Here is a 143,013-nt window from a genome sequence, read left to right on the forward strand (position 1 = left end):
GCAAATGTGACGAGCATCAATACTCGTGTGCACTCGTGGTTTGGGATGGCTACATCCCTGCTGCAGGGCCTCAGGGCTCCAGCCCCAGGTCTGTCAGTAGCAACTGCTCAGAGCTCCCCAGCCAGCAGGTGCTTGGGATGGTGCAGGGATGCTGAGTGATGCAGGGGGCTGCTAAGGACCGAGCTGTGGTGGCACCTGGAAATGCTTCTCCCTTCCCATGTAGCTTGCCAAAATTCTTGGGATATCCACGAAAGGTGTTTGTTTTCCCTGGCAGGGTATAAGAGACACGAGATGTATGGATAATGCAGGTATCCTGAGTCCATGGCTACCAGGGAGAAGCAGGAGGGAGGCATGAAAAGAGATGGCACCGTTATATCCTGAAAAGAGATATCACTGTCATATCATATCTCCTGATCTTATAACTGGAGTTCTGGTGGCACTTGTTCCTGGTTGAGCAGGTTAGAACCAAAAGGGGTAAAAAATTAACTTCTTTCCTGCCCCAAATTTCTAGAATGACATTAAACAAACAAACAAACACACAAAGAAATATTAAAATACTGGAGCTATTCCCAAATTCACTGAACAATAAATTTTAATAAAATATATAAATAAACAAATTACATATGAAATTTATTAAAATATTTGAGCTGTAAAGGAGAGAAGCTTGGGTGGCTGTTGCCTTGCCCTCCTGAGCAGACACAGCTCCCCAGAGATTATCAAATGTATCAAACCACAAGGGGTTAGAGAACTCCCTCTCCAATCTGCCATCCTTTGTGGCCACTTACTGGTTTGTCAAATCAAAACAGAATTTAACAGGAAAAGATAATTTGAAAATAATGTGGAAATACACACCAGAAAATTAATAACATGAGCGAAAATTGAAACCATACTTTTACTTCAGCAGAAAAAAAAGAGTCTTTTCCTTGGGAACACAACAGCATGGTTCACCAGGTCTCTGCAATTCTACTGAAAGACAAGATGGCAGATAATTTTTTTCTTGACATATTTGTTCTTCTAGCACCAAAATCACCACTGATCACTATGCAGCACTAGGTGAAAGAGGAGCACAAACCCTGGGGCCAGAATGAGAAACAAAAATAAGCCCTTGAACAGGCTGGATCTGCTTGGCCAAGGGGAGTACAGCCAGATTGGTCCCAGGCCCCCATTACACACACTGGGAAGCAGAATAACCAAAACAGTTGTCCCATTTTGCCCAACCAAATGATCCAGTTGGAACATGACAAAAAGTAGTGCTTCAGTTGGCACTTTGAGCTGGACTCAGTGGACTCACTGAACAGCAGGGCCCTCACCCCACTTCATCTGCCACAGTGAACAGGCACTTAACAAGCAAGGGCAAAATTTCACCTTCATTTTACAACTGAGCTTGTTCATGGTTCACCTGCACTTATAAGCAAAGCTAACCTCTCTGTGGGAGGTAGGAAAATCTGAAAAATCCAAGGCAAATTCCTCTTGGAGACTGAGGTGTCTAACTATATTGTCAAGGCTCTCCATGACTTAGCAGAGAATTTAGGCATTCAAAAACCTGAATTTGGGCTTAATCTTCTCCCACATACTCAGGGCATCTAAAAATGACAAGGAATGGAACATCTGTCTCTAATCCAAGTCTGGTACCCTAAGCCTGTAGTTTTTCTCCTGAAGTGGTCAATGATGTGATGGTTCCCCTTGCCCCCCACCTCAAAAAGCAGCATATTTGCAATTCACTGCTCCCCTGTTTGAGCACAACCCCAGCCTGTATTAGGCAACTTCATGGAGACAGGTAAAAGATGTTTCAGTTTCAAAGCTTTAGAGAGACATTGCAGCACCCGACTCCCGACTGGCACCTCGCCTTGCACACAGGCATGGAGGGAAGGGCACCTCTGAGGATGCCCAGCTCACATGGCAGACATCGTTCTGAGGTAACATCTGTCATGGGAGATGCTCACATGCAGGGACTGAGGAACCTGATTTCAGCACTGAATATTTTTTCCTTCTTTGCCTGTTCCCATATCCTATAGCTTCCCTCTGTCTTGCATTTGAGCAAAACCCAAACTCTGAGCAAAGCTGGGTTTTGTGATGCAAAATGCCTCAGGTTGCTGTGAACCACAGCACTCTCCCAGTGACTGGAGCTGCTGGGAGTCCTCTCTGTATCCATCCAGTCCTGTGGCCATGGCACTGGGCCAGCTCCTGTCGTGCTGTGCCCCTTTATGGGGCTGTGGTGACAGCGAGTGTTTTCTTCTTCAGCCTGTTGCTGCATTTCTTCCTATCTGTCTTTATCCATTTGGCACAGTATTGAGGAGAAAGAAGCCACCATCAGTCCCTGGGAGAAAGAAGTACAAACAAAACAGACAATCCTGGCATCACTGGGTAGCTTGCTGGACTGAAAGAGATTGAAACACTGAGATGGGGCAACCCAAGCAGTGTCCTGGCAGTGCCACTCATCCCAAAAGATGCCTACCCTATGGGGCAGTGCTGAGAATATAGTGTGTTGGGACTGCTGCACCCAGTCTGTGCCCACACCAAGGCTGCAGGGATGGGAATGAAGTGCTGTGCAAACACCAGAGGAGCTCTTCTGCCATGTCCCCTCGGTCAAACCCTTGGCAGCAGGGCTGGAGTGGTCCGGGGAGATGCAGCAGTGGGTCACTCCAGCCCTAATGAACGCTCATCCCCTGGAGCTGCTGTGGCAAACCACAAAGACGTGTGATGGAGCAGGTGGGCAGCAGGGCAAGGGGCTGTGCTCAGGAATGTGGCGCTGAGTTTAGGGACGAAACTATATCCCCGGTCAATCCCCGGTAGCCATCGACTCCCCGTGCTCAAGGAGACGAGGAGGATGCCCAGGGTTAATTCACGGGTTTGAGACTCGGCGTAACCCCCACCAACTGTCCCGCAAGGCACCAGGGAATCTGTGGCGGTCTTCAGGTCGGGATTTGGATCCCGAGCATCCCCAGACATGAGGCGGGGCAGCCGTGCTGCCACACAGGCTCACCCCGGGCGTACCCTGGAGCCTTCAGTGGCTCCGGATGAAGCTGCGAGCCTGCAACCTGGGCTGCGAGGCTCTGCTGAACGAGCCACCCCACCCAATCCCCGACAGGAGGGCCGAGAGGGGCGGGCAGCGGCCGCCCCGCGCCGGGAGGTGCCCGGCCCGCTGCTGGACCCGCCCCGTCGGCTGTCCCCGCCCCCGGCTGTCCCCGCCCCCGGCCCGCGGCGGCCGGCGGAGCGCGCCCGGCGGCGGCGGCGGGGAGCGGCGCGGATGGCAGCGGTGCTGCCGGGGACGGCGGGGCGCGGAGCCGGAGGTAATGGCGGGGAAGGGAGACAGCGAGACAGCGTCTGTGTGTCCCCGCACGGCTGCGTGTCCGTGCGTACATGTTCGCGCACACGTGTGTCTGTCTGTGCGTGGGGGGTGCGGGTGCCCGTGTCCACGTGTGTGCCGGGGAGCGCGCCGGGGAGTGCGGGGGTGCCGCGGCGGGATGTCACTTCTCATGCCCGCCCGTGAGTGCTGCCGTGCCCCGCGCTCTCCCGGGAGGATGCGGGAAGGCCTGGGAAGCCTTCCGCCGGCTCCCGCACCCAGGGCAGCCCGCTGCTGCCCCGGGCTGCGCGGACCCCGCCGGCGGTGCGGAGCGGGGCCGGGTCGGTGCTAAGCCGGCCCGGCGCTACCTTAGACCCGAGCCGCCGGCCCGGCGGCGCCGCTGCTCCCGCTCCTCCGCTCCTGTGGTGCTCCCCGGGAATCTTCCCCGTTCCGGGAAGGCAGAGCAGCGCGGGGCGCGCCCCGAAACAGCCCCGGTCGGAGCGGGGTGTCCGCAGTATATTCTGAGGGAGGAACGCGCCGGGATCCGCCGCCCCGGCGCTCCCGGGAAGAGCGAAGCGCCGGCCGGGAGCGCGGGGAATGTTTCCAGCGGCACTCGAAGCGGCCGCTGCCGTTTCCGCAGCAGCGATCGCAGCGTCCCCGCGGGTCCCAGCGCCGGGCTGTCACTCGGAGCGGCCCCGGAGCACCCAGCGGGGACACCGGCCCCGTCCCGTCCCGTGCCGCGGGTGCGTGGGGCGGCAGCGCCGGCCGCACGGGACACGCAGGAGGGGTCTCCCACGCCGGGAGAGAGCTTTCTCACGTTGTTGTTGCAGGAGGATGGTGAGAGGGAACTTTTTTTATATTTAACCTTCCTACCCATGCAAGGAACAAAGATAAACTGCGGTTAAAAAAAAAAAAAAGTCAGCATTGATAGGAAAAAAACCCAACCCCCCCCCCCCCCCCCCCAACGTGAATTTAACCCTAATCCTTCTGCCAGGTTTTGTGATTCATAGCTCTAAGTACAGGAAGGTCGCTGCTTGGGCTTTTTCCTCTTTCGATGGAAAGAGTTTTGTTTTTTTTTTTTGTTCTCTTTCCTGGTGCTGTGCGAGCATCCCGGGAGATGTGGGCAGCTGCCGGCAGAGAAAAGGATCTGATGGCTGAGGGTCTGCAAGGCCCTTCTTGTGCATCCACTGAGTTCAGGTTATGTCTTTTTATGTATAGAAATAAGAAATAAGCCTAAGGGCTTCCTGAGAGAAGGGTGGCAGTGAGCATGAGTGCTATGAATTTTCCTGAGCACAGCTAGCTGGTAGCGCCACTCCTGCTAACAGGTGTGCATGTATATAGTTATATATAGATACTAAATATGTATCTAAATAGATGTAGGTTTGTTTATGTATTTTATACATTTACATAAATATAGACATATGTGGCTGTGTATATGATATATAAATAAAATACAGACCAAGTGTATATATTTACTTTTATACGTATATTTGTGTACATATACGTAATCATTTCTAATGGGCAGAAAAGCTTTTCCAAGGGTTCTATAAATACCTTATCCAGAAATGGCCAAGTGGTGAGGGCAGGGACTATTGGGTTGACAAGACCCCATAGTAAAACCCTCTCTGAGGCTGTGCTGGGTGTGTGGTATGGCCCTGCATGGAGGGTCTGTGTCCTGCCCAGCCTTCCTCATCCCCAGCCACGACTGGAGCAGCGGTGAGAGAATGGATTTGGCGACGCTGGTTTTAGGTTGTTAAATAGGGGAGGTATGTGCCCCACAGTGCTGCTGAAGCTAGACTTCCCAGTTTCTCCAGGCTGTGTGGGGCCACTGGGACCCCCCCAGTCACCTGCATGTCGATTCTCATTTATCCTGATGTCCATTGCTCCCCTTTTCTCTCTGTCATCGTTTGGCGGGGGAAACTTTGCTTTCCCTCTTCTTTTGGAATGCACTCAGCTGCTGGAGGAGGGCAGCTTCATCCAAAGACGCATGTGTGGTCTCTCCTAATTCAGATATCTGCAGGATTGCTGGCAGGCCTGAAGGCAGTTTCCAAGTCTTGGCCTCCCACCTGGACCAAGCCCGCTGCATCAGTCCCTGGATGGAGGGATGGATGCACGGATACAGCTCTGGTGCTCCTTGCAAGAGCTCCTCTGTGAGGAAACGCCAGCACAGAGCCAAAGGCTTTGCATTTCTCCAGCAAAGACACACCTAGAGGGGTTGGAAGGGATCCCAGCAGCAGCCTGGAGAGGGTCAGGCACAACCAGACTCTGTGCACACGAGTGTGTCAGAATTATGTGGAGATGTTACTGCTGACTATTGCAGCTTTCCTTCAGGAAAGAGTCCACAGTGCCTTTTTTCCTCACTGATAGGCATGTAACTCGCTTTAAAGGCCAGGTCTGGTATAAATGTTATTTGGTGCTAAGGCAGGAGTGTGTGCCCTGTGCAGCTTTCTTGTCCTGGAAACCATTAGGAGGACAGCTGCATACTTGGATTTTCACACACAGACTATCTGCTAATGTAATAGTCCCAGTGGAAAGTTTAGTGCTCGGGAATATTTTGCGGATTTGAGAAAAATCCCAGGAGGATTTTTGGTTTCATATAGCAATTGCTTTTTGGCAGCTTTGGGATATATGTAATCTGGTCCCCATTTGTGTCCTGAATTTTTAAATGGAACGGCCTGCCTTCCACTCAGGGCAGAAGTAGAAATTGATGGAAGCAGAAAATAATAGTAACAAGAACAACACTACCTCTAAAAAATTCTTTGGGCAAGTTTTCTGTCCAAATGCTGCATTTAGGAAATGTATATGTCCATTTTTGGTCATTTTAGTGACTTTTTGAGTAGGCAAGATGCTACTGTGGGTGTAAATCGCAGGTGGATCTGTAGAAGCCAGTGAAACTGCTCCAGGTTTGGATTGGTGCATGCGAGAGCAGAGTTTGACCACGCAGTAAGGTGTACCCAGTAGTGGCAGGAGGTCCTGCAGCATTTGCTGGCTTCCAGTGGCCTTGTCCAGGTCAGATGTGTGTCCAGCCACGGTGTGTGGCTGTGATTTTCCTGGTGCATGTCTGTCCCACATCTTGAAGCTGTAGCACGTCATTTTTGTGCAAACCAGGCAAAGGCAGCCAGCACGTGTCAAGGCAGCACCAGCCGAGGAGAGGGGTGATCTACAGGGGCATGGCATGTCTCAAGGACACATAGCATGGGGTTAAATAATTGAGCAGCACTTGGGATTATCTGCTCTGACCATGTTGGTTAACACAAATATGAACATGCTTTAGACAACAGTAACTCCAGAGACCAAGTCTCAGGCTGGAAAATAATGTCATTGTTAATTTAATTTATTTTAAGTTAATTTAGTGAATGATTTAATGATTTTAAATGCTTTTAGTGAAATTCCTCCCTGTGGTGGCTACCTGGGATGGACAGAGAGTCCCAGCTAGTGACATGTCCCATTCTCTGGGATATGTCCTCCTGCTTGTGACCAGCACCGTTTTGAGGCTGGCTTTGGTATGATGGCTCCACACCGGTGCCTGTTGCTGTGGTTTTCCCTGTTCTAAATCTGAGCTGAGCCATCTGGGAGCAAGAACTACAGGCAATTATCTTGTTAGCACTTCTACGTATAACACCTTTATTAAATTTCTGCATTTTAAAAGTGGCTGAATATAAATTAGATGTAATGTTTTAATAATGGAAGGATCATAATTGTAATATATATTCTGGTGGGAAGAAGGTTTAATTTCTTTTTGCTTTAAATTATGACACTTAAGAATTGTGCAAAGACTCTGCTTAGTCTAGGGTTATCTTAGCAGTTCTTCACAGAGATCAAGTGAAGGACTGTAGATCCCTAGGATGGTTTGTTGCTTGTGTTAAAAAAATGGAAAAACTCTAGAAATCCATATGATAGAGTTCAATGCCCGCCTTTTCAGTTAGAGAGTACTGTACAGCCTTTGTACTATTTTTGTTCTGTCCTTATCCCAGGCTCCTTTGTACACTGCAAGCTTGTGGGAATGACTCAGGGAGAAAGCTATTTAACCTAAAGGACACCACTGGCAAAAAAGAAAAAGAAAAATATGGATAAAGAGCAATGTCTGTGACTGTGAGTGGGAACCAAGAGGAATATTTGTGTGTGTCTGAGGAAGAGAGATCCCAAAACCTCCTCCAAATGGGGTGAAAAAATTCCTCTTCTTCAGGATGCTGTTTATTCAGTTCAAGAAGGGAATTTTATAACATAGTTGCCTGAAGTAACAAGGAACTACGACTGAATGATCCACAGACCTAGGTCCTATTTCACTTCTGGTTAATTAATGGAAGGGCTTAAATATCGGAGTGACACAGACCATGCCAGTGCTTTTCTGTAACATGATCATTTTTAAAGGCAGTAAGTACAGCAAAATTTATCATGGCTTAAACTCCTGCTCTACAAGTGTCTTCTCTGAAAGTTGTAGCTGATTGATGGTTTTGCTTTTTTCCCCCAGTTGAAGATTTCCTTCCCTAAGAATTTATGTGATGAATTTTTATCTTGGAGGTTTTTTTATTGCTTGGAAATCAGAATTTATAGTGTTGTGAAAATGTCTGCAGACAGTTGCTGGGCTGACAAGTGGTGTGGCTGTAGCAGAAGTGTTGTCTCACTCGTGAGCTCCATGTCAGCCTTTGTATTTCACTCTTTCTTCTCCTACTTTCAGCTCTGAATAATACTTATCCTTTCATCTCAGAGCAGCCGTACTGACATGAGTTGTCATTGTGCCACTGGCACTTTGATCAAAGCAAGAGTTTCAATTATTGATTCAATTCTTCGAATAAATTTGGGCTGGCTGTATTTGTAGATGCAATGTTATAGCTGTGAAGGCAAATGTGTAGCTTATAATGTAGAGAGACCTTAAAAATGCACATATTTTTGCAAAGCCTAACACAGCCTCCTAAGGAATATGCATCTTTTCCTCCATCAGGTTAATACTCAGGTAATGTTTGGTACCTGGAGGTGTGATGAGAATACTCTGCCTGTATCCTGCCTCTCTTCTGGGGTGTGCCTGGGTCAGGGGGGAAAAACCAGCATGTTATTCTAGCATTATAAAACCTGTTACCATCTGAGATAAAAGAGTGGTGATGGGCACTGTTTGCCCCTACACGCCAGCACACCTGATTTCCATTGGGAAGGCAGAGAAGTGTGGGCATCCGAGGGGATCTCCCAGGGAGGCAGGCTTGGCTCCACTCTTTCCTGTACCATCTGATCTCATGCCAGGTTTGGGAGCTGCTTTCAAAGCACATTTGCTTTGCTTCTCTTATAGGTTTTATTCTCCCCTTCTTTGGTTTTTGCTGAAGGGAAGTATATATGAAAATAAGCACGTGAGGCTGAAGTTTCATGGAGAGTGTTCATCCTTGTAGGCAGTTAAATTTGGACGTGTTAGCACAAGTCTTTGGGAGAGACAGGGTTTGGCTGACTCTGCTGCCTATTCCCATTAGTCTTGCTTGTGCTTTCTTGGACAATGCACTTTCTGGAGAGTGAAATGACAGTACCAAGGATGGGTGATTCCAGAAACTCTTCTTGAGCATTGGGACAGCACAGAGTGGATCCTGGAGCTGATACTGGGTGGAGGATCTCTTTCCCCAGAGCAGTGAGTTGTGGAGGCGTAGCTCAGTCTGATAATCCTGCCAGGCACAAGGGTGCAGCTTCTCTCACTTTCATGTGGGAAATGAGAGGTGCTGCTCACTCACATCTGGTGTGCATTATGCATGTTGGATTTTTGTCCTGCAAGACATTGCTCTGCTCCTGTGGAAATGGTACTAGTGATGCTTGTTGAGTCCTCGCAGGGCTCAGGAGCCCTGGCAGTGGATGCGAGGTTCGCAAGCAGAATTATGGGGTGTGAAGATGAGTCAGCCACCCCAGAAGTGACCTAGAAAACTTATGCATTGACTGGGGAGCTGATGGAAAACAATCACCAGTGGCTGCCTGAGTCCCTGCACTTCATTGGAGCTGTGGCTGCAAAAGAATCCCAGCACTGTTGGAGGTACCAAAAGCATCCTTTGTGACCTTGTTAGGAGTCCAATTTTTATACTTAAACCAAGAAGCAAGACATGTGAGTTATTTTTTTCTGTGCCAAAGGAAACTCAAGTCTTCCTCCTAGCTTTGGGAGAGTGGCAGGCAGTGTGGCTGGGGTGTGGCAATCCCTACTCCCAAGACTGGGCCAATGCTAGGGAGAGAAAGTAGGGTTCATAGGCCAGGATGCACGTGGAGGGGTGTCCAGCCTCGACAGAGGGTCCCTGTGACCCACTGCAGGGACTGATTGGTCCACCCTGGGCAATTCATGGCACAGTCTTTGTGCAGCCCTTTGGATCGTGGAGTGCTTTACTGCCCTTTTGTTATTTCCCTTAAATAATTCTCTTCCTTTTTTGACCTGAAATTTTTATGTAGCAGCAGGGCAGAGAAAATACTTTAAATGTCAAATAAGGTATTTATCCTCCTTTCTGGCATGGCTGTGATACAGAAGGACAGATGTGGGCTTGGAAATGATGTAGTTTTTCTCCTGTCATTTTTGGACTTCCCTTGCATACTGTGGCAGGGTTTATAGGAAAGTGTAAAGCCTCCTTACTTTCTTTTTAATTTCAGATGATTGCACCTCAGCCTCTTTTGAGCGACTTGGTCAGTAGGGTACAGATTTAAAGAGGAATTTTTGAAGGTCAGCTCTGTGGTTTTGTTAGGCTGGGTGGCTTTTGAGTGGTAGAGGAGCAGTCATACATGCCAGCAGCATGGGCTGTGCTGCGGGCAGCCACATTATGTTACCTGGGTGGGCAGGGCAGTGGGTGCAGAAACTCATTACCTGGTCTCTGCCTTGAGGTGTTGCCTCTAAATAGCAGCAAGCTGTGTTTTCACAACTGGCAAATTCTGGTGTTTTTACTGAAGATGAGAGTAGTAGTACAGTTTGGTTGTAAGAAAACCATCTTCTCTGACTGTTTTTGTAAATTTGTTTCTTGGGGATGCTGTTACTGCTTTAAAAACATGGTTTTCCTCTCATGTCACAGCAATGCGCTTCCTATGTGGTTTGCTTTAGATCCTTTTCAAAACCAGACTGAAGCCACATCAGAAACAGGAAATATTTGAGTGTTGCTCCACTGTCTCTGGGTCCTCCTGGCTGACTGTCTAGTGTTAATCTTAGCAGCTGATTCATTTGAAGAGTTCTGAATCTTCAAATGAATTGCACTGCTGTGCAGTAACCTCCAGGATTGTACGTCTGCTTCTGTACAGTGGAATGCATGCTTATCTAAAAGTAAAGGAAAACAAATGCATTGGTGTCAGGCAGTCACTTAGATGTAGGAGAGTTGGTAGAGATGGCGAAATGAAGGCTTGGAGCAAGGACTGAACTGGGCCAGAAATATGCTAGTGCCTTATAGAGCTGGCTGTAAGAGACACTAGATACATGGCAATTGAAGGCATGATGTCTGTGGACTGGGCTGCATCCTGGCATTCTGGGCCTGAGGGGGCTGGGCTGGTTTTGGGAGATGGAGAGCAGAGGACACAGTACAGCTGGAAGCTGCCTGCAGGCACCTACAGGCATGATGAGGTCAGTTCTTCTTGGCAGTGGCTGTCACAAAACATGGGGCAGCAGCTGCAGCAGCTGGTGGTTTGTGGCTTGTTTGGGCTAGATATGGGTAAAAAACCTTTCCCCAGGGACACACCCCTGGCAGGGTGATGATCTTCACTCTAGGTTGCCCTCAACTGGCTTCTTAACTCCTGGCTGCTGGGCACCACTGCTCTGGCACTAGGAATCGTTATGGGGATGAAAATTGCTCTTCTGGTGAGCATTGTAGAGGAATGAGGAGGTCTGGAAAAGGAACAAGTCCCCAACTACTGGATTGGGTGCCTTGCACCATGTCAGAGCTGGATGTAATAAAGTCTCCCTTCAGAGGGAAGCTGGGATTTGGAAGGCTCCAGTGACAGCAAGGGGAAAAAGAAATAAAGCTTGTGCCTTGCTCCAAATGGCTTGTGAGGTTCCACTAAGCTTTCAAGTGGTGCCTTATTGCCCATGATCTGGATTGTGGCTGTGTGCCAAGCACTGATCTATTGGCAACTGTTTTCCGTGTTACACAGAGACTGGTTTTCTGTGTCGGTTACAGCTGACGTTTTATTAAAACCTACTGTGAATGAGCATAAAATATCGTTACATAATTTTTAATATCATAAAACATCATGACATCATTTTATGATGATAAAACATCAATATGGGTACAGCACAGTCCAGTAGTTTCTGCCTGGACTGGGACTACTTGATTTTGATTGTGATATAACAGAGATCAGAAACTGAACAGTTTGGCAGATGCTGGCATTTACCAGTCCTGATTTTAGTAGAATATTGCTCTGCCACAACAAGCAGGGACAAGTGGTTAGGTGAGAATTTCTGCTCCTGTTAAAGAAAAAGCCATGTTTTTGTTCTCCATCTTGTAAAGTTTGAAACTGTGACCCAAGGGTGCCTACAGACTCGAAATGCAGAAGGCGAGAGTACAGTTTTACTAACAGTTTATTTCTTTTGGATTCTGCTTGGTGAGTGGTGGGGCCAAGCCAGTATCTGCTGGCTGCCCTGGTTGCCTGTAGTGCTTGAAGCTGCTTGTCTTCTTTTTTGGGTGTGTAGGTTTTCTTTGCTTCACCCCAATCTACTTTTAATTCATAAAACAAGCTTGGATTTGAATATGCAGGATTCCAAATTCCAAGGCAGGACTGTGTGTGTGGAGGAGCAACGAAGGGTGTCTTTAATCCTATTTTCTACCAGAATAGGCCAATAATTTTGGAAATTATAGTACTTGAGATTTTTCTTGGGTCTGTGTCAGCATCAGCACAATTTACAGACCAGTCTGCTATGCTTCTTTTCACGTACATATATGGCTTAGATCTACTCAAGCAAGCAATCTTTCCCTCTTGCTTTCTAAATATAGATAACTGCCATACACATTCATGCATAATATGAATGGTAAAGTGATGAATTCATTAACATTTTGCAGAAATGCCTATTTCCTCTCCTCTTGGCACAGAAGAAAATAGTATCTTCATGCCTGTAGAAATGACAGGCAGGATCCTACCCCCTTGTCATCCCCCTGTTGCCTTGCTCCATGCAGTTGCATGGGGTTAGCGATGACCTGTGTAATATATGCTGGCAGTATGCAGTTAGCTGAGCACAAACCAAGCAGTCAGGATTAATAAATCCAGGTCATTCGTGGATGGCTGTTTCTCCTGCAGAGTGAGGTGCTGTGGATCCCTATGCTTGTGGGCTTCCTGCCCCACAGGGATGGCCGGATGCATCACCGGTGCCACTTTGAGCACTCTGTCTCCTGCTCAAGCAAGTCTCAAGCAAGTCCTTGGCAGTGGCTGGTGCTAGAGGACAATGACCATTCCCTTAGCCTAAAACCTGTGATAACCAGTGGGGTGAATGGAGAGTGAGTCTGCTGTGTGCTTGTTGTGCCAAGGTACTTGCAGCCAGGAGATGCTCATTTCCAGGGTTTGAACCTCAAGGAGCCTCTCTTTACAAAATGAGTAAGTTCTCAGAAAAATGAGAAAGTAAAAATCACAAAAGCCTAGAACAGACCAGGTTGGAAGGGACCTCGCAGATCATCTGATCTAACCTTTTGAGGGAAGGAGACAATTTAGATGAGATTATCTAGGACAGTGTCTAATTGCATCCTGAAAACCTCCAGTGACGGGGAGTCTGCCACATCCCTGGGGAGGTTGTTCAGTGTGATTGTTTTCACTGTGAAAAGTTTCATCCTTATGTCAACATAAAACATCTCTTAGTGCAATTTGTGCTTGCTGCCCCTTCTCACTATAGCTCCTTGTGAAAAGAGAGCCTCTTTCCTCTCTGTAGCCTCCCTTTAAATGCTGAAAGACTGTACTGAGAGCTCCCTCACAGCCTTCTCTTCTCTGGGGAAAAAGGACCTAACTCCTTCAGCCTTTCCTCTCATCTATAACCCACTGATGATCTTTGCAGCCCTCCTTTGGACCCTGTACAGTCTGTATCTTTCTTGAATCGTAGGATTATGCCAATGTCATTTGTGGCTTGAAATATAGGATCAAGCCAATATCATTCCTGGCTTAACACTGCTGTGATGTGTTTTGTATCAGTTTGTTAAAACAAGCACCCCTGAGAACAGATTTAGGATGAGCCTCGTTGTTTGCCAAGTTTCAAGCAGAAAAGGCCTTAATGCTGTGTAAGTGTTGCTCGGCAGAGACTAAAACATCCCTGTATTATCAACAATGTTTCCAGCACAAATTCAAAACATAGCCCGGCAGTAGCTACTGAGAAGAAAATTAACTCTCTCCTAGCCCAAACCAACGCAGTCCAGCCATCAGTGCCTGTGGGATGCTGGGGCTGGGGCATGCAGCTCCCGTGCATTTGGTCTGCAGCGCAGATTCCCATGGCCCTCCAGCTACATCCGCTCCTTACCGTAGTTAGAACATCTGGAGAAAGTGATTTATAAACTCTCTCCCTTGATACCACTGGTTGTATTTTATGTCTCAGCAATTTTCTATATTGCTAAACTATTACTCATGAGCAGATTTTGTGGTAAGACCTTTCCCAGACTATAGTCCTATTTAATGTGTAGCCGTGTCCTCACCTTTCCTTCTTTTTACCCACTCCCTTGTTCAGTTCTACCGTGGCTCTGTTGATTTCATGTCCTGGGGGCTATGCCTTGATTTGTGAGCTTGTGACTTTTCACTGTTAGCTTTTACAAACCTTTCTTTGTACCTGGACTGAGGACCTTGTAGGCCAGGCTGGGTCAATACATGAAACAGTACTGGTGACTTGGTGTTTTGCCTCTTGTTCCTCAGAGCTAATGTGTTATTTGGGAAGTGCAGACTGAAGAGATGGTTTGCTCAGTGGCCTCAGAAGGGCTTGTCAGCACCTAGCCACGCTCAAGAAATTTTTTTTTACTATTGTCATAAGTCATGGCTTCACATTTTGTTGTTCATGCTGTTTTTTTACTGGCATTCCCTTCTTCTTTTTACAGGCTCCACATCTGTTTGTTACAAGCCTACCAGCCCAGTCCAGATACTGGAAGACTCGGGCTTTCTCTACCAGGATCATCAGTTGTTTGCTGGCAGGCATGAAGTGTCCCCGCTAACGGCTGAAGTGATCAGTGCCAAAGAAAAAGCTGGTAAGTGCACGGCCACACTTCTGTATGAACCCAATGCATTTATTTCCAGGTTTTTCCCAAAGTATAAATTGAGTAGTTTAAACAATTTGCAAGTAGTATTTAAAGAGCTGAAGGCCAGCTTCTCATTCTTCGTAGAGACAAAGTTACCTTTGACTTGTGTGCTGTGACCCACCATCACTTGCCACCTCTATTTGTGGAGGGTGCATCATTTCCACTTGTCCTTCAGGACATGGTTGCTTTTCATTGCACAGCTGGACCAATTTCCATGGCTGTTTTGCTGATGGAGCAAGACCATAGGCACTGTGGAAAACTCACTGTGGTCAATCCTTCTGGACTTCAATAATAGGCTGTTTAAAGTACACCTCCCAGATACAAGGATGATAACATGACTAACACGGAAGTGAAAATCCTGATGTATTATAAAGAACTGCCTTGAGTGTGTGATGTTTGCTTTATCCCCTTTCCTTAGGCTTTTCTCAGGCGTTGTCTAACAACCTAGACTGTAAGCTTTCTGGTGTGTTGGGGAGACATTATTGCTTGTCTGCGAAAATGTCCAATGTGATGAGGCTTCTGTGTGCTGTGATAACATGAACAAAGCAGCAAGCGTTTGCTGTAACTGCAGAGACATTTAAAGCAGCTGGATACTTGGCTGTTGAGCAGACAGGTAGATGGAGATGCACTGTGTGTCTGTGCATCTTCATGCCTCAAACACCATCCCAAGGAGCTGACATCCTCTGAGAGCTGGTGGCCAGGGTGCAACCCCAGGGTGAGGCTGGCAGGCAGATAACATTGTTACAGGGACAGCAGGAGAGGTGTATCTGCTAGTGCAGGTGTGGAGTGAAACAGCCTGGGAGTCTTCTCTCCCTTTTGAGCCCCACAGTCATCTTTAAGGCTTTGCCACATAAATGTTAGCAGAAATGACCTCTTATCATTGTTAAGAGTCAAAGACTTTTCCTTCCCTCTGGCATCTGGGTTGTATATAAGTTATCCCACAGCATGTGTAGTAACTGATGAAACCTCAGGGAAATGACCAGACCTCAAGAGAAAGTTTGCTTTTAAACTGCTTTCAAAAGCCAAAAAACAAATGTAAATCTTGACAAACTCCTCTGAGATTTGGAACCGCAGGAGAGAGAAAGTTGCCAAGAGTGACCTCAAGAAACCAAACTGCAGAAAGCACCTCCTTCTTGCCTGGGGACATTGGAAGGCTCTTCTCGATTTTGTCTGCACTGGAGTCTTTCAGGAACATTCGTCTGAGCTCAGTGTTCAGATAGACATCTTACAGCACTTTTGGGATGGAAGGAGGGCTCCAGGAGGGAGGGACTCCAGAGGTCTCAGCCATGGTTAAATCACAGAATATGCTGAATTGCAGAGGACCCATTGGGATCATCAAATCCAACTCTTGGCCCTGTGCAGGACACCCCAAGAATCACACCATGTGCGTGAGAGCTTTGTACAAATGCTTCTTGATGCTTAGCTCCAGGCAAGCCCCACTGCATATGTAGTGCAAACATGGTGCCATTGACTCTGAATAACTTCAGTAGCCTGTGTTAGGGCTATGTAGCTAATCTGTCCTTTTTTTTTTTTTTAATGCTGGCATTACATCTATAACCCTAATGCCTTCCTTGTAAAATTGCAACAGTTAGTATTGACTCCCTTAGAAATAGTGTTTTCGGCCAGAAGGGAAATTGCAGTTTTAGAGGAAGATGCCAGAACACAGATTATTCTCAGACCTTTAGGACCATTTCATTTTCAATTCCATTTCACTGTTTTTCTGTGACACATTTTATTTTGTCATGGCACACAGCTCACTTACACCTTTGGCCATCAAAAATACAGCAGTTGGTGTTGCCATGCAGGCTGCCTCTGTAAATTGAGCAAGCCATTTCCAGGGAGAGGTCAAACACTGAAACAGGCTTCCTAGAGAGGTGCTCAATGCCTGTTGGTGTTTAAAAAGGCATGTTGACAAGTCCCTTAATAAAATTCTTAAGCTTTTTCTGAGCTTTGAATTGGCCAAGCAGTGGGATGAGATAACCATTGTAGGCTCCTGTCCTATCCTATCCTATCCTACCCTATCCTATCCTATCCTATCCTATCCTAACCATGTTAGAAAATGCCAAATTTCCCTGTGACATGGAATGTCCCTTGTTGACTTAGAGGGAGGTTCAGAGCTGTGGGCACTGGATGCATGGACTGTTATGGAGGGGAAGGCCAGGGAGGGGACTGGAATGTGTTCCGAAGGGTCACTGCCAAACAGAATTAGGATATAGGAGTGGAGGATGAGCAGGGAGCAGTGCTCTTCCTCCTTTGCTGGCTTCCAGCCATGACCCCTGTGCTGCCAGGAGAATCCTGGCAGGACACTGCCCGTGGGGTGCATCCTGGGCACGGGGTCACCATTGTGGGATGTATGAAGGGAAGAAATGCAGGGGGAATTAGAGCTCCTGGACAGCAGAGCTAATGGCCGCCTTTCTCTCCCTGTCCAGCCGAGGAGACCCTCTGCACCCTGCGCCCACCCAGCTTCCGCCGTGTGCCAGAGGCGGAGATGCGAGGGGCGGAGGAGGTGGCAGCCGGCACCGTCCTGCAGCGCCTGATCCAGGAGCGGCTGAGGTATGGCAGCCCCAGCGAGAACATGAACCTGCTGGCCATACAGCACCAGGCGACGGGCAGCGCCGGCCCCTCCAACAGCACTGCCAGCACTCTCTCTTCCGCAGAAAACCTTGCTCCCGAAGACCTGCCAATGGTCCAGCCGTCAGGGCGGCAGGAACCACAGGGGCAGGAGCACCAGGGGGACGGTGCTGCCATGGAGAAGCAGCCTCGGGCCCCGCAGCCCCCGCACAGCACCGAGGAGCTCCCCACCTATGAGGAGGCCAAGGCCCAGTCTCAGTTTTTCCGTGGCCAGCCCGCACCACCAGCCACTGCCGCCACACCAGGATTTTATGGCTCCTCTGGCCAAAAGTCCAGGACGGAGGGGAGGCCTACAGTGAACCGGGCCAACAGCGGGCAGGCGCATAAGGATGAGGCACTGAAGGAGCTGAAGCAGGGCCACGTCCGCTCGCTGAGCGAGAGGATCATGCAGCTCTCGCTGGAGAGGAATGGGGCCAAGCAGCACCCCCCAGCCCCAGGAGGTGGGAAGGGTTTCAAGGCAGCCCCGCAACCCAGCAAGGCCACGGACCCACGGGGCCCGCCTCCTGAGTACCCCTACAAAGGCAAGGCAGCAGCCCCAGGCAGCAAGGCGCAGGAGCACGGGCTCTTCTATGGCGAGCAATCTTCTCAAGATGTCCTCAAGGCCGCCTATGCCGCCCCCCAGCCTGCCCGGGCAGAGCTGGCCCTCGTCCGCTACCAGCCACCCCCAGAGTACGGGCTCAGCAGGTAATGGCTGCTGGGGGTGGGTCTGCAGGGTCGCCTGCTCCTGCCTGGGTGTCTGTGGGGCTTGGGCCTCCGGTAGACACGGCCAGAGTGAGCTGTAGCTCCAGGGACAGGGTGGGGACATCACACCCTGCAGTGGGATCATAACATCCTGGGGCCAGGATGGCAGGCCTAGCTGGCGGTGGCACCTGCATCTCCCAGAGGACTCTATAAAGCTTATATTCCACTATGTGCTGCTTACATCTTCCCACAGGGCTCTCGTGGGGATTTCACAGTACTGGGCCCCTCATGGCAGGCCTCCCTGTGAGCACAGGTTTATTCCAAGCGCATTAGAAATAATCCAGTGTTTGCTGGCTGTGAGCTGATCCCCGCGAGTGGTGCAGATCCTGCCTTCAGAGATGAGGTGGTGTGTTAAGGGCTTCTTTTCCTTGCTGGACCTCAATGCAAGTGTTTGTTTGTCTCATCCCTGTCTGTTTGACCTCTCAGACAGTTAGTTGTTTTGTTGGGTTTGGAAGTCTGAAGATGTTTGGTGTGAATGTGGGTAGTTTTCATGTTGCAAGCAGTTTCCAGTTGCAATCAGTAAAGACCCTCATTGGGTCTTTACTGATTCCGTAATCCCCAAAGGTTTTGTTGGCGTCACCTTAAGTTGCACAGTTATTTTGCCACAAAACAGGCACAAAGAAAAGGTGGCGCAACTGACCTGGCTCTTTCTGTCCACCATTTGTAAGGCGTGAAATGCAGGGGAGGATGCTCTGCTTTTCCATGTTTGCAGAAAAGATGGGTTTTGTGTTGAGACAGGTAGAAATTCAAAGTGTAGTTTCAGTGATGGGCAAGGTGGCTCTGACAAGCAGCAGGCCTCTGCTGAGTCTTTCTGCAGCTGCATGTATCACCATTGTGCAGAGTTTATGCAATTTTTTCAGAAGCAAGATGTTATTTAAGACCTCTGCAAAAATGCCTGTTTATGCAAAGAAAGACCTATGTGGATGTGAGGGCAACTGGGGTCATGCTATCCTGCAGTTCTTTGTGGTGCTAACAAACATCACCAGCACCCAGCAGATAGATTCATCCCCAGAGAAAAGGAGCTGGTTTGGGTATTTTTATCACTCTTGGAAAATGCTGGTTCAATAGCCACAGAGTGTTCTGAGTCTGTGCAGGTGAGTGGAGGTGGGTGCTGCATGCACTGCTTCAGCTAACTAGGAACATCAGTGGGGTCAAATGGAAAACTCTTCGGAGTCACTTCCAGAGCTTTTCCCAGTTGCCTGATCAGCGAGGTTAATGCTGACAAACCCCCTTGATTCAGTGCAGATTTCCATGCCATTCCTCAGCAAAGGCTGGATCACCCCAGCAGCTGTGGGGAGAAATCCACTGGCTCGTCATGGTGGTCACTGCTCGTTTCTGACAAGGCAGCATTATTTACCACCAAATCACACTGCAGGGGGGATATTTGCTACAGGGGGGTTGGCATGGCTGGGGGTTGTTTCACCAAAGCTGGGTTTGCTCTAAGGTGTATGGTGTCTCTTGCGCTTCATTTAAGGCAGTTATGGATCCTGATGTACAGGTGGTCATTTTCAGGTCCTTCTTGGCTCCCTTCATGTGCTGCCTGGATTTTCGGGAGGTTTCCTGTCAGTGGATGGGGGAACATCTGGCTGTATTCAGATATCAGACAGTGAGCCTCTGGGTCTCAGCAAAGTGATGGTTTTCATCCTCATCTCAGGCTTCTCTATAATTTTTAACACAGGGATATCAACCTTGCACTTTCCTTTGGCACACTTAAATCTTCATTACCTGGACCTTTTCTCAATTATTATGAGCTGCTGTCACTAAAAACCAGGAAATAAACTCACTTAGTTTATTCTGTGCTTTTCCCAGTTTGTGACTGGTCCCAGGTCTTGTGTGGTCCTGTCATCCAGGAAGACTTGGTTGACAAAAGCATTTAGAAGGTGACTGCAGTCCCTGTGTGCTTATTCATTACTTGTCATTTCTCTATCTCATAGCTGTGCTCCAGTGCGTCCTTGTGTGCATCTTGGGCTGCTTGACAGGATGGGCTTGCCCATGTCTGGAATGGTTAAAATGCAATTTCATAAAGTGGTCTCTGTGCCAAGTATTTCAATCTTTGGAGAGGATAAAGGCAGGTTATCTGTTCAGGGATGTCAGCCCTGTGTTTACTTGAGGATTTGGCTGGGCAGCAGTCACTGTCTGAGCCCTGCTGGAGGAGTTGGGTGCAGGGGGGAGTGCTGTGTTACTCTCCTGGGGTGCTCCCAAGCACAAACCTTCCTGTGAGCCCTGCACTTGCTCACTGCTTCTCCCCTTACCTGAGTTCTGGAGATGCTCACTGCCAGCTGGCTGGGATGGAGGACCTTGACAGAACAGGTTGAGATAGGGGACTGCCTGGTTTCATAAGGTTAATTAACAGTAGGGGTAGGGTTTGGAGAGGCTGGTTTTTCTGTTAGAAGAACAAGTGAGGTAAGGAATTTCAGCTTTCATTTCATCAGGACTGTCTGGGAAAGAAGCTGATGGAAACAGAACTTTGCTCGTGGTCAGATGGGAATCTCATATGCCCCAGCATCTCCTTCCCTCTGTCTTGGTCATATCAGGCCCCCAGCCCATCCATCCTGGCATCCTCTGGACAGGGACCATGCAAGAGTCTTCTGTGTTCCAGAAAAGAGGAGAAACACAGAGTGCATCAATCCAGAAAAAGCACTCACAGATACCAGGGGTGGAAACACTTAAAAGGTCACTGAACCCCCACTTCCCCACAGTCCTTCTTTGACAAGGGAAATGTGGCTGGAAATGGACCAGTGCTGGCCAGAGGCTGTTGAAGGATAATGGAATAACTGTAGCTGCTGCTTAATTTCCTTTTTTGGTTTGACTTTTTTGTTTTGCACATGACTTGTTTTAAAGGAAACATTGCCTTTATAATCACTGGGGTGAAATCTTGAAATTTATTGTAAATTTCAAGATAATTCATTGGTGTTGTATGGAAGAAATCCTAGAGTCATATGCTGTGGTAGTCTCAGCATTTATATAAATTAGATTTAGTGACTTCTGTTTTATGGACATCACAGTTGCAGAGCAGAGCTTGAACCTTGATGCTTAAAGGACAAAACAACTAGAAGGCAAATAAAAATGAACCAGCATTTTTTCCTTTTAAAATGTCAGTATTTTTAAGCCAGTTGCTTGTTGCTTGGGGCCCTGACTCACAACTTCTGAATGCTTTAAGTTGGCCAAGTATAATAATCTTCAGAAAACGTTTCCTTTCCTAGATGTGCAGCCATTCTTGAATGGTAGCTTTGCTAACTTTCCTTAGGTGCAGGTTCAGAAAGTCACAGCTTGTTAGGTAAAAGGGCTTGGAACTAATCTAATTTAGTTTTTTGCACTGTGCCATGAATTAATTCCAGTTTGTGAAACATTCAGTCCTGGGGAGTATAACAATCTCCATCTGGAGAATCCATCATGGATTTTATAGCCTTGTTCCACTAGCTAATTGCCGTCTCTGGCAAAGATCTCCATTTTAGTTTCAGCCTGTGTTTTCTAGTTACCAGGGATTTTGCAAAATCTTTGTCAACTACAGTGAAGAGACCTGTGCTATCAGTTCTTTAATACACTTAACAGATGGAGCCCAGAGCCCTGTACTTTTTTCACTATTGTCAAAATCCCTTTTTTTTCACTGTGGAAAGACCTAAACACTGGTTTAGTACCAACTGGACCAGAGGCTAATCAGGTGCAGTAACACCTCTGATTTGACTCAGTGTTCCTTGTTTACATAGCTCATTAACACTTGCAGTTGGCACCCTGGGATCTCCCCATACAGCTTGTTACCCAGTCAGGTATGTGAGGGTTGTCACAGCCCAGGATAGTATTTTCCACCCTTTTACTTTAGTTTGCTGTATTTACTCCTGGATGGATGAACTTGGACCAGCTCAAGTCGATATTGTACCTCCATGTGGTGCTTAAGCCATGATCCAGATCACTCAGTGCAGTGAATCCTCTTCACTAATCCCAGTGGCTCTTGTCAGATCCTGGTGTCTTTTATTCAGAATGATTTCTTTATCTGCACTATTAATAAAAGCGTATATAATGCAAATGAGGCCTTGAACTGGAAACTCTGCTTCTTACTGAGGGGAATTAATTTGTGATACATGCGGAAGACAATCATGCAGGCACCTTTTCATTCTGATTTAATTCATGTGTTTTGAAAGTCAGCATGCAGAACCAGTGAAAATAATAAATCTGGGCTGTTTTTAAATACATCCCATTTTTATGTGCTTCATAAAATTCCACCCTGCCAGGATGTAGAAGTCTATAATTAACTGCTGAAATACTCTGCTGCTTGTCCAGTATTTATGTATTTACTCCCCCCACACATATTACTGCTGTTTTCAGACAACCTGTTGATAGTTACTGATTCAGCCATGTCTGTGGCTGCTGTTGGGGCACAAGGAGCTCCTTTTCTTCCCTGAGACAGCCCAGGCAGGCGGGTTTGCTGGCCCTGTGGACAAGCTGAAGGATGTTACACCCAAACTGACTTGTCCTGGCTTTTCTCTGCAAGGATAGCCCAAACATGAGCATGGGTTGGAGGCTACACTTCTATCTGACGTGAATGCTGGCAGCCCTGCAAAAGAGCTTTGCTTTGTATCCTTTCCTTCTGGTCTAATATGCCTTACATTAAAATAAATGAAAGTGAAATGAAGCTGTTTCCACAGCTTGGGTGATGCCCTGTCATTTCTCCTTAGCCTTCTCTAGTATTATCCCAGCTGGTTCCTCTAGAAGTGCAGAGGAAGGTTCAGGAAAGCACCTTTTCCTTATGCTGAGAATCTGTTCTGAGTGTGGATCTCTGTGAGGAAATACAATATCCTGTCCCTCTCTTAACTATCAAGGGTATGTTTGATACAGCATATGTCTTTTTAGATTATAATTTTGCCCTGCAGAATCTTCACGTAATCGTGCCAAAGAAGTTGGGCTAAGTCTTTCCAGAACTAACAAATGTCACCAACAAAATAGTGAATTCAAGAGATGTTGAGTCCAAGTCTGCAGAATGTTTTTTGAAACAAGCACTTGTGTTTACAAGGTGCTGCAACTGTTGCTGATTCCATAGGACAGAGAATACCATGAGCGCCATATCTGGGCTTTGGCAAATGTTCTCCCATTTCTTTCTGTATCACCATTTAGTGATGGATCTATAATTTTGTTTCCTTGCAGCATAACCATCAGACTGGGCTTGCTGACTTTGCCATGATCCTGTTTTTGTCCTGCATGGTCATAATTCCATGTTATTCCCAGTGAGACAGAATAGTGTTTGAAGTCTGCTTCATGACTGCAGAAATCAAAATGAATTCAGGTAGATACCTGGTCTGAGGTTGGTATCCTGACTGAAGGCTCCCAGTCAATGGGCTGGAATAAGCACATTTCACACACTTTTTTACTCTCATTGTAAGGTAAAAGCCTAAGGCAACTTCAAAGAACTGCAGCACATAAATGCCTTATTCTCATTGCTGACTCAGCCAGAGCATCCACAGAAGATGCATGAAGTTGTGAGATAAAGTTCCTTGGGAGAGTCTTTGAAAGATGAAATAGGTCAGCCTGCCCTAGGGGCAAAGGAAGGCAGAGCATTCAGAGAAAGATGAGCTAAATAGGTTAGAGGAGGGCATTTTAATTATGAATGTAAATGCCGTGGTGTGTTGGAAACAAAGTCCTTCCTCCACTGGCCCCTTTCTATCCCTGAACAGAGAAGAGTTTCACTGTACCTGTAGTAAGGCTGAGGTGGAATTTCCTTTCCAGAACATTTACAGGCATTTTCGTTTACTAATACTGTGCTGCTTTATCCAACAACAGCTCTTTTGTATTTATGATTTCCTGGTCATCAACAGCAAGTGAACTTTGTCATTAATTTTCCTTTCTGGGTTTCTTATTTCTGCATAAAGTTACAAATTCTCTCCAAATTTCTCTGTCTTGGTAATTCTTACTCCCAGGTGGTCCAGTATAAGAGAAGTATTAAGACCATGCCTAAATTTGGGGGCTTGGGCAGCCCCAACTTGAGAAATTGAGGAATTTCTTATGAAAGTGAGGTCCATTGTCAAGTATTTTGCTGAAGACATTGTATTGCAAGCTAGAGGTAATAAGCTATTATGCACGTATCACAAGCTGTATCTGTGAAAAGAGAGTGCTTGGTGACCCCAGCACAGTAGCCCTTAAGCCTCACAGCCTGCTGGTGCTCTTTATACAAAAAGCTGTTTTCCTTATTTTTTTTTCTCTTTTCCCTTCTTTACAATATATTGCAGAAGCTTATGGGGGCCCTGCTTCTACAATAATGCCAACAAAAAATATGTTTTTAATAGAAATGTATCTGAAATGTTGCAGAAATAGTCAAAACTCATAATGTTCCACTGTTGCATGCTTTTAAGAAGGATGATTGTTGACTAGAATGTTTGGCTGAAAGATTTTAACCTGCTCTAATGCAGAGCAAGATCAACATTTAAAATACAGTAAAAGCATTGTGAGACTGTCATTCTTTACTAAGCCCAGAGGACTTCAGGATAATCCTGATTGCTGCGTTTCTTTGGAGCTTTACGTGAGAATTTGGATAGGAGCTAAGCTGCTGTTACAGCATTCCTATTTTTGCAAATGCTGACTTGTTAATGTGAATTGCTGTGTTTATTTTATTGCGTATGTACTCAGAGATTTTGTAGTTGGCTAAATCAGAATTAAATTGGGACAGATTAAACAAGTTAAAAGAAAGTTAGAAACATTAATTTTGTTGAACAGCTGTGCTTCAGGAGGTATAAAGTCTGTTGTACCTGTTCAGTTTCCAAGCTGGAAAACACTGGAGAATCTCTCCTGTGGCCATGGCTTCTGAGACTCTGGTGGCTGGCAGCTGCTATGGGGTGTAAATCTTTAGTAGCTCAAAAAGTTATTTGCAGTCCAAGAAAATAGAGATCTCTGTGGTCTTTCCTTCCTCTGTAGTGTAGAACTAGACAGGCTAAAGTGACAAGAAAAGATGAAATTGATGAAAGGTGAAGATTTCCCAAAAGTACAGTGTCGAAAGTTCATGAAGGGTCTAAAGGGTGTATCTATGGACAAAGATTGCTGTGCTTCATAATGAAAAAGAAAAATTGCTGTATCTCCACTGGTTTAGATTCAGAGATCAATTTAATTCTATTGCTCTACACTATTCCCATAAAGAAGTGAGAAAATCTGTACCTGCAGCAAATCTTCCAAATTTTCTGCTTTCTACTAAGTGTCTTTGTAGGGGTGTAACTGCATCCAGACAGTCAGGCTTTTACTTGCATAAACCAGTGGTGCCTTTTCTTTTGGTAAAGACAAACAAGCTCACACTTAACTGAATTAATTGCTGTGGTAAAATGTGTGAACACAGACTGGCTGTCAGCAGCATTGAGGAGGTGTTGCATGCTTGTCTGAGTTCACATTCACTTGTGGAGCATCTTTTGCACTGTGAGTGACATCCCTCACTCATGATGTTATTTATTGCTCAGATTTTTGAGCAAAAGAATATTCAAGTCCCACGATGGGCATCAGGTCTCTTGCCAGGTTTGCACACTGGAGCACCAGAAGGAAAGGGGGACTGTGGGAATGGTATGAGACCTATGCCCATGATCAGAGGGCTGGAGCACCTCGTCTATGAAGACAGACTGAGAGTTGGGGTTTTTCAGCCCAGAGAAGAGAAGGCTCCAGAGAGATCTTACTGCAGCCTTCTAACATTTAAAGGGGGCTTATAAGAAAGCTGGAGCAGGACGTTCTACCAAGGCCTGTAGAGACAGGATAAAAGGAGATAGCTTTGAACTGGAAGAGGGTAGATTTAGATTAGATATAAGGAAGAAAGTTTTTATGCTGAGGATGATGAGGCACTGCAACAGGTTGCCCAGAGAAGTTCTGGATGCTCCATCACGGGAAGTGTTCAAGGCCAGGCTGGTTGGAGCCCTGAGAAGCCTCATCTAGTGGAAGGTGTCTGAGCCTGTGACAGGGTGGTTGGACTAGATGGTTTTTAAAGATCACTTCCAAACCAATCCATTCTGTGATTCTGGTAGTTCCTGAGTGTTTTTTTGGTTTTTTTTTTTGTGAAGTGCCATACAGCACCTCCCTGGCTTCCTCTCTTTTGGAAAGTTTTATCCTCTTTCAGTAGACATTTAGCTCCTTAGTTATTAGCGTGCACCTCTGCCAGAGAGCTAATATGCCTGGGACCGAAGCAAGCCCTTCTGGTCCTGGCAGCTGCCCAGGGGGAATGGCCCCTCTCCTGTGCTCTTTAGCTGCCCCCGTGGATGTTTAATTTACAGGAGAGACACAGCCTTAGAGCACGTCTATGCTAGGCAGGTAAAAGCCATCTCAAGGCCAGACTGAGCTCAGCACAGCTTTCCTCAGTGCTAGCTGAATGAAGCTCTGCTGGGATCTTCTTCCCAGGAACACTGGTCTGTACTTCTGACCAAGTTAGCAGTATACTTGTGTTCAGTGTTTCTTCCACTTCAGTACCTTTCTGTGCCAGAGTGGATGCATTGGGCAAAGCTAGGATGAGAATGTGGGACTGTGTGTGCTCTGTCTGGGGGCCTGCAGATTTGCTTTCACTCTAGTTTGGACAGAAGATTAAGGCTGAATTGCTGGCTTTCTTTGCTGTCGTGTGGCTTGGCAGTGACAAGTTTGTTACAGCAGTGCTGTTCATTTTCTAGGGCAGGATTTTAAAATTGCCTTCACTTTTCAGCTTTGTTCTGCTGTAGTTGAAGGAAGTGGTGGGTTATTGTCAGTAGAATTAGGCCAACACTGAAGGCTTTTGAAAACCCTATTTTGAGAAGCTGTGTAGGTGCTGAAGACAACAGTAACCATAATTACTATGTATTTATATAGCACAAAATTGTTCGTCTAAGAAAAAGCATTTGTGGTTCTTTGAGGCCCAGTGGGGTAAATATGTGTGTTCATAATGTCTTGTGCTGTGTATAGGGTACAGAAATAAAGGTAATGGTATCAACAGCAAGCCTAATAGCTTGAGGTTATGTTAAAATATAAATCCAGAAGGTGCTTGATTGCAGACTTCAGGTGGGGTCTAGCAGCCAGCTTATTTTCCAGCCCAACTGGCCCTGACACTGAGGTACCACGTGGTCTGGGTTGAGTCTCTTTAGAAAGATCAGTGTAGAAATTTCAGAACTTTGGCATTACGGCTGAGAAGTGTCTCAGCCTGTGCACAGTGGGATTTTGCCTGGGACTGCTTCCTGTGACTGTGGCTTCAAGGGCTGCCTGTGCAATGGGTGGAGGCATGATGGAGATGGGTTGGGTGAGGGACTCTGATCCCACCTGGCTGTCAGCTGCAGGCTTACCCTCACTGCTGAGACATTCTCCTGGATTATCTTCCAGCCACTGCAAATTATGATTCGGGTGTATTAAAGAGCTGCCTGCTAGCAGCAAGCCTAGCTCACAAGCAGATCCACTATCAGCTCACTTCTTATTCTTCCCTGATATGAGTGGTGAGTGATAGATGCCCTTAATCGGCCAGTGACACAATGAGGTCTCCTGCTGGAAGATGGCTTTAATGGCTCACTGTGATTGAATGGGGCTGTGCTTCCAGCAGTTCTGCAGCAGCACTTCCACTTGCTGAAGCCTCTCAGGGATGCTGCTTTGCTCACATCACTTCCTCTTGCCTCCCAGCTCAGCTGATCCACTGGTCTTGCTCTGGGCAGGGAATGGTGTTCAAAGGGTGAGTAATGCATCCCTTGTGTTTTCTTCAAGCCTGCCAGCTTATGCTTCTCAGCCATGGTGTTTGTGGGAAGGGGAGGCAGGAAGAGGCTGGTGGCTGCTGAAGTATTAGCTGCACACCTAGGCAAAAATGCTGGTTTTGAGTCAGTGCTTCCTTTATGCGCTCATACCAGACATGTACGTCACTGTCAAGAGCAGGCAAGGAGACAATTTACCCAGTCTCTGCTGCAATTGTTGGCATTTAGGAGTCGTGACTGTCCAGTTATAACACTATTAATAACCTTGCAGTCATTAGGTGAAAGCTCCCATAAGCATTTCGAGGGCATGCAGCTCTAACACTTCCCCCATGTGTGCTTTCCCACAGCCGACAATGCCAGCCGCCCTTCCCGCCGCCGCCGGCCCAGCAGCACAGCCCCATGTCCTCGCAGGCCACCGCTGGCCCCCTCCTCCCAGGCTCCTTGCCCCCGCTGCCGGCCCCTGTGGCTGCCCAGACCCCGACGCTGCCAGGCCAGCAGCTGACACCAGACGCCTTTGCCATCGTGGAGCGGGCGCAGCAGATGGTAGAGATGCTCTCCGAGGAGAACCACGTGCTGCGGCAGGAGCTGGAGGGGTACTACGAGAAGGCAGACAAGCTGCAGAAGGTAGGTGTAGAGACTGGGATGGAGCCTGGCCAGGATAACCATCTTGCTGTTTCTGCCTTTGGGCAGCTGTTCTTCAGAGTTGTGTCACTGCAGTGGGGATGCACCACTGGCCACTTCTAACTACTGCCTTTCCATGGTGGTCTTACAGAATGGTATTCCTGTGCCTTGTGGGCTCTACTGCCTTTAGGATTAAACAGGGCAGTCCATCACATATCTCTCAACTGGATATTTTCCCCTTCCATCTTCCATGTTGGCCTCACTGGAGCTTTCCCTGGAAGTCTCCCATGGGCAATATGTTCTTGGTGCAGCAGGGTCCTGTACCATTTGCACAGAGGTTAGAGATGCAGTTGAGAGCCATATGAAGAGCACTTTCTCATCTGTCCTAAGCCGTCTTGTCCACCACAATAAGCTGGTGTGGTGCTCCACACTCTTCAGAAGTGTAACAGCCACCAGTGGGGTTGTCCATTGTTATGAAATGGATGAACTGGATTGTCTTAGGGGCTTTCAGTTACTGCTCCTCGAGTTTCTAAGAACTGATGTTAGACATCCATTTGAACATGTTGGTTCTAAAAGCACTGTCCCCTTATCTGAAAGAACCATTTGATAAAGATTTTGCTTGAAACCCATTTTTTCTAAGAGATCCTGCATGCTCTTTTCTATAAATATGCAGGTTTTTTCAGCGGAGAAGGGTGATGTCTTGCAGACTGCCTGGGGTGAGAAGATGAAGAGTTGTATGAAATGAAGTAGAAATTGCTTAAAACTGAGACTCACTAAAGGCAAATCAGAGATGCTCCCCAGATCTGCTGGCTTTGGGTCCCAAGGGCTTGGACCAAATAATTTATTTAGGACCCTGTACTACTATTTCATTTAGTTTTCCCACCACTTATACACAAATGAGCTTAGACTGCCGGTCTTTTCTCTCTGAATTTAGGAGTCTATATAGGGGCTCAATTTTTTTTTGTATACTGGGTGGATCAGGGTGTTCTTGGAGACACCTTTCATAGAAGAAGCAGCTCTTAGAGATCATGTCCCAGCCTCAGCTTTGGGAGAAATTTGTGACAATCTGTTCAAACAGATTAGAAAAAAGACCAAGTGTTTTGTAGCTGCTGTCCTTTCTGCCTCCTTCTCTGCAACAAGATGAGTTGAGTTTATTCCCAGAATCTCCTAGACTTAGTTAAAAAAAATTTCACAGCAACGTTAACTATTCATGAAGAAATCTGCCAAAACTTTAATACTAACTTCCTGTGGCCTTTGTGGGCAAAAAGAAATATTCCAGCTATTAATTTTACAAAAGCTGTGTTGTTCAGTAAAAGGTATTTAAGTGTAATGCCCCATAAATATTCCGGTTTCTTTCACCCTTGGAAATGGTTCTCTCTTTATCTTGGATGCCCTGCAAGTCTATTGCATCAGACACCAACAGAAAGGTATTCAAGCATGGGCTGAAGTCTCACTTCAGTCAATAAAGTGTGGACTTGAGTCCCATTGACTTCGGGGGAATGTAAGCGGAGTATTAAAGTGAAACACATACTCAAGTGCATTCTTTCTTCAGGAATCTCTAACACATGGTATCCCTCCCATGCTGCTTTTGCTGTGTTTGAACACAAGGTCAGGGCAGGTCTTCCTCGGTTCCCACAAACATTGCCTCTGAAAATGTGATTGAGTTAAATTACGTACTTTGAATGTGAAAACTCTTCCCTCTTGTTGCAAGTGGAAAGGTCAGGAAGGAGTACTTCTTGTTTGTGGGTAACAATTTTATTCTAGGTAGGACCACCTTCCCATCACTTTTAGTTGTTACAGCACAGGAAAAGAAGTTAGAGAAAGTCAGCCTGACTTGTAGGACTCCCTGGGTATTTGTACAAACAGATCAGTTCTGAGGGTTGTTACATTCTCAGTTGTGTGTGAACAGACTTTTTTGTAGAGAGGTACAAGGTGGTGTTGAGTCCCTGTGCTGTTTGATGAGTTGCCTCGTTTTCTTACCTAAAAAGAGTTGGAAGAGGAATTGTGTGCATTTAATTTTGAGCTTTTTGCATGATTTTCCCTTTTCTGAGTAGTGTTATCTTGCTGAAGTTTAATTGCCAGGCTGGGCTGGCTCTTCCCTGTGCCACATGTGTGGGTTGTTTGAGTGGGTTGGCTCCAGGAGCTACTAGGCAGAGAAAAGGCTAAATTGTTTTCTTTTTCCTCCATGGAAGAAGGAGAAGGAAATCCCAGAGCTGTTGAGAAACGCCAACACAATTTATGGCTGTTCTTCTGCTCTCCTTTAATTTTGTTCAGTGCTGATGGAGCACTTGGTACAGTAAGTTTTTTGCCTCTAGGGCTGCAGACGGTGTGGTGATGTGTTTTGGGAAATACCAGCATATAGAGGGCCAAGCAGAGCCCTTGCGGTAACCAGCTGCATTGGGCCAGACTATTAGGCTGTGGAAAGCCACTTTTGTGCTAGCAAATCTGCTCTGTTGTCGTAGGAGCTGTCTGGAGAAAGCATCTTCTCCTGCAGATAGTGGCTTACCAACTCCCTGAACAATTCAGAGAGAACCAAATTAAAGCATCTTGCTAAGGGCATTGTTCATATGCCTCTAAAGCACTGAAAGGCTGGGGGCATCAACCACCTCTCTAGGAAACCTATTCCGGGGTTTGACCACCCACTGAAGAAAGAAATGCCTTCTCATGCTCGTCTGAATCTCCCCACTTGTTTCAGTTTTTGTGCTTGTGAGCAAGCTGGAAGCAGAAATAGGGGAAGGTAATCAGGTTTCCCCATCATGGCTCTGCCAGGCTTTCCTTGGTTTGGAGGTGCTGCCTGCCCATGGGCTATGTCTTGACAGAGTGGCTCCAGCATTGTAGGAGGTGTATGTCCAGGCTGCTGGAGCCTCGCTGTGTGTTCCTACACAGCCAGCGGGGTGACAGCTCTAGTGTCCCTGGAGCTTTCATTCTGCAAGTGCTGCAGCTGGAAAATCATGCCTGAAGCTTACTGAGAGGGACCTAATTCTTCAGCAAGTGAAGGTGAGCTTGCACCCTAGCTTCAAAAATCATGAATCTGTCCCACCCGTGACTCAAGAGGCCAAAAAAGCACTAGATTTAGAAAGGTACATGGGTGGCTATGTATGTCTTTTGGTTTTCCAGCCTGTTCACATTATCAAGCCTTTCTCCACAAACACAAGGGCCAGGCATGCAGGAACAGATTCCCACATCAGCACTGATCATCTCTGCAGCAATAATTTTACCAAAGCTGTATCACTTAACATGACATTGTCTTATTAAAACAGTTGGATGGATTGAGCTGAACAGCAAAACTCTACCCAGGACTATTCTTCTGTCAGTCTTTTGGGCTCAGGTCTTAAGATACAAGTTCACCACTAAGGGATTCCTCTGCATACCATGCCTGCAGTTTGCCAGATTTCAAGGAAATTAAGCTAAGGAGATTGAAAATCCAAAGCAATTGGTTCTGTGTGTTATAGAGAGTTTCTCTTGTATAAAGCAGTCTTCAGTCAAGGATGGAAGGGAATGGATCACAGTATTTTAAAAGTGACAGGAGGCCAGAGCTAAGCCTAAAATACTTTTGGTGGCATTCAGAGCTCAGAGATAAGTTCTGGATCAGGGACCTGTTGAACAATAAATGTTGCCTGCTACTCCCTTTCTAGGAGAGAATACAGCCCACACAAGTACACCATTTCTTGTTTTTTCTTCTCTTGGGTGGCATTAAAGCAGTCACCTTGGTCATAGACCAAAGGCAACCAAGCAGTTCCATCAAGTCTAGCCCACCTCAAACTTTTTTGGGAGCTGCCAGTGGGGTGTCCTGGGGTGTTGTGACATGGTGAGCTGCGCCACAGGGTGTTTACAGGGATTCCCCACTGCAGGAGGAGCCACCAGCATTGCTGGGGTTTCATGTCATTGTCTGCCGGGGAGATCGTTCATTGCAGAGTTGGTGGCTGGTGTGACACCTGACATGAGCATTGCCCTGACCCCTTGTGTTACTGGAATGTGCTGGGCAAATGCTGGAACGGGACACATTCCTGCAGGGCTTTAACAGAAACTCTCTCTCCTTTCAGTTTGAAATTGAGATTCAGAGGATTTCAGAGGCTTATGAGGGTTTGGTCAAGACCACCACTAAGAGGGAGTCCCTGGACAAAGCAATGAGAAACAAGCTCGAAGGAGAAATTAGGAGACTTCATGACTTCAACAGGGATCTCCGTGGTACGTTACAGTTGCTTGTGGTTTTTTCCCCTTTTGGTTGACATGGTGTTTCACTTACAAGCTCCAGAGCAGCAGGCTTTAGAGGAGTGGCTTTCTACAATATGTAGATACACATCATGAGAAGTAAGGCCCTGCTTATTGGCATTAGACAAAACTGTTGTCACCCTCCTGGTGGCAAAAAAACCTTCTGGCAAAGTGTAAGAATCAGCTCCAGATGGTGCCTTTGTGCTTAGCACTTGAAAATATGGGTTTAACAGCCAGGCCACCAGTCACAGTATCCTGTTGTCTCAAACCTGCCCTCTCCTAAAGAGCTGAAGAGCAAATTGTAATGTCGAACAATACTGTGTTACTCATAAATCTCTGAGGTCAGTGCCTTCACAGGCCAGTAGCCAGTATCAAGGGTTATGTGTTTTTTAAAAAAATTTAAAATTGAAGGTGTATCCTTTCGAGAAAGGAAATGGAGGATACATTGGGTAACTATTTCCCATCCGGGTTCCTGATGGGGGGGTACTTTGGTACTCACTGCTCCTGCAGTGAGGTGCCTTTTTCAAGCTGACTTATGCTTTTTGCAATGGTGTAAATGGGCCACATTGTCTTTTTGAAAGGGGGAAGTTTCTGAAGGCAGGACCTTCCCAGGGGAGCTGTCCTTGGCTGCAGAAAATGCCTTCTTTCCCAGGGCATCCCCAAGGAGTGGTGTCACTGGGCTGGGGGCTCCCATTCCCCAGGATGTCTTGCTGTACCAGGGGCAGCTCTTCCCTGCAGGAAAGCAGCCATCTCCTTACACAGCTGGGTAATTCAGATTGCAGACGCTTTGTGCATTTTGAGTAGTGGGAGAGATGATTGCCTGGGCATGTCAGCTGTGAATGGCAGAGACTTTCCCCCCAGTTTCTGTGAATCTGAATAACACAGCTTCATGGAAGAGGTCAAAGGCCTCATCTTTTATGTATGTGTCAGCCTCCATTTTAATATCCTCCTTCAGAGAGTCTATTTATACTTCTCTGCTGGCATGCATCTTATTTTCTTGGTTGGCCTACAATTTTATATACATATATTTATACTTGAAGTATTTCCTGGTTTTTGCAGAACGACTGGAGACAGCCAATAGGCAGCTGGCCAGCAGAGACTTCGATGGGCACGAGGATAAGGCAACAGAGGGCCTTTATGCCACTCAGAGTGAGTACTGTGCTCATCTGTTTGGAAGATGCAGATATATATATATATATATTTATGTATATATATATATGCACATATACATGCACACATATAGTGGAGTGGAGGTGAATGCTTTGCTATGAATTGTTATCCTGCTTGTGGCTTGGTTTTACTCAGCTAATTTATCACACAGTCTTGTTTAAGCTGCAGACTGGATTGTTTAGGGTAGGGTTTTTTCTCTCTGAGCAGCAGAATCAAGCAGTGGGAGTTAATGGTAACACAACTTAGCTTATTTTTGGTAAATATTTATCTGAAATTGTGAAGTGTTACTTGCAGAGATAATCTCTAAAGATGCATGCTTTTTAGAGGAGCCAGATTCTTCTCTTGGCTGGGAAAAGCTCAAAACGAGCTCTGCTGACTAGTTGTCAGTGCCATGGTTTGACTAACAGCAGAAAGAGCAGAGCTCAACCGTGCTTTTTACCAAGGGCTGAAGTGACAAAGATTTTACAGCTTCTATTGCTATGGAAGCATCCATTCCCAATGCAGTGTAGGCCCCCATAATGACTGGCCATAGTGCTGGTGGTTTCCTTGCCATGCACTGATGTGTGTGTGACCATCCAACCTGAGCAGCTGGATGCTGTGTGGCAGTATGTGGCTTCTTTCATATCCTAAGCATCTTCAGCATGCTTCCAGAAGAGCTTGGTCACCTGGAAGCTGTGCAGTATCTTGTGAGCTGAAATCCCAGTGAAGCTCATTGCTGTGTACAGCTCATCCTTCTGTTTTATTGCATCGAGAGCTTCCTTGGAAGATGAGCTGCAACTGCAGTGGAGTACCATACACCTCCATTAGCATTGCAGAGTTTGGTACTATTCAACATGCCTCACCACCAGCCCTGCAATGTCCAGCAGCTGCTCCAAATGCTGGAGAGCCTTCTCCTGGCTACCACCAGCAGTGATGATGCCAGCACAGCTGATTGTTTGGTACACATGTGCACAAACCAGAAAAGAATCCAGTGATCTTTTCCATGACACTTCAGCTTTGCTGTATTAGCAAATGGCATAAAGGTGTATAGATACTGCTGCAAATCCAATGGGATGATCTCTTAAAGAAATGGCACTGCTGTATAAATCTTGTCATCCTTGGGAAGAGTTAGATGGGATAAGCTGCTCAGTAGAAATTGAGACTGGGATCTTCTCTCTTCATGTAGAGACAGCCTGGCAGTGTTGCTGTATGCTGTTAGCTACAAGGAGGAGTTAAATCCCCAGGATGGACTCGGTGTGAGTTCTTTTCCAGTGCATAAACATGCTCTGTGCCTCTAGTGATAAATATTTAGCAGTGAAACTTTGTGCTGTGCACTCAGCATATTGCTGCAATCAATTCACAGCTTACAAACAAATATAGCTTTTCGGATCTTATCACGTAAGAAGGTCTGGATGCTTGGAGTGTCTCCTGGCTAGGCCAGCGAGCTAAATGTTACTAATGCAATGCAGAGTGCTTCCAAGAATAGAAAAATGGGCACATGTAAAGCAGGTCCTCTTCAGTCATGTTCTTTGGGCTGCTGGCACATGCACAGTACTGACCCCGATATGAGGGTGTCTGTCTAACAGACACCCCTCTCAGAGTCCATAAAAAGTTCTGCTTGGAAATCCTCTGTTGCTGACTGCATTTATAGCCTGATGTTTGTGTGTGTCTGAGTCTTGCACTGGGGCAGACCATAACTGGGGTTTGATTGTACCTCACTGCTGACCTGGGGGTTTTTGCAAGCAGTTTGTATCTTCCTCATGTCTTTTAATGGGATGCACAGGCAGAAAACTGAGAACAAGGAAACTGAGTTTTAGCTATTTTATATACAGTGAGATTGAAATACTCATTTTAGAAGAAGAAAAAAAGGTTTGTTGTGAAGGTGATGTTTTGGTTTTATTCCTAAGAGTAGCAGGTTATTAAGTAAATGCAGGTTAGTAAATGCAAATCTAAATTTTCACTAGGAAAGCAAAAGCAGATTTCTAGTCCCTATGTTTTTGGAAGACAGCTGGGTAACATGACCCAAATTATGTAAGAAGAATCCAACATCCACAGTTTCCTAAAAGTTGTCATTTTTAAGCCACTCTGGTGATGAGCTGAAGAAAGAAAGATAAGATTCTTGAGGCTGGTAATACTGCATACCAATTTTTTTTATGGTAAAACTCCAGTATTGGGAAAAAGTCCCTGAAAAAGAAATCTGGCAAGGCAGGATGTTCAAGGATCTTTTTTCAGTTCCTCGTAGAGCTTTCCATAAGCAGTGCAACAGTGCAGATCAGTCTTGCGCTCTGAGATGGAGACTGCAGGTGACAAAAAAATCTTATTCTTTGCAGTTATAATAGACAAAGCCAGGCCATGTGCCTCTAAGTGTTGAGTGCTAGGCAGGGCTGGAAAATACCCACACCAAATTAGTTAAAAGATAATTATGTGATGTTTTGTGAAGGAAAAGGGTTGTTTTAAGGAAAGACATGAAGCAGCAACTGATGAAGGCATACGGGCTCATACAGGCAAGAGAAGAGACACTTAGGAGGAAGCTGAGAGATGTTGTGGAAAGGAAGAGGAAGGAAGATTGAGGCTGGTTTCAAGGGCATAGGGCTGAGAGAAAGCTTACAATGCAGCTTATTATCCTCATATCTTGGGAAAAATATGTTTTGGTGGAGTGTGAGAATTCTATGTGTTTTTTGGGGATTTCTGAACCGTGGGAGCACTGTTTTTTCAGGTGTCTGAGACAGATTGAGGTCTGTGCGCATCCACATGGCTCTGCATCTGTTAGTGGGGATACATGGACAGTTCCAGCAGTGTGTTGATAGAGCCTTATGCTTTGTGGGAGTGTTCAGTTCATGTGCCATGAACTTGTGCATATATCTCTGTCCCAAATATCCCAGGAAAGAAATGTTCCCATTTCCAGACCGGAAATAATCAGGAAATAATCTGCATTGCTGCTCCAGGCCTCCTTTGGCCCAGCTTTGTCAGCATCAAACCACAGCTGCAGAGGACTCAGTGAGGCTTGGGCAGATAGACAGAGGGACAGTAGCTCTGCCACTCCTCTGGAGGGAAGTGTCTGGGCCTGGCAACCTGACCCTATTTAATGTGTAGAGAATTTAGTAAAGCTGTGGAAAACCTTCTCCTGTTTGGTTGCTTGGTGTAAATACTGATTCATTTATTTTGCTTATTATTATGGGGTGGATACCAGCTGCTGAAAGGTGTTTGGAGCAGGCAACAAGGTCCTGTCCTCATTTCAGATTCCTTCTGACCGTCAGTGTGAGGAGGCTGAGCATGAGGGCCCGTCCTACTCTTGATCGCCTGTGTCACAGCCATGGCTGTTTGGGAAGGTTGGGCCACCAGAGTTGGCTGGGACACAGCTTGATCTAGGTGAGCAGAAGAGGTGACTCTTGTGCCTCACCCTGGTGCATATGGTCCAAGGGTGACTGGCTGCAGCTGCCATGGTGTACATGGCAGAGCTCCTCCACACACTTGCCATGTCAGGAGCTGCAGGAGTGATGAGAGGCTAAAGAAGTCCCTCAGGTTTCACTGAGGAAAGGCATGGTCGCTAGGAGGCATCTGTGGAATTAACAGCTGTGAGTGAAGAGCCACCACTGGGAAATGAAAACCTGCATAAGAGAAATTGTTGGAAGTGCTGCAAGGGATGTGCTATGGGAGCCACTCTTGTTTGCAGGAAATCTCCTGCAGCCAGATTAGTCTCTGGCTGCTGTAATTTGATATATTTTCTTGTGCCAGCAGTGGTCATTTTATAGTAGCAAGGACTGTCTTTAAAATATGTCCATGTTGCCACTCTGCAACATCAGAGCAAGGCAAAAATCAGCTTGGGATATATTGAGAAGGTCATTAAATTGGTCAAATAAGTTGATACTCAGATGTAATATGTGCTAAGGCATCTGAGTTACACTGAGTCTGTGTCATCTCATGCCTGTATCTTTTTGTCTAAAGTTTCCATTTCAAAGCAGATTCAATACTTGTCTGCTTTTGATGCACTTGTCCAGCCTGAAAAGTCAGAAAACCTGTTTGAGAAGGACTGAAGCAGCCTCCTTGCTTACAAGTGTAATATCCTCAGTGTGTGGAGGTACAACAGTCAGAGGCAGTCTGTAGAAAGCTGTGAGATTACAACTGTGAGCACCAGTGAAGCCTTTTGGGAACTGTTCTGTAATGAGGTATGGCAGTGACCCAGCGGAACATAGAAATAGTTATTAAAATGAGTCCTGTAGTTAAAAAGGCGTATGCAAGGGTAGTGCAGTAAAACAGTGTTTTTAGACTTTAAGGATACGTTGTTTGAACTTGAAGAGAATTTAAGGTATGTTCAACTAAGTCCTTCATCACTAAAAATTAATGCAAGTAAAGAACTTAAAAATGTACCTCTAGGATTTTTTACAGGATGAAGCTGACATGGAGAAGTGTTCAGAGCTGTTCAGGAAATTTTTCTTGCCAGCTTTCTAGTAGTGATTATTTTGTGTATTTGTGTATAATTTGTCCTCTTTTGACAGGATAGAAAGCACAATGCAACAGGGTAGGCCGAGAACTTCAAGTTCCATGAATGGAAGTTGAAAATGAGGATCCCAAGTCCTGTTTTGATATGTGTTATTCCCATGTATAATGTGATACACGGGTTTCAAATCCAGAGCAGAGCATGCGTGGTCCCATCTTGAGGTGAAGGAGGGCTGAAATAGCACTCATCTTCCAGCTTCCTCGCCCTCTAATGACATTAGCTCCCTGATAATTTGCCCAGATTTACACTTTTCTACAATACATACTAATGTTCCTTCTGGCTAATCTGATTGAAGTAAATATTTTTGCACTGAAGGAAGAGGTCTGCATGTCTAATATAAAATCCCTTGCCAACAAGGGAAGAGGAAGGCCACCATCATCCCAGGATGGCTCATGGTGGCAGTCAGTGGTGCGGTGTCCACAGCAGTCACTGGGCTTTACCTGTGGGCTTTGCAGTGACCAGCATGATGGTTTTGCTGCCAGCAGTTTTTATGAGGTGCTGAGTTCCTCCTTTTAGGATCAGCGAGAAGACAGGTGGGTGGTTTGAGCTCGCCTTGCCCACTTTTGCCTTGTACACATGGCTCAGCTTGTGTCCATCTCACCTTGCTGCAGGCACCTGCTGGTGGTGTGTGAATCAAACCTGTTCTCATCCCACCTGACATTAAGGAAGAATGTGGCCCTGCTGGGGGTAATTCAGGTCTAAAATGGAATGGCTTTGGCCGTGAGAAGTTTTCTGACCATGCTTGGGAGAAAGTGGATGGTTGGGCTTCCAGCTTGAGTGGCCACATTTGGGTGGCATGGACTGGATGGCTGGGGCAGGTTTCCCATGTTTCAGTGTTTTTGAAGCAGCTTTTCACTTCAGCTAAAAAATAATAAATTATGTAATGCTATGTTTTAAAAATCAAAAATCAAAACAACATTTAATTGATGCCAAATAAATTTTTGGAGGAAGTTTTCCTTCCTGGAGGTTTTCCTAGTATCTATTTTTGTTGTCATTCAGAACAAAGGCCAGGTTTTGAAATTTCAGATGTCACTGAAAGAAACCTCAATCCCCTGCTCACTCCAGTCATTAACTGTTTGTGTTCTGACATCAGGGATCCAGTGATTGGTTTGTGACACTCGTGTTCCCAGAAATAGCTTCTCAGCATTGTCAGGGCAGAAGCAGATGGAGCCAAGCATTTCCCCAGGCAGCTTGCCAGCAAAGTCAGTGGTGGGCCTGCAATTTGTTGCTGAAGACAAAGATGTGAGCAGAGATGACTGAATTTAGCCAGTTGTTTATTTTTTTTTATGTTGTTTTAAATATTACCCAAAAAAGGGATGATTTTTCAGCACAAAGGTTATCTACATGCTTTAGTCTCACTTGTAATGCTTAACAAACAGAACGGGAGCACTGGTCACTGGATCCTTAAGTCCTGCAGCTCTGGAAGGTCACAGAGGACCCCCATAGGCCTGCAGTGGTTTCCACAACCTCTCTTCTCTCTGCATGGTCAGAGGAAGCCTGTACAGAGGCCTCCTATCGTATTCTTTGTTACTGTTTTCCCCTCTTTCCATTTTCAGGCTGTCCAGCACAGATTTGTGTTTACTATTTGGCTTCTTCAAATTTTGTGTGTCATGATCTCCATCTTTGCAAATAAAAAGCACAAGGCACAGCACAGCCCACATCCATGGGGCTGAGGTTTCTTGCCCATTACAGAAGGCAGCAGAATTGAAACTGGCAGCTATAAGGAGCTCTTAATGTAGGGTGTTGTGTAAAAAAGGAGTAGTTGGTGCAAACCAAAATGTTTCTGTGGGATGTGCTAGCAGTTCAGCAGAATGGAAAGCTGTGAGGCAGTGCAGGGGGCCACAAGCTCTGCTGGTGCAGATGCAGCCCAAGCTGCCTCTGGTCTCTGCTGCTGGTGTAAGGCTGGGCACTGAGGGGCTGAGCCCTGGCAGTAGAAGCTCCTTGCCCGCTGTGTCTCAGCACTGTGTTGTAAAGGCCCTACTTGCTTTTCATAATTTTTTTTTTTCTGGGGAGGTGGCAGCTTTCCTCTGGTTTGTGGCTTGGGGCCTGTGAGCTGTCCTCATGGAGTGGCTCTTGTTCTTGTCTTTCTTTCAGACAAAGAGAACTTGAAGGAGAAGGAAAAGTTGGAGATGGAGCTGGCAGCTGTGCGTTCAGCCAATGAGGACCAGCGGAGGCACATTGAAATCCTTGACCAGGCCCTAAACAATGCACAAGCCAAGGTTATCAAGCTGGAAGAGGAGGTGAGGCATGGGCAGTATTTCTGTGCTCTGAGGATGGACATGACTCATGGTTAGACCTTTCTCCATCCAAGTCCTGATTCTCTTCTACACACAGTGTGCTAGGTCTTCCTGTTTCCCTTGCACTTGCCCTTTTATAGAGAAAATGTGTAGTTACACAATGCTGAGCCAAACAAGCAAGCAAAGGAGACCATAGATGTGTCTAGAGCAAAGCCTTCAACATGTAACCAGGAACACGATTAAATTCTACTAGCTGGTGGCTGAGGTAATGATCGGATTTAGCAGAAAAGCTGAATAAAAAACTGACTACTCGCTGGCCTGGGACTGTGATAGAGACATGTGGTGTTAGTGCATCCCATTTCTCACCAAAGAATACCAGGAAGCTTTTGAGATGCACACAGCAGTGCAGGACTTGGTGACAGCACATCTTAAAATGTCTGGCCATTCTGGCTGAAAGCAGACTGACTGACCAGGATTTAGAGCTGCAGGTTTTATTTGAGAGCTGAAGAGAGCCTATCGTACTGTGAGACACAAGAAGTGCAAAAATCCCAATAAGTAATCGTATAAGCCTGATAATGAAAATAGGTATTCAGATAGGAAGCAAAATCCCATGCACAGGGCATTCTTTAAACTGAGACAGAACAATATCTAGTAGTTGGAAGCTGAAACTAGACAAATTCATAGTGGAAATAATGTTCAGTTTTACCTATATCTAAGAGTGACATTGTCAGTTCTCCATTACTGGTGAAGAAAGTCTCAATTTATCGTATTCCTTAAGGACATTCAAATGAGGAGGTGTGGATCTAGTAACTATTTGAAAGTCTATGCATGCTAGCAGATTGGGTAAAACGGTCAAAACAGGCCTTTTCAGATCCCTAAAATCTCTGTTCCTGGGACCAACAGAGGGAGCATGTTTTATGGGATGTAAAAGGAACGTGACCTTTACTACCTAAGTGGCCAGGTCATTGGTGACAGGAAGGCTGTTGATGAACCTCTGCCCTAGCAGATTGGGTAGAGGTTCAGGCTCTGGCACAGACTGTTGGCAGGAACTTGGGCAGCTCTGTTCCCCTTCAGAGCTTCATTTTCCACCTGCACCTTCCCCAGGGCTGGCCAGGGCAGCAGGGATGCAAGGGGTCTTGTGGGGAGCAGAGAAAGCCTTTCCCAAATACTTGCAATTAACTTAAGTGTCATTCATTGTCTTGGAAAGGTGAAGGGAGAATTGACCTCTGTGATTTTTGGATGTTTTTTATTGACAGTAAAATGACAATGTAGACTCCCTGTTAGGCTAACCAATGGTTACTTAAGAGTCTGGAAGATTTGAAGTGCTGTATGTGAGTGCTGAAGACATTGCTGGTTTGTACCTGACCAATGGCCCATTCTGACTCCCTGTTTGGAAACATTTTAAGAACTCCATTTCCTTGGATGGATGCACTCAGCAGCAAGAAGAGGATCACATTCAGTTTAACTGCTCCTTTATTAGTTAGACTAAAGCCTGCTCACCATCTGGGTGTGTTCAGGGCAGTCCCTTTGGGGTAGCTGCAGGAGCCAGCATATCTTTAATCTGTACATAATTCACTTGACACTCTTTGGCTGAAAGGCAACCTGAGGTTTTCTATTTGCATTTCATTACAAAGGGCTGAATAAAGGAACGATTTAGGTGGCAATGCCTGCTTCTACACTCATGCCATCATGCAGGGGATAGGAAGAAATAGTGTTTAGCTTGTGTCTGGTCCACAGACTGTCAGTGTGGTACTGGCAGGTAATATTGACTTGCTGAGTAGAGACTAGTGAAGGCAGAAGCATTTATACAGTGATCTCCAGGCAGGTGGTTCAAGAACCTACCTTGTGCCTGCTGTGTTGTAGTAAATATGTTTGCAGCCTTAGGGCTCTAAGAGCTTGGCAGTATTCAGATTTTAGTCTAGTCATGCAACACAAATGTGTCTCTGCTGGATCCTAGATTGTGGACTGGTAGAGCTAAGCAGTGGTTAGATATTCCCCTCTAGGGAGCTCCTAACCTGCCTAGGGCATGGCAGGAGTTACGGAGGTGGTAAATTCCTGCCTGGGGCACTGTAGGTGTTACAGAGGTGGTAATCTTCTGCCTTGGGCATGGTAGGTCTCAGAGGTGACATATGAAAGTGATGTCTTGGTATTTGCCAGAGTATATCGGAGTCCTCAGCCTGACAAACCCATGTTGATCTGGTACCTTTTAACTTCTTTTTTCATTATAGGGGCAGTTCAAATGGATTTTAGCCCAGCTGCTATGTTTTAATTGTTCAAGGCAGTGCCAGGCAGCTTGGGTGAAGTGCAGTTAATCTGGGGCTGCCAGCACGCACCCAAGCTCCAGCACTCACTTTCCCTTTTGTCCTGTTTCATGGCTGAGCCAGAGCACCTTTTCAACAGTCTCCAGTGTTTCTGGATCTTAATTAGACACATGCAGAAGATAAGCTGCAGTGTTAAACCTTCATTTTAAGCCAGGGATTTTTACTATAATTTAGAATATATTGAGGAAAACACAAATTCAGTCAAATCAAAATGACTGTTATTATTGTTAACAGAGCTCTAGCTCATACACTGCTTTGTAAATCTGCCCACATTTCTTCTACCACCAGCATGTATTTAACAGCATTTTAAATCAAGCCTTGAGAATTAAGCAGTAGCTACTAAGTTGAATTAACATAAGATAGTGTTCTATATAAATCTGCATTATCCTGAGTGCCTGCTAGTAGAAGGATTTAATTCAAAATGTGTAGGTGGTATTATTACCACATGTCATTTAGCAGACTACTGCTGGAATCATGTGTCTGTTCCATGCTTTGAATAGAAAACTGAATAATTGGAGAGGGCTCAGAAAGCAGCTGTACAGTTTATTTGGGGTCCAGAAGCTGTTCTTTTTTGGGAAGAATTACAGTGAAAAGTTGTCTGAGCTTCTGTCTGTGCACATGAATCACTGAATGGTTATGACTGGAAGGGACAACAGTGGGTCTTCTGCTCCAACCTCCCTGCTCAAGCAGTGTCATCCTAGAGCACATGGCACAGGATTGTGTCCAGATGGTTCTTGATTATCTGCAGTGAGGGAGGCTCCATAACCTCTTTGGTCAATCTGTTCCAGTGCTTGGTCACCCATAGTAAAGAACCCTCAGAGCTTCTTCCTTCTCTGCAGAGCTGGTTTCCAGCAGGTCAGCCCCCATCCTGTATTGGAGTATGATCTTATTTCTCCCCAGGTGTAGGGCTCTGCATTTTCCCCTGTTAAATTTCGGAAGGTTCCTCTGTGCCCATCTTTCCAGCCTGTTGAGGTCCTTATGGAAGGCTGCACAGCCGTCTGGGGTATCAGCAACTCCTCCCAGCTTTGTGTCTGCAGGGATCTTTCTGAGGAACCATCTGCACTTTCACTCAAGTCGTTGGTTCATAGATTTACAAAGCTGAGCACAATATTGAACCTTGGGGGACACCACCAGTGACAAGCCTCCAACCAGACCCTGTGCCACCTGGGATCTGCTGTTCAGCCAATTCTTAATCCTCCTCACTGTCCACTCACCCATGGTTCCTGAGTTTACCCATGAGGATGTTGTGAGAGACAGTATTGTGAGCCCTGCTGCAGTCAAAGTAGGCAATATCCACTGTTCTCCCTTCATCCATTCAGGGATGGATGAAGAAAGGATTGCTGTAGAGAGATGAACATTGCTATTTAACATAAGAGGAAATTATGAGATGCAGTGTTTGGAGGCTGAAGCTGAGCAAATCAGGCTGAAAATAAAGAGTTAAGAGTCCAGAGATTAAAGAGTTTCAGTGTTAATTAACTCTGAAACTATCTATTTAGAGTGATAGTGGATTCTCCATCTCTTACAGTCTTTCATTCAAATCTCATATCTGTAGAATTCAATTGTTCAAACTGGAGTTACATTTCTAGACCAAATATTTTTCCAAGACCCACTCATCTTTACTCAGATTTATTTGCTTGGATGATCCCCTTTTAGCCTTAGCTCTTCTTCATCTTTATTTTCCTAATCCCCAGGACAAGGGCAGCGTTCAGGCAAGTTTGCTGATTTAGTGAAGAAGTGAATTGTTTAATTAAATGCTTCTTGCTCTAGTAGATCAGAGTTTGGAAACAGAGCAAGAAGTAATTTGCTTAAATTGCATAAGAGAAAGCCAGATTAGGCATTAGGGTAAAAGTTTTCTGGCAGTAAAGGAAAATAAGCTGTGAAGTAGTTTGCAGGGATAGGTCTTGTAATTCCTACCCCTGGGTGATTTTGTGAACAACTTATAGAGATATGTGCCAGCTTTTATGTACCGTTGATCCTACCATGCAGCAGGAGGATGGATTGGTGCTTTTCCAGTTTCGAGGTTTTTTGGAGTCTGTGTGTCTGTGAGGTGTTGGAGCTTAGCATCACTTCTCTGATTTTAGCCATCCTTCCCTTAAGATCCATGCTTCATTGGCAGCCCAAATTAATTTGAATTACAACATTTTATACTTTGTGTTTTAAATGCATTGGTGATTTTTGGTTTTTGTTTATGAATCTGCATGCAGACTAGAAAAGTCAGAATTGGCTTGAGAGCATCCCTATAAACTTATGAATATGAGAACTGTCTTTTTGCGTATCTCCTGCAAAATTGTTTTTGAAGGCGGTGGTGGGCATGTGAGCATCGCCTCACCCACAAGAGCAGAGGTGTGTGAGTGTGAACCCTCGGGCCTAGAGGGCTGCTCCAAAGCCAAGTTGTGGCTGCTGTGATACAGATGGACCCTGCAACATTTGGCAGGACCTGGGAGAGCAGGTGAGATCTGCTGCCAAAGAGAGACCCTGGGGGAGCTCCCTAACCCTCTCTATCCATGCTGGTGTGGCTGGAGGTGACACAAACACCTTCCTACTGCCAAAATAGCACTTTCAGCAAGAAGCCTCTGCTGTGTGGGTCTTGCCAAGTTGTGAGCTCCTAAGGAATGCAGTCTTCATGCTGCTGCCAGAGACTAGTGGGGTTTATTTTCAGGGAAAGCCCAGGGAGCTGTAAGCATTCCCCTAGATTGCAGCAGGGCTAAGGAGGTTACTCTGCCAGCTGTTGGTGCCAGGGCTTAGGGAGGTTTATTTAGACCAAGCTATGCTTTTGCTGTGAGCAAGCCTGTATTTCACTTCACCTGTGACATGGATGGATATAGGGTGACAGAAGAGGAATTTGTACCCCTTTTGGGGTATACTGCTTGAGCAATCTCTGGCTGTAAAACCCTGCATTGCAAAATCCTTGTGTCGTGTTTAGCCCTTCAGTAATTGTATTATAGATGTAAAGAGTGCCTGGCTTTAGCTGCCAGGCCATCCCATCTACAGATCACCATGGACAAGCCTGTGAGCATGATAGAGTAGGTGGGAGTGCTTCTGACTGCTGGCACTCCACTTGTTCCACCTGTGTTAAGCAAATATGCAGGAGTGAAGAAAGAACCCCCCTCTTTGGGTGCAGGCAGTATGCCAAGTGTCAGCAGTCAATAAAATCCACGGGGATTCCTCTTAACTGGGTCTGTCCTGTGTGTTTGCCCAAAGAGGGTCCACCAACATGACAGCTCTTGCTTAGAAATGGCCTGGAGGGTTCATGATTATCAGATCCCCAGTGGGTAGAAGATCTGGGGCAGCATTCCTTCCAAAAAGGGTAGCTGAACTGTGCCCCAGCAATGCCTGCTGTGCACATTCCCTGCCCATCAAAGAGACACCATCCTTTCCCTAGAGAAACTCTTGGAAGCAAATGACCAAAGCGGTGCTAAAGCTCAGTGTGTGCCTGCAAGTGCACGGGGTCCCAGTGACCCAGGGTGGGGTACAGTGCCCTCCAGACTGCTGATCCCTGTGCCCCACAGCTGCGCAGGAAGCAGGCCTACGTGGAGAAGGTGGAAAAGCTGCAGCAGGCACTGACACAGCTGCAGGCGGCCTGTGAGAAGAGGGAGCAGATGGAGCGGCGGCTGCGCACGCGCCTGGAGCGAGAGCTGGACTCACTGAGGATGCAGCAGGTGAGAACAGGGTGATATGGGCAGGACCCCAGCACGGGGCCTTTGGTGCTGATTTGAACAGAGATGGTCTCTTGCAGCCCTGCCAGGTGACACCTTGTCTTTGGATTTGGGTTGTTGGGATTTCCTCCTAAACCATTCCTTTGGATAGGGTCACTGATCACTGGAAGTGTTCATGATAATGTTGGATGGGGCTTTGAACTCATGAAGTTTTCCTTGCCCATGACAGGAGGGTTGGATTTAGATGATCTTTGAAGGTCCCTTGCAACCCAAATCACTCTGTGATTCTTATTCCTGATCTTCAGCAGAGGATGGGGCCATTCTGCTGTGGGGCTCTGGATACAGTTGAGCCCTGCCTGCTGCTGGGATGAGATGTCCTGGCTTCCTTGCCCAAGGGCAGGCAGGGGAAAATGTCCTTCCATGTTTCTCTCTCTAGCAATGACAGATTGTGCAAAAACCAGCTCTACACAACAGGAGGAGAGAAAAGATGTGGTACGTGTGATATTCACCCCAAAAATTCTAGCTGACGTTTCATTGAAAACGCCAAGTGGGATGATGTGGGATCTGGTAGGAGCAAGATCTAGGCCCATATTTGTTCTATGCAAAGCTTGATGTATGTGGTTCACAGAATCTTCAACCCATGACAGATCTGGAGCCAAGTGATATCATCTTCAGACAATAAATTATTTATATATCAGTCCAGTCCACAATGGGCTAGGAGTATAGCTTTGAATTTCTGTATGTGTCCCCTTGTTTTTCGGCAGCCCTGTGTCCTTAGAGGGGTATTGCTATGCTTGTATTTTATGCACAGTTACTCCTGTGTTATAACACCTTCATCCCTAAGTCACAAAGTCCAGTCACCTTGAAAAGGAAAAAAAAAAAAATGAGGATGTTGCAGGGAGAATTTCCAGGCTGCAGCCTGCACCAAATGCCAAATACATGGCTATTGACCCTGGAGGAGAGTGAGCAGATATGCTAAATGTATCAAACTACAGCTTGGGGAAAAAGCAGCAACATAAGCAAAGCATGATGCTCTTGGAACTCTTGAGGCGCTCACCCGTATCTGTCATCGCACGCATCTGCTGCTATAACCTTTCCTTATTTATAAGCCATTAGTGGACACCAGAGCAGCTGTTACACAGAGCTTGTGCTGCCAGAAAGCAGAGGGGCTGATCCTCCTGGCAGGATGCCATTGGGAAATAGCTCCACGGTCAGGGTCAGTGTCAGGGTTTGCAGAGTCATGAAGTGGCCAGACTTGAGAGCATCCCCTTCCTTCTGGCAGCCCCAGGGCAGGGCAGGTCCCCCAGCACCCTGCCCAAGGTATCACTCTGCTCCTGCTCCCTGCAGACCCTTCTCATTCATCTCTACTCTTTCTTGCTTCCATAGAAGTGTTTTAAGTCTTTCTTGCCCAGTCCACCACAGGCTTGGTGTTGAAGTATTCTCAGTTCCCCTTTAGACAGCTCCCTTCCAGTTTAACAAAGGAATTGCATAGAATATAACATGCTAATGCCGTTTGAGAAAAGAACATCTGAGAAAAATCCAATTAAAATTCAAGTGAATGTAAATCTAGAACTAAGTCTGGGGTACAGAGACAAATTGATATATTAAGTAACAGAGATGGACTGTTGCTGAAATCCTTTTCTTGCAAGTTCAGGCTATGTCTGTTCATTTTGGCAAAAATTTTTTCTGTAATTTACAGATTGTTTATTTTTAAAAAATTTTTGGTACTGTAATTAGCAATTGCTGTTGGGTTGACATAATTTTCAAATGCCTACACCCATTCCATCTAGCCAGTTTTAAGAGGAAAGATACTCTTAACTTCTTGTCTTGCCTATAAACTTTGGGAGAAAACTTTGGGGTATTTTTACTATTTTTATTTATACTGTTTGTTTATGAGCCACAATGTTGCAGAGAATCTTTTTACATCAAAATACCCCAAAATACTCTTTTTTTGCTTCAGAGCTGTCTTCTTTGAGTAATCAAAGTTATAGCTACTGAAACATTTTCTCATTGCAGAGAAAAAAAGGTGATTTTCTTTTCTCATTTTTACCAGAGTGAGCAGAAGGGACCTAGCACACAGAGACAGTGAGCCAGAATCTCTTCTGTCCCTGGCTTGCTGGTAGCTGAGTCCAAAATGGCAAATCTTCCTTATCACTGACTCACAAATTGGGACCAATAAACATTTTCAGTCAGCACTGCATGCTCAGTGTGCAGGGCTGGCAGATGTTTTGACTCAGAAGATGACCAGCTCCTGTGATGTCCCAAGATACCAGTTGTAGATCAGGACCACACTTCCAAAATACTGTGTTCCTGACAGAGGTTTGACAATACTTTTTGCAGAAGAAGAGTCACAGCCATTGTTTCCAAGGGCTGCTCCATACTGCATTTCCAGAAAGCATCTTCCAAACATGTTGTTACGGCACCAGAGGCAAAGGCTGCAGCTTTTCCCTGGTATCTCTAGTTTCAATGGTACAGCTTTGCCAGTGAACTTCAAGATGCAGCATGAATGAGAACCCAGTGCTCCTGAGACATGGTTTCCTCTTCAGCACAATACTGTTCACCATGGAGTATAACAAATCTCTTGCATTGTTTATTTAAAAATAAATTTATTTCTACTGAGTTCTTCCAGAGCTTCATGCACATTGTGCACTCATCCTTCTGCTGAGTCAAGGACTGGATCTCCCTCTGCCTCCACTCTATCAGCAGTGAGACGAGCTCAGGGTAGCTACTCATGCTGCTTAGGTGACTTAATTAAGTGCTGTAACTGGGTGGAATAAATCTGGCCTGGACAAGCACTTTTCTTGCAGCATAGATGGAAAGAGTTATTCACCCATTGCTGCTCGTCAGCATCCCATGGGAGCCACCCCACAGGTGCCTGGGAATCTTCTGCCCCTCTAGTTAGAAAGTTAGCTGTTGCACCATGGAAATCATCCCCTGAGGGCACAAGAGAACTAATGTGCCAGAAGGGACAAGCTTAAATTCATGGCTGGGATATTTTCCCAGCTGCTGCTTTAAACAGGGTACATGTAACTGGGTCACAAGGTGCATTTTTTCAGCTTTAATATATAAACCCTCTGGTAATAAGCCTGTCCATACTTAGCACTGCCCAGCCATGGGCATGAAGTCCCAGCAAGAAGAGTAAACTTCATTGCTTCTTTTCCTACCAATTTTTTTTTCCTACTTTTTCCCTTGTCTTGGGGTATCCCAGGAAATCTCTGCACATCCAGGGTAGCAGCCAAATCCCTGCTTCTCTCAGCATGGTCTGGGGAAGCATGTGCTAGGGTTGCATATATGGTCAACGTGCCTGTTCTCCTGCAAGCTAAGGGGTTTAGCCTGGGATTTCCACCTGTTTCTGTCAAAAGACATGGAGATGTCTTTGTATGTGCCAGAAAACTGAGGAAAAAAGGGTCAGCATGCCATGCTCAGCAGGGCATGAATATCTGTCACTGTTTCCACTGGCAGAGGCAGGGCAGCTACCAGGCAAGCAGCCTTCCGGAGCATAATGCCCCAGCCCTCATGGAGCTGGTGCGGGAGAAGGAGGAGAGGATCCTGGCCTTGGAAGCTGACATGACCAAGTGGGAGCAGAAGTATCTGGAGGAGAGTACGATCCGGCACTTTGCCATGAATGCTGCAGCCACAGCTGCAACGGAGAGGTAAGATGGCCTTGCTGCAAGCAGGCAGCTCTGTTCACCATGGAATGCATGGCAAAACAGTACAGAATGGGTGTTCTGTTAAAGCTGGGTGTTACTTGCCCTGCCCTGCTCAGTCACACTGCCAGGGTTAATGCACTTCTCCTAGGTGTCATGCCAGTGAAACAGAATAGTTGATTGAGACAGAATTTATCCTTCTGACCAGGCCCAAAAGTTTATCAAATCTAGGCATCAGATTGAAGCAGTGTCCTCTGGCAGTCTCAAGGTGCCAAATTACACAGCACAGGTAAGGCAGCTCCTCCCAGTACCCTGGTGGAGTGAGCAGGGACATGGTATATGGCTGCACCCATCCCGTGGCCTGCAACAAGGTTGTTTAACCTAGTTTTAAAAACCTGTAGTAAGGGTAATTTTATTGCCTAAATAACCCTTTTCACCACTTCATTAATCTTCAAACTAAAATGTTTTTCCTGATAGCTAAGCTAAACTTCTTCACTGCCGACTATCTGCATTGATTCTTGTCCTTCCCAGGCATACAGAATGAACAACTGACCACCATTGATGTTTAAACAGCCTTGTAAATATTGGAAGACAGATATTCCCTGTTGTATTGTCCCTGGTCTGAACTAGCTTCCTCCCCTCAGCCATTCCTGACATGTCCCAGTGTCAACCCTTTCCCATTCACATTGCGCATGTCTGGACTATCTGTCCCCAGTTTGTCTGTATCAAAGTGTGGTGACCAAAAGCACAAAAGGCAGTGACACTTTTGAGTGATCAGGAGGATGAGATAGTTAACTTCTCAACCCAGTTTCTTAGGAACCAAATCCCCAGAAAACATCCTAAAGTGGGTTTTCCCTTTGAAATGTGTTTAGATGTGTGACTCAGGATGGACTTTCCTTTCGCACTCCAGCCTGGGCAGCAATTACTGTGATTTTTTTTCAACTTCCAAAGTGTAGAGCTTTGTTACTGGTTCATGACGTAGTCTTGTTGACTTGGGATCTGGTGAGTGGGTCCCTCTGCTGTCTGACCCTCTCCTTCTCGGTGGCTGTTATCCCTGTGTGGGTCACCCATGATTCCAGCATGCCCTCTGTTCCTTTAACCCACTTAAATGAATACCATTAATGATCCAGTCCAAGCCAAGAGTAGTCTGCAACAGGATGCCCCAATGCCAGGTAGCCATCTGCTTGACAGGCAGCCATCGCTGGCTTGCTCTTTGAACATGGGTTTGGGGTTTTCTTTGCAAGTTTCAGTCTCACTTGCAAAAGCCACCCTCACAGTCTCAGGTCACTGACTGACCGTGGTGAACCTCTTTGCCAGGGACGCCTCGGCCCCGAGCCACTCGCACAATGGCAGCTACGGCGAGACGGCGCTGGAGGTGCGGGGCTGGCAGGAGGAGGAGGAGATCGTGCAAGCTAACCGCCGCTGCCAGGACATGGAGTACACGTAAGGATGTGCCTTGCCATTCCTGCTTATTGTGGTGTTGGGGCTGGGCTCACATAAACCAGGATGCCCTTCTGTTCCTTCCTACATGACTGGAAAGGATGGGCTTGGCTTCATTTTGACTTAGTTTTGCTCTTCAGCATTCAAATGGATTAAAGAGTTGTTGTCATAACTTCCTCCCTACCTTCCTGTTAAGCCTTCTGTGGCAAACCCAACGTTTTTACAAAGCAGAGGCTGTTCTACTATTAAAAGTAGTCTGGCATGCAAGGACACAAATTTGCAGACACTTTTATAAAAAAGGTGTATTTGTTGCTTGCGGAAAATACCAGTGATTGTTTTTACTGGGTTTGGGTTTTGTTTTTCACTCACAGATGCAAGCTAATCCTGCTTCCAAGGAAGTAGTGGAGTTTTGCCACTGCCTTCATAAATATAGATCAGCATCTTGTGTTTAAATTGCTCATTAAACATGTGATGATGAAAACTAATGCTTTCACTGCTTCACAAAATGTCCTGCATTGTGTTATATATTGTACAGCACGGTCAGGCTAGTCATTTGACTGTGAAAGTGTACAAATTTTTGAAAAACATAGTTTTGCAGTTGTTCAGTATGATTTGGTGTTAATTATTTCTGGAGAAGAGTTCAGATAATCCCATTTTTTTAGTGATTTGAGAGTCTTCAGGGTCTGTATGAGAGAAGTAGCAAGTTTTGGTCAGCTCTGAACACCATGTGCTGATTGTTTTTGCAGCAGTGAGGGAGAAGGAAGAGCCCAGACCATCTCTTAGAGAAACCAAATGGAACTCACTGCAGCAGGTCTTTACTCCAGCTGACAACAGACCTGAATCCTGGGGTTAACTCAGTCTGCCAAAGCATAGTTTCCACATTTGACCCCAATGTATTACCGGTGTGAAAATTGCCCTTGTGTTTGTATTGTAAAGGTAGCAATGTGCAGCCTGGTCAGGATACTGCCCACTGCTCCTGCTGGGTTAGTAAAACCATAGCATAGATGGGTTCAGTTAACCTTGCAGAAAAGTTTTTGCTTAATAGCTAGAAATGCTGTCTGTTTTAAAGTGCATGGTTATCCTTGGAGCAACTGCCAGGAGCTTGCCCAAGTATCCAAAAGCAGGGAGGACAGAGCAGCAGGACATCTCCCTGGGGACCTCCCTGCTGCCTCCAGGTGTGGAGACCTGCCCATACAAATGTTTTTTCCATTCCTGTAAGCAGAGCATTCATATTTTGGCAGAATAAAGAATCTCCACGCCAAAATAATTGAGAAGGATGCCATGATCAAGGTCCTTCAGCAGCGGTCACGGAAGGACCCTGGCAAAGCTGACAGCGCCAGCCTGCGACCGGCGCGGTCCGTGCCCTCCATCGCTGCTGCTGCAGGCGCGCATTCGCTCCAGACCTCGCTCACCAGCAACCAGATAGCTGAGGAGAGGAAGGAAGAAAAGCTCTGGAAGGGAAGCATAGGTGAGTTCTGCTTTTGCTTAAGATTTGGTTCATCCATAACTTCATGCTGATCCTTGTGCTTGAGCTTAGCCAAAGTGCCTTGGCACACATTGCCCTGACAGCTCATTTCCAGAGCAATTTCCATGGACAGAATATGTGTCCTTGTGCTTTAGTCAAAAACCAGTCATTTTTTAACCTTGCATTGTATCTTAATTACATTTTTGATCATATTAAATCATTCTGCGCTGATTATAGAAAGCCATAGTTGAGGGAAGACCTCCCACATACAAGCCCATAATGTTTGTAACTCTGTGGTAGTAAATAACAAATTTGGGCTACAAATAAAGCCTGAATAAAGTTAATCAAGAGGGTGAGCATCTCTTTGGCTAGCACAGTATGATGTGATGTGACAGATAAATGGGAAAATCAGTACAAGACTGCCTGTTGTTTGGGACCACATAGAATGGGGGGTGGAGGTGTGCAAGGCAGTGTCAGGAGTAAGTGCCACTGGGATGGGTGTGCAGAAGGGGAGGCAGGAAGGAGAAGCTGCTTTCAAAAAGCTGTTTTGTAGGAAGGTACCATATGGATGCCAGCAAAAGCAGCATCAAGGGGAAAAGCTAAGCCAAACGAAATGACTGGAGCCATACCCAGCATCTTGTAGCTCCAGGGTGGGACAGGGAACAGCACATGCATTTGACCGGGATATGACTGACCTCTATGTGTTTGCAGGGCTGCTCTTGGGAAAGGAGCACCATGACCACCCATCAGGCCCCTCTCTGCCTCCGCCTCTGCCCTCCTTGTCTTGCATGCCCGTCCCGGTGCCGGCAGCCTCCCACGCAAAGACAGGCAGCAAAGACAGCAGCACACAGACGGACAAAAGCGCTGAGCTCTTCTGGCCTGCCACCGCCTCCTTCCCCGGCCGGGGACGCCTGGCTACCACCCCATCACACAGCCCAGCCCCGCGGCCCCTGGGGACACGAGTGGCCAGCGAGAAACTGGGTGAGCTCTGCCAGATCCACGTCAGTGCAAAATGTCAGCGCCCCCGGGGCTATCAGCAATCCCCAGAGACACATCAGTATTCATGGGGGCAAGGTGTGGGTATGTGATGCTGGCACAGTTTGTAAGGTATGGTGGAGGTTTCTCCAGGGAAACTAAAATTGTAGAGAGAGAACTTTCTAAGGCTGCCCAGAGTGGCTTTGCAGAGCTTTGTGCTTGGCAGCTTCTGTAAAGCTCCGTTTGTTTGTGGCAGGCTAGATATTTATGCTGCTACGTATAAAATTGTAGCATTTCACACCTTGAAAACACTCCACACCTGCTCACATACTCAAACTCTTCTCTGTTTTTTCAACTGAAACCGTGGTTGGTTAAAACACCATTTTCTCCCTAATTTTTAAAGGAAAAAATTTAAAGGAGAGCTGGGGGAGAATAGTAAGGAGAAAGTGGAGATCTTTTTTTTAGGAGGGATGAAGAAGTACAATTTTAATTATTTTTGAAAGGTGGAAACTGCTGGTTTGCAGCCCTAGCAAAGGAGACACTTATGCGCATTATTTTGAAAAAGCCTGTTTCTTACACATTCATCTCCTCTCAAAAGCAAGTTTTCCCTCTAAAAACATGCTATGTATCATTAAAAGGGCTGACTATCACAGAACTATATGGTCTTTAGCATTCCTTCCAACCCAGACTGTTCTGTGGATTTAGCTAAAGAGGCTCTTTGGTGTGTATCTCTTAAATACCATCTCAGGGTCTGTGCACACTTACACACCTGCTCTCATTGTGCAGGGAATTCAGCATCACACATTCTTAGTGTCCTGAACAAATATGGCTTTCAGTATGTAGGATGTACAGGTAATACATGCCCCACCTTCAAGGAATGAGTTGGTATTTGCTTTGAACAACTTGGACTGAAGACTAACTTTCCCTTCTTTCCATTGCAGAGAACTCCAGCCACGGGAAGCTTCCTGACAGCAAAGGCAGAGTGAGCAGTCTGCTCCACAAGCCTGAGTTTCCAGATACAGACATGATGGAAGTCCTCATCTGAGCAGAGGACAGCATCTCTGGGGTTTTGTGTGTGTACAGCCAGGCCCAAGATGGTCCTCGGTGTGCCAACCTTGAAAACTAACCCTGAGAGTTTGAAAAAAGACAAAGTTTATTCCAAAATTGAAGCTAGAGTCTGATACGTTGAGACTTTTCACCAGGCGAGAAGTCAAGAGCACTGAAGAGGAGTGATGAAATGAACTTCTGACATTTTCTGAATAGAAAGGGTCATTGAAAATGGAAAGTGGTATGAGAAGGGGAGTGTTGAGGAAAAAGGAAACTGTGTTTTCTGACATACAGAGAAAGTAGTGAAGTTACAGGCTGGTTGCACGCTGCTGCTCTGTTTTCCTGCCTCTGCAACCAGGACAGGGAGTGAAATCCTGTCTCTTTGGAGGCCAGAGAAAGTTTCTGAATAATCCAGGAAAAACTTGCATCTTCCTCAGTATCAATGCATTTCTCAAAGGTTTCAGTCTCAAAAATTTCACTTCTTAATTTTTGTGAATAATTGGTCTGTAGATGTACACGGCAGGTTCTTGTAAGTATTTGTTTGAAGTGGCATTGGTGTGGCTTTCCTGGGCAGGCAGGTCAGGTGCCTCTTTCCTGGCTGGACAAGTGTTTCTCTTGGAGCTGAATTTACAGTACAAATATTCATGTCTTGCAACCTCAGAGCTTGCTGAGACTTCTTTTTTTGATAGGAGCAGTTGTTGGCTGGAATTCTCCTGGTGGATGAATGTAGAAGGGGGAGGGGGGCCCTGCTGAAGCTAACCCTGTTGTAACCACAGGAGAGTTTCAGGAGGGAAAGTTGGGGGAGGATCCCTAAAGGGCTGTGCATTATAGAGTTCCTTCAGAGGGGAGCTGCATGGGTTTGTTTTTAGAGGAGTTAAGCTGGGTTCGTATGTGAGATCAGAAGATACCTCTTTCTGGGCACTGGTTCATATTTGAAGAATCAGTTTATTTGTGGTAAGAACGAGATCTTTCCTTACTTTCAATTCTTATAGCCAAATCCTAGCTTCTTTGAGCATACAAACCTGCTGTTCAAGCTGATGTGGGGCAAGACATTAAGGAGTGCAGGAGCAGGCAGGGAAGGGTTTAACTGCAGAGCAGTACGTGAGCATCGTGTGTTTTCTGTGCTGAGCTGCGGTTTCTTTACCTTATTTTACCCAGGGTGGAACATTTCTTATTTTCAGCTTTGTCTCTGAATTCAGTAACAGGCAGCCAGCTCACCCACTATGTTACTCGTGGCTTACCGTGCACTGCACATGCTGATGGGGAAATTTTCCTCTGTGAGGCATTTCTGTGTTGGCTTTGCAGTTCCTGAGCCTTGTGGTGCACTTTAAGGAGAGCTTGGCTTTTGGAAAAGGAGCGATGGGATCTAATGTGAAGCTGCCCAGAGTGGAAAAGTGATGGGTGCTAGAAGTAATCGTGCACTCAGGGCTGGCTCGAGGTCACCCCTTCCCACAGGTGACAAATCAGAGCCCTTGACTGTTGAGAACACCAGGCATTTTAAACTCTGCTTTCGCCAAAAACTGAAGTCCTTGTGAACTCAAAGCCTTCACAGGCCAGAGCCTTGTGCTCATTACTGCCTGGCTGATACCTTTTATTTTTAAAAAGAGCAAAATTGCTATGTTAAAGCTATGCACTTATTTTTGCGTGTACCTAGAATTAGATGTATGTTCTTGTCACCCTCTTTCTGAGTTTCGCACTTGTTAAACAAAGTAGTGGTAGGTAGGTTGTGCAGGAAGCAAACTGTGTGTTTCAAGTATTAGCAGCTTTGCGTTGTGAAACCAAAGGTGTAAAACCCTTAGAAATGTTATGCAGCTTAATATATGCCGTGTAAGATATTTTTTTTTTTCTTTAAAGTTAATTTAAACGTTGTAATTGTTTGCATAAAAGCCGGGACCGCGTGTGACATCACCACTGACCCACTTTTGTGGCCCTTCCTCAAGCGTCTGTGGTAGGAATGGGGCAGGAGAAAGACAAATCAAGGGAATACAAGTAAAATGTTGCTGAATTTTTAATTGCATCACTTTTTATCTAAGAAATAAGGATGCCCAGGTGTTTGGAAGTCGCTAGGCATTTTGTTACCAGCTGTAATATTTCTTTTGCTGGAACTCTTCAGTAAGTTGTGTGCAGGCAGACAGTGAGGCATCCAGGAGAAACAGTGCTGGATCAGCATGGATCAGCTCTCAGTTATGTTTGGTAGTGGTTCAGCTCGATTTCTCCAAGTCAGCTAGAGCACAGCACTCCTCCTTGGGGAGATCACAGTCTCCCCAGTTTCTGCTATCCAAAGCTGGCTTTACACTTGATACTGCCCCAGATTCATGGTCACATATCAGAAATTGTTAGAGACAGTGTGTGGGTAACTCTCGTTGTAGGCAACAGCTCAAATAAACCAAATTCTCACCAATTGTGCTGAACTCAAGAGATGTTAGTTTTCCTGGAGGGAAGGTCTGGAGGAGTGGTGTCTCCTTCCAGCCCAAGCACTAGCGGGACTTGAATGGAGTACTACTGCCATATGTCAGCCCCGCTGAGCAGAGCGGCCCAGCTCCGTTTGTGCTGGCTTTCCCAGCTCTTTGAACTGTTTTGTGTTTTTGGGAAACTGTGCTGTAGCCATTCCAGGTGATGTCAGTGGTAACTAGTTGTAAAATACTGTCATTTTTTATTGTTGTTGGTTGTATAGAGATGTTTGTGTACAGTGTTTTACAGCTGGAGGGTTATTTGTACATAGAGGGGGAAATGAAGGATGTTATGTGTCACCCCCAGCAAATGTTGATATTGTTGGTCAGCCAAAGATTTCTTATTCTTTGCTGTTTAAATTTGTGCCTTACTATTGTAGATAATAAATGTATAAACATGTTTATTTTCTCACTTTTCCAGTGTGAATACATTCAGTCCTCTGGAAGAAAGGACTTTAAAAAAAACTTTAGGATTTTTTTGCAAACAATGTGCTAAGACTAAGAGGGGATACTTCAGGGACTTTTAAGGTTGCATCTTCTCCATTTTTCACAGGTGTTAATGAAAGGCCCCACAGCAGGTGACACCAGTAAGTGTATGCGGGATGAAATCCTCCTCAAGGCAGAGGATCAAACTGGGCACTTGCCCAAGCAAGAAGATCATGATTTTAGAGGTGATCAAGAAGAGATATGATTTTAGTGAGATTGTCTTCACTGGAAGGAAATGAGAGGGGAAACTTAATGAGATACTTTGGTGAAGATATGAATATTTTTTTAGCCCTATGTTCCTACTAAGCATAGAACTCCCACTGATTTTTTTTTTTCTTGCGGGTCTGGGGCTTCTTTATTTGACAGATGTTGGATCAGTGTGAGTGAGGTACCTAAATATCTTTTATATGTAGATGTTCTTGAATTATATACTGTGCTCAGTAAGGAATAAAGATCAGATCCCATTTCATGCCATAGTGCTGGCAAGGGAAATGCTCCAGCTTGGTGGAAATATTGTTCCTATGTTTGTTTATGCAACTGAAATAAATGGGGGGAAGGGAGCAAAAGTGAGCCAAGAGCCTGGCTCTGAGTTAGGAAGGTTTGCTCAGCAGGCTCTCACATGCTCTTGAAAGTGTCTGTTAAAAATTTCCTGAATCAGGTCCCAGGGAGCTGCAGGCATGAAAGGCATGAATGCCACTAAGGGCCTCTCTCTCCTGTGAATTCTCTGCCTGTCCCAACCTTATCTCCCCAGATCCTTGCACATACTAAAAGAACTAATCTGTCCTGAGCAGGAGTGTGTCAGCAAAGATCCAGGGGGTTGCAGGAGAGTGAGGAGAAGTTTGCTTGACCCAGATCCCAGCACTGCATGTTCCTCATGCAAGCACAGGTCGGCCTGACCCATTTGATCACTCCATCTTCAAGATATGGCAGCTGGCAGTATTTTTTGTGCCAAGAACAAAAGTTTGGTGATTGCGGGGACTGTGGCTTTTTTACTTCCTTCAAGTCAAGTTTTCACAGTAAAATTTGGCATATATCTTGTTTTTCAAAGCCATGGAAGAAAAGGAAACTAACAGAGGCCAAACCAATATTAGGATGGGAAACGCCTCATGGCCAGCTGTGTTCAGGTATAACAAGGAGGGGGCTTATTCCACTTTTGGGTTGGGTCTTCACCACAGACACTCTGGCCAAAAAACAAAATGTCACAGTAACATTGTCTGCAGGTGAAATATATTTTGCATATTAATGTCAGGAATAAATATGCAAAGAAGCAAACTTCCAGAGTCAGTTTGTTTAAACATTAAAGTCCATTATTCCAAAAGTAAGTAACAGACCTGCATCATGTAAAGAAAGAGCTCAGAAGAGCTAAAAATATTAGCAAGACTGCTAATTTAGAAGCATTCAAAAATCTAGTCCCATCCAAAATAACAAGACCTTTTCAGGAGTCACTTGGATTCAGTGCACCGTGCAGCTGTGTCATCTCTTCTATGCTGGTTTGTTATCATTTTCAGGGCTTTTCTCCTCCCAAAGTTTGAGAGGGGCAAACATACAAACAGCAGTGAGGTGCATTCTTGGGGAAAAGCTGTGATTTCAGACATCTTTAAATACCCTCTGGGTCTGGACTTAAAGTACATTGCAGTGAAACACCAAAAGTTCAGATCTCACTCTGGCAGGAAGGATGCTGCCAGGATCCTGCTTGTCATCAGGATCCCCAGTCTGGGGTCTGGATGCAATCCAACAAACCGGGCTGGTCTTGAGCACCCCGCTGTGTTCCTCGAGCACTCTGGGTCAGCTAAGTCAGCCTGAAGGTAGTGACCCCTGCTCTGCAAACCACAGCAAGTGGGGAAAACAGGGCACAATGTCCACAGTGCAGTCCACCTGAGAGAGGGGTAAAAACACCAGCAGCTGTCATTGTGCCGCTGTGATTAATGTTCATCCAGACCTTAAGCTGCGGCTTCGAAGCCTTGTAAAACCAAACACAAGTGCCCAGCATTCCTGAGCTATAAAAGGCCCAGGAATTCATTGACTCGAGGTATGAAGACCACAAGCTATTTTCTTTCATACCGAGCACTTCAGCTTTAGATGAACAAAATATCAGTGTGCATATTTTCCAGAGTAACCCTGCATGGCCCTGCTGCAGTCCAGAACTCAGTCCTGTGCCAGTGCCCTGCGGTCTGACACAAAGCAGGACAGCAATTAAGAGAAGAGAACCAGGTCTGTGTTGGCCCCCATCCTGTGAAAGGCTGAAAACCTGCAGCAAAGTTTGGTGCTGAAAGGGACCTTTTTTTCCTGGTGCCACATAACGAGGCAGCGATGGAGCTTTTGGCAAGCTAAAAGTTGGACGATAGCAGCAGGCCGTACTACCTGGCCTGACCATTGTGGTGGCCTCTCCAGCTGCTTGGTGGACTCTTTGACTCCTTGTTCATGGCTCCCCTGGTGCCTGGGTGCCCTGGGAGCACCCTCAGTCCCCTACAGAAGCAGGCTAGACAACCACTGACCCTCCAGGCATGTGAAGCTTCCTCCAGGACAGCTGGGCTCAGAATGAGAAGAGGGGATGGTGATGGCAGCCGACATCCCTCTGCTGGTCCCTGGTTTGGGCCTTGATCAGCCCAGGTAGGAAAAATCCTGCTGGGAGGAAGCTCCAGGAGGGAGAAGGGTGTTGTAAGGTGTGGGGAGGTGGAGGTCCTCTTGCTTGGCCAGTTACTTGGGGCATTTTTAAGATTAACCTTTCTGGTAGGCTTGCTATTAAAACTGCAGTGCAATTTGGTGTGCAAAAAAATTGCTGCTTGGTGTCAATCCCATCTGAATTCATAGAAGGAGCCTTAAAGACCACATGTAGTTCCAAGACCCCTGCCCTGGGCAGTGACTCCTTCTGTGAGACTAAGTTGCTCAAAGCCCCATCCAACCTGGCCTTGAAGGTTTCCAGGAACAGGGCATCTGCAACTTCTCTGGGCAGCCTGTGCCACTGTCTCACCACCCTCACAGTGCAGAATTTCTTCCTTATCTCCAATCTAAACTTTTCTTCTTTAAAACTGTTACCCCTTGTCCCATCACTACATGTCCTTGTAAAAACTCCCTCTCTGGCTTTTTCTTGTAGCATCCCTCTTGTAGCTCTGGCTTTCATCCTCTCAGTGCACATCCTACCCTGCTCTCCTGCAGCCTCTCACTCTGCTGCCTCCAGCACCTTTTTCCAGCTCAACCCTGCCAGAAGCAGGCAGTGAAAGCCCAGGCTGTTGGGTTCTCATGTGCCACCAGTTTTACTGTTCAGTTTTAGGAGTGAACAGCTTAAGAGGTATGAGCTGCCCTCATCTAGATGCTTGTACAGTGCCTTGCACAGTGGGGCTGTGTGTGGTAGCCCCAAATCATACTCAAGCTGTAAATAAGGATATTTGCTGGCGATTATTATTATCTGCATGCCAGCTCTATGCACCTCTGCTTTTAAAATGAAATCATTGTACACATTCCTCAAGCCTGAATCTGGTGCACAGGTCAGAGCCCTTTCAGTTAAGGTGTTAAATAATGCCTTATCCCCACCCCAGGGCTTTTTTTAGATGGCTGAGCCTTTCTTTTCAGATGCCATGAGTGCCTTATCGTGTTACCCAGATGGCTGTGTGTGCTGGCTCTTCTGCCTGCAGGGCTCTGAAGCCTCACCCGACCCCGAACAGGACTGCAGCACCAGCCTGCACATCCCTGTCCCCATCCACCACTCCTGTGCCAATCTCCAGCAGTCATGGGCCAGCTCCTGGGCACAGCCACCTGGCACAAGGCGTCTGCGTGGGAACCACTCCCTCTGCTGGCTCATCCTGCCTGCTCTTTCCTGGTGCTGAAACTGGGAAGGCTCTGGGATGGGGGTTTTGGTCTGTAGGGTGAGTCCAGCATGGGATGATGACGCTAATACCAGCAGTATTATAGTTACAGTAATTATAGTAGCAGCAGTAGTAGGTGAAGAGAGAGAGCAAGCAGAATAAGACTAAGCCAGACTAGGAAGGACTTGATCTAGTTGAAGATGTCTGCTGTCATTGCATGGGGGTTGGACAAGAAGGCCTTCAAAAATCCATTGCAATCCAAACCATCCTATAAGGCCATAAATAAAAAATAAGAATACGAATCAGAAAAAGAAAATAAGATAAACAGGAATAGGAATAAGCACAATAAAAAATTTGGTTCATTACAGGGAACAATAAAATTAAGAAGAGAAGAGGAAGGAGAACAAGGAGGAGAAAATTAAATCTGGTCACCTCTAGTGGCAGAAGAAAGTTTGAGTACAAAGAATTTGATTCTAGAGTGAGCTAGACTTTCATGCTAAGGGAAATATTTCTGTTATCCCCCAGTGACTCCTGGCTGTGGCCAGGCCTGTTCAAATGCAGACCTTTCCAGGTAAAAAAGCTCGACCTATGCACAAGGCTTTGAGCTTGCACAAGAAAAAGGGATTGAGTGATCAAGGGAACTGGGCCTGCATTTGAAAACTAGTTTATTACATAGCCCCTGGGTGTGAAAGTTCTCTGTGCATCATCCAGTTGAACTGTTCGGACCCAAAACAGCTACCACAGACCAGGTTCATTTCAGCTTTAGAGAGGAATTTCAGACACCCCTTTAGAGCAAATATTTCCCAGCACTCGACAGCCTTCACCTCACACATGTCAGCTTTCTCCTTGGATCTTTTACCAGCAGCAAGATTTCTCCCATGTGAAAAACATGCTTGAAGTTCTAAGTAGAAGAGACTTTTCTGAAAGCAGGAGCTGTCTCTCAGCTCGCTGGAGAGAGGAAAGCCATGTCGAGGCCCCCTTCAGGAGCAGCTCCAGAGCTGCACTGTGCTAGGCATTTGTTGGTGGGGCATGCCCTGGGTCCCAGAGGCCCCAGCAGCCCTGTGGTATCATCATATGCAAAAACCATGACCCATGGCTAGTCCCTCCTGATCCCAGCAGAGCTGGCACAGAATGGTGCTGCAGCCCAGGACCGCCTGGGCACTGGCCAGCAGCTGGGAATCCCTTTGGCCATCTCCTCCTCACCCCAGCAGCTCCATGTGTCCCTTGTGGGGGACCATCAGGAAAGTACCACGGAGTCTGCATCCATCACTGAAGTAATTTATGTGGACTATTTTGCTGGATGCATCAAAGTTTTCCCTTAGCAGAGCGCCGTAGAAAGGGAGAATTGGCAGGGACACACACCACTGTGCATTGTTTGTTGGGCAGCGTGGGATGTTAGAGGGCAGAAATATTGGCCTACTGAATGTTGGATGAAAAAATCCCAAAAGGACCAGGCCCTGGACTCACTCCCCCCTTTCCGGAAGCTGCTTTTGCTGAAGACCCAGTGCTTGTCCCACTGTGTCCTTCATGCTCCCACTCCACTGTCCCCAGTGTCTCCACTCTGTTTCTGCTGCATCGGCCAAGAAGACTTGTGGAGAGTTTTCAGCTTCCTGACAAATCTCTTTTCTTGGGAAGAGCAGTTTCTGCGCTAGTCCATAATGGTGCCATTCAGTATCACAGCACCCCTCCTATGCCCATCTTGCCACCTCAGATTTGGAGCTGGTATTCTCCAACACTCAGTTATTCGCTGTTCCTGCAGCTGCCAGGGGTGGCTCATCCTACCAGACTCCCTGCACTTGGCAGGAAAATACATAGCTGACTCTAAGGTTGTCCAGGATATTTTAAAAAAACTCTTTGCTTTAACTGTATTTCAAAAAAAAAAAAAAAAAAAAAAAGACGACTTCAGGGTACTTAGAAACATCTTGATCTTTCTCTCCCATTTACAACAGCAAGGACCAAGACTAACCACCACAGCAGCAGTATAACACTGGGATAAAACCAGAGCCATAGCACTGGTTTTTTGAGCATTCTAGGTCAGAAATTAGAGTTTAAAATCTTCCAGCTCCCTTTCAGATGGCTCCTAACTGACCACAATCTCAGACATTGCTCAGCATTTTCCCGCAGACACCAAATCCTTTGGAAAACCTGAAGTGGTTGTCAAAAGAGCAACTATCTGTGCTGAGTCTGGAACTCATTCTTGGGGGCAGCTGAAACAAGCGCTGCTGAGCTCTGGAGAGCACACAAAGAGTCCACCTGGTCCCACTTAATGAGTTATCACCTCTTTGCCTAAAGCACTGCCGGAGTGGGAAGAGCTCCTTTCTGTCCTTGTTACTCTGCTCATCTTTCCTGCTTATCCATCACACTCCTGCTGATCTATTCCCTATAGATCTCGAGATCTATTCCCTTTACTTGATTTCACCATTTTATTATCTTTTTTCTGCATCTGCCAGTTCTGCACTGTGTTTCCCTCCAGCTGAGTGCAGTCCAAACACCCTCCAGGTGTTCTGTGAAATCCCTCCTCACATTCCCTTGTACCAAGGCACTTTGTGGCATCTCTCCATTTTCTTGCAACACACTCACTCCAGTTCTCAGATTTGATACTCTTGGCAAAGAGTAATTACTGGGGGGAAAAAAGGGATGAAATTAAGTAACAAACCCACTCCAAACCAACAACTGCTGAAGAGGAGCCAGCAAGGCTAAGGAGTAAGGAATGGAGAAACTTTATCCATGCATGCTCCCATTTGCAATCAGCAATTGCTAGTAGCTTTCTATTAAAAAGAAGAGTAAAATTAAAAATATTTCTGATACATACATACAAAATATTGACTTTGAAAATGTGGAATTTTAATGAAATCTTCATGCCAAAGATATCCTCCCTCTGGATCCAGACATGCTCTCATGCTCTGCAGCTACAGCTGAGCAAAGAGACACCTCAGGAGCCAAAGGCATGTCCCACACTCCATCCTCCTGCAGGAGTCTGACCTGGCAAGTGTGAACTTCCCCAAGTGAGCAATGCTGAGCACTTCTCCTTCTATCCCCTGCCTCAAGCAATATTAACTCAGAGCTTCTGCATCTCTCTTGTCACCACCCATGGCTCTAAGGTGGGTCCTTGTCTTGCTCCAAGTAGTGCAGCACTGCAAGGGTAAACTACACCCTCTTCCATCAGGAACAGAGCTGGGATGCCAGCACCCTCCTCAGATCCAGGGTTGGGACTGCCAGAGTTTACATGCCTGAGCCACTCCCGTAAATTCACAAAAGCTGAAGCAGAGCCAAAACCCTGCCTCCCTCACATCTCAGAGCAGGACTAAAATCATTGCTTCATCCCTTTGCTTCATGCCCAACTCCATGAATATAACAAGTTCGGGAACACAAATCCATCAAGGGAAATAAAATCCAGGCCACCATCTTGGCTGCAAAGAGACTCCAGAGCCCTGGTTACACTCCCTGCTCTAATGCCCACATAACACCATCTGGCTTTTATTCTTTATTGGAACAAATGGTAGAAAGGGATATTACATAAAGAAGGACACTTATTTGCATTTTATTTATTTTTCAATTATTTGGTTCCAGAATTTTCTAAAATTATTCCTTCTTTCACTTGAAAAGAGGATGCACTGAAAGAGAGAATACACATTTTTAAAACCTGGAGTTTGGAAAGCAAGCATAAATTAAAATATGAAGTAGGCATAAAACAGCTGGAAATTTAAACATCTACGAATAATTTCTATAGTTCTCAGAAAACATGATTTATTGTTGTTACCATCAGCTTACCTATGCTCCAAATGAAATTAATCCAGCCCTCAAAGTTTCAAACTGCAAAGAAGTTCCAATGAAGTCTTACCTTCTAAAATAAATCATAATGCTGCACTACTCAAAACAAGTGTTGCAGTGAGAAATGTGATGAATCCATCTATTGCTAGGAGGAGTAATTGGGAACACAGTCCTTTCAGAGGTGCAAGTGACAGCTCTCATCACCAGAAGAAAGAAACCCAGCAGGATTCCAACTTCTTCCACTCTGTGTTTGGTGTTGACAACCTCTGTTGCTCCTGGTTTCACCACCAAGCCCAACGACCCATGTGCCACCAACTTCAACTGGGCAGCCCCAAAAAAAAGAGACCAGCCACAAGGGACCCCACCTGAAAGTAAGCAGACTAACTGGCAAATGCATCCTTCACCCTATCCAACTCAAATTCACAGCTTGTTCTCCCAGTGCAGAAGAAATAACCATTTTTCACTGGAGAAAGCCCAACTGCTTGAAATCGCATCCACTAGAAACAACTCAGAGAAATCAGAAATAGCCCAATTTCTGAACAGGAGTATTTCTGAGACAAGAGCTAGCTGGAGAGGCAGATTTGTAAGTAATGCAGATACCAAGGGTAGAGGAGATCAATACTCAGCATCCAAATACAGCTTTTTGTGGGACTGAAAACCCTGTTTTCATTCCACCCTTCACCCTGAGTGCTGAGCATTTAAGATCTTCAGAATACAGCCTGCTTTACGGCCTCCATTTCCATAAAACTTATCATAACAGATGCCCATTGGGATCTTTCAAATGATACTCTAGTATGCAATGTAGAAATAATCTTTTCCTATGCAGATGATACTGATTTCAACAGAGAGCAATCCGATTTCTCTGTTCCATTCTTTCACTCCTGCACAGTGCTTCTTCCCTCTACTTCAGAATGTATTTCTTAGGCTTGGTGGTAAACTGGGATTTGGATTAGGAGAAATAATTTGTTTAGATATACATGACCCTTCTCATCAGAGCTGCACTAGGCACATTAGAATTCCAAGCAATTTTGTGCTTGTTTTTTGATTTGTCTGGTTTTGTTTTTTAATGAAAGTTCTCCAACTGAAATGACAAGTTTTGGTAAAATCAGTGACATGAAGGTTCTGGTTCTGAGCTACTGGTCAGCTGCTACAAAGGGGAAAGAAAAACCTACTACACAACCCTTTGGTATATTCTGAACTAAAGCAATTCAAAAACTAGGCATAGTCACTATTTAATTTTAAATCCTTCTTCCCCACCAGACACAATATTATGGTCATTCTTACTTACATCCCATGATATATCAAGAAAACAAAGTCAAGTCTGAGATACAGAAAAGCCAACCTGTCTGACCTCAGTCCAAGGAGGAAAGCAGCACAATGGTAATATCTATCTGTGATTGAACAACGTAAGAATTCAATGTGGTTTTATTTTTTTATTTTTAATTAACTTCAAATGAGAGACTGGGTCATGTATGGAAACATTACTCTTCTTTCTGCTTATTCACAATTCAAAAAGAAGCTCAGAGAGGCCTTTCTTGGGAAACATGAATTTTCCAGATGTGCCCATATATGCTCTGCTTGCACTGTATCTTGGGACATACAGTGAGGTAGCAAGGCTGTACTTGCTTCTATTGCTAGATATGACGTGTCAATCTGCCTTGGTAAGGAAGATACAGCTGAACTCACAACAAAACTCACAAGAAGACTTTGTTTCCTTGGAAGAAGCGTCCCAAAATTTTTTTCCAAATAGGCATTGACAAAATTAGACAGGGAGTTTTGTTTTTGAATAACAAATTAAACCCCCTTCTAGAAGGTGACAGGAGATGGAATGACGACTTCCATGGATGTAAACATTTCTGTGGGTGTTTCCTTTCCCTCCTCCTGAATCTGTATCGCAGAGCACTATGCCATGAGAAAGAAAGAAAAGCAGAGAAGTGCCTACATGTGATTCTGACTTTCCTTAAAAAAACAAAAAAAGCTTCACACTCCAACTAGCCCTGCTGCAGATATGAATAAACACTTGAGTCTGAAGCACTTTCTGAGCATCAGCACATCCCTTCAAGAATTGAATCCTAGATTTCTTTGAAGTGAAACACTTGACGGCAACATCTCCCATGCATTTGATGCTTTGACCTTGTGTTCAGATCTCTCCTCCAGCATGTAAGACTTTCAGGTATTTGTAGTTGTAGAGAGAAATTCCCACCTCAGTGGGAATTGATACCTGCCTGGCTGAAAAAAGACACTGGGCTGTCACCACAGCAGGGACCAGCTGGGCTGCCCATGAGACACTCCAAGGGAAACAGAGCAAGTACCAGATCACCCCTGCCCCAGGATTTTACTTCAAACAAAATACAAGTGAGCAGAGAAACTGGAACTCACAAAAAAAGGTTTGGTTGGGTTTTTTAAAAAAAGAACTCCTTCCAAGCATTCATAGGATGCTTACCTAAAACAATGACAAATCCTGAAAAATGGAGATGGCAATCCTGATGGTTGCCCGTAGGAAGGAAAGCCTTCCTACGTAGTAGGAAGCCCGTAATATTTAGCCATCTACTCGAGGAAGACAAATAGACACTAAATGTTTTAGAACCCTGTATACACACAGCACAATTATTTCCAGCTGCAGGACTATCATTAGGCTTTATTCCACATACTATTAATCCCTTCAGAATTATAAAACATACTCCAAGAAAATTTTGAAAGACAAGGCTTTGTAAAAAACACCTTAGAAGTTTAACTGTTAGCCCCCATAGAAAATAGATTCTAGTTTTCAGTTGCTGTGCTACTCCAAAGGTAGCCATAAACAATAGGGAAACTGTTTATAAAGCAGATAGGCTTTGTCTACCAGTTACAGTAAGTTCAGGTGTTGCTTACAAAAACACAGGATTGAACAATCCTGATTGCCAGGAACTGCAAAATAATGCCTCCCTTGACATACTGAACATTAACTTTCTTCCACTTCACCTCCTGGAAAAAGTTGCCTTTGCAAGGTCCACTGTCCTTGTTGAAAGCTATTTGTCATACTGAACAGGGGTTCCTGGAAAAAAAAAATTCTGCTGAGAGCAGAGGTGTAGAATGTCAATCTGATTTTTTTTAAGAACTCACAGTCACACTGCAGTTTTACAAAACAAACTACCTCCTTATTTCTCCTAGATGCATGCAAAGAGCACAGCAGAAAATTAAACATCAATACAGCATCAATATTGAAAGCACTTTCCTGACCAAAAAAAAAAAAAACCACAGAGCACTTCAGATTTTCCAGTACTAGTAAAGGAAGTTCAGTAATTAATGATACAAAACCTACCAAAAATTATGATTTAATTGATTTAATTAGCATATTGTGTTGGTGTATTGCTGAGTCTTCAGACTGCAGGTCGGCTATCACTCTAGGAGGCTAAAATACAAAAGCTTTGAGGGAGAACATCAGAGATAGGACTTGCAAATTCTGTGGTGGAGTTGAGAAACAATGCCAACAAAAAACTTCAAATGAAGCTGCAGCCTGGAGCTCTAGAGTCCCTACAGATCTTTCTCCAGAACCTGCGAGGGAGGGAGCTACTGGGAGAAACGACCCAGCACAGCTTTGCATTATGCCTCAATTTAAGAAAGAGATGCTCCTGCAGGTGTGCAGAACAGCTGCCTGCATGCCTGTGGAAGACCGCATTCAACCCCAGCCACCTGACTTCTCTATTTTTTCCAAGAAAAATTACATTACTTCAGGAACACAAATGATAGCCACTTTGCAGGTGTGGTTTTCCACGAGGGGACTGAACTGGCATTCCGTCTGTTTCCCCATCCAGTAAGACTCTACGCTCACTCACTTTGGCACGGCAATTAGATCTCGCAATACTGCCAGACCAATGTATTTTTTGTTGTTGCCATGACAACTGTGCTGCTAGGTTGGACCTGAAGCAGCAGCTGGATTCTCCACTGCCAGGCCCTGACAAATACAGCCCTTAACTCCTTTTCTTCCCACCTTCTAAACATGTTGCCTATATACCAAGATTTTAGTTGCTTTATTTTAAGAGACTTACAAACTACACACATTTTTCTGCTTCCCAAGAATCATTTTATCATGAGGCAGGCAGCAGAAATAACACTGTATTCCTCCAGTAGCTCACATGACCCCAAGCATGCTGAAAATCTCATTTCCAAGTAAAGGTGGGTATGAGCTGCTGGCATTAGTATGCTATGCATAGCTTAGTGAAAGGGTGGCAAATACAGCTAAAGCTAAGGAAAGCTTTTACAGGATATCAGTCAAACAAAAATCTGAAACATTGTGATCTACATTTACTCTCTTAAGAAAATCAGGTAAGTTTTCAAATTAAGAACTTGAAAATCCTACTAAGAAACAGCATCTCTGAGAACAAACTCAATTGAGCACAACATACACAAGGAAAAGGGCAAGAATTTTACATAAATACATCTGAGTTCTGCCACTGTCACCTCCTGGGCAGGGAGGTAACTACTCCATTTTGAAAATGCTATGTTCCTAGCCAGTGCATCACTTGGCCAACATTTCAAATGCAACTAAGATGACAGGAGAACAGAAAAAAAATAAAGCCTACACATTTTAGTTTTTTTTTGCAGTCATTCATATTTTATACCATCCTAAGTGTTAACATGGACATTAGAGGAGTGAACAAAGTGTACTATGGTATCTTGGTATCACTTGTTTGATAACAACACTTGCAAGTTTCTGAAAATTCTATTATTACCATTAAAGGGCACACACACAGACTGAAAAAAACAAACTAAAACCAAAGATTAACTAATTTCTAACTACCTTCCAAGAGGAAGTCCAGTTTGCTACAGAAAGTACAGTTCTTTTCAGGTCACACTGCTTGCCATACTTACCTCTTCCTCACTTTTGATTAATACTGACATTTATCTAAGTTGTGTAAGTTACAAACCATCATCACTACAAATACACGAGGGCATTTTGGAAAGCAATATGGACGATCAGCAGCATTTATTGCAAATCAGCTTCTCTCTTTTACCATTTACAGGTGGACAGTAAAAGTAAACACACACAAAGAAGAAAAAACATTCATGAGACACAAACTGGTTTAATTAAAACTGTAAAGGAAAACAATATGCAAGAATAAAAACTCCAGATACATAGCACTTATTAATTATGAAGCTGTTGCTGATCTCGGAAAAGCATTTGAGAATCCATGACCAAACGTTCAGCCTTAAATTCTGAGGGAAAGGGAGGGAATGGCCACAACCTACCAAGTCCTTCTGCACTACCGCACAAAAAACTGCACTATTTGATATATTTTTCCATGAACTTTTTGTGAAACTCTGATTGGAGAGTTTCATTGACGAATCTTTTGTCCTTTTTTGTTTCATCTATCCCCTTGGCACAGTTCTTGAAGACAATATCGTCATCCCACCTGAAAACAGAAGTTTTTAATTTCAGTAAGCTCATATGAAAATTAGGTGTAATATACAAAAACACATAAATGGAGTTTGACCTTCTTACAGAAGAAGTAGTCATTAGGATTAGATTTTAGTCTTTCAGAAAAGAGGATCTATTTTTCTACCCCAAGCTATCTCCTACACACTTGTGACAAGATCAGAGGAAGGAAACAGAAACCAGCTACAGTGATAACATTTTCTGACTCTGAACAGCGAGAGTAAGCAAGGGGATGGGTGTCACTGAACAGACTGCACAGTACCTCCTTTTAACTTTGAAGTTTGCCTGAGGCTGTGCTGGCCCAGTGAGGTTCAGCAGTGGGTTACCACTCAGGATGTTCTCCATCCGAATTCTTTCTTCTTCAGCCTTTTGCTCTTGTTCCTGAGAACCAGAAATGGATACATTATTTTTCTAGGCCACTTTTCTCCTCTAGTTGGTAGAGATACACATTATTTAGCTTTGGTAGAGAGATACACATTATTCAGCTTTGAACACTCACACAGGTGGAGCTTTAACTCTTAGCCCAGATTTTTCAGAGTGTTTGGCACTTGCATATGAGGAGAATAAGGATAGAAGCAGAGACACTTTACAGAGCTTAATTTTGCTAATAAACTGTCAGACTAGCAACACTCATATCAGCTCTACTTAGCTCTGATGCGCCATCAAATATTCAGGTGAATTCTAGCTTTACCATATATATATATTTATTATAGTAAAAACTGTATACACATTAAAAGGTTTTCTTTATCCTCATGAGAAAAGACAGTACATCATATAATATTCACTAGGTAGAAGAAACCATGCAGCATGTTGAAACTTCTCTACTTTCAGCAGCTGTTTGGATTTTATAACTACAACTTCCCTGGGGACCAATTAAAAAGAATATTGAGAACCCCACAGTGAAATGAACAGAGGATGTCATAAGACTATTTAAGAGTTTCAATATTAAGAAGCAGGAAAATTTTCTTGTCCTTGTACTGTCAAATGCATATAACTCAAGCTTAAGTGAAGCAATGCACTGCAAATAACACAAAGTAATTTCATTGCCCACACTTTCAAGCTCTATTAGCACATCTAATAAAAGTGACTTAAATGTTTACAGACTTCAAAATTAATGTTTAGTATTAATTTATTTTTCCACAAGCTTCCACAAATATTGCAGGGAGTGTTCTTTGATGAAAGAACTAGTAGGGAAAGAAAGTAATTCTTTAAATTAGGATGACTAAGTAGGTTTCCTACTCTGAAGTATGGGGTGAAGACACTGGTTAAAAAATGAACTGAAGCTTCATTAGCATTGCAGGAGAATCAAACCATGGCTTTTAAAAATTATATAAACTAAAAACAAAGAGATCATGAGGTCAGGGTTTTTCCCCAAGCTGGGGGAAAAAAAACCCCAAAAAGCTGCAGAAAATTATTGCTGAGAACTTCTACAGGATCTCAAGAGAGGAAGCAGGTTCCTTGCTGCTGGAGTTCACAAGGTTTAAATGCTAAACCTGATGCTGATGCTAGCCAGAGGTCCCTAGCATCAAACATTTAATCAATACTAAGTTATTTATTATTACCTAAAATTTACTATATTTTTCCATTAAATTGATCAGATATGTGAAATTTTGGATGGGTCCCCTATCTCTGGAAGTGTTTAGGGCCAGGCTGGACAGAGCTCTGAGCAACTTGGTCTAGTGGAAGGTGTCCATGCCCACAGCAAGGGGGTTGGAAGTAGATGACCTTTAAGGTCCCTTCCAACCCAAACCATCCTGTGATTCTATGAAATTTTCTTTTAGTATACCTCTGCTTTCTTAAGAACATGGATTTAATGTACCTTTAAGGTCCCTTCCAACCCAAACCATCCTGTGATTCTATGAAATTTTCTTTTAGCATACCTCTGCTTTCTTAAGAACATGGATTTAATGTACACACGAATAGCAGATGATGCAGGAGGATCAGATGATGCAGGATCACTGGTTAAGATTTTACTTTTCAAAATCTACTCAAGTTTTAGTTATGAAAAAACACCTACCATTACACTGCTTCTCACAAATAAAACGTGGATCCAGCTGCAATTAATTGCCAGTGGGATGGGAAAAGCTCCCCAGAAGGGCACATTGCTCAAAAACAAAGCGCAGCTTCAGGACAAGCCCTGTAATGCCCTTATTAAAATATATGCCTCAGAAAAACTTGCTCTTTTCTGCTACTGTATCCTTGGAGCTTTAACACAAACCACAACAATTACAAGTTATTAACACAAATCAACTGAGGTTTTGAATTTTCAAACTGAGGTTTTGAATTTTCAAACAGCTCTAAATCTAACATTTGCAGTCCAACTTCTGTTATTATCACCCCAGTAAGTATGGAAACATGGAGAGCAAAAAGATTTGATAAGGAACAGCAATTTCCTCCCATACTGCAAATATAAACTCAAATTATACTTTTCTCTGTGGATCAGAGACAAGTAATGCATGCAGCTGCTTATGCACACAATGCCAACCTTTGATTTACCATCTTCCTTCCACATAACATGGAACAGCAAAGAGCCATGAAATCCCATTTACTGCAGTCTGTTGCCATGTGCTTCCACCAGAAGTCCATCAGATTGTTGTACAGCACATGCTTGCAAAGCACTGCTTTGAAACCAAGCAAAATCTTGGATACTGGAACAAGCAAAAACCCAGTACAGATCTTCAGGTAGCTCCCAGGAGGTGATCAGATACTGCTTATGACCATTAGCAAATTTGCAGCTGGATGCAAGCATGTGAAGTTTTCTCTGTGTTGTCTGAAACTAGGTGGGCTCTGCACCACTAACTTTAATCTCCAATGCTCCATTAGAAGTGAGGCTTTGGAAACACAAAAGGCTAGGGAAAAACAGTGAGAGCAAATGAAAAGGCTAGAAACCAAAAATTCCTAATCAAGAGAAGGTAGCACTACTAAGACCATTGTAAGAAATTAATATTCCTCTGTTGAAAAATGGTTCTGTGGAGAGAACTTGTTCCAAGCTTCTATATGCAAATAGATGCAGCAGTTTCTCATTTTAGAGCTGGAGGCTGGGTGAACTCTTCTGAAGGTGGCAGGTAGAGCATGGCACAGTCTCGTCCTTTAAGACATTAACTTCAGCCATGATCCAAAGTCACTGAACCTATACATCATGCATTACCTTATCAGACATTACTATTTTTGTTTAGGTTTTTAGAATGCATGAAAATGCATCCACATACCACTGACATACAGAGAACTACAATGCACTTGACACATGATTTTTTTAGTGGTCAAAAATTGACTGGAGTCAGCCAGCACATCTTCAGGAGGAACAGCAGTTCCTCTTCCCTCCCTTTCCCCATTTCAGATTTAATCTCATCAATTCCTACAATGCTGATTCCAGCACTCTCCATCATGCATGAAGAGAAGCAAAAAGCACTCAGTCATTTGAATGACAAATATTCAGAATCACTAGAGAAAGACAAAGCCAATATTAAGAATCATAAAAAATAGGCATACAGTACTCCCATGTACTTCCTACACACAGATGTACATTCTAATTTTCTATACTAAGATTTCTAAAAGGCATGTTACACATTACCCTTTTATCTGCTTTGCCATACCCACATAATATCCTTCAGCCTCAATCAGCCTGATATAGTTTGATTTTTGATAACAAAGAAAAGCATTAAGTGACAAAATGTGGTGACAGAAAAAAAAATCAAAGCTGAAATAACACTTTTAATAAGTGTTATACTACAAGCACTAGTGTAAGACTAGAAGAGGGATTTAGCTCTGGGTTAAGACACCAACAGCTGAACATGGTCCCACAGGCACCTGAGCTCACATCTTGGCAGAGACCTACAGGATACAACAGGGAGCCAAGACAGCTTTTAGTGCTCACACTAAATTAGTGCTCACACTAAATTGTGACACAGGAGACCAACCACACTGTAGGCTCTGCTGACTGCACCTCCACTGCACCACCGTGCAGGCTATGAGACACAACTTGTCCATTGGACCCAACAACTTGGCTTTTCAGGCTCAACTGCATTCTGTCTACAGCTGATTATTGCTAGCAAAAAACCTGCATTGACTTAAGTCAGCTACAGTTGCAGAGGACTGGGAAGTGGCAGATAAAATAAGTGGTAGAGGCAATCTCGGGAAATTCTTTCCTTGGCACATCTGACTGCAAAGGAAAGAAAAACATCGTTACCATGTTTATTTTGAGCATAGTTCCTACCCTCAGCACTGAGCAAGATTACTTTTACAGAAAGTGCTGAAATTCCCCAAATGACTCCATTGTATTAAAGTTAGTTATCCTACTCATTTTTATAGATGTTGAGCAGCTGAAAGAAAACCTGAAATACTCATATTTCATCAAAGGCCGAAAAAAAGTTTAAAAACATATAAATTGCAAGACCTGATTTAAATGTTAATTTTAGAATGACAAACTATGATAGCACTGCCTTTAGCAGCAGGGAATGAAATTCAAGAATGCACAGACACACCCCAGTTATCCGACCCTGTGCAAGTTACTAACTCTGTGCAACACAGAGATTCAAATAATTAATTCAAACTTCAAAAACAAAGAGCACCAAGTAATCACAATGGCAGTGTCCACACACAGCTTTGTTGTGATTTTGTCCACAAGGAAAGGGATGTTATCACTAGTTCTTGTCAAGGTTTAAGTGCTCCTGGCATGTCTCAAACATTGAATGAAGAAACATACTCTGCCATGTGCTTTTGCCTCTTTATTGAAATTTTCTTAATCACTGATTTAATCTTCTAGTTTTAGTCAGACCCTTGAGATTTAAGTGAAAAGGTTAATAGCTATCAAGACTCATTTTCTGATGTTTTATTTGAAAGCCTGTGACATGGCTAAAACAGGGGGCAGAGCTAAGATTTATTCTGACCACTGGTAAAATAATATATTCAGTTATAGAGAAACTCGTTGAAATAAAACTGTCAAGAAAACAAACTGAAATTTTTTTCTGCTCTCAGCTAAGCAAAGAACAACTGGATATTAAAACAGGTTTGCCAGAACTGCACACATACATGCAGCTGCTCATTGATTTGAAGTTTCTTTCTAATTATTTCAACTTACTTTCTAAGGAAGCACTTGAAACTGAAAAACAAGAGCACTGTAAAGCTTAATTCAGAATATTGAAATGTTTACTGAAACCTATCTGTGGATGGTTAACACAAACACCGATTTAGTGTTTGTACAGACCTAGAACAATTCCACAGAAAGAACTTTTAAAACTAGAATTTCCTGGTCAGCTTAGTGTCTACTAGAAACAATCTGAGATTACAATTGTAGAGGAAACATCAGGAGGACTCCCATGCTGCAACAATTTTTTAAAACATTCATAGTATTTATTTAATGATTCTACATAACCTCAGGGAACTAAGCATTTTGAGAAGTTAACAAGCTTTGAGAGGAACTGTTTATTGGGCTGACAAACTATTAGAACCTCTTAATATTTTCAAAATTAGATTTAGAGGATTTTTATGGAAATTGGTGTTGCCTATAAGGGATGTTAACAGAGAACAGGACACCCCATAAAAAGCAGATTCACATATTTTGTTTTTAATTGCTTGTGTTTCAGCACAGATGCATTTGGAAAGAAGCTGTTCTCCTTTAATGACAGCTTAAATAATGGACACTGAAGTGATGAGTGAAGACTATTAACAAAAGTACAGTTTACTCTAAATGAAGTCTCAGAAGTAATTGGACTAGTATTTTAATAAATCAAAATAACTAAAGTACCAGGGAAAAATCTACACATGGCACAGGTTTGGGATATATTACAGTAATTTACCCACTTAATCTTGTCAAGACCCTGGGATGTTGCAAAAAGATGACAAGAAGAGACACATTAATCTGTCTGTGAACAATGGGGTTAGAGAATGATGATCAGTGTGAAGAGAGAACAGGTATTCACTCCACAGTTTCTCTTTGCCTGGCCACTGGCTCACCCATGCTGTTCACTGTGGACAACAGCATTTCAGCAGGTAAAGCTGTACATGGATTTGGATTAACAGCAACTGCACAGTTAAGACTTTACATGAGATGCTATCCTGAAGTCATCTGATTACTTACAAGTAACCAGAAGATTACTTACAAGGTTACTTACAAAATTAGGCCTAAATTATGGCTTGCAATACATAGTAACATGAAATTCCATGCATCTGAAGGGAAAAGGAATTTATAAAAAAGAACTCTAAAATGCTTAGCCAGTAACACCTTATTGCAAAGCCATGGAAAATAAGGCATAATCTGAACAGATTGCACACTAAAGCAAATAAACAGGAGACTTCTTTCCAAATGTGACCCTTACTCCTAAAGGCTATTTCCAAGGCTGTGCCTCACTCTGGCTTTTACTTTTTCCATCAAAATAGACTTAGTTTCCTACTCCCCCAAAAAACACAAGAAAACAAAATTCCAGGCATCTGTAGAGCACCCTCTATTTATTGAAGATACCAATTTTAAAGAGAGCCTACCTGCCACTAACCAGAGAAAGGATGAAAACTGTAGGCCTAGACTCTGAGCTTGCAATAGTGGCACTGTTGCAAATAAATAAAACAATTTTATTCAGTATGCATGCAGCACTGGACATTATAAGCCCTGCTGCTGGGTAAGCAGAACATCCATGAGGGTAACATATTATACCTGTAAGAGACAGCAAAGTAAAACAAGCGCTATCCCAAATACTTTGTGGCTTTTAGCACCCTCTAGTGACAAATTAGAACTTCACAGAGATTATGATGTTCCTACTTTCCACACTTAATAAAATAAGCAAGCACTTGGCCATCTGAGCTGCAATTTACTAACTATTATTTTCCTAATGCAAGTTTTCTACACAGAAATGTGACAAGTTATACTGTTGAATCTTGATGCATAACTTACAACTATCAAATAAAGTGAAAAATCCACATAGACCTGAGCTTTCATTTTAAGTATCGTGCAAGGACAGCTAAAGTCAAAATCTTTCCTACACATAGCTACACTTAATTTGTAGTTTAGTACATTTCACATAGGAATAAATGGTCGAATTGCTGACAGTGTTTTTAAGTAATTTTCACCACGTTGTTACTGCAAAAGACAATTTTATTGCTTCATGATGTGCTCTAAATGCCTAGATAAAGACACAAGAGATGCTTTCAGACATCCTTTAATGCAGAAGACCTCTCACAAGCCAGAAGGGCAATCAAGTAGCAACAGTCTTGTACAGCACAATTTCTGCAGTGAAGCAGCATGGTACAGCTTTTAGCCTTGCATACTATTTAAGTGCAAAACTGCAGAGCTCACTGGTTTTACAGGCCTTGTTGGTTCTAAAGGTAAATTTTTATATTGTTAGGCAAGAACAGGCTCGCAACTACGACACTGCCAACAGCAGTTAAAACATTATCCTCTCCTAGCTGTTCCTAGTGTCTGTTGGAAGCTCTGCCCTGGTTCACTGCCAGCTAAGCATTCATGAAAAACACTAAACTAGGAATGTGTTTGTTAAGCTACAGAAAAACCTTTCTGTACAAGTAGTTCAGAGGCACTAAAACATTATGTTGTCAGAATAGCCTTTGATTAGCCTCTGGATCAGTATCTAATGTGTTTATTTAGCATGTTCTAAAAAAATACTTCAGATAAGTTTATACACAGGTGACAGGTGGCTTGGTTTTCTGACAGACTTTTTGATGGTTTGGGGTTTTTATTTTGTTTTACACTAATGGAGAGTACACTAATAAAAACATACAAAACTACTGCAGGTGAAGGAACCAAAGTTTCACAAAAGCACTAAAATTATTTATTCCCTACTCAAAAAGAGAAAGCATTTAGTAAAAGCAGATGAGGGAATGTTGCACATATCCACTACGTCTGTTGCACCACCAGAGGAGAGTGTTTCAGCAGTGCAGATGAAATACCCTGGACTCCAAACTCTATTGCAATACAACGTTAGAACCAGTACTCAATACCAGAACCAGTACTCAATACAAACCTAAAACCTGGTGAGTTTGACAACACAAACCACACCCAGAAACTAGTCCAAACTCCCAGTACCCAGAAGTCCAATCAATAGTTAGGAATTTTGATAATGCACTCCATCCCAACAATCCCTCTTACACCAAGGATATAATAGCACCACCAGCACAGTATTTAATCCCACTGACAGGAAAACCTCTGTAACTACAGGGACTTTCCTCCCCTTTCAAGGACAGAACATGGTGTTTCTGTCTGTAGAGAGAGATGACAGAGAGGTATGAAAGCTACATGTGAATTGAGTTTCCCAGTTCTGAAAAGACTGCTGTATTGTTATTTGGTTTTGCAGAGACAACTTTCAAATGAATTTGCCTCTGTATAATCACATGAAAATAGTTCTGGTCTTACAGTTCAAATTGGTGCTCCTTGCAGCACCAAAGCTGTAAAAGGACAACTACTGTATAAAACCTGCAGCCATAAGAAGCAGTACCAAAAAGCACACATCTTTATTTCATAAATAAAAATAGTATTTCTTGTTTCATAAAAGCTAGTTAGTAAACTAAATTACATCAGATTGCATGCAGCTCACTAATGCCACTATATCCTTTGGTATAACAGCCGAGTGCAGAGGATTTACACATGAAATCAAGATTATCTTGACTCACTGCCCGTACAAAGTGTAGGAAAATAGAAAAAAATGTTTCAGTGAGTAAAACATTCACTATGTCTAATATAGAAAAAATTTCTTAACAATTATTAGACAGAAGAACAAATACATCTTATCTGAGAGGAGGTTTCAACACAAGGGTTCAAGCACTTTGTTTACCAGTTCTCACTCATCCCAAGCACTTAAGGCACACCAGATTTAATAGACATCAGTTCACAAAAAAACAGACGCTTTTTAATGTGTGAGACTTTACCTTTCGAGCTTGTTCTTCAGCTCGTTCTTTCTTGATTTTTTCCAGTTCAGCCAGAAGAGCTGCAGTGTCATCATCATCACTGTCTTCCAAGTCCTCATCTTCATCATCTTCCTAATAGTAACAAATGGAAGGCAAGAATCAGCTTGTTCATTCAATTTAATAAAAAACGGCCCTGGGCTGCCCAACTACGGCTACAATTGGATGGCTGATTTCTGAAGTACTGCTGACTGATTTCTGAAGTACTTGGGTAGCACCAAATACAATACAAGCAGGGTTTTTGCTCTTTTATAGTAAAGTCAAGAGAAAAATACATTTATGCTTTTGGGATAACTGCAATTAAAAATGCTATGTAACTGACAGACTCTAGAGAGTGGGCATCCCCAGTCACTCTCCAATCATTGTGATAGAAGTCATTCTGTGTGCCTGATTAACCTGTCCAGTACTGCTGGGACCAAATACCACAGGATGAATAAACCCAGAGCTTATTGTCAAGCCTTTGACTTAACTCCTAGACATCAGCAATAAGAAGCATAGTCAAAGGCAAGCACTGGTGGCTCATGCAGACAATCATCTGCAAGTATCTCAACAGTTCTACCCTTGGGGAATTCTTACTAAGCCGGTGGTAATTCCCCATACTGTAAGTGGTATTTTCAGTTTCCTAGATTTTTTGTGCTTTCCAAGAATACCATTACAGCATGGACCAGCATCCTCTGAACAACTCTGGACTTTCACCACAGTACAGAAGCTGTCAAAGGAAAACACACTGGAACCTGTCTGAGATCTTTAGGCAACCTAGAAGTACATATAGCATTAACAGAAAATCGTTAAGGCAGGGTAATAAAAGGAAAGAAGACAGAAAAGAAGATACACACATCAGTAAGAGGATCATCTGCATCAAGATTTGCCGCAGGAATCTGATCTAGCCGAGGCTTCTTAGACACAGAAGATGATGTTGTATGTTCTGTGGTGTAAGGGTAAAAACAAAAAGTGTCTAAGTCTCTTCATTTAACAGCATCTACTGTCAGAAAGCAAAAATCTTCACAATTTGTCTTGCATTAGAGTAACAGAAAAAAGCTTATGCTTACTTTCCCCTCACTTCTCATTCTTAATGTCCATGTTAATTCCTCCCCCTAGGAAGCCTCAAGAGCAGCAATAACATCCCAAACTTACAGTTTGGCATCCAGAAGCTTTTTGAAGTCATTATTATTTCAATCAGAAAAAACCCATAAAAAACAGAGGTGGAGAAATAGTCTTATTACATATATCCAACTGGAGGGTTCCCATTTAGGATGATCCCAAAGCATTACTGTTGGCTAGTTTGGTCAAACTACATCTACTTTATTACGTGAATTTGAAAGCCATGCAATAGCTTCACATCTAGACCTGGAGTACAAGAAATTGTACTTAAATACTAAAAATGAGTATTTCTCCAAAGGCTCTTTGATTTTGTTATTACTTCACCATATCTGAAAAGAATAGCATACTTTCAAACAGATTTATTGTTACACTGGTGCTGTAACAGCAGAAGATGAGTCATTACTCTTTCTCCTTCCTGTCCTGCTCATCCAAGTACAAAATAAATCCCTTTATTAGCTGCACACACTTGTGCCAATTCATTACAATTATACTGTATCAGCTGGCCATGCTTTTCTACTAGCTGGCCTAGATTTCTGCTAGCACGAAGCCAGCGTGACAGCCAGTGGACATTCCCTTGCAGGTCAACAGCTCTGAACTATCAGGCCAATACCTTAAATTCTACTCTCATGACATGCTGTCTGCAACTGCAAACTTCTTACAACACCAAATTTCATGCAAGAGCAATGTTTCACAAAGGAGTTAAGATTTTTGTTTCTTGGTTGTTACCTCTGGTTGGTCTGTCTCTGTTCTTTTCTCTGGCAGCAACTCGTTCTCTCTCCTCCAGCTCCCGTCTGAAATCACGGTTGCGCACCTCTTCGGGAGTATCCTGAGTGGTCTGTCTAAAACAACAAACAGGGAGAAAGCCTGAAGTTTGACACTCTGCAGCTGGGGAGAATATTTTCATGAAGGCCAGTAAATCCTGGGCTGAACAGGTAAAGACAGGGAACAAGAACTGGGTTCCATGCAAACATATGTTTATTCTCTCCTCAGCAGAGCCCTCCTGTGTACGTATGCACGGCACACACAGACCTGCCACGCCACCCACCCCTGCTCCTTTTGGTGGCTCCTGAATGAATGAAAGGCCCTACTTAAATTCCTACAAAACAGGAGGGTGACACCTGTCTGTATCTCACTAAGTTGAAATATTCTATTCTCCAGCAGTCCAAGCCCAGTGTCCTAGTAGACATGCACAAACATCATGGTCACTTCTTTTCATTGTTTTCAAAGTTGCTGCTGCAAACCTAATCTGTAAGGCTTACAGATAAGACCAAGAACTAGAACATCCTTTCCATGAACCTTTTCTTCTCCATGAGCACAGACCATGACCAATAATAAAAAAGTTGGGAGAACAGGGAAAACACCTTGTAAATACACATCACCCCTCTTTTATGTAACAACACACCGGCAAAAAGCAATGAACTATGTATGTCTGAGCCAGATTAAATTCCACCTAGAGGCTGCTGAAATTTTTGTGGGTATCTTTTAAAGAACTAGTGAATAAAAACAAGCACCTCTCTGTGAACCCAGTGCTGGAAGTAAGAGTGCCTGGAAGAAACCCAGACGTGAGCCATTATAAACACATTGTGTGTACAGCCCGTCCTTACGATGACGCATTTAATTTGCTTTTGTAATTAAAAAACTGAATTTGGAATCTTTGTTAAAGCTGCAAAATCTCCCCAAACCCTGTGCCATGCAAACAAACATGAGTGGGATAGAAACACTGGACTTTTCCTGCAGTGATGCAGTCCTGGCAATTTAACAAAGAACTTTTTATTAGGTATTTGGGAAGAAAAACAGAAGACACTTGATTCTTCCTCCATCTCTCCCTCTCACACAAAAGGAGAGATTTAAAACATATATTGTATGTTCCTGTCCCCACAGACTTCTTCCAAAGCAACAGACTGGTCTTCCAAACCCCACATTTTTTACAAAACAAACCACCAGAAATTTTCCCCCTAACAGCCAAACACATCTGGCAGCATTTTTTGTGTTGTTTGCTTTGGTATTCTCCAAAACACTCAGCTCCCTTATGAATACATATTCTTGAAAACCAAAGGGGCAGGAGTGAAGAGGTGGCAGGGTAAATACCTACACAGAAAAGCGCAAAAGTAAAACCTTAACAGTGATTTCACTGACAAGAGTAACAACAGTTAGATAAAATGAGCATTTTTAGATTGACACATTGAATTTAAATTCTACCATACTAACTTCAGATTTTATTTACTCTTTCAAAAAGAGAAAAATTTATTGTGCATTTCAAACATAGGAAAATACTCTTAAGATCACATTATCTTTCTCACTTGCTAAAGAAATTCCTTTTCCCAGGACCTGAGTAAACCACCTGCAGCTTAACATCAGCTCTTCCAACACATCCCACTACCTGAGTGCTATTCCATGGCTCCCCTGCCTCCTCTCAATGCCCTTACACAGTGGGGCAAAATACATGATGTGGTTTTCCAGCTTTAAGATGTGCTCAACTTCACTTCTCTCATCCCAACCTGCTCTGCAAGTGACAGTACTCCCTGTGGCTCAACTTACTTTCCACTTCACTGCCCAAGAAGTTCATCTCCAATGTTCATTTTCTGGTAATTCATGTACATAAACAGCAACAAATTATCACTAAAATTAAACCTCCCCAAATCACCTGCAATGCATTTGAACTCCTAGCTCTGCTTTTGAGACTTTCACTTTTAGCCCACTTGTTCAGCACTCCTGCACAATCTCTGGAGCTTGCTCAGTGTCAAGCACATCAATACATATTGAGAAAATTTTAGCATACCACTCCTAACAAAACTGTCATTCCCAGCCAGCTTTGCCCTGACACTCAAAAAATGGACACTAACCTGTATTTGATTTTAGTATGAGAAGGAAGATCTCTGCTAGAATATTGTTTGGATAGCTGGCTTAAGTCTCCTTCACCTTTTCCTCTTCCTCCTCTTGCAGGTTCAAACGTCGGCCTGGCTGCTGTCGTCATCTTCACTCCTACAGAATCAAGGGATGAAACAAGTTATTACTACATTTCACAGTGTAAGACACTCACTGGGAGCTACTTTGCTCCTGGAACTGTAGAAGCAGTGACCCAGTGGTACACTGGTATACCAGCTGTCACTCAGCTCATGATCCTCAAAATTGGAGTAGCATTTTATTGACAGAATCTATTCAGGTTTCCCAACAGAGTGTCTTCCAATGTGCTTGGAAAATGACACAGGGACTCTAAGTTAAATATGAAGCTGCTTTTATGAAGTAAATAACACCAGCCAGGAACTGATCTCCCATCCTGAAAACAAGCAGCACAGTCTTGTAACTAAACTCTTTCCCCTCCTGGAAAACTGCAGTCAAAAACGACTGCCTGCTGGTAGAGCCCTTCATTGCTCCCCAGACCATTGCTGGTGCCACCAGGAGAAACGCTGGCTCACGGAGACCACGGCGTGCCTGGGACTGGCTGATCAATAACCACCGATGGATGCCGGGCAGCTTAAACAAAGTGCAAGGAAAAAAGCTTGGATAAAACTTTTTTGAGAAGTTGTCACCAGCTCTCCCCTAGAAACTGCAGGAGCCCAGCATGTCCTAAAAACCAAACTGGCAGATGCCCAAATTTCTGCTATCAATTCTTCTGTGCCTAAGAGTGAAACAGGCTCCAAGCAGCCTCAGCCACCCTGGGAGCACACACCGTGCTCAGCACTGCCTGACAGGACCTGGAGACCCTGCAAGCCCAAACCAAGCTTATTTTGTCAGTCTGTCACTTTGAATGAGAGCACAAAACACCCAGCTTTGGCATCAAAATGATAATATAATGTGTGGCTCAAAGTAACATCCCATCAGGCAGAGCAGTTACTGCCACTGAACTACTACTCAAAAAGCCAAATTAACAGAGGGAAACACCTTTAAAAAGAAGTGAGATGGTAACTAGCCTTGGCTCGTTAATGAAGGACGGCTGACACTTTTCAGTGATGCTGTACCAGTCAGCTGAAGCTCAGTGAGCCATTTTAGATCTCTTGGCACACATTCTGCCAGACCCATGATCCAAGAAAGTCACTTGTTCCTGTAACTTATCTGTGCTAATTATATGTAACAGAGGGATCCATGAAATCAGGTGAAGAAAAAGATGGGTGCAGTGGTTTCAGGAAGCATCTGGAAAGCATCCCTGCTTCTCTTAGGTTACAGAATTAACAAGGTTGGAAAAGACCTCCAACATTGTTGAGTCCAACCTGTGACCAAATATAACCCTGTCAACCAGGCCAGGGCACTAAGTGCCAAAATCCAGTCTTCCCTTAAACACCTCGAGGGATAATGGCTCCACTATCCTTGGGCAGCCCATTCCAATGTCCAATCACCCTTTTGGTGTAGAAATTCCTCCTAATGCCCAACCTAAACCCCCACTGGCACAACTTCAGGTCACTTCCTCTTGTGCTGGGAAAAGAGGCCAACCAGCCGGCCCCAACCTCCTTTAAAGCGCTTGCAGACAGCGATAAGGTTCCCCTGAGCCTCTTCTTCTCCAGGCTAAACAACCCCAGCTGCTCCTCACAGAACTAAGCCAGTCTGGATTCAGCTTGGCCTTCAAGGACCCAGACTCAACCTTAAACCTCCCAGATTTCAGAAATACCAGAAGAAGACTCTTCAGCACTAGCAGGAGTTATCGGCCAAGAGGAACGACCGAGCTCGGCCCGCAGCTGGACTGCCTTGGCCTTGCCGGGCTGCGCCCTGACTGGGGGGATCCAAACCGCAGCGTCAGGCCCAGCCACAGCCCGGCCCCTCGCCAAGCCCGCCTCCCCCTGCACCTGAGCCGCCTTTCCACCTTCAGAACCCTCCCGCAGCCTCCCTGCCGCTCTCCCGGACACTCACAGCACAACCTCCTCAACCCAGCGCCGCCGAACCCTACACCGCCACCATAACTCCGCCAGGCACCCACAATGCCCCGCGGCGGGCCATAGACATGGGAGCGCTGACCATAGAGACGGGTGTGAGTGTGTCCGCCATGATGGCGTCGGGGTGGAAGTGCGCTGGGGCGCGGCTGCCTCGGTAGCAATGGCGGCTGCCTCGGTAGCAATGGCGGCTGCCTCGGTAGCAATGGCCGCTGCGCTTTGAGGGTCCAGGAAAGCGGAGAAGGAGAGAGGGTTGGGATCCCTGGAGGGATACCAGGGGAGGATAGAAACAATGGCAGGCGGAGAAAAAGGGAGTACCTTAGGCATTCTCTTTATTCGGTGGGGTGTATTAGGAACATCAGCCTAAGTCTGACTATGAGGTAGCAAGTCAAGTCTGACTTGTCCCTGCCCTCCTTGCAAAGAAGTCCTTTACATGGTGTAGATGTTTACACGATGGATTTAGATTGGCTGTAAGGAAGACATCTTTTAGTGTGACGGTGTTGAGGCGCTGGAACAGGGAGCACAGAGAAGCCGAGGATGCTCCATCCCTGGAAGTGTCCGGAGCCAGGCTGGCCGGGGCTTTGAGCAGTTCGATCTAGTGGAAGATGTCCCTGCTCATGACAGGGGGCTTAGAACTAGATGCTCTTTAAGGTCCCTTCCAACCCAAACTGTGATTCTATAATCATTGCTGTCTGTGCAAAGAAGCCAAAGCACAAACGACGATCGCTAAGGAATTAAATTCCCCCTCTTAAAATGCAGCTCCTTCCTTGTGTTTATTGCTCCTTTTGGATGCATTTTATTGCTAAGCTTCTGCGAAGCCACACTGAGGCATGTGAAGGAAAAGGCTCTCTGATGTACCTACAAATGAGCACAGAAACATTTTCCCGAGTGCTCGACACCCAAATGCAGTTTAGAAGAGAGCCCACAAGAGGTCCCACAGATATTGCTATCCAGGGAGCTACAGCAACAAAGGCAATTGCACCCTTGCCTCAACGAGCCATCAGAGAAAGCACTTGGAAGAACTGGGCCTTTAGTCTAGAAAAAAACCAAATATTTTAAGCAAGTTAAGCTTCACTCTGGAATTGAATAGATAGTGACGGTAATTACTGTGTCAGGTCCTAAGAGCTACGCCTGTCAGTAACCAAGTATCCAGCACTGCATTTTCTCATCTGCAAGGTTCTATCAGCACCCTGTGAAATTGGTTTATGATTTTTTTCACTACAGGCAGTTTAAACTCAAGATCAAACCTTGCAGAGAAGTCTGGCTTGGGGAAATTGGTGTTGTTGGGCTACAGATCACAGCAGCCTGAACTGAGTGCATCATTCTGTGGTGGTGGGTGTTACTCCTAGATTACAAATCTGTGGATTTTAAATCAAGAGGCACTGACTGTTATGCTAATTTGACTGTCGAGGTGCAGCAAAATGTCATGTTTTGCTCAGTAACGTGTCCTGAAGGCAGTGCCTACTGTTCAGTTGTAATATCCATCTGGCAGAAGGTATCAAGTCTTGATTAAAGACCTCCAGAAATGAAGGGACATCTCCTGATCTTGGGTTAGAGGAAAAAGCGAGCATTCAATTGTGTGTTAAAAACTAGCACAGTCCCTGCTCTGAACACATTGGAAGATTCTTCAAATAATAGAGGGATGGCTTTGTGTCTTTGGCCAAAATTGTTCCCCAGGGAGCTTCCCTTCCCCCAGATTGTGTGTACCAGTGTGAAGGTGTGTTTTGTGGTCAATGGCTTGATTTCCCTAGAAGACTTGAACACTAAAGAAGGATATTGGTGAAGTGGAGGTGCCTGAGCCCAGACGCCTAAAAATACAAACTCAATTTTGTTGCAGAAGCACCTTACCTTCACAGGTCCACAACTTTTGGGTTTAAAGATCTCAAATCATACAGAGTTTTTCCCAATCTTGAACTTGTTTGGATTTAGTTCAGGAGTAAGAAGTTTAGCACCATATTGTCTCCAGGGCCTAACAATAATAGCTGGTTTATTCTCCAGCTCAAGTGCTCAGAGAGCCTTCATCCAGTAATTATCCTCAGAGCATGTCCACACTCATCAGTGTCACCATCAGCTTCTCAGTCCCTCTGGGTTACATCACAGAGCTCTTTCCCAAGCAGGGCTCACCCCACACATGGAGAGTTATTGCCCCACCAGGTAGGCTTTGACATTTAGGGACATTCTCCGTATGGTTTTGACCAGCCAAGCATAAGGGAAGGGATTAAAGATCCACCAAAGTGCAGGGATGTAGAAGGGGACACCACTCAAGTTCAGTGGTAAAGGTGGCAGGTGTGAATTCCTGTGTTCCTGGATTTTGCATTGAAATGCCATCAGATAGTGTAAACAAATAGACAGTAACAAACCCCAGATCTTCCCCCTTCCCATGGCTGCTCAAATCTTTGCTGAGCAATTTGGCTGTGGCAACCCTTAGAAAGGTATTGTGTGCTGCATGGAAAACATGAAAAGCAGAAGTCACCACTTCCCTTGACCCTTTCCTCCAGTGATTGATTATCCTCACAGTTTAAAAACTGCACCTTATTTTTAATTTCAGTTGTCTTTGTTTCCAACCACAGGTGACTTTTGTGCCTTTGTGTGGTAATTTTAAAAGCCTGTGCTCTCACTAAGTAGTTATACTTTGTAATCTAGTTTTGCTGCTGCCTTCGGATAAAGTAAGCAGGCTCTTCTAATCTTGGGATAGTTTTCTTCCACACACTGATTGATTGAGGGCTTTTCCTTGCTCTCTATCCAATCTATCAACAACAAAAATATAAGAACAGTTTCAGCATCAGCTCCATTGATGTGAACTAGAGAGATATAATCACTTTCCTACCACAGCTTTCTATGTTGTTTATCTGAGGATCACGCTGGCCTTTTTACCCACACCACTGCATTGGGGACTTGAATCCAGATATGTGTCCATGGTGACTTTTTAATCCTTCTCAGAGTTGTCATTTTCTGGATTAGAAAATTCTATGTAGTCTTTGAGCGGCAACAAATAAACGTCTTTGGTTGTGTTACAGGTATCGGTATTAAAAATAAATCCTTTGCTGGTGTCACTGGCACAGCCTCTTAGTATCCCAGTCCTTTATGGTACCTATACTCATTCTCAGTGCCATTTTGTATTTGCTTGTGGATCACACCAGGAGACCAACATTCTTTGCTTATCCCAGTGCTTTAGGATGTAGGTCTCACCAAAGTGCTGGTCCTTCTCTGACATCATGGCAAGACTGCAAAAGACATTGTGTTCTGAAAGAGAACAAAAACATTTCCAAAAACCTTGTGCCTGTTTGGAGCTTTGTTAATGTTTTTCTCATCTACTTCTTGGCCTGTAGTGATATGAAGATTGTTTATGTTCCTAATGGACTTTAAAAACTCCCTTTTAGCCTTGCCAGTGTAGGGATTTTTTTTTCCTGTTTCCTGTGTAATTTTTCTGTTCTTGAAATATTTCAATGCATATTCTTTGGGTTTTGGTTCCTCTTTCTTCCATCTCTAGCATTTCTCTTACTTACTGATTTTCACTGATGTTTTTTTCTCAATCCAGAAAGGCATTTAGTTGAAGCAAATGTAATTCCTGAGTTTTCATCTCTCCCACTGTAGGCTGTCTTCTTCCCACCCTTAAAATACAGCAGGACAATGTGTAATCTCCTCTTTCAAAGCAGTGGTCTGAAGGTGAGCATTTTCCCCAGCAGGACACAGGTTCAATGCTGGAATGGAAATCTCTCAGCTTGAATTTTCCCCTTGCCTCCCCTTTCTTGTGAGAGCCTGTTTTTGGCCATCTGAGGCACAGCTTGCATGGCCGATCAGCAGTAAATTGTAAATCCTCTTTCTGCTTTGGAGTGGCCACAGCACCACAGCACCGTTTCCTCCCTCAGGACACTGTGTGCTTTGAAGGATTGTGCCTCCTGCTGGGAAACAGATATAAAAAGGCACAGGGGATTGTCCAGAGTGGAAACTTGGTGCAGGAATGCTCAGCATCCAAACCAGCCTTAAAAGAAGTTCGTGGGAAGTTGCTGTTTCCTTGATTGGAAAAAGAATAGAAGCTGGGCAAGGCTGTGACTCAGCCAGTGAGTCAGCAGGGGCTGCTTCCCGATGAGGCCATCTTGTGTTCTTTTGCTCTTCGCCACACCTTCCCTGCTGCCTGCCATGGACAGTAAGGGACATTTACTGCTGCTTCTCTTTGCACACAAAGTCATTCCAGCCTGTAACCTCTGCCCTGACGCCTCCCACTGCACCATCTCTCCAACTGTCTGCTTCTGCGCTCCATTCCATTCCCTGGGCTGCTGGGATTTTTGTGCCTTCAGTACTCCAGTCATGGGTGCATTTAACAGCTGCAGAGATGGACTGTGACCTATTCACCACAGAAGGAAAATCCCAGGAATGAGTGGGAATTCCCTGGAAGAAAAGACACGGGATGAGGAGCTGACCTGGATCCTCCCCGAGGCAGTGATGACCTGCATCAGACACCGCAGACTGTGGTTCCTCAGCCAGCCATTAAACGAGCCAGACCAGTGCTGCAGGTCCAGCACACGGGGTTTTGAATACATCTTCTGTCAATTGTTTCTTCTCTGTCTGCTTCCCCACACGCGGGGCTCTCCGCTGACATCCCAGTGCTTTTCCAACGTGAGACGTGATGTCAGCCAAAAGGCACTCAGGGACTTGGGGAAGGGAGGGTGCTGCAGGAAGGAGTGGCGCCCCAAGACACACACGGCTAATGCTTCCTGGACTCACAGTCTTGGATGCATGCTCAGCTCCATGGAAGCTCTCTTGTTTCTACTGAAGAGATTTTTTTTTGAGCTTGGACAAAGCAAATAATTTTAGCCATGCACTATTTACATCCAGGCAAGGAGCCAGGACATACCTCTGTCTATGGTTGCATCCACTGTTAAGCAAAAGTGTCCTACTGTTTTATTTATTAACCAAACATTTCCAATAGCCAAGCTAATTTTATCCTTTCCTTAATGCTGGCTGATGATGACTCAGTCTGGCTGGGAGGAGTCTCAGTAGCACAGGGCCCAGATTTTGAAAACCAGTGTTACAGGAGGGAGGGGCTGGCTGTCCATGTACCACAGTGGCTCTGGCTTTGAACCTGCTCACTTTACCTCTCCCTTTGTGTAGGTGTGGAATAAAGGAACCAGTGAAGTATTCCACAAGTGAGCTTGTTAGGCAGGGTGGAGTGGAGATGACCTTGTCTCTGTAAGAGTCAGCTGCAGCTATAACTTTTAGCAATAACATCAGGAGCTGGTACACATAGTTCTCTTGAAGTTTTGTTAATGTTTTAATGCTTTATCAATATTTTCTCTCTGAATCAATCCTCAGTTTATGTGCATCTCTCCCTTAGCTTTAGGATTACTCTCATGCCACTCCAGATAAGTGAGATATCTAGTCTAGGCAAATCTTTAGGGCTCTTTATCTGTTCAGTGGACAGTGACAGGTTCCTCTGGGAGGTGATTCACTCCCTTGCTTGAGCAATCCCAGAAAATCCTGCTCTATGTTTCATTAGTAATTTACAAAGCAACCAGAAGATGTGGAGTTTACAATGTAAAACTATGTAAAGAGATGAGGTTAAGTTAAATGAGATCGTTCTGGATTCGAAATTTCAGTTACTGAAAGCTTCAAGATGTAGGTAAGTACTTTTTGTAAACAGGGCTATAAGGAACAGAGAACCCAGTGTGGAAGCACAAAATCTAATTTATCTCCACTCTCCAAACCAGGAATACAAGGGAGAGTTCATAAGAAAAGAAAACCAGCTCTATGTCATCCTGACCAAGTTAAAACACAATTCAAGTTCCTTTCCAGCAACATCTCAGTAGTACAGTCCTCAAACCAATTGAAAAGAAGGTCAGCCATAGGATCAATTTCTACTACGTCCAAAGATGCCACACGGATATAATATATGTTCCTACCTAAGAGGATTCTAGCTGGTATCAGCCAGCAGTGAGTTCTCTTAACCACTGTGTTAACCTTTAGTTATTCTTAGTTATCCTTTATTTACTGAACTAGCACACTGAGTAAAGGGTTTGGCCAGTAATGTAGCTTTGAAAGAGTTTTAATCAGCCACATTGTTTCTTTCAGACGTGGGCAGAAGTGAGTTTATTCTGATTCAGATAGAAACAAAGAACAAGAGCTTGAAAAACAATGAAATCCCCACAAATGGGATCAACCTGGTTGTTTCTCTTTCAGTTCTTGATTGCAAATTCACAGTATTTTAGCTGCTGGGTCCTCAAGGGAGCCTTTTGCTTTTGTGGAGCTATGTCAGTGCAGAGGGCTGGCACTCAGGAAAACTGTTAATTTCTTCCTAGCATTGCCACTAGGCCGGGGACCTTGACAAAGCCACCCCCTCTCCCCAAGTCTTGTGCATCTCCCTTTTTTAAAACCACAAATAATGGACCAAGGGCTTTTGCTCTGTAACTTGTTGAAGTAATGTCCCATTTAAGTGCAGGCTCTGAAATTTGATTTCCCATATTAAAAAGCCCATAGGGCTTTGACATTTAATTTTGCCATCAGAACCATCACCTCTGTTTGAGCAAGACTTGTGAACTGGGTCTTGTTGTGGGACTCAGACTAAGGATAAAGCAGTCTTCTCCTACAAGATCAGTAACCCTGACTGAAGCTACTTACAGATTACACCAGCCTGGCAAAACTTGTTCCATTCCTGGGTTTTAATCTCTGTTTTGTGACTTGTGCAGAAAGACAGGAGGGGTTCAGTTGAAATTTAAGTGGTTAAAACTGGTCAGGAGTATAAAAACAGGATTAGCAGAACTGGTTGGTTCAGGATTTCTGGTGGCCAGTTCCTTCAGCTAAACATGGAGCTCCACTGTGGGTGCAAGCAGGAGGCCTTGCTTCCCTCCTTCAGGGGAGCATGCAAAATGGGGTATTGCCCCAAGACTTGGGGCACACCAAGAAGGTGTGTGTGCTGCAAACGCCTCTGCAGATGTGCCTCATCTTGGCAAGACACTGCCTGTTTCTGTATCATTGCTATTGAGGATTAGTAATTGCATCCAAGCTTTACATTTCCCTCCCTTTTCCTGTTCTCCTTGTCCAGTTGCCTGTCATGAGCATGGTGAAAGCAGCCACATCTCTGTCCCTGCAAAAACATGCCCATTAAGCAGCTTGACCTCATTGCTCCCATCAGTACTATCTTACTGTGCCCCTAATAACTTGGCTTTGCTATCCTTGGAGGTAAAAATTTAAGCAGGAATAGAGGGAGGAGTCCTGGTCCTGTGCAAGGTTCTGCATCCCACCCACCAGAGCACAGCAGTTTGTGAGCAGCTGTGGAGGGAAGACCCGATGGAGCGGGTGCCTGTGGGGGTAGGGCTTGCATAGGAATGTTTGGAGTGTGATGAATGTGCCTCACTATTTACATCTCTCCCCCTCTTCAAGTTTTCATTGTGCTGGAGCCTGCCTACTCCAGCAACTCCTGCTCCTGCAGTGTTTACCAGCTATGAGCTTGGTAGATTTCCAAGCATCTCCCATCAGGTGTAAGGATGCTCAGTTAGGAACACGTGGAGTGATTATGCAGGCCTTGTGCTGGAGGGAGGTTAGGAGGCTGTGCTGCTCTCAGGGGATTTCTGTTCCTTTGGCTGCTGCACAGAGGAGATCGAGAGCACCCTGTCCTGCACAGGCACAGGGGCTGCTGCTCAGAGGGGCTGTAAGCAGAGTGGTCCAGGCTGGACTGCAAGACTCTTGTTCTTGTGCTTTCACTACAGAAATAAAGGGCAGAAGGTGATTCTCCTTCTGACTATTTGTGCAAAGTTCAGTGGCAAGCAGCCCAGGGTAGAACAGTGACTCCTGTCACTGGCTCTTACAGGGGTGAGACACTTGAGGCCAAATCTCTTCTGCCTTCTGATGGAAATAAGATCTAAATCTCAATTTCCTAGATGCTGAACTGAGTTTGAGAGAGAGAGAGAAACTTACCTTTCCTCAGGGGCTTTCGGTTTTGCACTTGTAATTTAACCTACAATCCCAACATCCACCTGTTTGTTTAGAGGTCTAATTTGAGGCCAGTACTTCCTTCCACCCTGCTGTCAGTGTGACTAAAAGCACTGCTGCTTTTTTATTTTAGAGGAAATACCCTGTCCTGGCTGTCATGCACTGATGCTATTCTGTGAACTCTAAGGGCAGAATCTGAGCCCTATATTCATGGTTGTGACAGGATCCTGGGAAGGGTGATTGTGTTTTTCACATCTGAATTTTTCCCTAGGCAGTACTGGCCAAGAAGCAACATATGTGGAAAATATGATATTACATTTATGCCTAGAGCAGTTGCAATATATATTTCAGTAGCAAGCCAAGGCCTGAAATGAGAATGGAGAAAGAGCTGCTCACTCTTCTCTCACACAGCCAACACACTTAATTTTTCATGAGCTAAGTCTCTGTGGTGGCAGGAGTACATTAGATCCTGCCTGAGGTTTTTCTGACTGGCTGTGGACATTCTGGGTTCACTTTAAGCTGGTGCAGAGGCAGAGGCACATTTGGAGGATGCCACCTCGTCCTTGCCTGGCTATGTAGCATGATGCAGGTCAGAGTGTTGTGGTGCCTGCCTCTCTGCTCTTGGGATGACTGGGCTCCACAGGGACATCTCCACTGCCAGTCTGTGTGGCACAGAGGGTGCTGGAGCTGGGAAGCAGCTGGAACATCATATCCATCTATCAGGTCGGGCCAAACCTTTAATGCAGAACATCCCACTGCTCCTACTACTCCTTGGTTCCAAAACACAGTGCTGTTTCTGGAGACAGGCAGTCCTGGGTGTGGCTACTATCTTGCCTTTTGATTAGAGGTTCTGGATCCTGCCAGCAGGTTTAGCTTTCTCAAGGGTTATGGCTTTCTCCTTCCCTCTTCTGAAGATGATGCAAGCCTAACAAGCCTGTACCTCTAATTTTCTTCCCACTCACCAGTCTTTTGTCAATGCAGACTGTCAGGAGCTGTCTCATGCCTTGTTTTGGGCAGCATGAGCACAGCAAGCTCTCAGCATTGACTGAATCACACCACACTTTTGAAAATATAAAATAAAACAAATAGTAAAAAATCAATATTAATACCTAGAAGAAAAGCATGTAAGTGGATAACTTCCCTGTCCAAAACAGATTTAAAGTGTGTAAGAACTGTTGTGGCTCTGACTAATTGACAATCTGTAAAACAAAGGTCATTACGGTTAAAACATCAACTCTTTTGTTTTGTTTTTTTTTTTAAGCTGTTATCATGTTAAAAAGCACCTCCTAATTTAAAGAATGGAGGTATTGGATCTTTCAGCACATCTCTAAATAGCTCATTTTGACAGATAATCATTTGCACCATTAAAAACATTGCCTTATACTGCTAATCTACATCCATCCTGCTTTTGCTGTCTAGCATGGGATTGTCATTGTCCTTCTTCTGAACAGTCTGAAGATTAACAGAGATCTCTTGTATATGAAGTCTGTGATAAAATGTCAAAGGAAGCAGCCTTTGGATTTTATTAATTTTATTCAATATTTATGCAATGCATTTATACTTCATGGTGCATGGTTCATTTATACTTTACAAGGTGCCTGTCAGACTTCCACTGTGCAAGTTTTTGTACAAAATGAGAATATGTCTCTGTCCTAACGGTGTCATGATTCATAGAGCAGTGTGCATGCTTCATTCTTCCCAGTCGCCACTCTTTTCCTCTGATGGTACACCATGAACAACCTCCTCTATAACGTTTTGTTAAAACTTCACGCTCTTTTTCTCTTCTGAATTCAACTGCGACACCACTTCAGGGCATCCACTGTCTGCTGTGAGTGGACACTGAGCCTGGACAGGAGAAAATGCAAGTAAAGAAGCAGAGGAGCCAGATCAGTGTCCCTGGCAGTCTGAGGCAGTTCGTGGTCTCTCACAGGCCATCCTTGCTCTTGAGCATCATGGCAGAGTTGAGCAACAAAGCAGCACTGCCAGTGCAAGGCCATTCCTCACCAGCACCAGGGACACCATGGGGAAGGTGTCAAGACAAAAGGCAGCAGAGACTGGCATTAAAACCTCATTTTAGGGGGGAATCAAAATCCCAAAAATGTGTTTTCAAGCTCTTCCCTAGAGTTTGTTGTCCTTCTGCCCACCCCCTCCCCTTGCCCTTGAATCTCTTAGTTACAATAGGAAAATTGTTTCACTCTTGCTTTTCCCTGTAGCTCAGCACTGGGCTCCCTTCCCAGAGCAAGTTTCTAAACTGATTTTAAAAAGACTGTTTCCCCATGAGACAGTGAGGAGGCAGATGTGCTCTCTGACATGCCATAGCATATCTGATGGCACAGTTGTGCTCCAAGTCCAAGCTTGGTATGCCTACTGAAACAAATGGTGTCTCTCTCATGAGACTGCTTGCCCTTGGAGACACTGTCTTCCTTTTCTTCTCAGGAGAAGCAGACAGTCACATACAACACTTGAGTCTCACAGAGGCCATGATAGGGAGACTGGAGATCCAGCCTGGAAAAATATTTGGAGTCAAGAATGTTTTGAAAGGCTAGGGTAGAGGGTCAAGCATGTGAAGGGATAGATTTTCTATTTGTAGCAAATCCAGTGTCAGTCGTGTGAACAGAGACAGGGCTGGAGAAGCAGTGTGAGAAAGCAGACAGACAAGCCCAACAGCTTCTTAATGGCTAAAGAGTTTGGATGCTGACATGCCTTTCAGATTTGTTTTGCAGGGAGGTATTCTTCCTTTTGAGATATTGTGCTTGATGCTTGTTCTTGGTCCTGCTCTTGACCCTTGGAGAACAGGAAGACTGCTGATCTATGTCAGGTGGATGGATGTAAACCTTTAATTTTCCTTTCCCCCTATTCCTCCTCATATTTTCTCCTCATTTTCTTATCACAAGAGATTTTCCTCAGATTTCTCTTATCATCTCACTTGACCTGTCACAACCTGCCTCCTGGGTTTCCTCACACCTATTTCCATTTGTTTTCCATCTTTACCTTTTCTTAGCACCCTAGATTTTCAGGAATGCAGATCCTCCTCCACTCTCATTTTTGCCCAATATCTTCCTTTTCCTGCTGGTCAATACCATTTTCTGGATCCTTACCTCTTTTCTTCCCTTCCTTCTCTCCAACAACTCCTAATTTTCCCCAACACTCTTTGTCATGCCTTGCAAACTCTTTGTCTATACAGTTTGTTGTCTACAGCCTCTCTTGTCTCCCACAGCCTCTGCCTGCCACCGAGTGATCAGTTTCCTCATGAGGGCAAGAGGAGGGGCAGGCACTGATCTCTTCTCTGTGGTGACCAATGACAGGACCTGAGGGAATGGCCGGAAGTTGTGTCAGAGGAGGTTTGGGTTGGATATGTTCAGGAAAAGGTTCTTCACCCAGAGGGTGCTTGGGCACTGAACAGGCTCCCCAGGGCAGTGGCCTCAGCCCCAAGCCTGACAGAGTTTAGTAAGTGTTTGGACAATGCTCTCAGGCACATGGTGTGACTCCTGGGATGTCCTGTGCAGGGCCAGGAGCTGAGCTTGATGATCCTTGTGTGTCCCTTCCAACTTGGGATATTCTGTGATTCTATGATCACTTATGTGTCCCTTTGGCCACATCACTCCGCATCCTCCCTGGGTTCCCTCTGCTCCATCACATGAATCATCAGGTTCTTGCCTGCACTGTTGACACTGCTCAGCTCATTGCGCTGTCACCCTTGATGGGTTTGCAGAAGGCAGCCCCAGGTCCCAGGGCCACCCTGCTGCCACAGTTGATGCTGACACTACCAGCTCACACTGCCCATTGCTAACCCAATGAGTATTTTGCCAAAGCTCTTCTGCTCACATCAATAGCCTTAGGGCTGTTTTGAATCTGATCTTAATAGTCCTTTTGGCATCAGCTCCTATAGGCATCCATCGCTCGCTATCACAGCCTATAGGCATCACTCCCTATGATGCCTATAAAAGCGTCTGACAGCAGATAAACTACTGCAGCTCTGAGCCATCAAAACCTCTGGCCAACTCCACCTCTCTGTGTTTGAGCCCTCTATCTGTGGTCCCTTGGCTGAGAATGTAACCTTCCTAGGTTACATTCCTAGGGCAGGGCAGTCCTTTTGTCTTTATCTTTTCAGCACAGTAAGTGACACAGCATGATGATGGCACGAGTCCCTTTAGTAATAGTGATGTTAGCAAGAGAAAAAAATACTCATCTCTGTGTTCAAGGGTCACAACAGCTATCTTAAATTAGATAGAAACTGGACAGGCACCTCGTTTGGACAGAAAATTGAACTGGGAGCAGAGGAGTGGAACTCCATGGTGGCTTTCAATGATGCTTCTCATGAGAGGTGAGAACCTGATGGTCCTGCTCTTCAGGATGAGTCAGGTTTATGTTTGCTGGTAAATGCAGAGCTGAATTGGCAGACAGACCCCAACCTCACACCATGAAAGGAAAGAACTCCTCAGGGTTTCCCAAAAACCCATAAAAGCTCTTGAGGCTCAGAAGACAACTTGGGGCTGTACATCTGATGAGACAGAGTTACCGCTTTGAGGCAAGAGGTTGATTCACAGGTCTAGAACAGAGGCAGGATTTCCACCAGTTTGCTGGTGGAAATTATTGATCTGTTCAGTGTGCTAGTGCCTGCTGTCATGCACATCTTGAGGCACCTCATGCTGCCTTTTCATTGGATTGGCATGTCAGCCTTGAAGTGGGGTGTTTAAATTAATTGTCTGACCTAGCTTTGCCTGGTAGTAGGGCTTACCATGCTTATAGAAATATTTTCTTCTGCTGCCCAGGTAATTGCAAGTCAGGGATCAGAAAAGCACCTAACAGCAAAGGTTCAGCTTCAGTTCTTGATTTTCCAGGAGCCTTTTTACATCCAGGAAAATGAAATTTTATGTCTGTGCTTTCCTTTCCATCACCTTTCCTGAACATGACTAACTCTTTCTGTCAGGGCTGGGTGACCAGTCATCTGCCTGGACCAAAGCCAAACCCACTTACTACATTTCCTGTTGTTCCCCAGCCTGTCCAGCCTGCCTCTGTCTCCCCTAGCTGATATCACCACACCGAGAGGTGTCGACGTATTTCCTTGTCTTGATACTTCCAGAAGTCATCTCTGAGTAGAGGAATGATAGTCATACAGTGCAGTCTATTTTTAGCCTTTCACAGACTCCTTCTCTGCCCTTGGGCAGGCTCACCACCTTTAACCACTCACCCTTCCACTTCATAATTTTCAGTATGGACATAATCCTACCTTGTCTGCAAAGTACTTGTGGGATGGTAGCACTTGGGAAGTTTTTTGCTTGGAAATTGTATTATAAAAGGGACTTGTGCCCTATTGGCATCCAGGATTTTTTAAAATCGTTGGCAACACAGCTGATCACATCTCACTTCTTGGGTTGGAAAATGCTACCTTTTCTTGACTCCAAGGTACTGCTCTTTCCATCTCCACTATTTTGAAAACATTAATTTTCACAGTCAGTGACAGAATACTGCTTTTACCCAGCAGTAGCCAAGGTATCATAGGCAGCTGTTGGGTAGATGGTTACTCTGCTGAACATAAACACAGAGGAGCATCTTCACTTCCTTTTTTTCTTCTTTTTTTTTTTTTTTTTTTGCCAGTTCCATAGGTTTGGCCAAAATGTTCTGTGGTGGATGCTGATTAGGGGTACATGATCTGAGGGTCCTCAACCTTCTGCCTGTTGTTAATCTCTTCTGAGAGAGGGTCTCCCAAAATGAGGTGATACTGGAGGGTTTTCAATTCCCCATACAGCACCAGGAGAGATGGGAGGTGAATGCCTTTCCCAAGCATCTGAGCAGCAAGTGGCTGGCAGCAATAGTGATGACAGACACCCCAAAAAGGGACAAAGGGGGCTCCCAGCAGCTCCAACGTTGCCACCTCTCTTCTTCCTCTCTCTCTCCTTTGGCCAGGCTCACAGCTGGAGACGACAGCTAATACCTTTTTTGGGGCGGTGGAATCTGACTTTGCAGCATCCCCTCTGACAGCCTCAGGAACATTTCTGGCTGTGTCAGCCAAAATTCCTGCCGGGGACTGCTGCAATGCAGCACACCACACCCCCGCGGGCGCTGAGCCCCAGCCCGGACAGCCGGTGCCGCTCAGCTCCAGCCGTGCCGCTGCCATAGGCGTCCCTCCTCCCCTTCGCCAGGAGCCCGATGATTCCCGGTCGCCTGGCATCCTCTCCCGCGGGCAGTTGTTGGCCGCGGCGTGTGTCACAGCAGCCTCGCGCACGTTCTGTTTCCCAACGTGCTGCCTGCAGAACGCGCCAGCTCCCCGGAGGGATCGGCCGTGGTTTCAGATTTCATTTCCCTCGCACGCTACACCCGAATTCCAGACGCTTTCTGGCTTCGCCGCTGCATGGACTCTGAGCGCAGGTCCTTTGCCGTACCCAGCGGAGGCAGACGGGGCTTCCCTCGGCTCCAGGGAGTGGACCATGAAGACGTCAATTGTATTCTTGCTTTGCATCTCGGTTTTCCCAGGCTTTTCCCAGGGCAGAGTTGTTAGAGAGGATGAAACTGGTTTTGCCGAGTGTAACATGTTCTTCTCTGGACAAGTCCCACCCGAAGGATTTACGGAGCCGTTCCATGTGAAAATCTGTCAGCAGTACAACAAAGAGCCACGCTTTGCAACCCTCTACAGTACTAAGGACAAAATCCCTCTTTATTCAGCTTTTAAGTTTACAAAGCCAGCTCAAAGTAAGGAGGAGAACTGGCTGGTTGAACCGCAGGTAAGGCAGCTTTTCCTTTGCTGAAAAGCAACTCTTCCTGGAGAACATTTCGTCTGGGGTGAAGCTGGGGCTAGAATATTGCAGAGGAGGCAGGAACTCTGCTTGTTGAACTTCTGTTGGTATGAATTTAGCACGAGCAGACCTTATTTTTGTGCTTAGAACTGAGCAAACAAATAGTTTCTTGTCCAAAGGAGCTTATAATGAAAACCGAGAGGCTGCTGCAGGAAAGTGCAGTGCCAGGGGAGAGGAAAGCCCTCTCTGACAGCAGTGATGTGTTTGTCCTGCCCAGCCAGCTCTTGTGGGCAGGGAGCGCTGCTGGTGGGTGTCATCGCAGTGTCAAGTTCAAGTTTGTTGTGTTGCCAGTGGGATCGCAGTGTTGATAGGGATTCTTTAGCTTCACTGAGCAGAGATAAAGCATCCATTTGTGGTTCACCAAGTTGATGCTGCAGCTTTTCAGTGTGTTCCAGTGTTGCAGACTGAGGTAGGAAAATGAGTTGCTGTGTTGTGGGGTGTGCAGGTTTCGGTCAGGTCAGAAGTATGCAGTATAAAATGAATTTTGCCAGAGGCTCAGTGGTTTTTGTCTCCCCTGTCACTTGGCATGTTTAAGCAAGGCCTTGAGGCTGTTCAATTTGATGGAAATTTTTTAAAACTGTTGGTGCCATAAGAAAACTTCAGCTCTTCTTTTTCTCTCCCCCCCCCCCCATGTTTTAGATTTTTCAGCAGTGATAATGATGAATATTGTAGCAGCACCAGGCTACCCCATCTGTGGAGGTCAGGAGGGATTATCAGTGTGCAGGGGTGCTTTGTTAGGGCAGGAATGGCTGCAGTATCAGAGCAGTGTGTTGGGAGTGTGGCCCTCAGCTACTGGATGTTGCCACAGTCAAAGATCACCCCTTTGCCAGGAGAATGCTGTGCTTATTTTTCTCATGTGTGGTGATGAGATACTAAGGCCACAAGGCCAGAGGCATTGAAGACGGGAGATATTAAGTGATTATCTTAGCCTGGACTGTCTTGTGGCTCTCTAGGCTGGGTTTTGAGTTGCAGGAGTTTCTAAGAGCTTTCTGATCTGACCTCCTTCCACTTCACAGGCAAGTTTGTGGGAGCTTACCCTTTTAAAACAGAGGAAACTTTTTTGCAGAATCTGTCATTGTTGAGTTGTGGAAGGGTAGAAAATTTTTAAAGCACAAGTGGGACCTAGGCTGGCCGGAATCTTTGGTCAGTGCCATGGAGGCAGCAAGGTAAAGGGGCAGAGAGGAGATCCTTTCCCATTTGCCTTGGCCAGTGACACCCTTCATCACCTCTAGCCCCCATATTGCCTCCTGCTTCTTGTGGTCCAGCTCTCCCAACCTACCTACATAGGCTCAGGAGCTGTTCCTGCCATGGAGCAGTGGCCAGCTGCCCCCAGCCACCCAGTAACTTCAGTTCCCCTGGACCTCCCTTGAGCTGGCTTCTCTACCCTTCCTGCTCCATCCCTTTTGACCCCTCATCTTGTCTTGTTTCCTGCCAGCACTCCAGAGTCCCAAACCTTGTGTGTCCTGCCACCAAAACCTTCTGCAGCCTCAGAAATAATAGGGCAGGTGCTACCTTTATTTGATCTGGCTTCTCCACAGCAGCCTTACAGGTTGACAATAGTTCTTAGTTGACACTAATGGGTCTCATTCAACTCTGCAGTTCCCTGGAGGAACCTCTGACTGAGACAGAAAAGTGCATACAGTCCTCTCAGACACTGCCACTTGGAGGAGAGAGTGGGGAAAAGCTTTCGCACCCATTATGTATTTTCTGCCTAGGCTAGGTAGATGGCTGCTGAAGGGAGCCCTTAGCAACACCTGCTCTGCAGCACAGCCCAGTGAGCTCACATCACCGATTTTCTGGGTAATTTCCTTGCCAAGACAGGGATAGCTGGGTAGGAGCTGGCTGAACTGCACAGGACCGTGTGCTTGCACATGGAGATACAGACACAGCAAACAGAAAGAAATCACTATAAAAACACTCTCAGCACTCCAGTGAGGGCCTCGAAGTTGTAATATGCTTTTTTTTGGGGATAATGATGTAAGCGGTGAGGGCATCATCTCACTCCCTCGTCAGGAATGTCTGCCAGAGAAACAAATGCCAGTGTAGCATGGAGGCAGTAATTGGGTGAGAAGTGTGAGGAATGTCAGTGCCACCCACTGCCGATTGGCAGCTGGAAACAATGAATTAATTCAGCAATTAGTGAAAAATTAGAGAGCAGGAAGGGTAGGCTGATGAGCAGGGTACTGATGGGATTCCCCCAGGCGCAGGTCTGAAAACCTGCTCTGCCACAGATTTCCTAGGGGTTGTGAGCAAGTCACTCAGGTGTCTTTTACCTCATTCCATTTTGGTTGTCTGAAAATCTCTGATTCTTTCTGTAGCTTAGAGAGAGATGGAAAACTCCAGAGTTGCTTTTTCCGTCCTAATTTATGAGGGGCTGGATGAATTACCTTGTGTTTTCATTTGGTTAATGGCTACCCCAGGCAGACAATCAAGCTGGGATTCTTGCCCAGGTATAGTGCAGCTGCCTCTGAGCTGCTCTTGCAGTCTCTCTTGGTAGATAGTGAAGAGAACAGGCACTTCTAGAGCCACTCGTGAATGTCCTGCTGCAGAAACTTCAGCGTAAGATGCAGTGTGCCTCTTCCCTGAGGTATGAATCCCAACTGAGGTTGGATCAAACATCTCCACTTCAAAGGTGTAAGGGGGGCCTGAGGAAGTAGAAGTGGGAAAGGGAAGCTGAAGTTCAGGGATCCTACATACCAGGGTGGGGAAGGTGGGAGGTGGCAGTGTCCTGCCTTCTTAAATGACCAAACTCAGTGGAAGCTGCCTGCCCTAATAATTGTGTGTTGCCATACTTCTAATCCCCCTCTGCCTCTGTCCCTCCTGTCAAACTGCACCCTCCACTTAGTGACACATTCAATATTGTTATGTGCTAACATCCATATAGGCTGCAGGCACGTAAGTTATTTTTAACCTCCATTGTATGATAGGGAGTTTACCTGTCTGCTTGGATTTTGCCCTGAGCTGTTCCAGGGTTTTTGGACAGGTGGCTTCATGGCTGACTCCATGAACACTGGTATGTTTTGGAGTGACACAAGCCAGAAGCTTTTTGAAGCAGGGAGGAAAGGTATCTTGCAATGCAGATTAGATGGAGTGCTGAGACAGCCTGCCTTTGGGACTGAGCTGGAGGAGGCATGAAAACCTCAGGCACACATTAGTTATTACAAACCATAATAGGAATTATTATAAGCATAATTAGGTGATGTCAGAGCCTGACACATGAGCAGCACACAGCTGCATTTTTATCATATTCTTTTTTAATTGCGCCCAAACAATCTTGATGGTATGTGCAAAGGCCTGCAACTGGACAGGTAACCAGGGACATATTTTCTTGATAGGATCCTCAAGGCTTGCATGCAGCAGCTCATAGGGAGAGAGAAATTAATTTTGTTCTGCTTAGTGTAGGTTGGCAATTTCTGCCAGGAGGCAGAGCTGATCCATCTTAGGTCTGTGTGTCCTTGTAGATTGGCAGCACTCACCATGGGAGTGAGATGGGATGTGTGTCTCTGAGAGGGTGTAAAACTCCAAAGGGTCATAGCACTGAGGACAGTTCCTGGGCACAGCCTCACATCTATGCCCAATTCCCCTCACCTCTTCCGTGCTATTAAACACACTGGGTGTATTCCTTGTCCCATGGCACACCATCATCTCATCAGAAGGGGAGAATGGGAAGGGATGGGGAGCAGGAAGAGAGAGTGATGTTGTGGAATGCAAAATGTCTGGCCTCATCAGCCTGTTGTTTGGGGTGAGTGAGCAAGAGGAGCAGAATAAGGCAGTAAAAGTGCAGAACAAGTCTTTTTAAGTAGTGAATTTAGAAAAAGCTGTGACTTGTGCATCAGCACATGGGACTGACTATGATCCTCCCAGTCCTGAAGCAATAAGCACGAGATGCTTCAAAAAAAAAACAGCAATAAACCTCTTTATCAGGAGGTGGGGTAATGCAGCCCTCTGCAATGGCCAGGCTTGGCACTGTGACCAAGCCTGGTGCAGAGGGAGCCCTGCGCCTTGACTGCAGGGGTTTGGCTGATGCAGGAAGCCAGCCAGAGCTCAGCTCCCAGGTGAGGGACAATTGCTGACACTGGCCCTTTCACCCTGACTCTCAGCACAGGCTTGTGCAGAACTGTGAGGAGGTGATGTGCCACTAAGAGGATGCAAACTCTGTGTAAGGTTGCAAGGACACAGTTGGGTATCTGTCCAAGTGCGCTGCAGAGTGGTCAAGAGACAAGGATGGATGACCTGGCAATGATTCAAGGTAGACTATGAACTGTCTGTCACAGACCTCTCCAAAATGCATATTATATAGTGCAGTAAACAGTTTATGGGCCAGGGGCAAAGGCAGAGGGTTTAATTGGGCCAGCACAGTGCGGGGACCTGAGGGCCACACCCTCTGAAACACAGACTACAGAAGGCGGTGACTGCCAGAGATCATCTGCCACCCCTGAACTTCTAGCAACATGTTCACCCTCTAATTTGAGGAACAAAGTGACAATTGGGCACAGCCCTCTGGAGCAGCTGCAGGCTGTGTCAGTAGGAATGACTATGGATCAGACAGAGCTGTGGTCACCTGAGAAGGACCTGAACACACCCTAATATTTAGTGCTTCTCCTCCCACTGCTCTTTGTCTCCCCTGCTTGCCCCCTTCCCTCACACATGGCTCCAGGAGAAATTCCCGCTGCGGTAATTGCTACCTCTGGCTCTGCTGCATGGGAGCCGCAGACACAAGCAGGTAGCACAGATTCCATCGGGGACCTTTGGTGATGGCACCCTCAGCCATGTTACACCAGGTGGTCATTAAGGATGAGGTTCAGACTGTTAATGACATGAGGATCAGGTTACTGATGACCAGCCCTGCAACAGCCCTAGAGCTCATGGCTGTGTCTCCTGTTCAAGGTGGGGTGGTTCAGGTCATCTGACATGATGTCTGACTTCATTCTTGCTTCTTACACAGTAGGCAGTGAGAGGTCAAATGCCTTCTCTAGACATCTTATACACCATGGCTTGTTTGTTTTTGTTTTTTTTTTCTTTCCCCATGACTTGGATTTGATAGTCCAGAGGGGCTTAAGTTAAACCATGGTTAAGTTCTTAGATGAACGGCAGTTACCACCACAGTAGGAGGTAAAAACATGACCCTAAATCTAGCCATCTATTGGTCTTAAAAATCTCTTCTAGGACAAATTACAAGTCAGAGTCTTGGTACATAGTGCCTGGTAAGACTTTGAAGTCTGTGCTGTGCTGTGTACCAGACTGGAGAGCTGCAAATATCCTTTGGAGCCGAAACCAATGTGTTTGGGAGAGAAGCTAAGTAGAGAGTACACTCCTCTGAAGCACTTCAAGGAAAGTAATGAGACGATGCAGGATATAATCGAAGGCATGGCATGTACTAGTAGTGCTAACAAAAAGCCTGTGCCAGGGCTCATTTTACACATTGTTTTCCAGGAAGGTAAATTGCATGCAGTAACACTTCTCTCTACTCTTTCAGATAGATGATCCAGAAAATGACTTGCATGAAATGGTGCATGAAGCTGATATTGATGGCACTGTGGCCAACCTTGGTGCAAATCAAGCCCTGACCTCAGACTATGTGGGCTCTGGCTATGAGAGAGGCCTTCTCAATCCCAGTTTGCTTAATGAGGAGGATTTCCAGGTGGCCACTTACACACTCACAAATGCTGTCCCTCTGAGCCCGACTCTGAGCAAAAGCTGGCACAGAGACATTGGGAAGGTAGTGGAGCAAGCTCTGATCCCTCACTGTCCCAAGATGGATCACCTATATCTCCTTGCAGGTGCAATTCCTTCCAGTGTCCAAGTTAAAGGCAAGGTGTCAGTGCCAGAGAGCCTCTGGCTGGCAGCCTGCTGTGATGCTCCAGAGGGATGGTCCCTGGGACTAGTGAAAAAAACCGATGATGAAAACAGCTTGGCAGACCTCACGGTGAGAGAGCTGGAGAAGCAGCTTCTACCTGGAGTTCACTTGTTCAAGGGCAACTGTGGGAAAGACAAACAAAGCCAGAAGAAAAGAGAAGCAGTATTGCAAGCTGTCAGTCAGATCCGCTCTGGAGAGCAAGTAGGAACAAATAACAATGAGGAGACCAAGGAGAGTGGCTGGGTGAGAAGAGTGGCTGGCATCATTGCTACCCCTTTCATCAAACTCCTGGAACTCCTCATCTACATCTTTGTGGAACTGGTGAAATTTGTGTTTTATTTTCTCTGGCTTGTTGTAAAGCGAGTTGTTGGCACAATTCTGGGTGGAGTCTGCAGCCTGTGGAATGGGGTGGTGTCCTACCTTAAAGCCGTCAGCATGGTGCTCATCACCATCCCCTATGATGTTGGGAGGGTCATCGTCAACATCTTCCTGGGCTTCCTGCAAATTGTTCAAGATGTGATGTCCCTCACCTACAGGATCCTGAGCATCCCTGTGGGGTTCGTCCTTCACCTTGCTGCTTTCCCTTACCACTCCATCTGTGCCATTCCCTCTGTCCTTAAAGACATGGCCACTGGGATCATGGGCACCTTCTCGCTGGTCATCGACGCCACAGCCGCGGTTCTGCATGGCTTTTATTACCTGGCTTGGCACATCGTCAAACGGTTTGTCCCTAAAGGCTCTTCTGACGACTGATAGGAACAGAAACCAAGGCTGCAAAATACATGGAATAAAGGAGGAGTGGGGCAATGCTTTAAGATATGTGGCCAAATGCTGTCAATTTCATTCTGGTATTTATTGTAGTGACATTAATAATGATGAACTGACTGGGGAATAACAAGGAGGGCCAAGGCAATGTCGCTCGGGGCTGCCACCACTGTAACTAGAGTTCTGTCTGTTGTAAAATGTTCGGGTTTTATCGGTGCAGGCCACGAAGTTTCTGTGATTTGCTGATGTCAAGATGCTTGCTCTGGGAAATGCACACTAAATGTGGTATGAGGTAATTTCTTTCTGGCTATGATGACACTGAGACTTATGCAGTGGCAGTGAGCTCTGCAGAAGCCCAGCCCCTCCAAGGAGCAGGTGGTGGTGGTTACGGGAGGACATGAGTTACAAAGGATTACTGGGACTTGATGAAAGGAGAGGGAGGCAAGAGTGCCAAGGGGGTGGGAAACAGCAGGGAGAAGGGTGGAGTGGGGGCAAAGTCCTGCTATTGGCTGCATTGCTCATTTCTCTGGTGTCCCACTGCTGGAGGGGATCTCATAGTCTTCAGGCCCTTCTGGACATCTGAAATTACATGGATCTTGCTGCAAGGAAAGACCCACTGCCCATTTTTCTTGCATGATGGGAAAGCATTTTTTCTTAGCCATACCAAGGTCATCTTCCCCCAACCCTTCCTTGCTGTCTGGTGACCACTGAAGGTCTGAGCCCTGAATCTTCAAGATGTGGTGTTCTCTGGAGGTCTAAACCCACAAATATCTTAGCCCTGAAGCCCTCGTGTCTGCTCTAATGCCCAGCAGATTTGGGAGCCACACATTTGGATTCAAACCTGTTGCAAACTGCCTTGTCTCCCTTGAGAGCTGACTGCTCCTGAAGCAAACAGGGGACTATGGACTATCAGGTGGAAGGAGAGGCAGGAGAGATCCTGGGCTGCAGTTCTTGATTTGCTGGGTGAAGATCCACACACAAAGAGAGACCTTAATGTCAGAGGCAGAACCAACTCCTCTTTTGCACTGCACATCCTCTCTGCTCACTCTTAACCCCTTCTTCCCTCTGCCAGCATAAGCCATGTCCCCCAACACCTGTGAATTTGGAGCTGGGGCACATGTCAGGCCTTTGCAAGGGACCAGCAAGTGTTTGCAGCCAGACGAGTGGCACAGAGACATCTGCCACTGCAGGAGAGGGACACAGGAGTGCTGCCCTTCCCTGGGCCTCAGCAAGGGGCATTGGATCTTTTGGTGCAATTGCCTGCAGGAGGGAGGCTTCCTGTCTCAGCAGCATTTGCTTTGGTGGGACTCCACGAGGTGTATGGGAGTCCTGCATACATGGTTCTTTCCTTTCACACCCATCTGTGTCTCTCCCTCCAGCGCCAGCTTGGTGTGGACCCCTGATCTACCATAACATCCCATAATGAGTCCCAGGAGTGAGCAAGCTGGTGCTGCCATCTCAGTAGTGCTATGTTGGTGGTGGCCTGTCCTGGGTTGAAGAGAGCTCAGTTACTAACATGGCAGCTTTGCCTCTCTGCATCATGCAGCCTGCAGCGAGGCTGAGCTGGTGTGGATGGATTCAGAGGGAAAAGGGGATTTGGCTGGTTCATGATGGAACAGAGTTGTGTCTTTAGCTCAGGGGCTGTGTTCAATGCAGCCAGATCTGTGTGCACATCCCAGCCCAGCACACCCTGGTCGGGTGGCACCCTGTTCATGCAAATGGCAAAGCTGGGGATGCCAGCAATGGTGATGAAGTGGGGAATCAGTGGCATGAGTGGAAAGAGAGGATGACTCCTTGCCTCACCCTTCATGGGCCACCGCTGGTTTATGGAGAAAGAGAGGATGTCTGCAAGCAGAACTGGCTTTGTTCAAAAGGGAAAGCAGCTTTTGGGTGCCAGTATGGGTTGTAGTGGGGTAAAGTCAGTGGCATTTTGCTATAGGAATGTTGGGTGCAAGAGGCAAGGTTACGGCTCCTAACAGGCAGAGAGCAGCCAGTGAATGCTCTCCAAATTGAACTTTGCATGTCTGCCCACTCAAACATGCCTGGTCTGCTGTCAAGACAGATGTGGAACTGATTTCCCACTCCTTCATGAGACCCTGTCTCAGTCCTGGTACTCCTCAAGGGCTCCATAGCAGCTGTCAAGGCAGGAAAGAAGCCAGCTCAAGCCCCAGGGAATGCTAGGGTAGGGTGTCAGGGTCCCCAGCAGCCTCTGAAGGTATATGTGATGGAAGCAGCTCTCAATGGCAGCCCAAGCACTGGGGAGAGGGGGTAGCTGCCCCCCACAGCTGTCTTGCACCTTCTGTGTGACCTTATCTGTGGCCCGTGTTAGCTGCATGGCACTGCACAGCAGCCGGCCGTGCACTTCCTGGGGCTCTGTACCCAGAGCAGCTTCCCTACACCTGAGCCCAGCAGTCCCCATCCCAGATCCACCAGCACCTCCAGTGCAGCTCTGCAGTCACAGTGACATGGGAGCTCGTGTGCTGATGAGCAGCAAAGCTGGGGTGCCTCAGGAGGTCTGCACTGTCACTTTACCACCACCACTGCTACCCCACCTAGCTCAGGCCAGCGTGTCTCTGCTGCAGCCATGACTTCTGACAGTAAGTGGACAGTCCTTGAAATCCAAGGCGCTGCAGCTCTATAGGATTTGGGCAGAGGTGCAACAGTATTATTAAAATTGTCTTAACATGCTCAGATTTCAAATGCTGTGAACAGTAACTGGCATGGGGCATTTCTCATCTGTGTTGCGTGTCTGAGCAGGCAGTGGGAAATCTGCCTTGAACATCGAGCAATTATCACAGAACAAGCAACATCCTGCAAAAAAACACTGTCTGAGATTCTTCTTATCTAGGCATGATTTATGGCTCCTGAGCTTTATTCTATCCTTGGAAACATATGGCTTCAACAAAATAAAATTACTTTTCCTAAGAGCGGCTGGTATCACTTTCTGTCACAGTTGTAAATGAGATAACAACCTAGGGTATCCTGACTAATCAAGAAAACAGCAGCAGCACAGTTTTTCCTTGTAACAGCTTGACATCTGATATTACTGGCTCTGTTGTGCTTTTTAAACACTTTCCTCTCTCAAAGCACTCTAAGACTCAATTAATTAAGCTGCAGAATAAGTAGGTAAGACCTGAGGTGTTGCAGACAGTGAATATGACTGTGTGTGTGCCAGGAGAGGGGACTGTTTTATTTTTGTGAGATGCAGTGAGAGGCACCTGGAGTGCAGCATGATAACCAGTTTTCATACAGAAATCACAGCACAGCAGCACAGTTCTTCACAGCTCACAGGGAGAAACTCCCTCTTGTGCAGTGCTGATCCCTGGACTGGCTCTGTCACAACTTCCTTATCTTCCCTAACAGGGGTAATTATATTCCACTGAAAGTATGGAGGTCCTGTGATGAGTAAACCAGATGTTGGCATCTCCGTTTTGCAGGTACCTCTCTTTGGGCAGATGAACCCCTGCAGCTGAGTCTGCAGGAAATAGTGAGGCACTGGTACAGGTTGCCTGGAGAAGCTGTGGATGCTCCATCACTGGAAATGGTCAAGGTCAAGTTGGCAGGTTGGATGGGGCTTTGATCAACATGGAACACCTCGGGGGAGGTGTCCCTGCCTTAACCAGATCACCCTGAGCTCTGACACAGGGGTCTCTGCACCTCGAGGTGACCCTTGTCTCTGCTGCATCCACCCTGGGACTAACACCCATAGTGGCACAGGGACTCAGTAGCCCTGCAGGACAGTCCCTCAATCTCAGGCCCTCTGGGTCACACCTCTTCTACCACTGACATTTTGAAGCTGCTCGCCTTGTGTGGAACTCCATCAGCAGCTCTGTCCCTCCCTCTGGTCAGGGGGCTGCTCCTGTTCAGCAAGGAATTGCGCCATGCTTGCTCACAGGTAGCCAGTGCCAGAAAATGGAAAAGCTATTGGATAATAAATACCAGTGTAACTCGTTTGGCCAGGAGGGATTGTCTGGGAGTAAGGAGTGTGAGGTGTGTCCAGGGTGTGTGTGTATTAGTGAGGTTGCAATATTGTGGGTTTGGCATGGGATGGTTTCTCTTTGCTGCACAGATTCCTGGGCTGTTGGACTTTGGTGGATCTCACACGTGGTAACATCTGCTATTGATTTCCACACAACTGGTGCTTCCAGCCAAGCAGAAACGCCTAAAGACTTTCCAGTGGTGTTAGTGTTACAGCTGGTTGGAAAATCTCCAAGGAATTATATTCTGTCGGAATGGGATGATTTATCATACAGGGTTCTTTTCATGGCAATTTACCATTTTTAGTGGAAAATAGTTTCCAAGTCCAGGTTGGAACAAGGACAGGAAACATCCAAGACCAGCCTAGGGTCTGGATTAGCGGTTTGGATGTTGACATTCAGCACCTACTCCTACCTAACAGCAGGTTTGGCATGTGAATGTGGCTCTTTCTGTCTCAGAGGCACATCCTTCATTCATGGCCCACCTTAGCATATGTGCGATTTTCTTCCATTTATAAGGGTGAAAAAACCCTGTCTCCTTTCCAAAAATACTGAAATTGTGACAGTATTCCTGGGAGGTAGAAGCCATTTTCTATTAAGCCAGCAGCAAAGTTGCCTGCAAAACTGAAGCAGAGGCTTCAGTTTGTTCTGCAGTATCATCTCTATTAATAAGTTGATGTTTTAATCTAATTTAACATGGTGAAGAATGGACATCTGGAGCAGATGTCACTGTGACTTTTCCAAATCCCCAGTACCTGCTGGTAGAAGATGGTTATGGACCAATGCCAGGAGCTGCAGCAGGTGGGTAGGACCATGCTGGTGGGCAGGGGAGGATGTATGGGAGAAGAACATCAGATTAATAAAAGGAAGAATTTTCTTGTTATATGAAGGTAAATGACAATGAGTAAAACCCTGGTGCAGGCTGTCCAGAGAGGTAGTAAGTGCCCCAGTTCTGGAAACCTTCAAGATTATGCTGGATGGGACTCTGAGCAACTTGATCTGGTTGAAGGTGTCCCAGGCTGAACTATGTGGCTTTTAAAGGTCCCTTCCAACACAATCAGTCTATGATTCTGTGAAACCAAATGGCCAGTAGCTAAACAGTGAACAGTAAGGCTGAGAAATGGTCTCTGCTTGATCCTGACACCGACCAGCTGCTGATGTGAGTGAAGCAGCTCCAGAGGGATGATACCATAGACTCATGTGGATTTATGCCATCTAAATGTAGCCATTTAAAATTTCTTCTCTGCAGGCACAGGGGTCCCTGTGTTCAGTATAAATATGTCACCTGGCTTTCACCTGGACAGCTTAGCTGGATGCCTGAAGCTGGGACCAATGAAGCTTGGCTGGGCTGGTGGCTGATGGGGCTTGGCCCATCACCCTTGAAGACCTTTGAGGTGTCCATTGGCATGGTTCACCCAGATGATGGTACAGGTGGGATGGTCTTTCCAACATCCCTTTGGAAGGCTCTTGGCTTAGTAAATCCTTCCATGCAGGTAGGACTAGTGTCAGGGTCTGATGCCTCCTGAGTGCTGCTCGACATGACCCGCAGCACCTGCAGCCACATTTGGGTGGTGGTGGGCGTTGTGTGTGGCCCTGTTGAAACAGATGGGGTTAACCACTGTGTGCACCTCAACCACACAGCTTGGCCTGACCTGTGTGGAATGAATCCAGCTCTCAAAGAACTTAGCCCAATTTTTTTGAGTTCATGGAAAACATGCGCATTTGTGGGGTGAGTGAGTTCACCCCTCACCCTCAGGCATCTGTAGGAGGCACACCTTTGCACTGGAGGTGACAGCCTGCACTTGAAAATACCACTGCACTCTGCAAAAATGAGATGAGTGTCTGATGTAGGACAAGGGGATGCCTTCCTAGGGATCTGTGAGGAGACAGAGCCCATGGCTGCAGAAGAAGCTTGAATGGTAACAGTGTCTGTCATGGTGTCAGAGGGGTGCAAATCTGAGGCTCATCACCACAGCAGTTGAGGATGACTACTCAGACAGAATCATTAAGGTTGGAAGAGACCTCTGAGATCATTGAGTCCTACCATAGACACAGCGCTACCAAATACACCATTGTGTCCCCAAGTGCCACATCCACATGTTCCTTGAACTCTTCCAAGGTGGTGAATTCACCAATTCCCTAAGCAGTCTGCTCCAATGTCTGACCATTCTTTCAGTAAACAAATTTTTCTTAATCTCCAAACTAAACTTCCCCTGGTGCAACCTGGGGCCATTTCCTCTTATCCTGTCGCTTGCTGCCTGGGAGAATGACCCGCTCCTGGCTACCATCGACTTTCATGTGTGATCAAGGACAAGTGAACAGGTTCTCAGGCTCCAGTGATGAAGGATAATTTTGTCCATTCCCAGATCCTGTAATACGTCAAATCATGCTCCTGTTCCTAACCCACGTGAGGTTTGGTGGTATAGGAACTTCTCTGGGAACCTGGTCCCTGTTCTTTATTTCTCTCAGGAGCTTATTCAGAATCTCATTATTTCTCCATCCCCCATTTCCAGCTGTGAACAGATGCAGGTGTTCAACACTGAGCACATTCCTGCAACATGTCCTGCTGGCACTGCTGGGGCTCCTGTGGACACAGCACGAAGGCTTTGGACCTCTGTGTTTGTTGGGATTTGCACTCAGGTCTGCTAATTAGAGCTGGTAATGCCTCCAACGGAACTGCTCCTGTTCCTGTTTTTCACCAAAAAAATTTTGTTGTTTTGTTTTTTCATCAGGAAAGAAGAAAGAAAGAAAGAAAAAGCCTAGGCATTAGCTTAAATCTAATACCATGTTTTCAGCTGATATTTTCAGCATCACTGTGCTGTATTGCAGATGTGAGATGCAGTTTCACCTTCTGCAAGCTGAACGCTGCATCCTGACTGTGTTTCCCCTGATGTGGAGGCGGATCAGTGTCCCAGGAGATGATTCAGGTCAGATGTCACCATCTGGTGGAGTCTCTGCCTCTCTCCATGCATTGCAGAGGAAGCCAAGAGAGAGTAGCTAGGTAATTTTGCAAGGCAAATTAAACGCCTGTGTTCAGGCAGCGTCACCTCCCCAGCCCAGCCCTTCTGGTGCTTTCAGAGACGCTGGGACATAAATCAGCATGACTGAGGTGCTCTGGGCTGAAGCTAAGCCCTCCTCCATGGGGCTGCACATTGTGGCAGCAAACTGCTGGGGAACTCCTTCCTGAGCAAGTCAACACTGAATGTTGCAGGTCACCACTGCTAAAACACTTCTGTTTTGACTGTAATCACGTCTTGTTGCATTTGCTGTATCTAGTTTTTTGGCTATGTTTTACTGCCTGGATATACTGATACTCTGAACATCAGCCCCAGGCAGGAGAAGGAGGAGAAGGAGGGCTTCCCTTCTGCAAAAGCATTTTCCCACAGGTCAGAAAGGTTCCAGTTTTGCTCCAAGGGCCTTAGAAAAGCCTGAGGAAAAAAAAACAAACAAAAAAAAAACACCAAAAAAACCTCCACACATGGAAGATGAGGAGGGTTTTAATTTAGCAGGAGACATAAATGCAGTGATCATCTTCCTTATATATTGAAAAGCTTACAAAAAATCAATTATATTTACATGAGCTCATTGGCATGACGAATGATGTTATTTAAAATCTATGTAATTCTAGCTTGGGTGTGTAGAGCCTCTGGTCCTCTGGCCAGGTGCCTCACCATATAACTCCATCATGATCCAATTAAAAGTTTTTGGGGGGAGTTTCCATGCCCCCACATTGCCTATAATTTGGTCTAATTTAGCGTGTAGTGCTGAAATGAAGTCGTGCAGGTGGGTGCACTTCAGTTAATGTGCACTTGGAAGGGCAGATCCACCGATGGTTCTGTATGGGGGTCTGGAGCTCGTCACCATTTCTCTGGCAAACCAGCTGGAGAGGTGAGGATGGGGTGCGGGGAGCAGGGCTGTCCTCTGCTGTGCAGGGTACCCCCATCTGAGCACTCACACCACACACAGCCTGTGAGCAGGGACCTGAATCAGGGCAGGGCTCACTTGAGGGTGGCCCTGTCCTGCCCTGCTGATCAGCCATGCTCTGGGACTTCTAAGGGCTAAAGCAGGAATTCCACAGCATTTGAGGAATACTGCAAGATTTTTATCTTTTTCACAATGGTGCTGGCGACATGGTGCCCCTCCCAGTCCTGAGCTGCTCTGTGACTGGAGGTGACAGCCACATCACCTGCACCAAGGGACCTGGACCTAAGACAACAGATATTTTCAGAATTTTAGAACTCCCACTGAAAGGAAATAAATAAGCACTTTATATACGTGCAGATATTTATATACATACATGTATTTATTTTGTTGTGATCTGTGCATCCCGCAGTTGGAGGTGAAGTTACGCCCGAAATATCCCAGGTCTGCAGCTTGTGTTAACTAGTTTAATGTTTCTGAGGGAAAATTATCATATCCCACAGGACAAACTTCCCTGGTGATCCCTCAGCACTAAGTCATCCTTCTTTGGTGATGCATGGGGCAGAGGGCAGGGTTTGGGGACTTGGGGGCAATTTGACTGCTAGGTAAGCTTGGCACTGCCCTGACCCAGCACCCTCAGCACATATTTCCTCTCACCTTTGCTTGCCCTTCCTGTTTTTATGGCTCTCACCCACTTCTGTTCTGGGGTTTGCCCAGGTCTCCCTGGAAGAGGGATTAAATAATCTCTGTATTGAATGATACATTAATTAAAATCCACTACAAAGGCATGGAGAGGAAGGAACTTTGAGGACTGAATTTGTCCCAAAACAGAGGATGTTGTGCTGTAGAAATGTGTTCCCCATGTGGCAAATGATGGCTCAAACGGGAGTCAGGTTTTATCCATTTTATTTAACCAATGAAATTCCTACTGATAACAATGAAAGTAATTTCAGCAAGTATAAATGCGATACAGTTTTAAACAAACCCCATTGTTCCGTACCTATAAATAGATTTTTCAAAACCTCATAAAAAGTGCAGATTTATGAATTGCTGTTAAAATGTTAATACATGATTCCTTTGTTTAAAAATGCGTTTTTGTCTCTTAACTCACAAAAAAGAAAGTTCCTTCTGCATCTGTTCAGATAAATTCAAGTCGGGTAACTTAAAAACTAACAAAAGTCACACACAAAAAATTCCATCCCACTAGGTCAGTGTGTCCTTTCAAAAAAAAAGAAAAAAAACCAACAAACCCAACCAGCAACAACAGGAAAGAAATGATAAAAGCTGCTGTGGGAACCCACAGTGAGCTCCTAGCAGCTGCCTCACCTTGCAGGCAAACCTCCCCTGAAAGCATGGAGCCCGTGGCTTATCCCTGGGGCTCAGGACAGGTGGTGACCTGGGAGGCAGGACAGGAGATGTGCCACCTGCCCACGGGATGCTGTAGGGACTGTGGGACCCACAGAGCTGCCACACTTCCTCACTTCCCGGTGGTGGGAGGGAGCTACAGTATCAGAGCTTTGCCCTTAACCCTCTGTCCCAAAACGCCCGCGTGGCCGTGGCACAGGGAGGCAAGAGGCTGACAGCTGCTGGGATGGGCTGGGTACAATTTCCCCCTGTCCAGAGGGTCAGAGATGGGAGATGCAATGAAACACCCCTCTCTGGGCACGGCGCTGCCCTGCCCGCTGCCCCAGCCAAGGGGGCTCAGACCCACGGCTGCCAACAGGGAGCCAGTGCTGCTTCTTACCCCGTTGTGCCAGGCTCTGCAGTCAGCAAATCGAGGGCTAATTTTTACACTTGAGAGAGGCTTGGAAGCTTTTTGGCTGCAGAAGCACCGTGACATGTTGGTGGTCCAGCAGCCGGCCTGTCCATCCCTCTCATGCCAGCGAGCTCGCGCTTGCCCCGTGCGTTGGTGAGCAGAGCGCGGGGGGCAGCCTGCAGCAGGCTCAGGGGCACAGGGGGCTGAAACAGATGCCAGGCCCCAGCCTTGGCCGCGTTTGGGTCTACGTGTGGTCACAGGCAGGGTGGCCGTGTGGCTCGGACCGTGCTTTGTGCAGAGGGGCTCGGCTCCCCACAGTCGAGAGAGGTCGGCTGGTGCTTCTCCCTGTATCTACAGTGGTATTTTATCTACAGCAGGGTCTGTTTAGCAAGAGCAGTTTAAAGTGGCTATGTTTATCAAGTTTGCTACTTTATGAATAAAAAAAACCAAAACAAAACAAAACAACAAAACAAAAAACCAAACCCCAACAACTATAAATACAAAGACTCTCACACACCAGACACTTGCAGCCTGCGTGACTCATCAATAACCGCATCAATATTCTGTTAAAAAGCTTATTCTACTTAGAACTATACATAGTACAAGAGACCGAAAAGTGGCAGTCGTGTACGGGCACACTACCTGCCCCAGGGTGGCCCACAGTCAGGTGCTTCCTAAAAAGTCAAGGAGTTACAGTAACATGGCACAGGACTGCAAAGCCGATCACAGCTTCTGCTTACACTGCATACGAAGTACCAAGGGGAACACAGAAAAGAACTGGTGTTAATACTGATGGATTAAAGAGTAACTATAAAGATCCAAACAGACGTTCACAGCATGCTACATATATTGCTCACAAACTTTCCTTTTTTTTTTTAAAAAAAAAGGCTAATACAAAACAAGGAGTTGGCAGTCTGATTTTCAGTTATGTGGATAGAAAGATAAAGCATATACATTCATCGTGTGGCTTTCCAGCAAAAGGAGAAAAGGGTAAAATTGAGAGATTTCAAGTTTGCAAAATTCCTATTTTTTTAAGCTACAGTTCATATCCAGTTCTGGTCACAGTCATGAAAAGACCTCTGACTGCACTGCCTAGCAGAGTCCAAGGGTTGTAGCCTATATATTATTATTTTCCCCCTAAAAGTGGCCACATCACCCACCACCATGAGCGGGCTGGTCCTGCAGCCACCTGGGCACGTGGCAGCTGGGCTGGAGGGAAGAGGTTTGGGTCTGGTGGCACGACATGAGCATGAAGTGAGGAATGAGACACAGTTTTGGACTGTTGGTGTTTGGAGCTGCTGCTGTTGCTGCCTCCCCAGACTCCTCAGCTGGAGTCACAATGCTTGGTGATTGACCCATTTTGCCTCAAAACTCCCTTCAAAGGGTAGATGGGGATGAGAAAATGCAATTCAACAGCAGCAAGTTTTTCTGGGGCAGAATGGTTCCCTTCCCCTACTCCATCTCTGGAGTAAGGAAAGGGTCCCAGCTCTGTTCCCAAAGAAGCCCTCTGGACACTGTGAAGGAGGCATCCTCCACCACCTCCCCTATGCACAGGCACACAAAAGAACCTCTCAGACACATCAGTGAAGCTTCTTCAGCTGCCAATACCTCAACTCCTCCTGCACTGGCCGCATCCCCTTGGGAGTGCCTGTGGTCTGTGCCCCCCACCCCACCAGTGGACAGACTGGATTGATCGCCACAGTCACTGTAACAATCGGCATCTTCAGTACCTCTAACCACTGCCAGGAACAAGGTTTCTATTTTCCACAAGCCCTGATGATATTCAGTACCCTAGGAATACCCAACTCTGCCTCCAGCAGATGCTCCATAACGTGCATTTGGATTTGCATTTATCCCATAGATAAATGAAAAACCCAAATCCACTCGTTCCAGAGGCTGGATGCAGTCTGCCTGGCTGCAAGGCATCCAAGGGACTGCCAGCCAGATGGCCCTGTAAGCCTGCCTGGCAGAAGGGGACCTCAAATTCCCAGTTAGATTCCCTCTGAGAAACCTGCACAGCTGAATAGCTCAAGCATGGGGCGTTTCACCAAAGAAAGCATTTCCTTAGTGGATCCACTGCATTTTTACTGCAACTTTAGAGATAGGCTTTGACAGACTACTAAGCAAATACTGAGTTTCATCCTTTTGAACCACATTTAGCATTTTCCTGTCCAGAAATAATCTACTACGGCAATTAATTTCTAAATGTGAGAAAGAGCCTCTGCCCTTACCAACAGGCAGCGACAGAGGAACCTTGTTTTCAAGGTTAAGGCTGGGAGGTTGTCCTTGCAGCTGGGAGGCTGCTTGGGGTTGGGAACTGGGAAGACAGGAAGCACTTGATGCAGGACAGGGGTGGTGGCAGGTTGGAAAATGACAATTTTTCCCCTGATGAGCAGCAAATGATTAAATATCTGCAAGAGAGACCAGATGCAGATTGGGGGAGCAGCAGCATGACCACCTGCCAGGAAATGTGCTCTAAGGAATAAATTAACACTGATCAAGATGCTCCTGAAGTTTCCTCATACTACTGTGCTCTCTCTCCATCTCTCACACCTGTAATCTATGCAGTAGGTATGAAATACTATATTAATTTTCATTTGGAGATAAAGTGTTTCACTTACAATTCCCAAATATCGGAAAGCTGGTGGATGCATCTTTTCAGACAAACACAGAGCTGGGGGACATGAGGAACAGTAAACCTGAAGTAATGAAAATTGACATTTTGTCCAGCTCTTGGAATGACTGCTAACAGCAACTAATTCTAACAGCTTTATAGTCAGATCTGCTCTGGCAAAGTTCATTTACAATGAATCCACTCCCTCTTCCTTTGTTTTGTGCAACATCACCCCTTATTTATGGGAGAAGGATCCAAACATCTACAGAAAGTAACTGAAAGAACATCACTTGAGATCAAGAAGATTTGGGGTATTTCTTTTGATCCAAACATTTTTAGTTCAGGCACATGCTATCCACTTACTACCACCAATGAATGTTTTCTGCAAGTAAAGCTTAAACAACCCAGCTCTTCTGAAAGGGAGTCCAAATTCTGGATCATGAGCCTGAAATGTATGCCTATGTTCATGGAAAACACACATGCATGAGAAACATTGAGAACCTGTTCTGCAAGAGCAGTGGCTTACAGTTTAACTGCTTTAGGAGAGATTTCTCTAAGACTACAATAAGTCCCCAAAACAATGAATTTCATTAACAATCACTGTGAATCACATGGATCTTGTACATATTATTCCTTTAGTCTCTAAGGAAATTAATTTTATTCTATTTTATTTAGGTGACTCAGTTTCTTTAAAAATCTGACTCAAACATTCAAGTGGGCACTCAGGATTTTGCTGAGTGCCTGGGTGCTTAAATCCCCATTGAAATTTAGGCAGCTAGCTGCTTTTTTCAAATCCCATGAAATTATCAGTACACTCCAAACAAAAGTACACTTGAAGAATTTGGTGCTTTGACTTTCTGCACTCAAGTAATAGAGCAACAAAATGTTTTCCTTTTTGTTCTCTTCTGATCTGTTTATACTGATAAATTTATACTTACATTTGTAATTGTTTACAAACACTGTTTTTCCTGTCCTTAAAGCTTTTTTTTTTAATACATAGGAAGAAAGGATAGTGGCAATTCTTTAACTCTTACAGCTGAAGTAAATCCTTTTCAAGGACCAAGGTGTCGGGCAAGGGAGGGGATTGTCCCGCTCTGCTCTGCACTGGGGCAGCCTCACCTCAAGTCCTGCGTGCTGCTTTGGGTGCCACAATATGAAAGATATGAAACTATCAGGGAGCATCCAAAGCAGGACAATGAGGATAGTGAGGGCCTTGGGGGGAAGCCACATGAGGAGTGGCTGAGGGCACTTGGTCTGTCCAGCCTGGAGGAGACTGAAGGGACACCTCACTGCAGTCTGCACCTTCCTCAGGAGGGGAAGAGGAGGGCAGGCACTGATCTCTGCTCTCTGGTGACCAGTGACAGGACTGGAGAGAATGGCCTGAACTTGTGTCAGAGGAAGTTCAGGTTGGATATTAGGAAAAGTTTCGTCCCACAGAGGGTGGCTGGGCACTGAACAGGCTTCCCAGGGAAGCCTGACAGAGTTCAAGAAGTGTTTGGACAATGCTCTCGAGCACATGGTGGGACTCTTGGGCCTGTCCTGTGCAGGGTCAGGAGCTGGGCCTCTTGTGGGCCTCTTCCAACTCAGCAGATTTTATGATTCTATGATATTTATTTTTATGAACGCTTTAGGACAAAGGATATATTTTTCAATTCAGCCTTGATGAAAATAAATCCACCTACAGCTCACCAAAATTCTCATAGGACACCACAGCACTAGCTGCAGTAGCTATCTGCACAAACTGCACCCAAATTTAAAATGATTATTTCTGTTTTAACAATTATTTCTGTTCTTGTATGATGATACTCTCATGAAATTCAGCTGTGGGTAGAGTGTTCCGGGAAATGCAAATGCTTTCTCCAGTTGGCACCTTTTTCACTTCTCTTCATTACCAAAAAAATAGAGCAATCTCAGCAAGGACATACTCTACAGCAACACACATTTCAAGTGACTCTGCAATGATAAGAAGCTGTTCATGCTCAAAAGCTCTGTTCCCTACTCAAAGTGTTCCCTGTGCTAGCTGGTTAATTTGTACCTATCAAGCTTTCTCTTCAGCAGACAGGAGACTGTACACTTCGTTTTTATGTTGGTCACGGCTGGGATTTTGTGGACTAACATGATTGCTGGTAATTACCAATTCCAATGAAGGAACACAGAGGGAGAGGATCTACACTTCCAATCATTATGGTATCCTTAAGAAAAATATTAATGAGCAAAGTGTGAAGATTCACATTCATGCGTGCTTTAAAAATGCAAAAAAAAAAAAATCCAAGAACACTTGCACACTAAAAGCTGGCACAGTGTGAACCTAAAGCACGCATAAAGTGTATGGTAGCACTGTTTGACTTTAAACACCTCTTCTGAGCAAACATCTATTAAAAATCCCAAATTTGTGTATAAAAACTAGGCTATAAATTGTTGCACTGTAAATGCAATACTTTGAAAAAAAAATATGCCACGTGGAAAACATTTCCAGATGTTTCAAGTTTGCATGTAATATTAAAGAAAAAAAAGAGAGAAACAGCAAACTAGTTGTACAATGACATTTCCTGTGATGGAATGTCTTGCAGGCCATATGGGACTTGATATGGCACTTAAAAAAACCAAAACAAAACACTGGTTTACTACAAGTTTTATGAAGCAATCCATTTATGGTTTCTGTATTTCAAATCTGCTCACGTACTTTGCTCATAAAGGCATTTGAGCTGGCAAGTATATTTCATAAGGAAAGAAGTAAAGGCACTCATATTTCCAAATGTAAAAATCAACCTACTCCAGAAGTCTTTGCATTTCTGAGGGGAAACAAAGCCATCATATTAGTTACCCAAATGTAGTTTCACCTCCTTTCCAGAGCTCAGCTGTGCTTCTTGAGGACTACTTGACTTTTCAATGCAAAGAAATTTAAAGTAGTACTGAACAGTTCCCATCACTTTAAAAAAAACCCAAAAGTATTGCATGAAAACTTCTCTCAGCAGAAGCCATTAGGTATGGCCACTACAATCACAAGAAGGGGGGGGGGAAAGGATCATAACAATTTAGAAAGCAAATCTAAGTTCACACATATGAGCATCTCAGCATTTCTGAGAAATTTTTGCAGTTAGCTATACAAGATAAATAAATCTGATGTTCTACCCAATGGTCTCTAGCAGACAGACCAGTGCTGTCTGTTGGGTAGTTTTCTAAATAGCCAACATGAGACTTAAAGAAAAAATTACTGATTTTTTCCTCAAAAGGTTTTCACATGCAGAGTCTGCAGTCTGAAAGTGCAGAAAAGTGTACAATCATTGGGCTTTCCAATTTGGAACGGACAGATAAAGCAGAAAAAACAACATGCAAAGTCAAAGCAAGGATCAGGAAAAGGAAAAAAAGAGAAAATTAATTTTACTAGAGTACTGGTCCATGGTTTTGTAATGAAAAGTGTCAAAATATGACTGGTAGTATTTTTTTTTCTAACTATTCTGCAATCACCAATGAAAAAAAAAGTCCTGCATTAACTTTTACAATCCAACAGAACATTAAAAATAAATCTGTCCAGTTAGTTTTGAATGTATACCACAGAAATAAAGGTCACCCTCCTCAAAAGAAATATGAAAAGTCCAAACCAACAGACAAAAGTTGAAGCAGTTAACTTGTGTTCTACTGGGTAAGTTTAAGCATCTCTTTAGGCACTTCACTGGTTCATTAAATGCAATACAAAATAAAGCTATAAATATCAACATTTTGTGCTCTCAAAAATTAGTCAAAAGCAACAGAAAACAGCACAAAAGTGTGACATTTTTGGCAGCTTATTTCTTCCCTTCCCCAATATTAGTGGTTGTCCAAAAATGCTTTATTTTGGGGATGCTTTGGCATCTCAGTATCAGGTTGTCTTAAGCCATAAAAGCTAAAACAAAACTGCTAGGCCTTAGACAATAAAGAAATTTGGTTTTAAAATTTCTTTATGGCTATATAAGAAGGACACTTTAGCAGTGGCATGTCAGGGAAAAAAGCTTGCTTTCTTTTTAAATATTGCACTTTTCTTTTGTTCACTCACACTAATGCATAGAAAATTTTAAAACTTTGAATATTACAATTTCATGCTATGAAAAAGTTATGGGAAATAATTTCTATACATCCAATATGAAAGAATAGATATACTAGCCTTCCTTTACTTTCCTTAGTTAAAACATTGATAAAGAAGAGAGTGCAAAAAACCCCACAACCCTATTTTTTGGTCAGCCTGTGTATTAGTTTTATAGGTGCCAACTAAACAAATTGCAACACATGATGAGCATGGATATTGTCAGGACAACTGAGGGTGACTGTCAGTAAAACGAGACTATGCATGATTGAAACACAGTAAGTGTGGCTGAAATGGCAAATCATGAGGCCTCTTCTCCTTGTGAAGGGGCACGACAAAGCGTGAATGAATTTTGCACTTCAGTAGCATGCTGTAGGATTTATCAAGATTAATTTCACATTAAAGTGTGCTCGATGTTTGCATCCACATCTTGCATCACCTCCAATTGCTGTAGTAAGACAGTGACTGGCAGCAGTCTCCAGGAGACACAGGAGAATCCAGTGGGCAATTCGATGCAGCACAGCCCGCGCGTCTCTGTCGCGAGTCACGACGTGGTGGGACGTTCTCAGGACAGGCAGAACTGATCTTCTGCTGGACTCCACTAACCTGAAAAATGATTGCTTGGAAAAAGAAGTCTCTAAGCACTTCACTGCTGTGCTTAAAGAACAAAGCGCTAGGATTGGATACAATAAAACCAGTTTCAGGATCCTGACCACTGTGCAGAAATCCAGCCGGAAACAATGCAGAGTAGCGCTCCTCCGTGTTACTTTTGTTATCATTAGTAATGTTAAGCATCAAGAAAATAAAACACGTCATTGCACATTACAGCCGCCGAGAAGCACGGCTAAACTTTGACACTAGAGAATTGAATAACCTGATGCTACATCACAAACAGCTTCTGGTGTGTATCTATTTCGAAAGGTCTTTACATACTCAGTAAAAGCCCCTGTACTCCTGGCCAGCGAGTGCTTCAGGTTAAGTGACGAGTTATGGCACGAAGGGCGTACAGAAGTTCGGCTTGCATCCGAGCTTCCATCAGAAGTAGATTGACATGAACCTGTAAAAAATTACATCAGCCATTTAGCTCACCTCTGAATACAACATGGTTTATCCATTCAGGCTGAAAATTCTAACCTTTAGTCAAGTACCGCTGCAAGAAAACTTTGTCGTTTCTCCCCGTACCCTGCTGCAGGACTACAGTTCCTCCAGAAAAAGCTGTGTAGTGATGCCAATATGGACAACATCCCAGGCCTGCAAGGAACTAGCCTCAACTGCTGCTTTAAGCAATCTTCCATCTGAGAAGCCACCCTTAAACCTTTTTTTGTATCCTAATGGCATTAGTTCTTTCTAAATTATATTTGGTTGTCTTTACTACTACCTGTGATCATTATATAGGAGAACAGAATAAGGAACAGTTTCCATGCCAGATAGGCTAGAAGGGACTCGTGCACTGAACCCTTCTCAGGAAGCATTTAATGTGATATCTGAAGGCATGCTGACATTTTTATTGCTGAAAACCACCATAAAGTACATATATATATATATATATAAGTTTAGGTATTTCTTGATCTCCAAATCCCAAGTATTGGCATAATTGACCACTCCTGCATTCTCAAGTTTATCTTGAAAACTTTATAAAAGTAAAGTAGCTTTACTTTTTTTTTTTACAGTTGTCCATTCTATTTCATGGAGAAGTGACTCAATAATAATAAAAATTATTTCCAGCACACTAAGAAATCTTTTTGTCAAATTGGTATCTAACACTCAAGGAATGATTCTCATTTGTTTTCCTCTGCTTTAAAATGGTTCATGTGACAGATGCTGCCATTTTAAGTGTCCCTATATATTAATTTTCAAGCAGCACAGGGGTTTCTGTGAAGCCACTTTGGCTTTGGAGCACATACCTTCTCCGAGTGCTTGAACTGACGCCAGTAACTATCGTACATGCGCTTGGTCGTTCTCTCTGGGTAGCAGGTCACTGTCTTTATGTAAACCTTCAGGCTGCGTTCAAGTAGCTGATTAACTTCTCCATAATCGTAGTCATCATACCTACATAACACAAGCAATCACTCTGCTTGACATAACTTTCTAAAAAGTTTTTGCAGCAGAATGTTCTTAAAGCTAGGAACTGGAACATTTATCAAACATGACCAAAAAGCATGTGTTAAGAGAGGATCTGAAAGGTTTAGCAGGATCATAGAATTGTTAAGGCTGGAAAAGACCTTTAAGATCATCAAATCCAATGGCTAACCCTAAACCACCACCATATTCACCATTAAACCATGTACCCTATCCACCATTTTATGAACACTTCCAGAGATGATTGCTCTCTCACTTCTGTGGGCTGTTCGAATGCTTTACTAATTTTTCTGCAAAAAAATTTTCTCTAATATCCAAACTAAACCTCCCCAGGTGCTACTTGAATCCATTTGTTCTCATCCTGTCACTTGTTATCTGGGAGAAGGGGCTGACCCCCACCTGGCTACAGTCTTCTCTCAGGTTGTTGTAGACAGTGATAAGGCATCCCCTGAGCCTCCAGGCTAAACACCCCCAGCTCCCTCAGCTGCTCCTCACCAGACTTGTGCTCCAGACCCTTCCCCAGCTCCGTTGCCCTTCCCTGGACAAGCTCCAGCCCCTCAATGTCCTTCTTGCAGTGAGGGGCCCAGAACTGAACACAGAATTTGAAGTGTGATCCCACCAGTGCTGAGTACAGGGGGATGATCACTGCCCTGCTCCTGCTGCCACACCAGTGCTGATCCAGGTCAGGATGCCACTGGCCTTCTTGGCCACCTGGGCACACTCTGGATCATGTTCAGCTGCTGTTGTCCAGCACCTCCAGGGCCTTTTTCACTGAGCAGCTTCCCAGCCACTGCCCCCAGCCTGTAGTGCTGCCTGGGCTTGCTGTGACCCAAGTGCAGGACTCGGCACTTGGCATCACTGAACCTCATAAAATTGGCCTTGGCCCACTTATCCAGCCTATCAGAGCCCTCTGTAGGGCTTTCCTAGCTCCTTCCAGCAAATCAACACTCCTGCCCAACATGGTGTTTCCTGTGAACTTTCTTAGGGATGTTGTCTTTCCTGAATGAAGGATATAGGCTGGCTTCAGAGAAGACATTTCTGTAAAAATTTCCATCCTGACCCATTTTCTGCATGGGAAGGAGAAATTATACTGATATGCCAACAAAACCACTCTAACTTCCAGACAGAGGAACCATCTCCACTTTAAACACCCAAGCTAAAATGATGCTTTACACATGGTTTATTTTTCTGTTTACATGGTTTTAACATGTATTCCTAAGCCAGGGAATTTTTGTCCATACCTGATTCCATACATACAGTGGACATAGTTAAATAAAGCTCTTCTTAGTGTAGTTGTATCAACGTCTTCATGTGTTGCCATAGTGTTATATGTGAGGTTATACACCATCCGAAACTTCTCATCCAGGAGATGCCCAATATCAGAATAAAGCCTGTTTACAAGGGAAAAGCCATGATTTTCCCAAGTATAGTCCTGCAGGAAGAGAAGAAAATATATAAAGGCACAAATGAAGAGAATTCCTTATGTCATCTTCTCTACAACTCAACAGTTTTTGTTGTCTGATAGTTATGACTTTATTTCCTTCCAAAAGTTTGCATTTTGAATCCTTCATCCATATCACCTTCTCCATTCCCCCAGAATTCTTGGCAACGAATATCACATTGTGACACCCCAACCCTGGATATCATTAGCCTACAGGCAAAAAACCCCCAAGCTTCTCCTGAAGTGCTTAGGGAATCTTCTGCTTTGCCACTCTGACCAGTGTCATTCCATGTGGCACTGGCCTTTAAGTTTAAAAACTTGCTCCTCTTGGAGGCTTTGGTGCTTAGCTCCAAGCCAGGATGTACAATCTTTAGGTAAAGTACTGAACCATCCCTGAAAAAATTGACAAAATGCAGGCTGCTTTGGTCTTAGACAAGGACCTGGATTGCAAGATAAAAGCCTGCCTGCTTATATGAGGAATGGGGAATCTTTGCAGAGTGGTGGCACAGCAGGAAGAACCATCCTGCTCCAGAGCAGGGACCAAGGGCACTCTGCACCGCCGTCACACAGAAAGTGAGACTGTGCCTGCCCACATCCTTGTCAAGTGCTCTATCATCCCATCACTGATGGCATCTTTACAACTGAGGGATTCATCTCCACGTCCTTCCTATTTCTGGCTGTTTTCCAAAGGTACCGCCAGGCCAGGGCCCTCACCTGGGCACCTTGAAGCATGTCCACTGTCCTGTCCCACGAGTAGGACAGTGGGGAAGAGCAGAACAGGGCTCCGTTGTCTCACGGAGGCATCAATGACATCTAAAACACGTCACAACATCACGTTTGGCCTCTGGCTGCCAGTGCAAAAGACTTTAAGGCTTGTGAGAAATATGCCATATGCATACAGCCCTGGAATGTGTCCAGGACATCACAAAAGCCTCTGAGAGCCAGAAGGCCCAGAGAGGTGAAAGCACTGCTGACTGACAGCAATTGATCCTATTATCAGTGAAACCTCCCCACCAAAAACAAGCTTAAAGACATTCTGCTGTGTATAGAATACCTTTTTTCTATTAATAAATTAAAAACCATAGTGACAAAGGCAGTTTTAGTTTATCAGAGTAAGGATTAGACTTATTGCAGGTGTTTGGGATGCTACTAAATTTTAAGTATCATTAATAGCAGAGAATTTGGGAGGCTGTGGGTATATACATCCAACTGCTAAGAGTAGGACATAATAAAGTTAAATTATCAAGGTGACTCCTTTGAATGTAAGCCAGAAGCTGTCTTGTTTATTTAAGAACAGAGATATTTCAGTTCCAATTTCAGCTTCTTTGGAGCTTTTTTCCAAGGGAGCCTGCTGCTCCTAAAGTAGTTAGGCAGATTGTTTGATTTATAGGCACTGACTATGCCTTATTCTTTTTGGCAGTAATAACCTACTTCAGGCTCATATAAAGACCACAGAATAAATTATCCAGTTCAGCAGAGACTGCTGTAAAGCTAAATACATTTCCTGAGAGCGATCATGGATTCTTTATTTTACAGTCTCAGATACATCTAACCACGGAGTTTTCCTGCACCCACTGCACTGTCATTTTAATTGAAGTTCTCTGATTTGGTTGAAGATTTCTTATTTCTAGAATGCCCTCTGTAAGATAGAACAGAACCACCTAGAATGTCCCTCCTGTTATATATAAATACGAACCTCATGATTCTGGTCATGGCAAAGGATGTCAGTATGCAAGACAACGCACATGTAAAATGTATATTCTGTTCTTCCAATAGCACTGAGAAAAATGTATTAAAATACAGCAAAAACTTCAGTAATCATATTTAGGAATTTCTTTTCTTTCATAGCATTCCAAGTCCAGAGATTTGGTGCACATATGAGAACAATACTCCCCAAATCACTCTCACAGACCTCTACGTACCCAGGTATTGAAAGCCACTGGACAGAGAGTACTTGGTAAAATGACAGGAATAAAGATTTGCTCTAGTAGATTTTTTTTTTCTACAACATCTGAAGGGATGGGAAAGAAATTCTTGCTATTCTACCTTTCTCTTTTATTTCAGATATGCTTTACAGTTTTCAAACATTAATACTGGTAATAACTAAAGTAAGGTAGAAAGCCAAGTATTGCCTTGCCAGAGATTGACAAATAGTGAAAGACTCCATCTCAGGGAGAATTATGCAAGGTTGTGAGTTACTTAATGAACCAGGACAAGAAAAGAAGCATGCAACAAACATGCCCCACTACAACAACTTATGCTCTGTAGTGAGATATATAAACATTCTTTGAGTTGAATGCGCTTTAAAGAGATAGTACCTGAGCTCTGAATGTTGGCAGATGGTCTTCTCCTCGCCTTGCAAAGTCTTTGTACCCAAACCCAGGATCTTCAACATAACGGGAGACATCTGTAGAAACTATTTCATCATCAAATGCTGGGAATAAAACAGCAAAATGCTTTGCTTTAGGCAAGAACATGAGTTAATGCTGACTTCCAACTACTACTCTGCTACAGGACTAGAGGACAACTTTAGAAGTTATGCAAAGGAGAAAGGTGGTACAAAGAAAAGAAACATTCAGTTCTCATCTGCTTGTACTGGATACATTGCTTTAATTGAGCCCATTAAATGTCAGCCTACACCAGACATCTAATGTACTTCTACAAAAAGAGAAGAGACGGGCTATACTTTTGTCTAGAGGTTTCCTTTTCTCTCTGTTGACTTCTAAGGGAGGTTAATTATCTTAAGTCAGGAAGATGAACATCATTAGCAAAGTCACTGTGCTAGCATAAGAAACAAAATAATGGATCCTTCACAGCAGGATTGTTGTATTGATTAGCCTTTGTGTCAGGAATCACACTGGCTGTGTCCTGTAAGCTGGAGTATGAGCACCAGAAAGCAACACAACACTCCACTGGTAAATACCAGCTGAAGATTATATGAAAGCAAAGAGCTCTACAGTACATCAGGGTGAAATTCTGCCAGAAGCTGTAGTAACTAAGCATCTTCAAAGAGCTCCAAAACATATCACTAAGCACACGCAGGTTCTCTATCAGGAGTCAATCTTTCTCTCCTGAATAAACAGGTGGCTTGATTGTGTAACTACTTCTGCAGAAGTTGACTACTGCATAGCTGACTGCATTTGACCCTGATGATAAAATCTTGGCTTGCTTCCACATGCATTGGTAGAACAGTTGCCATATGTCCACTGTTAGCACCTTGAAAAGTCAGTTAATCTAAGAATTGCAGAAGTGCTTTATCTCCTCTTTGCCTCATTAAACAATCAAAACATAACTGTGCAGGAAGAAGCTTGGACAACATCTGCTACAGTAAATTCTCAGTGAAGAATAAAAAACCTGTACACATACACTCCTCTGCCCTGATAAGGACTGGATTTCATGAAAGGGTAAAGGCCCAACACACACAGACCCCTCAACTGAAATCAGCAAATGGTAAAGAGGGAAGAAAGTCAACAAAACTATCAGCAACCCTACTCAGAAATCCCTCCTGTCTTGAATGACCCCTTTTCCTTAAACACCTGAAGTTGCACAGACTCATGGAAGTCCTGATTTGATAATGAAATTGTAATGAGTGTCCATTTAACTGCACTGCTGATACTGCCTGGCCAAAGGAAATTACAGCAGGAATTTACAATGTCCATTTCAAAAAATCCAGCTTGATGAATGTTGCTGGATGTATCTTCTTTCACAGATTTTTCCATGTTCCTAGAGAGCCACAGAACAATCTCTCTGCTGATCAGTACATTCTTCCTCCCTTTTGGGCTTTTTGCACAAACCCATTGATTCTTTCAAACACGTTTGGTCTGAAGCTGTGGAGACCTAAATTCACTAAGAACAGTGCAGTAAAATGTGAAGCATTTTAGTGGTCACTTTTTAAAAAGACACAAGCAATCATCTTCAAGTAGCTTCTGCTATGAAGAAATATCTAGAGATTCTGATTGTCTTAATAATATCCTTTCTTCTAACACTTCCTTTGGGAAAAAAGCACTGTTCTGTCTGTATGAAGCAGGCTTCATTCAGTAGTTTGTTAGAGATGAAGGTCTCCAGAGCATATGAAGAATACTGGAAAAGAAGGTTTCAGCTCAAAATTTGGAAAATCATTTAAGAATAAAAAAATGCTATCAATCTCTATCACAAGACAGGCAGTTGAACAGCACAGCAGTATGATCACTCAGAGCAGCAAGATGGAAATGTCCTTTCCAGGTGGGCAGCAAATGGTAAAGTAGTTGAGTCTCATCATCTAATTCCTAAACTAAATGTCATATCCGAAAGCTACTTGTGAGTGTCGTTGAAGTTCTAAGCACCACAGAACCTACACCTGTGAAATGTTACTGAATATTTATTACTGATTTATTAATTATAATTAATAAATTAATCACTTTGATTATACAGAACATATAAAGAAAGAAAAATGTACACCCTACTTTATAAGGAAGCCTACACGCCTTTTTCCCCCTTAATATACAAAAGCTAAATTTCAAGTAATAAAAAGGATATTTGTCAATGAAGAAATCCTAAGGTGATGAAGCAAAAGGTAAGACTGCCATTACTACTCACCTCCTACATGAAGAGAGAGAGAGGACAGAAAAAGTTTCAGTAACTGAACCAGCCTCAAGCATTTATTTCTTAAAAAGCACGAACAAAATTGAACTGGAAAAGCACAAATACCTCCACTAATTACTAGTAGACTCTCCTTCTTCTCCTTCTCAAAGCGAGTTGCCATTTCTTCCTGAGAGGCTTCTTCATCCTCTTTATCTTCTTGTAGTCTCTTCATCCTTTCCATCAGGGCCTCCAGCTCACTTAAAGAATCTGCAATCTGCAAAAACACCATGACATTCTGCAAAATTAGAAAGTAGACAACGTGTGTCATCTTCAGATTTCATGCTTGACAGTAAATGTTCTCAAAACCAGACAGCAGCAGCAAACACAAAAACTCAAGCCAGAATGCATTTTGCCACATACATCATAGACAAACAGCTTTCACACAGCAGGAAGACAGGAGCTGGGAAGTGTTAGTGTGGCCTGCTGCAGTAATTTATTGCAGTAGGATTAACAGTGAAGAGGTGGTGTTTGAGTGTGGAAACCACAGTCACTCATATTGCACCGCATACATAGCTCAGGAAAATCCATCTGCGTGCCCTACGTCTCCCATAAACAACTTTTCATACTAAGATAACTATATTCAGTCCATTGGTAAAGGAAAATATACTTCTGAAGAGATGCAGTGCAACACTGCCTTACAGAAACACAACCTGAGAGGGCAAATCAGTACTTTTCTTTCGTTATGTGAAACTATGTTGACCCTTTTTCCTACTTCTGTGAGGAAGAAAGACCTCTTTTTACTAGAAATATGTCAAAGTTCGGGTGCCCTGTACCTATTAGTCAGGTTTTTCATAAGATAAATAATTTGGTTTTTCTTTTCCACCTTTTTGAGTCTGTTCTTTTGCCCATAGTTACAATTGTTTCTAGCAGACTCCTCACTGCTTAGCAATAAGCACAGTCAGCAGCAATGCTCTGCCCCCTACAAATGGGGAATAAGGGACCTCCAGGCATGAGCTGGCATGTTTTACAGCCCAGAAATTTAAGACACAGTGATTGAACTGAGTGATGACATGCTTACATTTTACTGGTAATTGTAAAAATTGTATCTAGCAACTCTGCTCATAATCCTGATTTTCCATCAAAGGCAATGAGGCTAATTCATCTGTCAGCATTAGTTCAAGGGCATGTCTTCAAAAGCATTCTAAAGCACCTTTCAGGAAAAAATGTCCAGTTAATTAACTAGTAATCAAATTAATCAAGTTAATTAACTTAGTAATCAAAGTTCTCTGTTGATTCAAGACTGGAACACCAGCAGGAAGAATTAAGTAATTTTATTTCAGACATTTCCTCCCATCTACATGGAAGTGTTTCAAACTGTTTTGTGATTGTAGGCCTTGAAATAAAAAAAAAAAATAAAAAAAAAAAATTATTATTACTACTACTACCACTACTACTACTACTTCTATTTTTTTTCTGTTTTTCTTTTCACTCCCTATGTTAGGAACATGGATGGAACAATGCTCCAGTCAATGCCACACTGTATAAAGAAACTGGGACTTAGAGTTTTCTGCTGAAAGCAAAGTTTTAGTCTTCTCCAATGTGTGGTGAGATTAACTATCAAAATCACACTGCTCTGACTACCATCCACTGTTACAGTGTGGTTTTCAACAGATTACACTGGAAATTGCCAGAGTGTATGTAAGAATTACCGGACTCAAGCATTCCTGTAAAGTAGAGAAAAAAATTTTCAAACTAAAATTTAAACAGGAAAGAATGGAAGTAAGTTTTCTAATGCAAAACAGAGGCAAGCAAAAGAATTTTCTTGCAACACTAACCCCAAAGTTGCTACTTGTGAGGGATGCATTTTCTATGTTGTTGTCATTGGCAAGATCACAGACACAGAAGTTGTTGACTGCTATAAGTCTGACTCCATTAGAGGTATCCGGATCTCTCTCTGGATTAATGCCACTACCAAATACAAAACTTGCCAAGGCATGATAATGGGCCAACAGGACAACAGCATGCACCAGTTCAGGAAGAGACCAATTATTTTCTCCAGTCTTGACAAGTTTCTGAAATGAGAATAAAAAAAGTGCAAATATAAAATTTCTTTTGGCCCCCAGATTTTCTATAAAACACTACACATTTCAAAAAGAGATCAATTCTTTCTTCCAATAATACCATATTGCCCTTGCATACAAACTCTCGCTGGATAAAAAAAGAGATACCTATTATGTTACTTCTTTTCTTTTGGGCTGTTTTAGCCAATGCTATTCCTAAAAAGAAAATCTTACTGGCTTTGTCACACAGGAGAATCAGCTTGTTTGGTGCACTAGTACTTCCCTGAACTTTTTAACTCAGGGTAATGAAGCCTAACCAGGCAGAGTGCTGCCTGTAGTTCCTAGCCTACCTTGCACAGTTCTAGGCAGCTCCTTTTACCAGACATTTACTGGCATTTACAGGGCATGACTGAAGAGGTACCTGGATGTGCTCCTTCGTGATCAGCCAGGGCCGGTGTGCAAGAAGCTTGTTTATTTCGTTCAGGTTTTTCAGTCGTTGGGGAATGTATTCTAAACCATTCAACCACTCTGCAATCCCGCCAGTCTTCAGAAACTCATCAACGTGCATATTTATTAGGTAGGAGCACTGATGTCTGGCAGCAGCCTGGAATAATTAAACACAGAGTGAACAGGGCAGCACATTAGTGTGTGATCTGGTTTTGCTGCGGGTGGGAGACAGGTTAATAACACAAAACAAAAGTACAATGTCATTCCAAAAGGCCTTGTGCAAATGCATTGCAATGCGCTTCTATGCAGTATGGAGGATTCTCCAACAAAAATATATTTGGTTACTCTGGATTGTAAAATATAATTTCAGTGGGAAGTGATCACTAGATGAGAACCCTCTGCTCACAGAGCTGACTTAGAACTTGTTGCTCAGAGCCTTGTCCAGACAAGATCTTCACCCTTGGAGATCACAGAACCTTTCTTGGTTCCTGCTGCAATGTCTCAACATCCTCAGAGAGAGAATTGTTTTCCTAGTGTCCATCTGCAATTTCTTGTGACTTGAGTCCACTGCATCTCATCCTACTGCTGCACAGTGATGTGGGCATGTGAGAGGAGCATCACTGTGGGAAACAGGGCATGATTTGGGTTGCCAATTCTCCCCTTTTACTGAAAACCTTCCGGCCAGGCATGTTTTATTGTGATAAAAATCTACAGCAAAAATTCAGCCTCTGTCAAAATACCACCTTAATTTCTCCTTTCTAAATTCTTCCTTTTCCCTGCTTTTTTAAATAGAGAAGTCAGAGTTACAGAGAAGAGACACAGCCTGTTGGTACATACCATGATAGCAATGTAGTGCCTGTAGGGCAAAGGAAGAGGCCCGTCCATGCGCAGCATGTAGAACTGGCTGCGGAGGAAGGACTCCAGGTACTGAGTGTGGATACTCATGACCTGTGTGATGTTGTCCAGGCGACCAGACGTAGAGTATTCTTCCACAAGAAGATTAGTACGTTCATCCAAACCGTTTGCTTGCATAACCTTGAAAATAAGATGGAGAAATGTTAACAGAGGGTGAGATTTTCTCTTGCTTTAGCCCTGGGGAGAAACACATTGTGGTACGAAAGGTTTATCTGTGTCCAGACTTAAAGACAGTTGATGGAGTTCTGGATGTGTTTTTTGCAAACATACATGCCTGCATGAATGCAAATACACACACACAAATCCTACTTGTATACTGAGAACTGAAGAGCACTTTACACTGAATCTCTGTTATTTTTTATACGTTTCTAAAAAACCCAAAACCATTTTTCTATACATCTTCTTGAAACAGAGGAAGTCGCAGGTGCTGAAATCAAATCTGTACAGAGAGCTGAAAGTAAGTAAGAGCTAAATGGAAAGTAAATTCTTTACAGAAGACAACCTGTATAGACACACACCACCTGAGTTCTCAGCCCTAAAATCAATTTCAAAATTAATGGAGAGGAACTGGATTATGTAACCAAATTATAGAAACAGCCTGGCAATCTACCCCTTCTGTGCTTGCATAATTGAAGAGGAGATAAATGCTAATTTGTCATAACATTCAGGTATTATTTAGAATAGGAATTTAATGCTTTCTTTAAACAAAAGCTGTTCTTTAATTATTCCAACCAATCCAAACCTTGGGCACAAGATGAAATGAAACAGCAGAACAGCAAGTAGCTCTTGCATTGCAAGCCCTGACACAGTATGAGTGCTATTACTCAGTGTTTATCACCAGGAACAGCCATTCTCAACATGTTCACCACTGAAGTTACAAGCACAAGACTAGAAAACCCAGTATTTATTCTGACACTGTGCACTAATAAACCAGCCAGATTGCTACTGCAAACACCATGAAATGAGAACATATTTTAGTTGTTTTACTGCACATGAAGGTAGAAAGTGCCTAAAACCAAGAAGCACATTGTTTTTTCTGAAATATTCTATTTAAAATGTTTTCTTATTTATGATGGGCTGATGAGTGGACCATGTCTCAAATATTTTTCTATCAGATCTTATATAGAAGTCACATGCAATGAAACAAAACAACATATTACATCTTCATTTCACACCACTGTACTTCCCTGGTTTAATTTATGGGCCCAGAAAGAAAGGGGAGAAGCAGCTACATGGTTAGGCAGCTCTATCCTTTTTACCTGTGTATCTTCACTATGGCAGCTTTTCTGTGTTTTTTTACTCAAACCAATGCCTTCTCAGTGGTTCTTAATAATGTTTTTACCATCAGAATTTTATTCACACATTAGAGACCATTTTATCTCCCTGTATATAACTCACTTCACTCCTAGGAGTCCCCCTTATTCTTCAGCAAGTGTATCTCCCTGTATTTAAGAGATTCTTGTCTCATTTAGTGGTTTCTTGGGGAAATAATATTTTTTGTGTCTCTGGTAAGGTTTCTAATCTTCTCCAGCTTGTCAGGAATTTTCCTTGGAACAGTGCAAGTTACAGAAAGACATTCTGCTGACAGAATCAAAATATAATCCTGTAGGACTGTGCTATTGCTATGTTAGGCAGAGCAATATGCCATATGATTATTTCTAAGCTTTATCTTCATCTCTATTACTATCCTCTTCATACTGTGCGTGTACTTCCTCTTGATTTATTTCCATCCACAGACATTTTTTTAAAAATTCTGCTTTCAAAGCGTTGTGGCATGTTAAAAGGAACCTTTACAAGTATGCCATTATTCTCTGCCCATATTCTTTCCACTGCAACAATGAAGCAGCCTTTTCCACCAGTAGTGTTATTATCACTTCAGTGTGTTACTATTCTGTCACTAAACCCTCTCCATTCACTGCACTATTTCATGACAAGGAATGAGGGAGAAAGGCATTTGTTTAACGAACCACAGTCAGCATTTGTCATGGTAGAAATCTCCAGTCTGAAATCCACTCCTACCTTTCAACATAAATTCTCTCAAGAGCCACAGCTATACTCTAAGGAGTGAAGTCATATTTGCAGGTTCTCTCAGACTGAAGGTCAGGCACTGCACTGCAATACTGGGCAGGCCTCCCTTTAGGTCTGGCATTATAAATGATGTGTTCACACCCACCTGAGAAGAGCAGAGCTGTCACTCATGGCTGTCTCCAGGACAGAAAAGATGTCAAGCAGTACCACTTGTGTGAAAGGATGGGGTGGGTCTTACTCACTGCAATCTGCTCCAGAGAAACCAATGGTTTTGCTTTTAAGGGAGCTTATCCAGGTACCATGGAACAAGCCGGATCATAGAACCATCCTTCAGTGTCATTATTTTCAAAACTATCACCCAGCTAACTGCAGACTTACTTCATTCTCTGGTATAAAGGCACTTGGTCCTCTTGTCAATGGCGGGGAGACCTGTACTCTCTTTTCCTGCAAAACAGTCACATAGTTCAGTCACTGTCAGGAATTACATATTCACCTCACAAGATGAGATCTTCAAGGTCTGGATTCTATTCTCTTCTCAAATCCCCCTGGGTGTTCACTGAGGATGTATGGCACCATACCACATTAGATCAGCTTTGGATCCCCTGTACTTTGCATGAAGGAATGGCATTCATTTTGGCAAGGAACAGCACCAATTTTGGGCAGGGGTAAGGCAGAAACAAACCCCAAAAATCTAATCCCAGTTGGTTTACAGACCAGTCTGAAGATGCACAGACAATAGCAACAAAACATGTGGCATGATGCTAAAATTAGCCATTTTACTGGATTGAATGGAAGTTTGAAAACAGAGGGGGGGAAAAAAAACACACTCAGGAAATTATAAGCAAGATGCTGGTTTTTTTTCAACATCAGCATCTGATGAGATCCTTAGTGTTGTGAAGAGCTAAGAACTTTTTGTGCCAAATATTGGCATGAAAAGCAAACCAGCAAGACCCAGTTACATGCATTTTCAAGAAACCTGATGAAAAGGCCACCTGGCTCACTGCCGAGCCTGGAGCACACTGCAAGCAGCACGAGTCTTGGTGTGCAAACCCCAGCTACAAGGCAGGAGGATATATTTAGTACAGAACAAGCTGATAGTGTAACAAGAGGCAGAGGACTTTTTTGATTTATTAGGGATGAGAAACTGGACTAAGTTAAACTGTGCTGCCAACCAGAGGAGTGAAGGGGACCTGGGGAGGCTGCCTGCTCCTCCGACTCATCAAGGGCAGGACCAACACTGTCCACGTGATTCCTGAACAGTGATGGTTCAATTCTCCTGGAGGTTCCTTCCTCTCCACGGGTCATTTATTTCAGTGACTAACTCCTCAAACTGTTAAAGTTTTCCTAATGCCTAATCTGAATTTCCCTTGCAATAATTTAAAGCAGTTGCTTCTTGTCTTCTTTTCCTCTTTATGGTTATTTTCCACCTATCTGGTTGGCTGCACACTTGTCTCAAGTCCCTAATTGCAACCACAGAGTTGGTGACTCTTAATATGTTATCCATAAACAGCAGTATTAGATTTGCATACTAAGTATTTCGTGCCTTTAACATAAAAGTCTGAAGTTTTCCATAACAAATGACTCCTAAATACCTCTACCAGGGGGGCTTTAAGCTTAACTGCCGTATGCACAAACAGCAGTGCCAGTCCCATAATGAATGTGCCGCTGATTTCCACCCAGGGAAATTAAGCCACTGGAGCTGCGTAACTATTGTCCTGATCCTTAAAAACATCCTGTCCTTTCTAAATTAGATTAAGGAATAACATGCAAAAATCAGCAATGATTATTCAGGAAAGACGTTCCAAAGCAAACTCTCACAGGACAATTGAATTTGTGACTTTGGAACAATTAGCTGCTAAAAGATGCAGAAATAAGCTGGATCAACCGCATGAAGCCCAGAAGCCAGGAGACAACTTCCTGCATCTGCTGCCTACTGTCACAGCCCCAAAAATCCTGTAAAATACTTCTCATGTACAAAAAGTACTCAATCTAAAGTATGAAGAAACGCGTGAAGAGAGTCCTGGCATCCTCACACAGTTACACAAGGCACAGGAACACTTCTTCCCTTGAATACACAGTCTTGCCAGTAGTCGGACATTTCCACCAACATTAGGAAAAAAATACTTTCCAAGATTGGATCCAAGCTTGGAATTTACTTGGTTTATGAAGATTATCTGGAAATTAACGTTTAAAACCTTTATTTCACACTACATAATCTGGAGGAAGCAGTTTGTGTGAATGATACAACTTGGATACCTGTACACTGTCAGCTTTTGCTGGAGCATACCAGAGCTGAACCTTCTCCATCCTGCTCTCTGATCTGTACCTTCTTCAGGCTCTGCAAAGTTGGTCCTTAAGACCAGACCATGGCAAAAAAATCCCTTTGTTGCTTCTGGCAGGACCTGTTTTCCCATTCAGTGTGACTGCTATTACTCCTTTGTGCCTGCAGATAAGCTACTGCTGAGGAAAGGAGGAAATGGTACTTGGGTGGATGAATACAGGCAAGTATCAACAGTTAATTCCTGGGAATGATGACAGAAAGTCCAGGAGATAAGACACAAAAAACGTGTGCAAATCTACTGCAAAAAGAATAAAATCCAACTGCTTTTGGGTGCTGGCAACTCTTAAAAAAAACAAGCCTGGTGAAGAAAAAAAAAAATTACAATCAACCAAAACAAGAACAGAACAACCCCAAAAGCCTGCACATGATCATTCAAGTTGACGAGTCTTATCAGTAGACACTTACAGGAGCTGGGTTTTTTTATATTAGAAGTGGATATTCTTCCCTTCCACCAACAAGAAAGATTATTTTGCCTTCTTGCCAAAGCTTTTATTTTATTAAAACTGGTTCAAACAAGCTTGTGAGGAGAAAAGGAGCAAACATCATCTGGTTGCTCAAGTTCTCGGGACGCTATAAATAAAAACATGTGAAGTTTACAAGCATTGAGAAAGATAATGTTGGCTTTGTTGAGCTGTAGATAAGAACCACTCCTTCTGGGCATGCTTTATCTAGAGCAATGATTTAAGGTCTACCCGAGAACCCAAACATGAAAAACAGTACATGGGAATTAGAGAGCAACGGGGCAGATTTATGGTCCTTTATGGTGAAAATTCTTGCAAAGCCTCTTGTTTTCCAAGAAAGCCATTTTGTTTTCCTGTCCAAATAGTCTTTGCAGATTACACTATCACTAAGTCAGCCAGGGTCCCAAATATCTTATTTGAAAGTGGATTCTTTTGCTAAGAGGCTGAAAGAAGAAACAGGTTGCTCAGCAACTAAAACGCTGCACGCACATCTACCAGTCATTCTCTGCTTCATGATCCTCCAGAAACAAAATTACCTGAGTAAGAACAATTTCCATTTACATTAAGACTAATACCTTTTTGAGGGCTGTTTCCTCAGAAGGAATAAGATGATGAAGGGCTTCAAAGCAGAAAAAAGGTATGCCTGAGCATGTTCCTGAGAGAGGGGCTGCTGCAAGCCAGAGCCTCAGAGCAGGTTTAGCAGCAGTGCCACTGTCACACTGTGGTGTCAGACAGCAGAACAAGACCCCTGCGGAGCACAGGAGAGCTGACGCAGGAATCCATGAAAAATCTTACGTAAGCTCTGCCTGTGACTTCTTCCTGTCCTTAAACTGCACTTGCAATGGTGTCAGGATCTTCATCAGGAATCGGAATGGTGACAAAGTAGGGGCATTTCCCCTTTGCCCAGCTATAAACTGTAAGAAATATCTTTGTCCTTGGGCGAGCTGTGCACAAACCCACAGACACAAATCTGCAACTTGCCAGCTCACGGGTTTATTTTCAGTTGTGGCAGTGACTGCACACCCTTCCCTCCAGAGCCAAGATGGGCACTGGGATGAGACACCTGCATCCCAAATAGCTGCCAAGTGGCAGAGCAAGGAATGCCAGAGCCACGGGGGTTGGTGATGTGGCCATGAAGGCCAAGGGGGAGCAAGCACGAGCCCAGCTGGCACTGGGATAGCACAGCGGCTTTCCTCCCAAAGCCCAAAGCAAAAGAAACAACCTTTCTTCCTCTTCACCACCACATGAATCACCGTGTCCTCAGGCTTTAAAGAAATGGCTATTTTTAGCAAGCTGTAAAAGGAGGCTGTTTTGCTTGAGAATGGAAGTGCTGTCTGGTGGAGCTGATCAAACAGCTGCTGTAGGATGCATTTCTGAATACCTACATATTCAGAAAACATGGGCAAGAAGCAAGTGCTTGCACTGCTACGGGTGCAGGGAGGCTTCTTACGCACATGGCACATAAAATCGAATTCATCCTGCACTTGACATCAAGGTGGTCACGCTTCAATGGCATTGGGGGAGGGGGATCACAGGGAAGAAACATTCAAGAAGGAATTTTGTGAGCCATGACAGCGCTGACACTTGTGTCCCTGCAAGCTCCCAGAGCAGTGCAAGTATCTGGGAAACACTCATGAAGGGGCTCAGAACCTCCACTCTCACACTTGCCACCACTGCCAAGACATCAGGATAATAAACAACACCAGATCAAATATAAATCTTAAGGGCATCCCAAAATTAGCTTCTCCTGAGCAACAAACTCTTTTTCCTAAACAAGCAGAAATGGTTTTTGGGGGAAGGCAATGAGTAACTTATTATTTATTAAACCTTTTCATATAGTATAATCTACAAGCCATTTTGCTACCATCTAGCATTTGTAAGGATCTTGGTTATTTAAATTCATTGGTCTATCTCTCTAAAATACTCATTATCATCTGCAGCAATAATCTGAGTCAAGTGTGTCACTGGGTGGGAGTGGAGAACTGGGTTTAGGATTCCCTATCTGGGGCTGAATCTTACAAAATTAATAGGTTTTTTCCCCCCCAGTCTCAGCTTTACCTTACAGTTCTTCAAACTCAAAATACACCAGTTCAATCTCACAGACTTAATGTTATGGAGCCCACATTTGGTTTTCTGTGACACACAAATGCCTTGAATTTTAGTTCACATTACAAGCAGCATTATTTGCTGCTGCTGGTTAAAACCCTACCTATAAACTGCTTTCTCCTACTCTCACTGTTGTTACTGAACATATTTTCATTTTTTGTTCTTGGATCCTGGACCAGGGTCTACCTTGACTGGCTCTAATTACAGTCAAATGCTCTGATTTTCAGTAAATTGTAACACAATTTTAGTCATACAGTCTTACTGGACCATCTGCTTATTCCATCCTCACTGAAAACAGAAGAAAGCATTAAAAAAAAGTTATCTGAATACTGGTTGTGCCTTAGCATCTGCTTTTATTCAAACTCTTCCCTAGGATGCAGGAGGGATTTTGTTTATTTCTGCACATGCCAAGTTGCCTTTCGATTTAGCCACCCAACCCTGGCAGAGCAAGAGCAGTTTAGAAATGTGTCAGAAGTTTAGGATGCATCCAATTCATTTTAGGTGGTAACTTTATTATTTTTTGTAAATTTGCAGAGGATTAATGTAATAGTTAAAACTAAACATAGTCTGACTAAAATGAAAACCTCAGTAGTCACAGTTTACCTGTCTTCACATGACAGTTCTCCTGGGAGACTCTAATTGACAAGAACAAAGAAGTATATTCAGCAAAGCTGTGAAATTTTAACATTTATTGACAACAATTTATTGATGTACCATTCTTTAAAGAAAAAAATCTGTTCATGACATCTAATGTAATAAAATTGGGACCTTTATAGTTTCAGAACATATCTACAATTCATCTCACATGAAGTTTCCATTGCAACTTCAAAAATTTAGATACATATCTGAAGGGTAAACCTTGGTGTCCTGTTATTGAAAACAATTTCTGTAGAAAAAGAAAAGCCAAAAGACAAAAATGTGAAGAGCAATGATTTGAATGACACATAACACTTTATTTGCTGACAGTGCAGCACTCCTCCTTAGAGCTGACCTGTTCCCATAACTAAACCCAGGATATAACTCCAAAAGCAATAAAAGAAATGTTCAGAACAAACAATGTCAAAATGTTGAGAGTTCACAAAGCAAAAGTCCTAGCCTACAGTCATTTGTAAGGGGTATTTCAAGTGATTTTGCAACAGTTTCTTCCTCTTAACAGACTGTCCAACTCCAAAAATGCAAACTAAGCCATAAAGATGAAAATTAGCAGAGGAAGTCAAACAGCAGGAAATCTTTTTTTTAATGGAACAGCATTTCAAAATACTTAAACTAGTAACTTTTAACATTAAGAATTTGGCATCTTTGTGCCTCACAGCTGATGAAGTGGTGCAAAGAGCTCGGAAGAGGGCCAATGTAGTA

At 44.6% G+C, this 143,013-nt stretch overlaps 4 protein-coding genes across 9 annotated transcripts in view; 2 read left to right on the plus strand and 2 right to left on the minus strand.

Moving 5' to 3' along the window:
- Positions 1-3,232: 3,232 nt before the first annotated feature.
- On the plus strand, positions 3,233-58,885 carry AMOTL1 (angiomotin like 1). Its single transcript, XM_041417048.1, has 13 exons — positions 3,233-3,290; positions 14,269-14,415; positions 16,896-17,781; positions 27,836-28,112; positions 32,153-32,297; positions 33,381-33,470; positions 40,063-40,208; positions 46,036-46,185; positions 49,645-49,835; positions 51,147-51,272; positions 52,511-52,737; positions 53,446-53,715; positions 54,651-58,885. The coding sequence occupies exons 1-13, from the start codon at positions 3,248-3,250 to the stop codon at positions 54,752-54,754; spliced, it is 2,802 nt and encodes a 933-aa protein (XP_041272982.1). The 5' UTR covers positions 3,233-3,247; the 3' UTR covers positions 54,755-58,885.
- Positions 58,886-70,309: 11,424 nt separating this feature from the next.
- On the minus strand, positions 70,310-85,669 carry CWC15 (CWC15 spliceosome associated protein homolog). The gene is made up of 7 exons (XM_041417088.1): positions 85,530-85,669; positions 83,531-83,669; positions 81,414-81,526; positions 80,423-80,511; positions 79,551-79,661; positions 70,945-71,063; positions 70,310-70,659 (listed from the first exon to the last, which is right to left on the minus strand). The coding sequence occupies exons 2-7, from the start codon at positions 83,659-83,661 to the stop codon at positions 70,530-70,532; spliced, it is 693 nt and encodes a 230-aa protein (XP_041273022.1). The 5' UTR covers positions 83,662-83,669; positions 85,530-85,669; the 3' UTR covers positions 70,310-70,529.
- Positions 85,670-99,519: 13,850 nt separating this feature from the next.
- ENDOD1 (endonuclease domain containing 1) lies at positions 99,520-109,816 on the plus strand. Its single transcript, XM_041417094.1, has 2 exons — positions 99,520-100,197; positions 105,746-109,816. Exons 1-2 carry the CDS (start codon positions 99,904-99,906, stop codon positions 106,877-106,879), a joined length of 1,428 nt encoding a protein of 475 aa, XP_041273028.1. The 5' UTR covers positions 99,520-99,903; the 3' UTR covers positions 106,880-109,816.
- A 5,862-nt stretch (positions 109,817-115,678) lies between these two features.
- SESN3 (sestrin 3) overlaps positions 115,679-143,013 on the minus strand; it is a 44,893-nt gene continuing 17,558 nt past the window's right edge. For 4 of the 6 annotated variants that reach the window (XM_041417000.1, XM_041416998.1, XM_041417002.1 and 1 more), the window contains exons 2-10: positions 137,128-137,193; positions 134,644-134,841; positions 133,781-133,963; positions 133,135-133,371; positions 131,426-131,573; positions 129,058-129,173; positions 126,540-126,730; positions 125,124-125,268; positions 115,679-124,276 (exon numbers count right to left, since the gene is read on the minus strand). In XM_041417000.1, coding sequence (XP_041272934.1) covers positions 124,190-124,276; positions 125,124-125,268; positions 126,540-126,730; positions 129,058-129,173; positions 131,426-131,573; positions 133,135-133,371; positions 133,781-133,963; positions 134,644-134,841; positions 137,128-137,193 — 1,371 coding nt within the window. In that variant the 3' untranslated portion in view covers positions 115,679-124,189. The remainder of the gene's footprint in view (positions 124,277-125,123; positions 125,269-126,539; positions 126,731-129,057; positions 129,174-131,425; positions 131,574-133,134; positions 133,372-133,780; positions 133,964-134,643; positions 134,842-137,127; positions 137,194-143,013) is intronic. The other 2 variants (XM_041416999.1, XM_041417001.1) reach the window with 2 other exon arrangements.

The sequence above is a fragment of the Onychostruthus taczanowskii genome, unplaced genomic scaffold, assembly GCF_017590055.1.
Source record: "Onychostruthus taczanowskii isolate IOZ18803 unplaced genomic scaffold, ASM1759005v1 scaffold54, whole genome shotgun sequence".
Lineage (NCBI taxonomy): Eukaryota > Metazoa > Chordata > Aves > Passeriformes > Passeridae > Onychostruthus > Onychostruthus taczanowskii.

What these genes read in the sequence shown, in the direction of transcription:
- AMOTL1 (XM_041417048.1), top strand. Translation starts at nt 3,248, where the DNA reads ATGGCAGCGGTGCTGCCGGGGACGGCGGGGCGCGGAGCCGGAG. An exon ending in CAGTGCCAAAGAAAAAGCTG is followed by an intron (nt 14,416 to 16,895) that starts GTAAGTGCACGG and finishes CTCCCTGTCCAG; the next exon opens with CCGAGGAGACCCTCTGCACC. An exon ending in GCTCTGGAAGGGAAGCATAG is followed by an intron (nt 52,738 to 53,445) that starts GTGAGTTCTGCT and finishes ATGTGTTTGCAG; the next exon opens with GGCTGCTCTTGGGAAAGGAG.
- ENDOD1 (XM_041417094.1), top strand. Translation starts at nt 99,904, where the DNA reads ATGAAGACGTCAATTGTATTCTTGCTTTGCATCTCGGTTTTCCCAGGC. An exon ending in ACTGGCTGGTTGAACCGCAG is followed by an intron (nt 100,198 to 105,745) that starts GTAAGGCAGCTT and finishes CTACTCTTTCAG; the next exon opens with ATAGATGATCCAGAAAATGA.
- CWC15 (XM_041417088.1), bottom strand. Translation starts at nt 83,661, where the DNA reads ATGACGACAGCAGCCAGGCCGACGTTTGAACCTGCAAGAGGAGGAAGA. An exon ending in CTGAAGAACAAGCTCGAAAG is followed by an intron (nt 71,064 to 79,550) that starts GTAAAGTCTCAC and finishes TCTGGTTCTCAG; the next exon opens with GAACAAGAGCAAAAGGCTGA. An exon ending in AACTTCAAAGTTAAAAGGAG is followed by an intron (nt 70,660 to 70,944) that starts GTACTGTGCAGT and finishes TTCTGTTTTCAG; the next exon opens with GTGGGATGACGATATTGTCT.